At 41.9% G+C, this 144,179-nt stretch overlaps 4 protein-coding genes, 1 non-coding gene and 1 pseudogene across 10 annotated transcripts in view; 2 read left to right on the top strand and 4 right to left on the bottom strand.

Moving 5' to 3' along the window:
- Window positions 1-58,838, bottom strand: part of SAXO1 (stabilizer of axonemal microtubules 1) — a 102,399-nt gene extending 43,561 nt beyond the window's left edge. The window contains exon 1 of the mRNA XM_032308763.1: window positions 58,436-58,838. Coding sequence (XP_032164654.1) covers window positions 58,436-58,482 — 47 coding nt within the window. The 5' untranslated portion in view covers window positions 58,483-58,838. The remainder of the gene's footprint in view (window positions 1-58,435) is intronic.
- Window positions 11,565-11,723, top strand: LOC116571277 (annotated as a pseudogene).
- Window positions 58,839-68,065: 9,227 nt separating the features above from the next.
- On the top strand, window positions 68,066-69,760 carry RRAGA (Ras related GTP binding A). The gene has a single exon (XM_032308062.1). The coding sequence runs from the start codon at window positions 68,353-68,355 to the stop codon at window positions 69,292-69,294; it is 942 nt and encodes a 313-aa protein (XP_032163953.1). The 5' UTR covers window positions 68,066-68,352; the 3' UTR covers window positions 69,295-69,760.
- A 4,978-nt stretch (window positions 69,761-74,738) lies between these two features.
- HAUS6 (HAUS augmin like complex subunit 6) lies at window positions 74,739-114,500 on the bottom strand. Of its 2 annotated transcripts, XM_032306722.1 has the most exons (17): window positions 114,066-114,500; window positions 108,698-108,793; window positions 106,240-106,318; window positions 104,735-104,867; window positions 103,009-103,156; window positions 101,263-101,328; window positions 100,519-100,567; window positions 97,796-97,966; window positions 96,141-96,334; window positions 95,386-95,512; window positions 94,822-94,924; window positions 87,010-87,091; window positions 81,656-81,722; window positions 81,214-81,399; window positions 79,247-79,382; window positions 77,076-78,152; window positions 74,739-75,611 (listed from the first exon to the last, which is right to left on the bottom strand). In XM_032306722.1, exons 1-17 carry the CDS (start codon window positions 114,191-114,193, stop codon window positions 75,526-75,528), a joined length of 2,928 nt encoding a protein of 975 aa, XP_032162613.1. In that variant the 5' UTR covers window positions 114,194-114,500; the 3' UTR covers window positions 74,739-75,525. The 2 variants fall into 2 exon arrangements, with proteins under 2 accessions (XP_032162613.1, XP_032162614.1); XM_032306723.1 differs by lacking the exons at window positions 74,739-75,611; window positions 77,076-78,152 and adding an exon at window positions 78,159-79,123 and having other exon boundaries at window positions 114,066-114,213.
- On the bottom strand, window positions 81,803-81,933 carry LOC116571254. Its single transcript, XR_004277812.1, has one exon.
- A 3,779-nt stretch (window positions 114,501-118,279) lies between the features above and the next one.
- On the bottom strand, window positions 118,280-135,898 carry PLIN2 (perilipin 2). 5 transcript variants are annotated; one of them, XM_032306728.1, is made up of 9 exons: window positions 135,788-135,898; window positions 134,583-134,635; window positions 134,303-134,498; window positions 132,446-132,528; window positions 131,370-131,655; window positions 130,370-130,548; window positions 129,404-129,538; window positions 128,043-128,333; window positions 118,280-118,686 (listed from the first exon to the last, which is right to left on the bottom strand). In XM_032306728.1, the coding sequence occupies exons 2-9, from the start codon at window positions 134,610-134,612 to the stop codon at window positions 118,546-118,548; spliced, it is 1,341 nt and encodes a 446-aa protein (XP_032162619.1). In that variant the 5' UTR covers window positions 134,613-134,635; window positions 135,788-135,898; the 3' UTR covers window positions 118,280-118,545. The 5 variants fall into 5 exon arrangements, with proteins under 5 accessions (XP_032162619.1, XP_032162617.1, XP_032162616.1 ...); XM_032306726.1 differs by having other exon boundaries at window positions 118,546-118,686; window positions 130,370-130,551; window positions 135,792-135,889; XM_032306725.1 differs by having other exon boundaries at window positions 118,546-118,686; window positions 130,370-130,551; window positions 135,784-135,886.
- Window positions 135,899-144,179: the final 8,281 nt, after the last annotated feature.

Below are 144,179 nucleotides of genomic sequence, written 5' to 3'. Positions count from 1 at the left end.
CTACCCTCATTATCCGATAATCCTGACCGACCACTCACAAATTAAACACTGCACAACAGTACGTATCTCTGCTCCTTTGCTTGTTCATTTGCCCATATACGGATTCATTCCCGCAGCCTTCCCAAAGCTCCCGCTCCACGCCATGCACCGCGCTGGGTGTTCAGGTTATATACATATTCCCTGGTAGAAGGACACATGTATTATTTCCTTTTTTTTAAGATTTCATTTGAGACAGAGTATATGTGCCGAGGGAGAAGCAGACTCCCTGCTGAGCGGAGAGACTGATGCAGGTCTCAGTCCCAACACCCTGAGATCTGAGCTGAGCCCGAAGCAGATGTTTAACCCACTGAGCCCCCCAGTCACCCAAGCACACATGGATTACTTCCTATCTTTAGTTCTTGACATTGGCGCTCAGAAAAAAGAGGCCGTTGTGCCTCATGAAGACATTGGTGCCAGTGTGCACAAACAGGCAAGAAAAGCAGGTAGTAAGGGTTGGAGGAATGGAGGTAGCAGATAGAAAAGGCAGTCAGAATAGTTAGGAAGATGGGTCACATTGAAACAGGAAGTAAATATATGAGAATAAAGAGCCAGTTTTCTCACTCTGAATAGGGATTTGTAAAGGAAGTTATAGAAACATCTGAGGTCTTAGGTTGGAATTGGTAGTATTGGCATAAACTGATAAGTATTTATCCATATATATGGATAAATACTATAAATATATATATATTTATATATATATATATATGTAACCTATATTTTCTAGTTCTCTGTGTATGATATATATATACACATTTACAGGTAGGGGTGTGTGGGTGTGTGTGTGTATACAGAAGCAATGAGCACAGTCAGTAATCAAGAGATGTTGATTTCAGGATTGGAGCAGAAAAAATACAAATGAGCCTGAAACAGTTTGTGTCAGGAAGGAAATGCTTAATAAATGATGGGCCTTTGTCAAGAGTACACAAAGGACCAGCTTGAGGGAGCTCAACTTGAGAACAGTTTGAGGATTAAAATGGTGGTTAATGAGAGAATCCACTGGGTTAAAAAGAACCATGGGTCCATACTGAAACATACAGATAAATGGAGAAGGGAGTGCTCCTTTTTAGGGCAGAAGCAGTATATACAATAGAAATGAGGGAAACTGACCATCCCTAGTTGGTCACCATGGTGGTGGATGCAGGTGGGGGTTCACCACGGATACTGAAGCTGATGGGTGATGTTTTGATGGGGAACAGGATAGTGGTGTGATACCAGAATATCTTCCCATAGGCATCAAATACAAGGGAAAAATTGGTGACTTCAGTGGAGACATTGGGCAGATCCCAGACAATCAAGGTTACCCCCACCAGTGATAAGATAAGCTGTTGTATGTCTCTTGTCGAGATGCACCAGGAAGATCTCAGCAGCATTTCTGTGGTTTCCTCCCAAAAGTGCCCAGCCTGAGTCAACTCACAAGAAAATATTTGACGGATTCAGGCAGACACAGCGAAAAGAGGAGGAATGATTCCAGGTTAAAGGATACTAATGAGATGCGATAACTAAAGGCGGTACGTGTTCCTAGATAAGATCCTGGACCAGAAAAGAAGAGGAATTGTTTGAACACTTGAATCAGAAGGGGGTGTGGTGGTTCCAGGGTGCTTATTGTATCAATCATGACCTCCAGACTGGGATCGCTATACCTTAATGCAGGAGGAGAGGCCCTTTTGGGACAGTATTAGGGGTGACGAGTCATCATGTCAGAAAGAAGTGTGTAGTGTATGTGTCCACATTCATATACAGCGGGAAAGAGAGGGGGACAAGACATTGAGGTGAAATGTTAACAACAGGAAAACCTTGGTGAGGTAAAGGGGATACAGAATTCTTTGTCCTGTTTTGGCAACTTTTTTGTAGGTTTCACACTATTTCTGGGTTTTTTTGTTTTAAAAAAGTGCATTTAAGAGGTCACTGGTCCTGAAGTTATATTGACCTGAGCTTAAACTCTTAACTCAGTAATTTATCTGATCTACGACCCTCAAGAAATAATTAGAGTTTCAGTTACAGCATTAAAAAAAAAAAAAAGTTAATTCTTACTGCACCTCCATTTTTTTGGTTTTTTGGTTTTTTTAGATTTTATTTATTTGAGAGAGAGTGCGCATGAGCAGGGGGAGGGGCAGAAGGAGAGGGAGAAGCAGACTCCACACTGAGCAAGGAGCCCGATGTGGGACTCGATCTCACAACCTTGGGATCATGACCTGAGCTGAAGGCAGACACTTAACTAAGCCACTCATGTGCCCTGTACCTCACAGACCTGGTCTATAGATAACCAATATTTGTAATTATCATTCATTGAGGACTTACTATTATGTGCTAATATTTTAGAAAGACTAATTCTAAACCATTCAATAACCTGGCCTAAGTATTAGGATTCCCAATTTACAATATGAATAGCCTGAGCCTTGGAAGAAAGGACAACTCTCCTCAGTTAGTACAACAGGAATCAAACCAGAAACTCAAACCAGAAGGTCAAACCAGCAAGAAAGGCTTCAAAACACCACCCTCTTTCTACTCCACTGGGCTCCCAGGAAGGACTGTGCTTCCCAGTGTGTCCAGGACACTGGGAAGGAGCTCAGTCAATGGTCAATTTCCCACCAAGTAGACTAGCAAGAGAGCAGTCGTACGATTCAACAATTATAACATGTTAAAAATATCCGGTGTATACAGATTGCCCTGAGAACCTGGAGAAAGAGGTGATTTTGTGCAGTGTGGTTTGGGGGCAAAAAAGTGAGGAGGCTTGCAAAGCAGGAGAACTTGGGTCAATGCGGAAGGGCGAGGAGGCAATGGGGAAGCAAGGTGGGCCTTCCGCAGACACAAAGCCATGTCAGCGTGATGGCAGGGGTGCTGGAGGAGCAGTGCATGGCAGGGGTGCTGGGGGAGCAGTGCATGGCAGGGGTGCTGGAGGAGCAGTGCATGGACAGAGGACGCGGGCTGGGAGTGGCCAATGATTCTGGGCAGAAACCACATCATGAGTCTGGTATGCCATGTTTAGAAGTTCACACCTTGTCTTCTTGGCTAGGGATGAGGCAGCACAGCGCCCCCAGCCCACCCTCCCACCCCACCCCCCACCTCTCCCCACACGTGTCTGACACCACTAATCACAGCACTTCAGGGCACGCATCTCAGACATTCTCTGCCAACCACCCGGAAGTGCCACCTAAAAAAGAATCATTTGCCTTCCCTGCTCAAAGCAATGAGAAGTTCACAAGATTGGCGGCAGGCGGCTGCCAAGAGTGGCCCTGTGCTGAGCCAAGCTGGACCAGGAGAGCGGTGAGTGCTGATCAAGAAAGAGCCTGCAGTCACCATGAGAGAGGTCAGGCCACTGCAGTAGCCCTGAGCGAGATACAAATGCAAGACACACACGCCCGTGACGTCAGAATTAGGTCAAATGCCACGCTTTGGTCTAGTCACTGTCAGAAGGCATAGGATGGTGGAGAAAGCATTTAAAGCATTCCTCACTGGCGTCGGCGTGGCTCAGTCAGGTGTCTGCCTTTGGCTCAGTTTATGATCCCAGTGTGCTGGAATCGAGTCCTGCATCAGGCTCCTTGCTTCTTGCTCTCCCTGTGCTGCTTCCCCTGCTTGTGCTTTAATAAATAAGCATTCTTCAAACAATAAAATCCAGGAGCCAGGGCCAGCTGAAGGTTGTGCCCAGGGGCCAGTGAGACTGTCTGAAGCAGGGATAAAGCACACAGAAGGAGAGAGATGAGAGCTGTGCTCTATTCAGCAGTACATACACTAAAATGGAAAGAGATGTGAATTTCACTCACCTTGAAATTCCATGACAACAAGTTGCAAACTGATCCCAGCAGAACCATAATACCTAGGTGCCCTCCAGCTATGAGTGAATCCCTGCAACATTTGGTGCTCAATGGAAGATTATTGAAAGGTGATTAGTCTCAGTTTCCATGTCTTAGGAAAAGATATGTGATATTTAAGTTTCAACACACACACACAGAGACAGACCCATGTGTGCACAGGGACATAGGACACAATTAGGAAGCATTCCAAACCAAGATGTGGGCAAGAAATTGGTTTGAGAAACTGCTGAGCGCTTGGTATAGGAAGAAGCACAGGATAGAACGGGTTTCCATCTCTTGGCCAGGCCTCTGTTTCCTTGACTAAGATGAGAGGACCGAACAAGACAATCCTTTCCAACGTAACAATGCGAACTCCAGACTTGCCTCTCAGAAGAAAATAACTGGGAAATGTGGGGATAAGATCTTGAGCACAGGAAAGTCAGGCTATATCCTTCTCGAGTGGATCTGCTGAGGGTAGCAACTCACATCCAGACCCTTGGTAATACGACTGAGAAAACTGGAAACACATTGTAAGTGGTGGCCTGGGGAGTGGACAACATTCTGCTTTAAGATGCAGACTGTTTTTGAAATAAAACTTTAAAACGTGTCATAAAAAGCAACTATTCCTCAGGGGCAAGAGTGGCCTAAAGTGTCTTTGATTGTAACTGTGGGAAAGACTTTCATCTGCGCTCTTTACGAGGTTAATTGTAACTCTCCCCCAAGCTCAGAAACCCTTTTCTGAAGCTTGTGGTTGTAATCTTACACTCTGCATGATAAACCTTCATTTTTCAGCAGGCACATTCCAAAACGTTAACGCTTATGGCTCAGAAAGCAGTCAAATGAGCACAAGGTGAGAAGAAGCTCTCTTTCCGCCAGCCCACAAGCATGCATAAGTGCAGACACACACACACACACACATGCACGCACATCCACGCACTCAGCCTGCTGACCTCCAACTACACGCAGCCAAAGTCCTTGATCTTCTGGATTTCTGCTGAGTGATCCAGCGTCACCAGAAAGGACACCACACACCCACACTAATGGGAGGCACCTGGCACAAAGCCCGGCACACAGTAATCCCTCAAGAGTGCTTCACTGCTATCGCCATCATCTTATCCTTTTTATTATTAAAGAAAGAAGTTTTTACTATTGCTGATGAATTACGACTCTCATTAGTATTTAGCACTAAGCGAGGCGTATTTCCTCCAACAGAATAAATGAAGCACCCCTACAGAATGGCACTGTGGTTGCCTTCTTTTAAAAACAGGCATGAGATGGGAACGCCTGGGTGGCTCAGTCGGTTAAGCATCTGCCCTCTGCTCATGTCATGATCCTAGGGTCCTGGGATCCGGCTCCTTGCTCAACAGGGAGCCTGCTCTCGCTCTGTCTGACACTCCTCCTGCTCCTGCACTCTCTGACAAATAAATAAAATCTTGAAAACAAACAGGCATGAGACAGACACCATAAATTTATTGTCTGGACAGATGAAGAACCCCACCATGTTGTTTTTTGACAATTCTCTGATCTACAAGACCTCAACTGGAAACTCTGGTTCCTACTTCCTTCCCAGCTGCTCATAGGAGTTAATCCCCTGCTATATTCCTGACTCCCCAAGAGCAGGCTAATAAAAATATGTTATCATTTATTTATCATTTACCACTTGCCAGGCAGCATGCTAATAGCTTTTCTGCTTATGAACTTACTTCATCTTCTCTACAGCCCCAGGAGATGCCCCTGCTGTTCTTCCCACCTCCCCATCTGTGTGAGGTGTCTGAGGCTTCGTGAAGGTAAACCAGCTAAGGTCATTCATTCATTTCAGGAGCTACGTGGCTGGTAAGGGATGGAACGCAAACTTGAAGCAGGTGTTTCTGCATCCAGTGTCCAGGTTAACATTTTCTACTCAATTATAATCACTTTAAAAAGAGCTCTTAACTTTAGGGGATTCTTGATGTCCCAGGAATTCTATGGAATATGGTGTGTGCATATACAAATTTACCTTGGAGAAAATCTAAAACTTTTACCGTATTCTCAAGAGACTTGAGAATATGTCCCATCCAGGACTTATAAGAGTAAGCAGATTCATCTTTATATTCTGTACACCACTAGCATTCTTGTCTCTGGCACCAAAAAGCTAGGTCTAGCGCATGCTGGGTACTCTACCTGCTACCAAAGTGGCCCAATTCTCTCTGCTTCTTTCCTCAGTGACTTCCTCACCTAGGGATGCAATGCAAGTTTTTGAAGCCCTGTTCTTCAGCAAGAAACATACAAGAGACCTCCATTTGCGTGGTTTTCCCACAGCACAACCTTTCCCATTGTTGCATTTCACACCACACATGAGGAAAGAGCAAACGGGACCCCATCCTGCCCTCTCGTCCCAGAAAACCAGACATCTGCTTGTCCTGGCTCGCAGAGCCAGCCAGCTGAGGACAGAAATGTGCTGTCTGGCAGAGCACACCTGGCTGGCCCTTCCTGCCTGAGCACAAGCTCCATTTTCAGGGTCAGCTGGCAAATAACCCTCCACTGTAGAGACAACCTCACTTTATAATAAAGGCAATTGGGCAGGGGGAGCTTTTGAAAGACACAGACTGATTTTCTGTCTGCAGCTTCACTTACAATGCTCTCCTTTCCAACAGAATCATGTGCAGTGGCTATAAAAATAATCATTATTCCATTCTGGGCACGTCTGGGTACCCAGGCACTGTTCTAGACGCTTCTACCCATCATCCTACAGTCTGCACAAATAGCTGAAGCAGATATGATCAATATTTTGCAGATGGGGAGCCTGAGGTCCTATTACAAGTTAGATAATTTGCTCAAGAGCTGAGCTCTAACCTTGTTTTGGGCTGACAATATTGATCCTTACATGTCCCTCTTTCTCCACGCTTCCACATTCTCATGGAACAAAAATTACTCATTTTTAGAAGTCTCCTCAAGTTGGAAAATAGGAAAGACTTCTTAAGACATCTTAAGCATCAGTTCACAGCACTCTACTAAAATGGGATGGCACAGAATTTTTGCTTCTTATCCACCACAAATGAAGTTGGGGAAATTAGTGTATTTCTTTTTTTTTTTTAAAGATTTTATTTATTTATTTGAGAGAGAGAGAGATCACAAGTAGGCAGAGAGGCAGGCAGAGAGAGAGGAGGAAGCAGGCTCCCTGCTGAGCAGAGAGCCCGATGCGGGACTCGATCCCAGGACCCTGAGATCATGACCTGAGCCGAAGACAGCAGCTAACCCACTGAGCCACCCAGGCGCCCAGTGTATTTCTTAAGTCTACTCTGGATGCCTCATGAAAACCCGTTTTTTGAATGTCTACTCTTCAATCACCTTCAACAAATACAGATGCAAGGCACTCAGCTAGACAGTATGGAGAGATCCAAAAGAGGTAGTTCCACACCCCTCCCCCATGAATATGCCAATCAACAGAGAGATTAATACACAAACTGTTCAATCAATTACTAAAACAAGATGAGGAAAACTTCCCAGCACACCGACGGGCCTAGGAGAAAGAAAACATAAATACGCTTGTTTTCATGAAGCAGGGGAAGACAGGAAGGTGTGCGATCAATTCCGACTTCACAGGAAGACAGCATCTGGGTGGAGAATGGGCAGGCTTGAATATGTCAGGGGTGAGTGGGCAAAAGTGAACAGGAGTGTCTACAGCAAACAGAAGAAGCCGAGCAAAGGCTCAGGGAGGAACAGGCACAGCGCGCTTGATGGGACGGTCCACTGCTCCGCAGGCTGAAGCACTTGGCCTGGGGATTGTGCAAGGAAGAGCTGACCTATCTACTCAGTTCAGTGAAGGCAAAGGGGAGCTCCAGGAAGGATTTTGGATTGAGAGAATAACCCAATCCACTCCATTTTCCATGAAGATTAATCTGGCAATAGTGTGCAGACTGGAGAAGAAAGAGTCTAGAGGTAGGAAGAGCAATCACAGTTGTCTGGTTATGAAATGCTGAAGGCCCACACCAGGTATGGAGACCATCAGGGGTTCACTCAAGAGCCATTTCACCAAGACTCAGTGACACACCAGATCAGAGGAATAAAAGCAAGCAAATCCCTCACCAGCCAAGGTGGGGCATCAGAATTTGAGAAAGAAAAGGATGTCCGTTTCTTTGAATGGATGGATTCTGACCAGCTCGTGTTTACACTTCAGGATTAACAAATTGGAATCATCATCAAGTTGAATTTTCAGGGTGGCACACACCCTGGGTTTTCCTAGAGTCCTGTTCATGCTCTGAGGTTGCCGAGCTCCCTCATACAGCTGTGTTCTGGCACCTTTTGGCTTAAATTGTTGGAATCAACAGGAGGAGCTGAGGCTTTGCTCGGGAGTGTGTGTGTGTGAGCACGCCAATGATTTTGAGTACAGGGGGACGCGACATACGGTTTGTGGTAGGTCATGTTTGGAATCTGTAGTCTGAAAGGAAGCTTTAGGAGATGAAGAAGTCGAGTTTTAGCAGCTCATTAATCCTCCAGACCCACCGAAACTGGTGTGTGTGGCTCACTAAACACCCATGCTCGCAAGGAAGGCCTGGCCTGAAGGCCAGTCTGGTCCCAGCTCCCCAGCCTGAGCCACAGTGGGAGGATGGGAAGGGGGCACTGTGCTTGGGCTCAGAGAAAGCTTCCACCCCGGCTGGCCCAAACTTGCCTTGTAAGATTTTCCAGACACACGAGTGCTCCTCAGCTTACTGGCAAGTCACTCCCTTTTAAAATCCATATTTTTCTAACATTAACAACACTATATTTGATTTGTGGGAGGAGGTATATGTATAGTTTTTATGCCAAAAGCCAAACCCATTATTGAAAAGTTGGAAAGTATAGAAGTGTAAAGGGGTGGGTGGGGGGGATCAGTCAGGACTCTATGACCCATCCACCAGTTAACATTTTGGTATATTACCTTCCAGTCTTTTCCACCTGCATTTTTAACATAGTTGAGAGATTTTCACCTTTAAAATGCAGTGATCCCAGTAGAGCATTATCTAAGAGCTAAGGAATAAATAGACTTATAGACTCATGAAATTCAAATCTGACCAGCCGCTAGCCCAACACCTGACAGCAGAGCAGGTGACAAGTGTAAAACCAACTTCAAAGTCTTTCCTAAGAACCTCGGGAAATGGATATGATGGCTTCTACCAGAAATCACTTTAGCAGAAAATCTTGTCCTCCATGCTTTCTTTGTGACTCCTCACGAGTTCTTTGTGACTGTGATAATTAAATAGCTCGTTAATGGAAAAAAGGGAAGGAGCAAAGAAGACACCAGCCCCCATTTGCAGCCATCAAATACCCTGGACTGTTTTCCTAACAACACGTTCCCAGCTCATTATGATTGTATTTCTACAACCCCTTTAGCAGGTAAGCAAGGCTACCACACCAATTTCCGATCAAGTCTGGAAACTGAGGCACATACAAGGCAAAAAACATATCTAAGGTCATACAGAGAGCTGCTGGCAAAGCCAGGACTGGAACTCAGGTGTCCTTCACCCTCCCTTTCCCAACGGGCCCCCAGACTAGACCCTCTGAAGAAAGTACCAGGGACGCCTGGGTGGCTCAGTTGGTTAAGCAGCTGCCTTCGGCTCAGGTCATGATCCCAGCATCCTGGGATCGAGTCCCGCATCTGGCTCCTTGCTCAGCAGGGAGCCTGCTTCTCCCTCTGCCTCTGCCTGCCATTCTGTCTGCCTGTGCTCGCTCTCTCTCCCTCTCTCTCTCTGACAAATAAATAAAATCTTTAAAAAAAAAAAAAAAAGAAAGAAAGAAAGAAAGCACCAGACTCAAGCTCCTCACACAGAGTCTGGAACCCTCTCTGAGTCTGTGTGAGGCCAGTCATTTTAGCTATTTCACTAAGGCATGAAACAAAAACAAAATCCACTCTCCCTTTTTTGCCCCCAACATTTCTCAAATGTATTGTCAGAACTGATATTCACAAGTGTGTGTCCTCACTCTTGAGCCCCTGGGATGTAGTAGGAGTTCTACCAAAATGCCATCACAGCTAGTCTTCCTGGCAACTTCACAGTGAAGAGCGTAAGCCCTATTTTATAAGTCTTTTTTAGAAAGAGGAACTCAGCAGCTGGCCCCAGCTCTTATGTTAAGTGCCAGAATCGGAACTCTCATTCAGCCTTGCCCAACTCTCCAGTCTTCTCCTCTACATTTTGCCACACTCAAAGTTGAGGGGCCTTTAGCTCCTGAAGATTGAGTGAGCTAGACTGTCCTCACCAGGGAAGGAGGAAACCCTATTCCTGATCCAGGGGGCTATGAGAACCCACCAAGGGGGCCAATATGCAGGGCAGACCCCTCTCACTTCACACCCTGTAACCATCACTGAGGCAGGTAGGGCTGCATTCCGAGGACTCAAGATTCTCACTCCCCAGGGCAGCCTGCAGGGTGGGGATACAGAGCCCCATCCACCCAGCTCAACCCAAAGTGACCACAAGCTACAAAATTAAGAGGTCCAAGAAAAATAAAGCTACAACCTGCTCCCAAATTTGGAGAAAATGCAAACCTTGTAACATGATATGCCAAGACTAAGAAAATGAACCTGAGGAAACCTCACTTATAACGAAGTTGAAGAAAAAAAAGGGGGGGGAGTTAAGGGGCACCTAGCTGGCTCAGCTGGTAGAGCATGTGGGTCTTGGTCTCTGAGCCTTGAGTTTAAGCCCCGTGTAGGGTGGAGAGTTCACTTACTTACCTACTTAATTACTTACTTATTTAAAATAACAGAGTTGAGAAGTCAAAAGGGGAAGCTCTGGTGCCATACAACACCTTATAGCTAGCTCTTTGCAGACCAACAGGAAGAGAGGTACCTTGCATTCCCAACAAAGAGACGCCTAATCTTTACTTCCCCAGATTTTCTTCTTGCCTGGCAACAGCCCAGCCAATGAGAGACTAACACAACTCATCCAATGAAAAGCCACTACACTTCAAATTCTCAGGTTATTCCAATGAACTTTTTATTTATAACAGGCTTCCCAATGTCCCTCTTTCCTCTACAAAGGAGCCATCCTCTGGTCTGGGCATGGTTCAGTTGGTTAAGTGGCAGACTCCTGATTTTGCCTCAAGTCATGGGGAGATTGAGTCCTGTACCAGGGCTCCAAGCTGAGCATGTTGTCTTCTTGAGATTCTCTCTCTCCCTCTCCCTCCACTCATGTGGGTCCTCTCTCAAACAATAAGTAGATAAGCAAGCCTTCCTCTCCTTTTCTCTGGACTTGCCTATGGTTTTACGGTAGTCCATGTGTCCTGAATTGCATTTCTCTGCTGTTTCCAAATAAACCCATTTTGCTGGTAAAATAACTGGCAGCTTTATTTTAAAGGTTAAGAGTATATAACATCAACATAGAAGAGAAACCAATAGGCACAGAGGTGGACAAGGCTGATTTTTCACTGAGTAATTTTTTCTCCAAAGTCATGTCATTCTGCTGGATCTAGAAAGATCTGCCTTTTTCTTTCTTTTTTTTTTTTTTTTTTTTTGACAGACAGAGACCACAAGTAGGCAGAGAGTCAGGCAGAGAGGGAGGGAGAAGCAGGCTCCCTGCTGAGCAGAGAGCCCGATGTGGGGCTCGATCCCAGGACCTCCAGATCACGACCTGAGCCAAAGACAGAGGCTTAACCCACTGAGCCACCCAGGTGCCCCAAAGGTCTGCCTTTAAAAAAACAAACAAGAAAAAAAAAAAAAAAACCACTACCAACAACAACAGAAACAAAAAATAATGAAAACAAAACTGCCTTTGAAGACTCACTAAGAGCTTTGCGCCGTGGCAGTATCGTAGCCAATGAGGTTTATCCGAGGCGCGATTATTGCTAATTGAAGACTCACTAAGCGGTACCTTGGCGATCTTTCCTTAATTCATTCATGGAACTTCTATATGCCAACTCCATGGTAATTTATGGAGATACAAATTAAAAGCTATGATCCTCAACCTCAAGGCTTACAGAATTCAGTCAAGACCAACAAGTACTTATGCTCCTTGGTAAATGCTCTGATGGCTGTATTTATATAAAAGCTCAGGGGGATCACAGAAGGCTAAGCATCTAAATCAGGTGGAAATCAAGGAGGGCTTCAAAAGGAGGTAGTATGCAAGCTAAGAAAAGCTAACCAGATGGACCAGGAGCAGAGAAGACATCCAAGGAAAAAATTAAAACAAGAATAAAGGTACAGAGGAATGAGGGCTCACAGTATACTTCCAAAACTATAGTAGTCCTGTATTCCTGGGACAGAGGAATGACAGGTGAGAAGTGCTGCAGAGTAAGCTAGAATGGGTGGCAGAGGCTAGTCCTGGAAAGACCACAACACACAAAGGAGTTTTCATCTGATGCTGCTTGTGACCGGGAACCCCAGATGAGCTCCCAGCAAGGAAGAGAAGACCATGCCTCTTTAGGAGATCACTCTGGCCACAATGTGAAGAGTAGACTGGAGAAATCAGGGGCTGGGAGGCGGGGAGTGCCTGTTACTAAGTATTGTACCAGTTCCGTCAAGATTCACGGGATCTTAAAGCAGGCTGGGGTGTCAGGAGTGGAGAACAGGGACTGAGATGTTTTCAGGTCTTACTGTCCAGACTTGGAACATCTGCACTCTGTTCAGTGTTCACTGATGTTAATGAACCAAGGCAAGCCTCCCTTTAGCCAAGTATTTCCAATGGAGACCTGGATGTTGGAAATTTACATACACTGGCGTGATTATAGCTGGACTGGTATAGAGGTGCGATTCATTTTGTCTGTTGGTTTGTCGGCTAACAGAGCTATAGAGGGCTTGGGTGAAAAGCTGCCCGGGGAAAGGCTGAGACTTTGCAGCTCAAAATGCAGCCCAGAGGGCCTCCTGTGAGCAGCAGCACCCCACTCTGTCTCTGTCTCCCCTGCCCTTTCAGTTCCGGCAGCTACATTCCAAAGACTAATGAGAACAAGGTGCAACATGGTTTAACAATTTTGATACATTCCTTAGCCAAACACAATTTCTTTAAAAACACATAGACTGCATTACAGTGACTCCATCGGGCAAGACACATGTCAGCGTAAAAGAATGAGAATTTGGCAGGTATGTGTAACGTGTCGATAAATTAAACTCAGTTTATTTTCACAAAACCAAATGGTCAGACTTGCTCGTGGTTTCCTACCAAGGAATAAGAATTACTCCCAAGAGAGAGTAATCAAAGTGTAATTAGACCGGTCTTGGAATTTTTTTTTTTTTAAACATACTATCCTTTCTTCACACATGATTGCACCTTCATTTTTAGCAAGGATCCTTAACCCAAAGAAATAGTAACAGGCTTTTCTAAGTTTGGGTCCTTCTGTGATAATGTGCAGTCATAAAACAGGTTTTAGGGTTTTTTTAAGGCAATCGATTTACGGTTAAGACAAAATGTCCTCACAATGTACCCATTCATTTGTTCATATAACAAATAATATTATTGCCTGTTGGTTTGGTCTATTTGAAATGCTGGCAAACAGAAAATCTATTTGCCTAATAATGACAATTTGTAGCCTCTGGGCAGGAACTTATCACTCTGAAAATAATCCATCAAGTTTCTATTTGAATGAAAGACCTTTAAGTAAGAACTCTTATGCCAGGGTGACTCCAAACTTTCAAAGGTAGCAAATAGTCAAAGAACAGAGAAGCAATGAAAGGATGATAGATACAATTTTAAAATAAATCAGACTAACGATGGATGATATCTGCCTCAGAAAAATGGCATAGAGACTTGACCTTATGAAAAGTGACACTTCTTTTCTCCTGTGGCTTAACAGAATTGACATAATATTCTCCAAAAAATAATTCTCAACCATGTTTATAAAGATTGGAAAAATTTTTACCTGGTAGTATCTGCAAAGTTTCAGTAAGATTCAATAATAGTAAGTGAGGGGAACAAAGTTGCCACATATGGTTGTGCATGTTGTGTACTGCACAAGGATGACAGGCTGACACATCTAAGGGGGTACTGTTCATTTCAGAGACATTGTCAATTTGTGTATTTTGACAATTTCTCAGGAGACAGTAGGTGTTGTTCTAATAAGCTCAGCATGACAGTTTTCTGACAGATGGAAGTAAAACACATTGGAGAAGGGATGCCTGTTTCTAATTTGCACAAAGGAATCATACAGGCTAACAGTGGCTGTGATGCAGAACTTATGATTACTGCATGTAACACAACTCAAGTGATTCTTTGGGATGAACTGCTACTTCGAATCAGACTCCCTAGTGTTTATTCAGTAAGCAAATCACCACGATGATCGCCAGGTGACTAACCAGGATGTTACTGAAGACAGTGTCATGATTCCATCACTATATAAGCCAACAACCTCAGCAGAGAGAAGAAATGGGACCATGAGACCACACACCACACCCCTCAACTCAGGGCTGGCCCCATGTTATCTCCCCCTCCTTCTCACACCCAGAGGGGGGGGGGGGGATGAACCCCAGGATGGCAAAGTTGCAAGATGGCAGCAGCACCAAAATTTTGGTATGACTGATAAACCTTCATCACGACTATGGAGCTTTCAGGGTTTGCCACCATAGCACCAACTAGAATTACTTGATAGATACACTAAGGCAAAGCCAAGTTACCCACTGTCCCGTTCCACACACTCTCCTCAGGTTGCCCCCCTGGCCAGCCTACTATGACTGCCTGCATTCAGTAATGCCAGGGGTGCGGTGGGGGTAAAGAAAGAACAAACATTCAAGACTGTCTTCCTCAGGGATGCCTGAGCAGCTCAGTTGGTTAAGAGTCTGCCTTCAGCTCAGGTCGTGATCCCGGGTCCTGGAATCAAGCCCCTTTTTGGGGTCCCTGCTCAGCAGGGAGCCTGCTTCTCCCTCCCCTCCATGAAGACACTCCAACAGTTCCCCTTGAAAATGACCTCAAATTTAAATTTGCTCTAGGTAATGTGCTCTAAAAGCCCTGAAACTGTGATAGCATCTGCTTACTACCGAGACCACGGTCAGGTCCTCAAGTGTATTTGGTGGAACACAGAATGAGCAGACAGAAGTAATGGGTTTTAGTCTCATGTTGCAAATTCCTAGTGACAAAGTGACTCTGAAAGTGTCATTTATCTTCTGTGCTCATCAGTGTCTTCTTCTTCAAAATGTGAATGATGGCATCTTCTCTTAAAACGGGGCTATGAGGCTACAAAACTCATGTAAAAACATTTTGAAACAAAGCAGAGAAGCACAAAGAAAGCTTAACAAAAGAAAAGCATCCGTTCAAACTTACCTACACATCCTACCCTCATGAGTCACCCAGACCCCCAAATGTCCTTCCAAATTCTACGGACAGCAAAAATATTCCTAACTAGACATTTAGGAATGTCTTATTGCACGTGTATTATGTTAGGCTATATGCACAAGACTAATAAAATTTCAGCTTACATCTGTACAGCAATCTATACTTTATTAAGTTCTTCCATTTACATTAAACCATGGCACAGCTATGCATTTTTATATGCTGATTGTATATTTTATAAAGCACTTGGGCTTTGCCTAATAATGTATACACTATATGCACGCTCATTGTATATAACTAGGAGTACGATATTATTTAAATTATTACATGATGTATACTGCTGTGTCTTTACTTTTATAACATATCCACAGCCATATTTATGATTTATATGATGGTGAGCACTTTGTCAGGAATAAAACCCCTAATTAAAACTAGACTCCTATGGGAAAATAGGATTTGCTTTATGATGATTCACTTTATGCTGCTTTCCAGATCATAATAGCTCCTCAGACTAGGATCTGAACTGAATGTGGTTTATGAAAATAATTATTAAAGGAAGGTATAAAAACCTGTGGTATTCTGAACCCTTTCCCCATGAATTCCAAAATTTTTTATTTTTAAAAGGGAGAAGATCGTTGGACTTTCAGTGCACAAGAAGTTATAGAATGAAGTTTTATTGATTATAATAAGGCCTGAATCATCTCTCCCAACAACTATCCTTACTTTCACGGCAAACGGCAAATATCCCACCACCCTCCTTCTAATGGAATCATCTGAGAGTGGCTTTGAGACAAGAAAATTAACAAAACAAGTAAAATGATGCAGAAACAGAACATTTCATGCCTCTTTCCTTTGCTACCCTGCTCTTTTCAAGTGAAACTAGAACACCAACTCCTCATCTGATACCAACAGACTAATTCAATTTAGCCCAAACTGAAGTCCTGTTTTATATATTAATACAGTTCTCACTGATGTTTATAAAAAGCGTAGAGATTTTTAGGTTATTGATGTTATCGGAACCTAAAGTGCTCAAATAGCCATTATTATTAATACAGATTTATCTTCAAGACCTTCAAAAATATACATTTAACTTCTAGAGATGACCAACTCACAATTAAAGAACACGAGCTATAGGAAAATTTACTTTTTTAGCGATCATACATGCAGACACACACCCATCTCATTCTTCAAATGTTTATTTAAAAAAAAAAAGTCTGAAAGTGCTAAACAAGTTAGAAGCTACACTGTCACCAAAAGTACCTCGAGTAGAATATCAAATTCACTTTGGATCACGTTGAAAAAAAGTCATGAACGAACTATGTCCCTCAAAGTTTCTCAGCATGCGGGTGGCATGCAGCTTTCGACAGAGTTTAATTTAAGGGGCACAATAAGCTCTTACCTGTCCTAAAGTAACCTCTAATATCATGCTTAAAGCAGCCAATCCTTAAACCATGGACTGCCAACGTGGGGAATGGAAAAATGGGAAGAAAGGAAAATTTTTTTTTTTTTTTTTTTAGTATATAACACATAGACAAGGCATTTCTTTACCTAAATTATCTCATTTAAATCTTAAAAAGCCACTTGGGGATGTATCATCATCTTCGCTATATAGAGGGGATAGCCAATGGCTCAGAAAGATGAAGGAACTGGCCCAAGGCCACACAGGTGCAATGTCAGACAGAGGCCCACAGCTGATTCCAAACACCCCCTCCCACATGCAAAGAAGAATTCACAGATCTAAAGACCTTAATTTTTCTTCTAACAACCCCCCAATAACCCAGGACCTACCTCCTGTAGCCTTCAATAACAGGAATTTAAAACAAAAAGTTAATAACCACTAGTAAACTAGCAGAAAGCAATTTAAACAATAATCCCATTTACAACTGCATCAAAAAGAATAAAATACCTAGGAATAAATTTAATCAAGGAGGTGAAAGTTAATCAAGGAGCGTGTATTCTGAAAACTGTAAGACAGGGGCACCTGGGTGGCTCAGTGGGTTAAGGCCTCTGCCTTCGGCTCAGGTCATGATCCCAGGGTCCTGGGATTGAGCCCCACATCGGGCTCTCTGCTCTGCGGGGAGCCTGCTTCCTCCTCTCTCTCTGCCTGCCTCTCTGCCTACTTGTGATCTCTGTCAAATATATAAATAAAAATCTTTAAATTTAAAAAAAACTGTAAGACAATCAAATATATTGGAGAGGACACCAATAAATGTAAAGATATTCTCTGATTATAGATGGGACAAATTAATACTATTAAAATGTCTGTACTACCCAAAGCAATCTAGGGACACAATGTTACCCCCCATCAAAATACCAATAGCATTTTTCACAGAACTAGAATAAACAACCCTACAATTCATAGGGAACCATAAAAGACCCCAAATAGCCAAAGCAATCTTAAGAAGAACAAAGCTGATTTCAAAACACACTACAAAGTTATAATAATTGCAACAGTCGGTACTGGCACAAAAACAGACACACAGATCAAGGGAAGAGAGAATCAAGAATGCAAAAATAAATCCACGACTATGCAGTTAACTGATCAATGACAAAAGAGACAAGAATACACAATGGGGAAAAGAGAGGCTCCTCAACAAATAGTTCTGGAAAAAGTGGAGAACTATATACAAAAGAATGAAACTGGACCACTTTCTTACACAATAAATCCAAAATGGGTTAAAGATCCAAATTAAAGACCTAAAACCATAAAAAATCCTGAAAGAAAACATAGGTAGTATTAAGAAAATCTTATTTAAAATTAGAAAATCTTGGGCACCTGGGTGGCTCAGTGGGTTAAAGCCTCTGCGTTCGGCTCAGGTCATGATCCCAGGGTCCTGGAATCGAGCCCTGCATCGGGCTCTCTGCTCAGCAGGGAGCCTGATTCCCTGCTCTCTCTCTCTCTCTCTCTCTCTCTCTCTCTCTGCCTGCCTCTCTGCCTACTTGTGATCTGTATGTCAAATAAATAAATAAATAAATCTTTTAAGTAAATAAATAAATAAAATTAGAAAGTCTTATTTAAAATATTTATTTATTTATTTTTGAGAGAGAGCACAAGCAGGAGGGAGGGAGCACAAGCAGAGGAAGAGAGAGAATCTCAAGCAGGCTTCCCGCTGAGCATGGAACTTGACAAGGGTCTCAATCTCACAACCCTGAGATCATGACCTGAGCCAGAATTAAGGGCAGACGCTCAAACTCAACTGACCCACTCAGGCATCCATACAGGCAGTAACTCTTAAACATCAGTCCGCAATAATTCTTTAATCAATCTCCTTGCACAAGGACAACAAAAGCAAAAACAAACCATCAGGACTATATCAAACTGAAATGTTTTCGCACAGCAAAGGAAACCCCCAAAATGAAAGGTAACCTACTGATTCGGAGAAGATATTTGTAAATGGTATCTCCCATAAGGAGTTAATATCCAAAATATATCTTTAAAAATCTCATACAGCTGGGCGCCTGGGTGGCTCAGTGGGTTAAGCCGCTGCCTTCGGCTCAGGTCATGATCTCTCAGGGTCCTGGGATCGAGTCCCGCATCGGGCTCTCTGCTCAGCAGGGAGCCTGCTTCCTTCTCTCTCTCTCTCTGCCTGCCTCTCAGTGTACTTGTAATTTCTTTCTGTCAAATAAATAAATAAAATCTTTAAAAAAAAAATCTCATACAGCTAATACACACACACACACACACCCACACACACGCACACAAATTCCATTAAAATATAGGCAGAAGACCTGAATGGCCGTTTTTCCAAAGACATGCAGATGGCCAACAGTCATATGAAAAGATGGTCAGCATCAGTCATCTTCATGGAAAGGTACATCAAAACCACAATGAGCCATCACCTCACACCCAACAGAATGGCTAAAATAAAAAAGACAAGAAATAACAAGTGTGACAAGGATGTCGATAAAAGGGAAACCCTGTGTGCTGGATGGTGGGTTTTTCAAAAAACTAAAAATAGAAACACTGTATGACCTAGAGATTCTAATTCTGGGTACTTACCCAAAGGAAACAAGAACACTAATTTGAAAAAATATACACACCCCTCTGTTCGTTTCAGTATCATTTATAAGGTCAAGAGATGGAAGCAATGTAAGTGTCCATTGACAGATAAATGGATAATGGTATAAATGGAAAATGGATGAGGTATAAATATACAATGGAATATTACGTAGCCATAAAAAATAATGAACTCTCACCATGGGCAACAACATGGACTGACCTAAATGTAACTGTGCTACGTGAAATAAGTTAGACAAGGGAAGACAAATACCATATGATTTCACTTACATGGGGAATCTGAAAAACAAATCTAAACAGGCTCAGAAATAAAGAGAACAAACTGGTGGTTACCAGAGGGGAAAGGGCTGGGAGCATGGGTAAAATGGGTGAAGGAAATTAAGAGGTATGAATTTCCAGTACTAACTCAAGGGAATGTAAATTACAGTATCAGGAATACGTTCATAGTACGGTAATAGCTTTACAAGGTGACAAGACGGTACCTCACTTATCATGGTGAGTGGTCTGTAATGTATGTAAGTGTCAAATCACCATGCTGTACACCTGAAACTAATATCGATGTCAACTACACTTCAACTGAAATAAACAGGTACCTGTTTATTTCAGGTATCAATAGGTACAAGGTTATCATACTTAACAAAGGCTCTCGGGTAAGAAGTTACCTGAAAGGCATGAGCCCTCAGCCTATTAACACATACTAATAGGACAGGATGGCTTTGCAGGTTACTTGACTGGCTGAGCGCTTCATCAAGAAATGAAAGCCCTCACTGACCTAGATACTTGCCAGAAAAGAGGATTCGCTTTAGGCTAAGGCTTCTAGATCTCATGCTCACAGAAGCCAGAACCCAGATGAATGTCTTCCAGAGAAACACAAGGGACTGCTAAATTTAAAAGTGGTCCAGGGCTGGGTGCCTGGGTGGCTCAGTGGGTTAAGCCGCTGCCTTCAGCTCAGGTCATGATCTCAGGGTCCTGGGATCGAGTCCCGCATCGGGCTCTCTGCTCGGCGGGGAGCCTGCTTCCTCCTCTCTCTCTGCCAGCCTCTCTGCCGACTTGTGATCTCTCTCCATCAAATAAATAAATAAAATCTTTAAAAAAAAAAAAAGTGGTCCAGGGCTGACATAGGGGCAGGAGCCTATGGAACCAGCAGAAAGGGATGCCATTAATAAGTCTTCCCAAAATGCCAGGCAGTATTTAAACCTTGGATGAACCCTAGGAGATAGTTATGATGGGTCACATTATCCCATAGATCAGGAAATATAGCTGAAAAGATTAATAGACTTGCCTGCTTCACCCAATGTACTAGTTTCCTGGGACTGTCCTAACAAAGTAGCACACACTGGAAATAATGTATTGTCTGAGGTTTTAGAGGCTAGAAGTTCAAAATCAAGGCCTCAGCAGGGACCGTTCCTTCCAAGGGGATACGAGGCAGCATCTGTTCCAGGCCTCTCTCCTAGCTTTGGGAAGTCTCCAATGTCCCAGGGCCTGTAAACACTGCTTGCTCGCTCTTTCTCTCTCTCTCTCTATCTGCCTCCACACAGTCTCTCACCTGTATGTCCGTCTCTTCCAATAAGGGCACCAGTCATGTGAGATTAAGGTCCTCTCTAATGACCTCATGCAACCTTGATTACCTCTGTAAAGACCATACCTCCGAATAAGGTCCCATTCTGAGGTACTGGGTAAGGACTCCCATGTCTTTTGGGGGCATGATTCCACCCCTAACACATAGCTATTAAGTAGACAGGCTGGTTCCAATTAACCAATACTCTATAAAGCTGACCTCCCAGGGAGGCCAAGCCTGCTCCGGTGACAGAGCAGGGACTCCAAGTGAGAGGGCTAGACAGAGGCACAGGCATCTAGAAGCAAGAGGAGGAGGGAGACAAGCACCTTGGGAGCAGGTACCATTCTACAGGTTTATTTTAAGAACCGCCCACACATCTGTGGAGAGCCTTTCTGTGACCACACCTGCTGGGGGTCCCACAGGAAACACTGGGCCCCGTCGGCCTCAACCTCTGTCCTCTACCTTCTGCCCAGTGGTTTGACCAGAGTGGGGGGTGAGGCGGCACACAGACCGGTTCCTGTCATCACCACAGGGAAAGACATCACACCAGACGACTACAGGAAAGAGATTTCACAGTCGCTATGAAAATACAGAGGGCAGTGTGACTTTCCTCCCAATACGGGAGGCCTTCATCGGACCATGGGCTTCGCTGTGGGCAGAATTTCAAGGGAACAGGGTGTAAGACAGAAATACAGAAGGTGAAGAGAAACAACACCTACTGAAAACCTATGCTGGGCGCTCTCAGGGAATCCACCACACTCCATCCTTAAAATAATCCCATTCACAGGTATTACTACCTCCAATATAAGAAGCCAAAGCCAGGGAAATTTCACAGGGAGGGATGAGACCAAAATCCTAATGCCCAACCAACCTAACCAACTAACTAGGAGATAGTTATGATGGGTCACATCTTTCTACGGATAAGGAAACAAAGCTGAGAAGATTATCGTAATCCAACCCCAAACGTTCTAGACAGCACAGGACCCAGGTAGCTGGCTCTCAAGACGTAGGAAACTCTAAAAGGAGTAAAATCAATTCATCTTCTCATCTCTGGGTTACTAACACAATTCCAAGAGTGTGGTCCAGCCTGCAAATATCACAGGGATCTTACTCCAAAAAAATCAAGTCTGTTCAAAGTCACAAGTCTCAAATAACGTACCCCACCCAAACTCGAAAAACAACTCGGTGATGTATAAAAATTGGCAATTTCCACAAACAGAAATCATCATGTAGACAGCAAGGGTGGCTGTGCCTGTGTGGGTTGTTTGTGTCCATGTGTTTTTACGTGCGCATTTCTGCCCTTATGCCATTAAAACTAAGGAACATTTTATGACAACAGCATGCCACATCCGTAAAAAATGGATAGGTTAAAGTTACTGTTTTCTTAGGATCTGTCTGACATTTGACAGCCATGCACCAGTGCACTATCTGGAAAGATTTAGGACCTCTGCTGTAAAATTATTTATTAGTTGTTATTTATACTACGTGCTTACTGGCAGACCACCCAGCACTGTAACAACAGCAGCAGTCAGGCCGCATCTCTCCAAAACAAGCAAAGGACCACAGGGGTGGCCTTTGGGTGTCACCACTGGAAGATGTGGCTTCCAGCAGGGAAGTATGTTCTCTGTTTTGAAGGTGCTGCCATCCTTAGAGAGACCAAGTGAATGGAAAATGCCTGGGCTCAACAGGACTGGGCTCTGTTCTGTCAACTCTTAAAGGGCAGGCAGCTCCAAAAATCTCTCACAACTCTTCAGAATCCTGGAGGTTTTTTGGTTTTGTTTTGGTTTGGTTTGGTTTGGTTTTTTGAGGACTGGGATCAGTTAGCAGTTGCCCATAACCCTTGGACGTGATCTGGGGCTAATCTCAGCGCCTGGAGTCTCTGGCTGCCAACATCTTTTTGACCTTCCCCATTTGGCTTGAGTAAGCTAATGAGACATATTTGAACACTCTTAAAGGCCTCAAAAGAAAAGCTCATTATACAACACTTAGTTTTATTAAATACGTCAAGGTTGCTATTCCACTAGACCATCCAAAAAAGGACTGAGGTTTTTGGGTTTTTTTTAGAAATATAGATATTAACTATAGTATGCCTTATGCTAATTTAAATAAGCAAAAAAATAAAGCAAACTTCTCCCCTCTACCCTCTCCCCAACACACACACACACACATACTCTTCAGGATTTTGTAGTTATTTTCCTTCAGTGATTTGTCTAAAAATATAATCAACCTAATACAGATACATAAATATCTTCTCCTTCGGTACATGGGATGATTCCACATTAAACCCCTCATTCTAGTGGTCAACATGTCTCTCCCAGGATATGCTGACATCAGCCAAAATCTCATCATGGAATAATTAACTCATTTAGGGAACTCCCTGCTAGCCCAGCTCAGTTGCATTCTTCTGAGAGTGAAGTTACCTGTTCAATCATGGTCCTCTGAGTCTACTAACTGGCCTGGAACTTCTGATTCCAAGACCTGCTCTCCTCCCGCTAAGGCAGGGTGTTCTCCAGGCTAGTAGGAGGGAGCACAAAGGGATGGGGCTTCCACATCCTTCCAGAAGCACTGCTCCTACTTAGTGATTCCCAAATCTGACTGTATCCCAGTCACTTCTGGGAAGCAAATCCCACTCTAGGCCTAGTGAATCTGTATACATTTCTGTAGTTTTTTTAAAGCTCCTCCAAGTAAATCAGGTTTAGAAATTACTGCACATTTAGGGTGCCTGTGTGGCTCAGTCAATTACATGTCTGCCTTTGGCCCAGGTCATGACCCCAGGTCCTGGGATCAAGCCCCCCATAGGGCTCCCTGCTCAGCAGGGAGTCTATTTCTCCCTCTCCCTTGCTGCTCTCCTTTCTCCTTCTCTCCCTCAAATAAATAAAATCTGTTTTAAAAAGTCATTGCACATTTATACTAACCACTCAAGAGTTCATAAGAATCAACTTCAACTTCCAGAGACAAGAAAAACACTGGAGGCAAGAGTGAGACCATTAAAAACAAAGAACGGAAACACATTATTTTTTTCTTAGAAAAAGAAAAAGCATAGTATAGTGGATGTTGCAAATGACCACATTATTCCATAAAACAAAGAGAAAATAAGTGACAATAATCAAAATAATAATGGCTTAAATCAGGTATTTTGAAATAAGAACATTTGAACAATTTAAAATAAAACTCATAGGGTGCCTGGGTGGCTCAGTTGGTTGAGTGACTGCCTTCGGCTCAGGTCAGGATTCTGGAATCTTGGGATCAAGTCCCGCATTGGGCTCCCAGCTCCATGAGAAGTCCACTTCACCCTCTGACCTTCTCCCCTGTCATTCTCTCTCTCACTCACTATCAAATAAATAAATAAAATCTTAAATAAATTAATTAAATTAAACTCATACTTTAATGCCAGATTTTCCTTTAAGTTTTTATACATACAAATTTTGAAACATACCCAAAAGTAGAGGTACTAGTTTAATAAGTACCCAAATATCATCCATTCTCCACAATTACCTAGATTTTGCCATATTTGCTTCATTAAACCCCTCCTTTGCAGAAGTAATTTAAAGTAAACCTCAGAAATCACATTGTACATTCTTAATATGCATCTCTACAGAAGAGGCATTTGACAGAATTCAACATTCTTTCTTGATTAAAAAAAAAGAAGAAGAAACCCTCAAATTAAGAATAGAGATGAAAGAGAATGGCATTGGAGGACCCTACGCTCACCTAGTTCCACAAATAAAACCAGGTAACTATCAAGTCATCCCAAATACCCGCAGAAATTGACCTAAAGACTAGCAGAACCAATCCCATAACTGAAGGCAAAGAGCCCACATCGAAGAAGATGGGAAGTATAGAGGTATAGTTGGGAAGAGACACAGATGATAGCCAGGTAGTGGTGAAGCAGTCATGGTCACAGAGATCACAGAAGAAAGAAGACTAGCACATGAGGGAGCACATAGATTAATGAATTCCCATAGCTACTGGCTTGGAAAGCAGGAGGGCCCCAATTTCCTGGATCCTTGCAACCAGTGGGGCTTAAAGCCTGGAGTTTTAAAAGTCAGCATGCTTGGCTTGGAGAGAGCCTGGAGGCATTGGGTCTGCTCCTGGAGAGAAGGCAAGTAAACTAGCCTCAGACAAAGGGCACAGGAACAGTGATCTATAAAGTACCTAGGGCACACAGTGGCAAGAATTTCCGCTCATCTCAGAGCACATCCCAGAGAGGCAGCATTCATGGAGATTCTCTTCCAGAACAAAGGAACTGGCCATACATATCATTTCCCTCCCTTCTCCCTCTCAGCATAAGCACAGGACCACCTACAGAAACCAGCACAGCACCAGCACTCACTAACTAACCTGCTTACACCAAGCCCCACTGCCCCCATGTTCTGGTGGAACCACCCCTCCCAGTCAGGCTGCCCTCAGTCCCAGAGCAGGAGGCCCTTTCCCACAGAAGAATGGCCCAAACCCCTGCCAACGCCACATCTCCCAATGCAGGAGTTTTGTAAGGCCTCAGCTCCAGGGGCAGCAGCAACAGGACTCATGCACAAAGAGACTAGAGCATTCTAGTTAAGTGTGTCATGTGCAGGCCAGGGACCAAACACTACCCACAACAGATGAAAAGAGCTCCGGAGAGGACTCGCCTGAAGGCTAAAGCAGCCAGGGCACAATAGCAGAGCACACACAGCACACACTGGAGACACTCCCAGAAGTAGCAGGCCCTGGGGACCAACCAGGGGACACTACACTACAGGGAGGGCACTACGGGACCTCTTCTTCATAAAGTCATTACCCTCCAGAACAGGAGACATATCTAACTTTCCTAACACAGAGAAATAGGCAGAGACTTAGGCAAAATGAAAAGACAATGGAATTTGTCCCAAATGGAAGACCAGGACAATGCCATGACCAGAGATCTAAGTGAAACAGATATAAGTTACAAGCCTGATGGTGAAATTAAAGCAATGATCATAAGGATACTCACAGGACTTGAGAAAAGAGTGATATCAGTGAGAACCTCAACACAGAGATAAAAAATAACATGGCAAAGATAAAGGATTCAATAAGCAAAATGAGAAACACACGTGATGGAACAAACAGCAGGCTGGAGGAAGCAGAGGAATGAATTAATGACCTAGAAGACAGAGTAATAGAAAGTAATCAAGATGCACAAAAAAGAGAGAGTACTATGCAACATGAGAATAGACTTAGGGGAACTCAGTGACTTCATCAAATGTAGTAACATTCATATTATAGTAGTCGCAGAAAAGAAGAGCGTGGAAAGGGAAAAGAGAATTTATTTGAAGAAATAACTGAAAACTTCCCTACTCTGGGGAAACAAATGGTATCGGGATCCAGGAGGCAAAGAGAACTCCCAACAAAGTCAACAAAAGCAGATCCACACCAAGACATATTGTAATTGAAATGGCATGGGGCGTCTGGGTGGCTCAGTGGGTTAAGCCGCTGCCTTCTGCTCAGGTCATGATCTCAGGGTCCTGGGATCGAGTCCCGCATCGGGCTCTCTGCTCAGCAGGGAGCCTGCTTCGCTCGCTCTCTCTGCCTGCCTCTCCATCTACTTGTGATTTCTGTCAAATAAATAAATAAATAAAAATCTTTAAAAAAAAAAAAAAAGAAAGAAAGAAAGAAATGGCAAAATATAGTTGTAAAAAATACTAAAAGCAGCTAGACAAATGAAGACAGTTAATACAAAGGAAACTCAAAAAAAAAAATCAATGATTTTTTTTTTCAGCAGAAACTTACAAACAAGAAAGAAGTGGCATGAAATATTCAAAGTGCTGAATGGGAAACATCTGCAGCCAAGAGTACTCTACCCAACCAGGCTATCCTTCAGAATAAGAGAGAGAAAGATTTTCCCAGAAAAACAAAAACTAAAGGAGTCATGACCATAAAACGAGCCCTGCAAGAAATATTAAAGGAGACTCTTTGAGTGTAAAGAACAAAAGTGATGATATAAATGTAGGAAACACAAAAGCAGTAAAAATTAATATTTCTGTTTAAAAAAATCAAAGAATTCACAGAATAGAAGGTCAGAAAATATGATACCATAGAATACCTGGATGGCTCAGTTAGTTAAGCGTCTAGTTTTAGCCCAGGTCATGATCTCAGGGTCCTGGGATTAAGCCTCACATCAGGCTCCCTGCTCTGTGAGTAGTCTGGTTCTCCCTCTGCCCCTCCCCTCATTTGTGTGTGCTCTCTCTCTACAATAAAATAAATAAAAATTACAAATTACAAAATAAAAATATGACACCATACACCTAACACATGGGAAGGAGAAAAGAATGGGTTCTAATTTAAACAATCATCAACTTCATATAGCCTGCCATGTGCAGAAAGTTATATATAAACTTAACCACAAAACAAAAATCATTAATAAATATGCAAAGAATAAAGAAAAAGAAATCCAAATATATCACTGAAGAAAACAAGCAAACCACCAAAGAGAAAGACAAGAAAGGATCAGAAAAAAAATCTTCAGAAACAATCACAAAACAAGTAATAAAATGACAATGGATACCTATCAATAATTACTTTGAATGTAAATGGACTAAATATTCCAATCAAAAGACATATGGTGCCCAATGCATAAAAAAACAAGAACCATTGATATGTAGTCTACTAGAGACTCATTTTATTTTATTTTTTTTTTAAAGATTTTATTTACTTATTTGAGAGAGAGACAGTGAGAGAGAACATGAGCGAGAAGGTCAGAGAGAGAAGCAGACTCCCCGTGGAGCTGGGAGATCTATGTAGGACTCGATCCCGGGACTCCGGGATCATGACCTGAGCCGAAGGCAGTCGTCCAACCAACTGAGCCACCCAGGCGTCCCGAGACTCATTTTAGACCTAAAGACACCTGCACATTGAAAATGAGGAACAAAATAACTAAAATAAAATAATTTTTAAAATAAATTTTTAAAAACAGAAAGTGAGGAAACAGAGAAGCATTTATTATGCAAATGGATGTCAAAAGAAGGGTGCAGTAGCAATATTTCCATTGGACAAAACAGACTTTTAAAAAAAGAATGTAGGGGGGCACCTGGGTGGCTCAGTGGGTTAAAGCCTCTGCCTTTGGCTCAGGTCATGATCCCAGGGCCCTGGGATGGAGCCCCGAATCAGACTCTCTGTTCAGCAGGGATCCTGCTTCCCCCCATCTTTCTGCCTGCCTCTCTGCCTACTTGGTGATCTCTCTCTCTCTCTCTCTCTCTGTGTCAAATAAATAAATAAAATCTTTGAAAAGAAAAAAAAAAGACTGTGGGGTGCCTGGGTAGCTCAGTAGTTTAAGCCTCTGCCTTTGGCTCAGGCCATGATCTTAGGGTCCTGGGATCAAGTCCCACATTGGGCTCTTTGCTCAGCAGGGAGCCTGCTTCCCCCTCTCTCTCTGCCTGCCTCTCTGCCTACTTGTGATCTCCCTTTCTCTCTGTCAAATAAATAAATAAATAAATCTAGAAAAAGAAAATGAAAATGAAAAACACAACAGTTCAAAACCTTTGGGATGCAGCAAAAGCAGTTCTAAGAGGGACATTTATAGCCATACAGGCCTTCCTCAAGAAGCAAGAACAATCTCTCCCCCTGCTTGTGCTCACACTCTTTCTGATAAACAAGATCTTCAAAAAAAAAAAAAAAAAAGCAGGAACTATCTCAAATAAAAAATCTAACCTTGGGGCGCCTGGGTGGCTCAGTGGGTTAAGCCTCTGCCTTCGGCTCAGATCATGATCCCAGGGTCCTGGGATTGAGCCCCACATTGGGCTCTCTGCTCAGCGGGGAGCCTGCTTCCTCCTCCCTCTCTCTGCCTGCCTCTCTGCCTCTCTGCCTGTGATCTCTGTCTGTCAAATAAATAAATAAATAAATAAATAAAATAGTAAAAAAAAAAAACTAACCTTACACATAAAGGAGCTAAAAAAAAAAAAAAAAGAGGGAAAACAAACAAGACCTAAAATCAGCAGAAACAAGGAAACAATAAAAATTTGAGCAGACATAAATTATTTAGAAAATAAAAACAAAACAAAACAAAAAACACTAGAACAGATAATTGAAACCAGGAGCTGGTTTTTTTTTTTTTAAACAATCAATAAAATTGATAAACCTTTAACAAGACCTATCAAGAAAAAAAGAGAAAGGACCCAAATAAATAAAATCACAAGTGAGAGAGGAGAAATAAAAGCCGACACCACAGGGACACCTGGGTGGCTGAGTCTGCCTTTAGCTCAGGTCAGGATCCTGGGATCAAGTCCCACATCAGGCTCCTTCTTCAGTGGGGAGCCTGCTTCTCCCTCTGCCTGCCACTCCTCCTGCTTGTGTTAGCTCTCTCTTTCTCTCTCTTACACCTTCTCTCTCTGACAAATGAATAAAATCTTTAAAAACACACCCCCCACACACACACACACAGAAAATACAAACAATTATAATACGAACAAGTATAAGAAAATATTATGAAAAACTATCTGCCAACAAATTGGACATCCTAGAAGAAAGGAATACATTCCTGGAAACATAAACTACAAAAACTGAAACAAGAAGAAACCAAAAACTTGAACTGACCAATTACCAGCAATGAAGTTGAATCAGTAATCAAAAAAACTCCCAATAAACAAAAGTCCAGGACCAGATGACTTCACAGGTGAATTCTACCAAACATTTGGGTTTTTTTTTTTTAAGATTTTATTTATTTGAGAGAGAGAATGAGAGGGGAGGAGGTCAGAGGGAGAAGCACACCCCTTGTGGAGCCGGGAGCCAGTGTGGGACTTGATCCCAAGACTCTGGGATCATGACCTGAGCCAAAGGCAGTCACTTAACCAACTGAGCCACACAGTTGCCCTCTACCAAACATTAAAGAAGAGTTCATACCTACTCTTCTCAAACTATTGCAAAAAAAAAAACAACAACAACAAAAAAAAACAGAAAAGGAAGGACAACTTCCAAATTCATTCTAGGAGGCCAGGATTACCCTGACACCAAAGCCAGATAAAGATGCCACAAAAAAAAAAAAAGAAGAAAGAAAGAAAACTATAGTCAATATCTCCAATGCACACAAATTCAAAATTCCTCAACAAAGTGTTAGCAAACCAAATACCACACAGTACATTCAAAAAAACATTCACCACAATCAAGTGGGATATATTCCTGGGTTGCAAGAGTGGTTTAATATTCACAAATTAATCAACATGATACATCACATCAATAAGAGAAAGGGTAAGAACGATATGAGCAATTTCGATACACACAGAAAAAGCATTTGACAAAGCACATCTATTCATGATAAAAAAACCTCAACAAAGCAGTTGTAGAGAGAACATACCTCAATAAAATAAAGGCCATCTATGAAAAACCCACAGCTAACATCATCCTTAATGCGGAAAAACTGAGGGCCTTTTCCCAAAGGTCAGGAATAAGGCAAGGATATCCACTTTCACCACTTTTATTCAACATCACACTGGAAGTCCTAGTCACAGCAAACAGAAAAAAATAAAAGGCATTCAAATCAACAAGGAAGAAATCAAACTTCCACTATTTGTAGATAACATGATGTTCTATGTAGAAAACCTGACAAACTCGATCAAGAACTGCTAGAACTGATAAATTCAGTAAAGTCGCAAGATTAAAAAAAAAAATCAATGTATAGGAACCTGCTGCATTCCTATATACCAATAATGAAGCAGGGGAAAGAAAAATTAAGAAAACGGGGCGCCTGGGTGGCTCAGTGGATTAAAGCCTCCGCCTTCAGCCCAGGTCATGATCCCAGGGTTGTGGAATCAAGTCCTACATCGGGCTGTCTGCTCAGCAGGGAGCCTGCTTCCCCCTCTCTCTGCCTGCCTCTGTCTACTTGTAATCTCTGTCTATCAAATAAATTAAATAAATAAATAAAATTTAAAAAACCAAGAAGGAAAAATTAAGAAAACAATCCAGGGGTGCCTGGGTGGCTCAGTGGTTTAAGCCTCTACTTTTAGCTCAAGTTGTAATCTCAGGCCTGGGATCAAGCCCCGCATTGGGCTCTCTGCTCAGCGGGGAGACTGCTTCCGCCTCTCTCTCTGCCTGCCTCTCTGCCTACTTGTGATCTCTGTCAAATAAATAAATAAAATCTCCTTTTAAAAAATCCAATTTACAATTGCACCAAAAATAAGATATCTAGGAATAAACCTCACCAAAGAGATAAAAGACCTATACTCTGAAAACTACAAAACACTTATGAAAGAAATTGAAGAGGACATGAAGAAATGGAAAGACATTCCATGCTCATGGATTGGCAGAACAAACACTGTTAAAATGTCTATACTACTCAAACCATTCTGTACATTCAAGGAAATGTCTACCAAAATGTCAACAGTATTTTTCACAGAATTAGAACAATCAATACTTAAATCTGTATGGAACCACAAAAGACCCCAAAAAGCCAAAACAATCTTGAAAAAGAAAAGCAAAGCTAGAGGCATCCAATTCTGGACTTCAAGTTCTATTACAAAGCTATAGTGATCAAGACAGTATGGTACTGACACAAAAACTGATATGTAGATCAATAGAACAGAAGACAAAATCCAGAAATAATCCAGAAATTAAGCCCAGAAACAAACCCACAATTATATGGTCAATTGATCTTCAACAACAGAAGCAAGAATACACAATGGGAAAAAGACAGTCTCTTTAACAAACGGTGTGGAGGAGTGGGGGGACTGGACAGCAACATGCAAATGAATGACTATGGAGCATTTTCTCACATCACACACAAAAATAAACTCAGTATGAATTAAAGACCTAAATGTAAAAGCTGAAACCATAGAATTCTAGAAGACAGCACAGGCAGCAATTTCTCTGACATCGGCCATACCAAGATTTTTTAGATATATTTCCTGAGGCAAAGAAAACAAAAGCAAAAAACAAACTAAAGACTAAATCAAAATAAAAAGATTCAGGGGCACCTGGGTGGCTCAGTTGGTGCCTTCGGCTAGGGTCATGGTCTCAGGGTCCCGGGATCAAGCCCCGCATCGGGCTCCCTGCTCAGCAAAGAGCCTGCTTCTCCCTCTCTCTCTGCCTGCCGCTCTGCTTACTTGTGCACGCACTCGCGCGCGCTCTCTCTCTCTCTCTCTCTCTCTGTCAAATAAATAAATAAATAAATAAAGTCTTTTTAAAAAAATTAAAAGATTCAGCACAAAAGAAAAAAAACAGCAGCAAACCTAAAAGACAACCTACGGAAGGGGAAAAGATATTTGCAAATAACATCTCTGATAAAGAATTAGTATCCAAAATATATAAAGAACTGATATAACTTCACACCAAATAAAAAGCAAATCCAATTTAAAAATGGGCAGAAGGCATGAGCAGACATTTCTCCAAAGAAGACATACAGACGGCCAACAAACACATGAAAAAATGTTCAACGTCACTCATCTTTAGGGAGATGCAAATAAAAACTACAAGGAGGTATCACCTCGTACTTGTCAGAATGGCTAAAATCAAAAACCCAAGAAACAATAAGTGTTGGGGAAGGATGTGGAGAAAAAGGAACATAAATTTTGTTTGGGGTGGATACAAATTGGTGCAGCCACTATGGAAAACACTATGGCACTTCCTCAAAAAATCATAACTAGAACTACCCTATAATCCAGCAATCCCACTACTGGGCACTTACCCAAATACAAAAACACTAATTTAAAAGGACGTACGCACCCCTATATTTACTGCCACATTATTTACAACAGCCAAAATATGGAAGCAGCCCAAGTGTCCATCAACAGATGAACGGGTAAAGAAGAGGAGATGTACATATATATAACAATTATTATTCAGCCATAAAAATGAATGAAATCTTGCCATTTGCAGTAACATGGATGGCAAGTGAAATCAGAGAAAGACAAATACTGTATGATTTCACTCTAGGTGGAACTTAAGAAACAAAACAAATGAATATCAGAAAAAAAAAAGAGATAAACCAAGAAACAGACTCTCAACTACAGAAAACTGATGGTTACCAGAAGGGGAAGTGGTAGTGGGGAGTGAAATGGGTGATGGGGATTAAAGAGGACACGTATCATGATGCGTCATATACAGAATTACTGAATCACTATATTGCAACTGAAACTAATATATAACACTGTATATTAACTATACCAGAATTAAAATTTTAAAACTTAATAAAATCAGGGCACCAGTCTAGCTCAGTTGAAGGGACTCTTGATTTGGGGACCATGAGTTCAAGTCCTACTTTCAGTGTAGAGATTACTTAAATAAACTTTACAAAACTTTAAAATAAAAAAAAAGAATTGGGAAGGGGCACCTGGGTGGCTCACTCATTAAGCGTCTGCCTTACAGCTCAGGTCATGATCCCAGGGTCCTAGGATTGAGCCCCGCATCAGGCTCCCTGCTCGGCGGGAAGCCTGCTTCTCCCTTTCCCACTCCCCTTGCTTATGGTCCCTCTCTCACCATGTCTCTGTCAAATAAATAAAATCTTTTTTTTTTTTTAATAGGGAAAAATATCTCTGGGAAACTGCATATCCACATGCAAAAAAAAAAAAAAATGAAGCTGGATCTTTGCCTTACATCATACATTAAAAGTAACTCAAAAAAACTATAAAACCCTTCAAGGAAAGCATAGGCAGAAAAGTTTTGTAACAATGGATTTGGCAATGATTTCTTGGTTCTAACACCAAAAACAGAGAAACCAAACACAAATAGGTAGACTTAAATTTAGAAACTTTAAAAGAATGCAGAGAAAACCCACGAAATAGAAAATATCTGCAAATCGTTTTCCTCTGATACAGGACTAATATCCAGAATAAATGTTTTTTTTTAATTCTTACAACTCAATAAAATGGCCAATTAAAAAATGGGCAAAGGACTTGAAAAGATGTTTCCGCAAAGGAGATACAAAAATGGCCACTAAGCATATGGAAAGATGCTCAACATCTCTAGGAAATGCAAATCTAAAATGAGACATCACTTCACACCCACTAGGATGATAATTATTTTTTAAAGATTTTTTAAGTAAGCACTGGTGAGGAAAGGAACAATTTACTGTTCTAAATAGAAGTTGTTCAAGTCGTGGGGCACCTGGGTGACTCAGCTGGTTGAGCAGCTGGTTCTTGCTTTTGGCTCAGGTCATGATCTCAGGGTCATGAGATCGAGCCCCATGCTGGGCTCCACACTCAGTGCACAGTCTGCTGGAGACTCTCTCTCTCTCTCTCTCTGCCCCTCCCTTGGCACATGTGTGCCTGCCTAAATAAATAAATAAAATCCTAAAAATAAGGGGCGCCTAGGTGGGTCAGTGGGTTAAAGCCTCTGCCTTCAGCTCAGGTCATCATCTCAGGGTCCTGGGATCGAGCCCCACATCTGGCTCTCTGCTCAGCGGGGAGCCTGCTTCCCTCTCTCTGTCTCTCTGCCTGCCTCTCTGCCTACTTGTGATCTCCGTCTGTCAAATAAATAAATAAAATCATTTTTTTTTTAAATCCTAAAAATTAAAAAAAAATTTTTAAAGGAAGTTAGTGAAGTAAAATGAGACTCTGAAAAGGGACAGAGGGAAGGAGAATCTAAAAATGTTTAAAAGAACTGAGTACATTTTTCAGTCCACATTCTCTAATACTCCGTCTTCAAAGGGGACCCTCTGGGCATTGCTCGTGGGAATGTAAAATGGTGCAGCCTCTGCAGAAAATAGGATGGAGGTTCCTTAAAAAGTTAGAATTGCCATGTACACAAAAGACTTAGAAGCAGGGACTCAAGTAGCATTATTTACAATAGCCAACAAGTGCAAAGAACCCAGATGTCTGCCAACAGATGAATGGATAAACAAAATGGATGTGATGATATACCTGTACAATAGAATATTATTCAGGCTTAGAAAGGAAAGAAATTGACACATGCTGCAATAACCTGGAAGATATTATGCAAAGTGAATAAGCCCGACTAAAAAGGATGAATATTGTATGGTTCTACTTACATGGTACCTAGAATAGGCAAATTCATAGAAAAGAGAGAGTTTACCCAGAGCAAGCAGGAAGGGAGAGTGGGGAGCTACCATTTAACAGGAAGAGCTTCTGTTTAGGAAAAGTTTAGAAACTGGATCATGGCAATGGTTGCACATACAGCGAATAAACTTAATGGCACTGACTTGTACATTTAAAGATTGGTTCAGGGGCACCTGGGTGGCTTAGTCATTAAGTGTCTGCCTTCGGCTTGGGTCATGATCCCAGAGTCCTGGGATCGAACCCCACATCGGGCTCCCTGCTCTGTGGGAAGCCTGTTTCTCCCTCTCCCACTCCCTCTACTTGTGTTCCCTCCTCGCTCGCTCTCTCTTTAAAAAAAAGAGAATATATCACTAGAATAAGAAAATATGCATGCTTTTATTAGATATTTGTTGTTTTAATCTTTTAATGTTATACAAATTTTACCATCTGAACCAATTTTTTTTTAAAGATTTTATTTATTTATTTGACAGAGAGGGAGAGATCACAAGTAGGCAGAGAGGCAGGCAGTGTGGAGCTCAGCCCACTCCCCGCTGAGCAGAGAGCCCAATGCAGGGCTTGATCCCAGGACGCCAGGATCATGACCCGAGCTGAAGGCAGAGACTTTAATCCACTGAGCCACCCAGGCGCCCCTCTAGTGATGTATTCTTAAGCATTTTAGAGTATGTGACCTCAAAATATAGTCGACTCTTCCAAACAGTTGTTGATTCTCCTTCCTTCTGTCCAGAGTCTCAGCTTAGTTGACCAACCTCCACTTAGAGCAGCACATTTCTTTCTTTTCTTAGAACTTATCATTGCTACAACCATCATCTAAACTAGGAGTCAGCAACCACAGTCCTGTGGGTTTTTTTGCAGCTTATAAGAACAATGTCTACATTTTTAAGTAGTTGAAAAAAATTAAGAAAAATATTTTAGGATACATAGGAGCATCTGTAATTTTAATAGCAGAGTGATAATAAAATGTCATCAGAACACGGCCACGCAGAGAACGTGGCCTGCAAAACCTAAAACATTCACTCCATGGTCCCTTCCAGAAAAGCTTTGCCAATCCTGGGTCTAAATGATCAGCTCAGAAAAGGCCAAACTCCAGCGTCCAACCACACCCAACTTGCCTCTGAGCTAAAAACAACACTCACTTCTTTAAAGTTCTGATTAACATGGCCATTCTCACACTGGACTGGCCTTTATTTTCACAAATCAAGTTGAGGTCATTGATTTCTGAGAGAAGCAGAAAGTTATTTTGAAGTTGGTGGGCGTAAGAAATTGGGGAGAAGAGAGATTGTAATATTTGAAGAGGTGAATGATAGTGGCAGAAAACACTAGCTACCTACCCCAATATCTGTATTCCCCTTCTCTGGTGGCAATAGACTCCCCAGTTTTTAGCTGGGCCAGCTAGGAAGTTTTGTAGGATATGGCTGTGAGGACTCCACAAAGAGTACCATTCTTTGATTTGGGGGTTAGGAGAGACCATTCCTTCCTGCTGCCTAGAATATGAATATAATGGCTGGAGGTTCAAAAGCCATCTTGGATCATGAGGCAAAGTACTAGAGAGGGCAAGTCAGCTAGAGAGAAAGAGCCGTAGTCCCTGACATTGTGAGCTTCCCTATCAGCCCTGGGGCTGTCTTCAGTGAAAGAAGAACTTTTCTCCTGTGTAAGCCACTGTTATTTTAGGTTTTCTACACATGCAGTCAAACCTTATCTTTAATACCAAAGCAGTGTAAAAAAATACTATAAGACACACAATTCAGAATGGGATTTTTTAAAGACAAACCTATGGCCTATTGGGAATAGCTAAAGCAGGGTGGGGGAAGGCAGATGGCCCATTTGATCAGGGCCTTACATTAACAAAAAGTTAAAAAAAAAAAAAAAAGGCATGTCTCATATTGTTAGTGCACTGCAATGTGTAAGCACAGGCTTGTATACATACAAAACCTCAGAAAAGATACGTAAGGGATCAAGAGCAGTGGTTGTCTTTGGTAAAGAAACCTGGGGGACTATTTGACCCCTTTAACCTTGAACTTAACATTTCCCTTAAAATTGTTTCTTGCTGGAGTGTCTGGGTGGCTCAGTTGGTTAAGCATCCAACCCTTGATCTCAGTGCAGGTCTTGATCTCAGGGTTGACAGTGAGTTCAAGCTCTGCTATGGGCTCCACGCTGGGCATGGGCCCTACATTAAAAAGGGGGGAGTGGTGTGCAGGCACTTGGGTGGTTCAGTCAATTAAGCATCAGAGTCATGGTTTTGGCTCAGGTCATGATCTCATGGGTCGGCCTGAAACCTGGCTTGGCGTGGTTTCTGTTCTGTTTATGCCCTTCCCCTGGCTCGTGCACTCTCTCTAATAAATAAATAAATAAAATTTTCTAAAAAAAAAATTCTTGCTGAAATAAAAATAATAAAGTAATAGTACAAATGCTCCAAATTCAAGCCCAAATTCTGTGTAAAGCTTAAAAGATTGCTGATGAAAGGTTGGGGACAGTCATTTGTATTTTAATGTGGATCAGTTTAGTCAGATTGCTTTCTATCAATAGACAAATTATTCATTTATTCAAATACCTATTAAGATCCTACCATGTGCCACTGTCCTAATGTCCCACTGGCATACAAAAATCCAACAACTAAAATCCAAACTGCAAACAGCAAAAGGGAGTATTGAAGTCAGGAAAGGAAAGAGAAGCCATCATGAAGTGTGGGACACAGGGGCAGCAGTCTCCATGGTGGTCTTCCGCCAGCCACAGGACACTGAACTCTTGAGAACTGGGGAAGTAGAAAGCCAAAAAGTGGAAGAGAGCCAAAAGTGGGAGAAACTTTCCCTAAGTCTCACGTCCAACTTCAGATGCCAGCAAGCCGACCTTTCACCTGGTGTCAGACTATCACTCTGGTCCCACTCAGCCCATACGGGATGTCACGGGGGAAGAACAGGACAAATCAAGAAGGGGGGTAGAGTGGGGAGAAAGAAAACTGGCACAGCCACTGTGGAAAACAGTATGGAGAGTCGTCAAAAAATTAAAAATAGAACTACCCCACGATCCAGCAACCCCACTTCAAGGTACATACCCAAAGGAAATGAAAACGGGGTCTTAAAGAAATATATCTAAACTCCCATGTTCACTACAGCATTATTCATAATAGCCAAGATATAAAAATTTCCTAAGTGTCCATCGACAGATGAATCAATAAAGAAAATACGAATACCTATATATGTGTGTGTGTGTGTTTGTACACACACACACAATGAAATATTATTCAACCGCCAGAAAGGAGGAAAACACACGATTTTCAGTAATATGGATGAAGCTTGAAGGCATGATGCTTAGTGAAATAAGCCAAAGACAAATACTCTGCAGTATCACTTATATGTGAAACAAACAAGTCTAACTCAGAAAAACAGAGTAGAAAAGTGGTTTCCAAGGACTGGGGGTGGGAAAAATAGGGACGGGTTGGTAAAAGGACACAGACTTTCAGCTACGGGAAGAAGAAGGTCTGGGATCCAATGTAGAACATGGTGACTAAGAGTTGATAATACTGAATTACAGAATTGAAATTTGCTCTGAGTAGAACTGAAATGCCACACACACACACACACAAATGTGAGGTGATAGAGGTTAACTAAGGGTCTCCCCTTAGTTATTCACAATTCACATTCCATTCACAATGTTTACCAAACCATCATGATGTACACTTTAAATATCCTACAATTTTGTCAATTATACTTCAATAAAGCTGGGAGGGGAAAAAAGAGGAAAAAAAAAAAAAACTTTCCCACACACGGTGGGGGAAAAAAGGGGGAGTGGTTTGCTCCAGCCACTGCTGGGGACTTTTTCAAGGACAGGCACTTCTCTAGAAGCCCTTTTGAGCATTCATGCAACTTAGCAACTCAGCTAAGACAATGCTGACCATGGCACACAAAATGTATTAAAACCCAAACTGAAAGCAATTCATCACCCAGCTAACTGGTGGATCAATTTAGTCGAAATGGCCAAAATCACTCACGCATGCAGAAAGCTGTTATTTCCAAACAAAAATCCATACTCCGCCTTCAAATAAACGGCAATGCCTCATTTTAGTCAGTGCCACGGCAGCACTGGCAGACCGAATGGACTTTCTACAACCTCTAAATTTCCCTGAGAATAAAAGCCTGATACTGACAAGATGGTTATTTTTCATATCTATGGGCAAAAAACAATCATCTTTAGAGACTTTTTTTTAAATTCTACTACATTTTAAAATTAAAAGGAAAAAAAAAAAACAAGCAGAGAGTGGTAAGGTCCAAAAAGGATTTTCAGAATTCAGTCACCCCCAAACTGTCCCGGCGGAAAACTCTCCAAGATGCTGTTGGTTATTCTGTACCGGGAGACAGGCCACTTCTGAGATTACGGCTTCGGCTGAAACTAAAAACTCAACTAGGAATACCCAGAGATATAGCAGTGATGACATAAACAGCCTAAAAAAGCAGCCCCCAGTTATAAAATGTGGCAAGCGGCGGGGGGGGGGGGGGGTGGGGGGGTGGTTCTGCAGACGCTTTTCTGGCGCTGTGCGAACTCCTGAGACCCCAGGTGGAAAGTGTGAAGTAAGAGAAGCAATTTGGTATTTAAATCTGTCAGGAGAGGAATACACAGAATGAAATGGAACAAACATGAGGGGAAATGGAGACTTCTTGTGGTGTTATTCCCCAAGTGGAAGCTCTCTGCCTACTAAAACAGCTGTGAGAAACCCCGACGTGCTTACACTCTTTCATTACCGAAGCCACTCAGATTTTCCTTTACTCATGCAATTTCCATCACCTCAAAAAAGAATACTCTCTCCGAAAAGGGACAGTCCATTAAAGCTTTTGTTTTTATTTTAAATAAACAAACATCATTCACTATTTAAAAAAAAATCTTAGGTGAAGGTGAAATTCATGGGCACTTGTTATGTACCTTACTCTTGGCGGGGCGGGAGTAGCCTAAGGGTTTCAGCGACTCTGAAGATGTCTTCAGGCAGCCCAGCACCTTGCTCTGTGGAGAGGCAGCCCCGACACTATCAGGACTGGAACCCACATTTCCCGCCTGCCTATGAGTCCGTCTTTCCATCAAGCTCTCTTCTGGTGGGAAATAAAGATCATCCAGGCACTACTCACTGTTTTGGTTTGTTTTCCACACCTCTGGTCCTACTAAACAAACACAGCATTTAGCCAGGTTTCACAAAAACTCCTGGACACCCCAATCTTTGAGAACATGGCTAGGAAGATGGGAGCAAATGGATTCTGAGCACCCAAAACACTGAAGTTGTCACTTATCTGCTATTACCCCATAAGTGCAGACCCTTTTCTTTACTCCTTTATGTGTATCTGGTTAGGTCACTTTCCAGAATAGAAGCAGCTGATAAATATGGGGGGGGGGGGGATTAAAAAAAAAAAAAAAGAAAGAAAGAAAGAAAGAAAGAAAGGCAATTCCAGGCAGCACACTGACTGTGCGAACAACATTTCAGGAGCCACTGGGTGGTGCAATGGGTTAAGCACTTCCCTCTTAGTTTCAGCTCAGGTCCCAATCTCAGGGTTGTGAGATGGAGCCCCACATCAGAGCTCCAGCTAAGCACAGAACCTGTGTAAAACTCTCTCTCTTTCCCTCTCCCTCTGCTTCTCCCCACTGCTCGCTCATGCTCTCTCTCTTTCTCTGTCTCTCTAAAATAAATAAACCTTTAAAAAAAAAAAAACACTTAAGACAGGTCCATATTTCTGTTAGCAGAAAAAAAAAATAGTTTCTTAAAGAAATCAAGGCATATATATAGTAGCATTGTAGAAAATTTTCTTTCCAAGTGATTTACCTGAGCAGTGAAATGGGAAATCCTTTCTCAATATAACTGCATAAAGGAAACTTAAGTTTATTATTATCTACCAGATACTGAACTTCCAACCACATACTAAGGCTCTAGGCTAAATACGTTACCTACATTATCTCATACAATCTTCATACTATCCTCACTTTAACATGAAGGAACTAAGACATAAAAGGTTAAAAAAAAAAAAAAATCAGGTCTAACCCCAGAATCTCTAAACCTAGTCACTACATTATGGTGTCCTGCACTGCTTTCTAATTGTCTTATTCCATACTCCAATTGCATGGATTTTAAACTTCTTAAAAACAGGGATTAAGTCTTCCACTTACAATAACACCAGGAAATCTAAGTGACGTTCAGAGCATTAAAAAACCATTGAAATACATGCTGACTAGACAGCACTACCAAATAACTTATTAACTATCCTATTTCTCCAAACCCTATAAAACTACTTAATGAGTCATTTGAGCCCGTTGCCACCCTCTCTGGTGGGAGAGGCAAAAACCGGTTCAACCCCAGGGTCACTTCCTTCCCTTCTGCGCTAAGAACCCCAGGGCCATGGGTGATGGTCTCAACAAAGTACAACAGGAGACACACCTTGGAGCTCATGGAGATGCCCTCTTGACTGCACGGAATATGCTTTTTAAAAAAAAAAAAAAAAAAAGTTACCCAAGATTTTGCCTAACAAGCCTTAAATTTCTTTTGTGCCCAGAGTTAAAACAGATTTTAAGACCCAAGGCTGAGTCAATATCTCTTACTGTAAACAACCTAGTGCAACCTAAATCCTATCTAAAATAGGACTTTTTTGTTTAAATATGCAGTGACTCTTGAACAAGGCAAGGGTTGGGTACAAACGCCGTCAAATACCCACGTGGATCTTCGACTCCCCAGAAACTTGACAACCCACTGTTGACCAGAAGACTTACGGATAAGTCAATGAACACATTTTGTATGTTACACGTATTGTATACTGTAGCCTTACAATGAAGTCAGTTAGAGGGAAGAAAATGTTAAAATCAGAGAAAATACATTTATAGTAATGTACTATATTTACCAAAATAAAGTAATCTGTGCCAGTGGACCCCTGTTCAAGGATCATCTGTATATGTATTTCAGTGTGAGCTTTCCATAATGGAATATGGTAGGTGAGTCAACCCAAACTGATAATGAACAAAAATTTTACGTGTTTAACAACCGAAGCCGATTTTCCAAAATCCCCAAGACCCAATTGTACAATTTCTGCTCTTTCTCTTGCTCATTTTCCATATTTCCACATGCCTACTGAACTATTCCAAATCTTAGCAGCCTGACAAATCTTAGCAGCATGACATAGGGATAAAGAAAAAATGAGGGTGAAAAGGTAAGGCAAGGATGAGTCCCTCTGTGGTCTTAACCCCAGGCCAGCAAAGAGCAGAAACCCAGCAGAGAATGTGACATTTGGCAACTTTGTTTTCAGTCGTCAGTACTCGGTTCCCCCACAGGCGGGTCAAGAGCTGGGGGTGTTTTTTTAAATGTCTGAACACTTTTTGGGTGGGAGAAGTAGGAGTGCTAAGGCACCTTACCCCTCACCCTCTCCAAATACTCGGGCCTAAATTATTAAAACCAAAACAGTGGCCGCAACCACAAGATCTGAACAAAGAATTCCACGTGTCAGGAGCCACCACAACGTCACCGCGGGGGCTCCAAACGTGCAAATCCTAACACTCCCCTTGCTCCGAGCTCACAAGAGCAACCGGGGATTCTGTGTTGGCTTCCATTGTTGGTTTTTCTCAAAGGAAAGCACACCCCTGCCGGCCAGAATACGTTCCTCGGCCCCCTCCGCAGATAGATCACAGGCTCAAGGAATAAACAGGCATCTGGTCTACCACACGAGTCTCCACCGGCCTGGCGAGTGTGATGGGGCGCCCCAGGGTGCCGACCAAAACCACAATCCTGTGCCGACAGGAGGCACGACCAAGGACGGTCAGGGTGTGAGGCCGTCTCCACGGATGAGCATCGCCTCGGCAACCGCCTCAGGCCTCCACGTTTCCTCAACCTCCAGAAACTTCCCTTGCACACCTTTCCCTCCAGCTGGCTTTCAGATGAACTGAACCAGGATGCTGGAGAGGAGCCAGGCCAAAGGAAAGGCGTGTGTGCAACGACGCGTTAACGGCAGCTCACGGTGAGCTCCACGCCCCTTCAGCGTGCAAAGTGCGGGTGGGCTCCCCAAGAAGGGCTTTGCTGCTTGGGCAACAAAGTCAAGCTAGCAGCTTTTGCGATTTCAGTTCCATTTCGCCTCCTCTCTCTCTCTCTCTCTCTCTCTCTCGCTCTCTTTTTTTTTTTTTTTTTTTTTTTTTGAGAGAGATTATATTGCCCTCTGGTGGGAACAAGGAAGGTAAAGTTGTATTGTGTTTCCCCTTCTTTTCTCCAGGGTCACTAGGGACAGAACATACCATTTGGGATTATGGGCATGGGAGGGACCCATCTTTCTGTTTTCCAAGAGAAATAAAGACCAGGTTTTTTATTTATTTTCTTTAAAGATTTTATTTATTTATTTGACAGAGATCACAAGTAGGTGGGGGGCGGGGGTGGTTGGAGCAGGCTCCCTGCCAAGCAGAGAGCCCAATGTGGGGCTCTATCCTAGGACTATGGGATCATGGCCTGAGCAGAAGGCAGAGCCTTTACCCCACTGAGCCACGCAGGTGCCCCTAAAGTCCAGGTTTTTTAAAATCAGGAGAGATGGGACCCCTGGGTGGCTCAGTTATTTGAGGACCTGCCTTCAGCCCAGGTCATGATCCTAAAGTCGCAGGATCAAGTCCTACACAGACTCCCAGCGAGTCTGCTTTTCCCCCTGACCTTCTCCCCTCTCATACTCTCTCACTGTCTCTCTCTCAAATAAATAAATAAAACTTTTAAAAAAATAAAATAAAATAAGGGGCACCTGGGTGGCTCAGTGGGTTAAGCCTCTGCCTTTGGCTCAGGTTGTGATCTCAGGGTCCTGGGATTGAGCCCCGCATCAGGCTCTCTGCTCAGTGGGGAGCCTGCTTCCCGCTCTCTGCTTGCCTCTCTGCCTACTTGTAATCTCTCACTATGTCAAATAAATAAATAAAATCTCTTAAAAAATAATGAAATAAAATAAAATCAGGAGAGTTCTCAGAATGTGAGCAAGCATTTCCATCTTTCAGAAAAAACAGTTGGCCGGCACCCAGTTTGTGAACGGGGTACTGCATATTTATGTATAGAATTTTCTGGTGGGTCTGGAGTCTAGGGCACTTCATATACTTAGCATACTCAAGAGAGTTATCATACACGGTGTTAGCCCAGTTTGGGGAGCCTGACATCTAGGGTGCGTGGTAAGAAATAGCAGGAAAGGTAGGGTGGGTTAAGTGTAGTTTGCTCTTTGACCTGTAGATGACTACCAAAGGCTTTGAATTAAAGCCACATGATCCACTGTTTAGAAGGATTCCCATCTCAAATAGCACGGTGCCTGGTCCCTGCTAGAGCAGAAATGAGAACAGGACTTAGTAGTTCAAGCAAGCCCCTCGAACATCATCCAAAACTCCAAGATGTTTTGTCAGTGGACAAGACTTTCTTGATCAGCTTTCAGCCTTCCTGAGAGAGGGGTGGAAAGACCCAGGAGGGCCACAGCTTAGCCCCAGATTGCCAGATGCTTCCACTGTCCCATACACACTTAGAACCGTGGAGGCTCTGCAGGAGAAACAGAGCCAGTGATGCTGAGGGACCGTGTTCTCTGCACCTGTGGAGGTCAGAGAGTCCGTGAACTAGACCACAAAATAGACTTGGAAAGCATTAAAACCTCCCTGAGAGGTTTGACTTATACTTATGATGGGGATGGGGGTGAAGTGAAAAGTCCTTCCCAAAGGAGGACTGAGAGACAAGTCAGAGCTCAAAAGAAAAGACACTTCTCGAGGATGGTTGTAGATGGTGGGGAGTGCCACCAGCCCGTGCTCCAAACAGCCCTGGCAAAAAAAAAAAAAATTCCTGCAAAACAGACCACATCTTTACATTGCTTCTTTTCCATCCACAACTGGAAAGATTTGAAAGCCTTAAAATTGCTCCGCTTCTCCTTGAAGGAATACACACCTTTAGTTTCATGGGTTGATACTCAGAGTAGCTTCCAGTTTTTTGAAGTGTGGTCCATTGGCCACCTGCTTGAGCTTCACCAGGGTTCATTGTAACAGTTGCAGATTCCTGGACCTCAGACCCACAGAGTCAAACTATTCAGGGGCAGGGTCCAGGAATTTTCACCTTTGCAACAGCTCTCCAGGGGGTTCTTAAGCATACTGGAATTTCAGACCTTTCCATTAAGTGGAAGCATAGGACAGTCACGGGGAAAGCACAGCCTCTCTCTGAGAGGGGCACCTGGGTGGCTCAGTGGGTTAAGCCTCTGCCTTTGGCTCAGGTTGTGATCTCAGGGTCCTGGGTCCTTTCTCTCTCTCATGATAAAGCCATTATTGCAAGGCTATCAAGTTATAATCCATGGTTTGAGAAAGCTTCTAGCCCAATGATTCTCAGACAAAGGATAGATGGCAATATAACAATACGACAAATTTGACATCCGTCTATATGATAACAAAAATTTTTTCTGGGAAGGGATGCCTGGGTGGCTCAGTCACTTAAGCATCTGTCTTCAGCTCAGGGCATGATCCCAGGGTCCTGGGATTGAGCTCCACATTTGGGAGGGGGGTCTCCTGCTCAGCGGGAAGCCTGCTTCTCCCTCTCCCTGTCTCCCACCTGCTTGTGCCATCAAATACATAAAATCGTTTAAAAAATAAATAAAATTCATTTCTAGATAGAGCAGTGCAAGAGCAATAGGAAGCCTTGATTCATGAAAGTGTCAGAATTTCAGGAGCTGCCATGTTGGCAGCAAGGAGCAAAGAGGGCTTCCAAGCTCAGAGCCCCATTTAGAAAGGCTCCAAGGTGGTGTGAAGTACGATGTCATAAAGAGAGCAAATCCTGGGTCATCCCCATATTAGAGTGGAACACGTTTCAAAAGTCCACACACTGGTGGCAGGAAGTTTGAAATCCATTTCCCAGAAAAGCATTGCTCTCACGGGGGACTGGTGTCCCAGGCTAGCCCACAAAAGCCTCCTAAATGTGAACCGCTACACATAGACATTAGCAGCTAAAGTCATGGAAGCAACAGATGAAGCATTCTTAAACATCACCCAAAGGCTGTTAAAGGACTCTCAGAAGGATGCCTGGGTGGCTCAGTTGGTTAAGCGTCCGCCTTTGGATCAGGTCATGATCTCAGGGTCCTGGGACTGGGCCCCACATCAGGCTTCCCGCCCAGCGGGAAGCCTGCTTCTCCCTCTCCCTTTGCCTGCTGCTCCCCCTGCTTATACTCTGTCAAATAAAATCCTTTTAAAAATATATTTTTTTAAAAAAAGTAAAGGATTCTCAGAAAAGCAGGAGCACCAAGTGAAGAGACAGGTTCAGTAGCAGCGATGGATGGGGAGGGGAGGCTGAAGCATGCACACGTGCTTAATGCATTACGTATGAACGCCTGAGAACCCTCTTCGCTTCCTGGGTTTTCCAGGCACATATGGATCTCAGCTTATCCTTCATATCACATGCACCCATAGTTCTTTGCTCTGCAATAGTCTTTCAAGTTCAATCATCATATTAAAATAAATGTGCTCTCCCTTTCCAGAAATCTGGGGTTTCCGTGTTGAAAGGGACCCTGGAGATCATTTTGTCAAACCTCCTGTCCAACGCAGGAATTCTTTCCACAGCATCCCAACAGGCAAATGCTCAGCTCAAGGACCTGAGGCAGTCCACTTCAAGTCTCTGTGGTCCTGCTACAAAATTTTCAATTTGTATGGGCCCCACACCAGTTTCCATGAAGTGACCACTCCATGGTGTTAGTTATATCCTTTCGGTGACCCAGAACAAGTCCTCGTCAGCCTTTGTTACTAGTTGACGGTCTATCCAGCCCCTGCTCTTGTCAGGTTCAAGTTTTCTCACTTCCAGAATGCATTCCCCTATCCTGGCCCTCCTGGTCACTCGTTATCCTTTAAAAACTGAAATGTCCAGGGCACCTGGGTGGCTCTATTGGTTAAGCATCCAACTCTTGATTTGGGCTCAGGTCATGATCTCGGGGGCATGAGATGAACCCCACATCTGGCTCTGCACTCAGCAGGGAGTCTGAGAGTGTCACCTCTCCCTTTCCCCCAGCTTGCACACTCTAAAATCTTAAAAAAAAAAAAAAAAAAAAAAAAACAGGGGCGTGTCCAAATGGAAAAGCATCCTTCAGTTGTGGTGTGACCAAGCCAAAGTCCAGTGAAATATTATTTCATCTGACCTGGACACCCTCCTTCCATTCAGCCTGAAATCAAGTTAATGCTTCTTAGCAGGTCCATCACAGCAACAGATCACAACAAGTTTGCGGTTAAGTAAAACCCAAGACCTTTACGTGAGCTGTGGCCAAGATAAACCTCTCCCATTAGGGAGATGTATAATTGATTTTTCATCCCAAACGTAGAACCTCAGGTTTACTCTTGTTAAATTTCAGCTTGGTTTGAGGCCCAGCATTCCAGCCTGTCAAGATAATTTTGAATCTTGGTCCTGTCACCTATCACACTTGCTATATTCTTCCCATTTTCTAGCTTAAGTATATTTGATAAGGAAAACTCCTAGGTCTTCATCCAAATTTCGATAAAAATGTTAAACAAGACAAAGTTAATGGTGGCATGGTTCTAGTGATGTTGTTCCATGTAGGCAAAAAGCCAATCAACTGATGGCTCTATGGGCAAGCTTGTTCAAGGAGCTACGAATCTACCTAATTACACTACCATCCAATCCATCTTACAAGAATTTTATCTACAAGAATATCTTGGCAAGAGTCCTCAAGGGACCAAGTCTTTCTTTTTCTAATCATTTTTTTTCTACCCACACCCCTATTATTTAGAATAACCCCATCTTCAGTCACCCCAGAGCTCAGCTGACTGGACCAAGGGAAAGGACCCTAGTCAGAGGGTATCAGAGGGACCACCTCATAGGTTCCCCTGTTCCTCTCAATATTTGGAAATAGTACACTCGTCTCTTTGGTTATCTGAAATAGCGGCATAAAGTGTGAACTGGGGCAGCCACACAGAGCTGCCGTACAGAGGAATTCAGTGTGCCCAGAAGAAAGTGGATCAGCCACGTCCTCAAGAATCCATGAGGTCTGAGAAAGACACTCATTCTAACCAGCCATTCAGTAATTTTTCAGAAAAGTCAAGAAGACCCCTGTCCCTCCTCACTGTGACTATCTCTACTTTCCCTCACTTCTCTAGGCTCACCAGCAGAGGCTCTAGAAGATTTCTTCAGACCCCTTCAGGATCCAGAGAGGAGAACTAACGGAGCTCAGAAAACACCACTACAGAGAACGGGGGCTATCTCATTGTCTGAGGAATAATTTTTATTTTAATTTGATTGTAGTAAGAACTTTTTTTGATCCTTAAGATTTCATTCCTCCGACCCACCATATCAAGATTACTTTACATCTCTTCCACATCCTCCTCCCCTCCCTCTTTGGAATACCTTGACTGCCCCTTGTTTTCAAATGTAGATTTGACTCGTTTGCAACTTTGAGGTATCCATTTTCTCTCTTGTGATTTTCAACAGTGCTGGGCCTCTGTCCCCCATGGACCACAAAGCAATTCCTGAAATGTTGTGTAAAGGTGAGATTTAGGAATACCAGGGTACATAAGAAAGCCTGCATGTAAATTAGTGCATTCGGAAGCTGACAGGATTGTGCCTGGACGCCAGCCAACAGGCATTCTCCTATTTCTCCCTGTAATGTAAATCTTTCAATTACTTCATTTATTGGGGGGAGGGCACAAACAGGGGGAAGAGCAGAGGGAGAGAGAGAAACAGACTCCCCACTGAGCAGGGAGCCCCATGCGGGTCTCAGTCCCAGGACCCCGGGATCATGACCTGAGCTGAAGGCAGACGCTTAATGACCCTGTAATGTAGGTCCTAAAAATAGCATTCTGTTTCAAAATCAAGAGCCTGTGGGATTTATTTAAAATTATAGTGGGCATATAATATTACGTTAATGTCAGGTCCACCACAGTGACTCAACAAGTCTATACATTCTGCTGTGCTCCTCACAAGTGGAACTACCATTTGTCACCACACAACGTTACAGTATCATTGACTCCATTCTCTAGGTATTGTGGTAACAACGCTTACAAGGAGATCAGCCCTCTGAAAATTCAGTGTAGAACACAGTATGGATGAGAGGTACAATGCTGTATGGCAGAGCTCGAAAACTTACTCATCTTGTGAAACTAAAACTTAGCCCATTCGTTATTAGTCACTCCCCATTGTCAGTCCCTGACAGCCACCTCTACTCATTGATGGTGTAAGTTTTTCTTAGATAACTCAGGTAAGTAGAATCATGCATATCTGTCTTTCTGTGACTGGCTTATTTTCCTTGGAAGAAAGTCCTTACAGCTCATCCATGTGGTCACATACTGCAGAATTTCCTTTTTTTTTTTTTTTAAAGATTTTATGTATTTATTTGTCAGAGAAAGAGAGGGAGAGAGAGTGAGCACAGACAGACAGAATGGCAGGCAGAGGCAGAGGGAGAAGCAGGCTCCCTGCCGAGCAAGGAGCCCGATGTGGGACTCGATCCCAGGACACCGGGATCATGACCTGAGCTGAAGGCAGCTGCCCAACCAACTGAGCCACCCAGGCATCCCGAATTTCCTTCTTTTTAAAAACTGAATAGGGGCACCTAGGTGGCTCAGTCATTAGGCATCTGCTTTCAGCTCTGGTTGAGATCCCAGAATCCTGGGATTGAGCCCTGCATTGGACTCCCTACTTGGCAGGGAGCTTGCTTCTCCCTCTCCTACTCCGGCTCACCCTGCTTATGTTCCCTCTCTTGCTGTCAAATAAATATATAAAATATTTAAAATAAATAAAAATAAAAACTGAATAATTTTCCATTGTACATAGGTCCATTATCTATTCCTCCATCAATAGACATTTCATTTTCTTCCCAATCTTGGCGATGGGGAATAGTGCTGTGATGGACCAAGGGAGTGGTACTAGCTCTTTAGGGTCCTGGTGCCAATTCTTTTAAATAAATATCCAGAGCTAGAATGGCTTGATCACATGGTAGCACTATTTTCAATTTTTTGAGGAATCCCCATGCGGTTTTCCATAGTGGCTGCACCATTTTGCATTCCCAATTCCCAAGGCAATCTACAGAATCGTAGAAAATATTTGCAAGCCAGGTATATGACAAGGTGTTAATCTCTAAAATATAACTAATTCCTATAACTCGAAAAGTTCTAGTTTATTTTTCTTTAAAGATTTATTTATTTATTTATTTGACAGAAAGAGAGAGATCACAAGTAGGCAGAGAGGCAGGCAGAGAGAGAATGGGAATCAGGCTCCCTGCTCAGCAGAGAGCTTGATGCGGGGCTCGATCCCCGGACCCTGAGATGATGACCTGAGCCGAAGGCACAGGCTTTAACCCACTGAGCCATCCACGTACCCCCAAATAATTCTAGTTTAAAATCAGCTAAGAACTTAAATAGACAACAGGTATATGGAAAAAAATGCTCAATGTCACTAATCATCAGAGAAACATCAATAAAACCACAAGATACCACCTTATAAAGGTCAGGATAGCTTTTCAAAAAAAGATAAGTGAGGATCACTAATTTTGAAAAGCCCAGAGACATTAAAGAACCTGAATGAGAGATACCTGGGTGGCTCAGTCAGTTAAGTGTCTGCCTTCCGCTCAGGTCATGATCCCAGGGTTCTGGGATCGAGACCCATGTGGGACTCTCTGCTCTCTGCTCTCTGCCTGCTTCTCCCTCTCTCTCTGCTATTCCCCCTGCTTGTGCTCTCTCTCTCTCCCTGTCAAATAAATGGATAAAAATCTTTTAAAAATAAATTAAAAAAATAAAGAACCTGAATGAAATCACAAACCTAATAATCAAAACCAGGACTGGATTTCAAACATTCTAACTCATTGTCCCCTGTTCTTTCCCAGACATTACTCATTTGAAGCAGGAAAGAAGAACAAGCTGGTCAATTACTCTTCTGCCTTTCATTTTGAGCTCTTATTCAGACTTTCTACAGATTTTCTGTATCTGAAGAACAGAGCTGAAATGCATCCTATTTGAAAGAAAGAAAAATGGATACTGAAAAGGAAACATCTTGACTTTTTAAAAATAATCAGGTACAGGACAGTGTTTCTGTTAACCAACTGGCACAGGCAGAAATTTAACTTTTTCCTTCTACTACTAACTCAATGTGTTAACATTAGAATGAGGGGCTTTGGGATATTCTGGATATTCTAAATATGTGGATCTATTTGGGAAGTGGCTAACTTGACAACCCTTAAGAGGGAAGGACCAGATGATTCAAAGTTACTTTGTTTAGGTTTTTGTTTTGGGGTTTTTTTTGTTTTTTTTTTTTTAAGATTTTATTTGTCAGGGTACCTGGGTGGCTCAGTGGGTTAAGCCTCTGCCTTCAGCTCAGGTCATGATCTCAGGATCCTGGGATTGAGCCCCGCATCAAGCTCTCTGCTGAGCAGGAAGCCTGTTTCCCATTCTCTCTCTGCCTGCCTCTCTGCCTACCTGTGATCTCTCCCTCTCTGTCAAATAAATAAATAAAATCTTTAAAAAAAAAATTTTTATTTGTCAGAGAGAACACAAGCTGGGGGAACAGCAGGCAGAGGGAGAAGTAGGCTCCCCGCTGAGCAAAGAGCCCCATATTACACTGGATCCCAAGACCCCAGGATCATGACCTGAGCTGAAGGCAGACACACAACCAACTGAGCCACCCAGGCGCCCCTCGAAGTTATTTTGAAGGAGCCAGAAAGGAAGATGATAAAATGGAATGGTAGTATATGCTAGGCAGTGAGAAGGTCTTTAATACCAAATTCACGATTTTTCAGACTTGGAAGCTCTAAACTGAATTAGAAACTACCTTAAAGTGAAGGTCTGAACTTGAGAAGTCTAATCGTTGCTTGACTGAAATACAGGCATCCCTGAGAAGGCAGAGGGCCTTTCCACTTGTGTGCAGAGCAGATTAAATCTTACGGGACCATCTCCAGCCTCCAAATTTAATCAAATTCCCCAAGCGCATATTAAGCACATCACCCTGTCTGAATTCTCTGCGGAGCTTTTTTCACGGCCTGCCAGGTAATAAACAGAATGAATACCCCTCCCTAGAGTTTCTGCCCCCACAGAGAGCTTGTTCACTCCTCCCAGGACCCATTACCCAGAACATGGTCCACCATTTTGATATTGATTTAGTAACACTTGTCTGTGCCTTACTGCTTTGCCGAGCATGGTTCTATTTGTGTATTTAGTACTGACTCAGTCCTCACAACCACCCTCCGAGAGACTCTAGGATCTGCATTTTACAGAGGAGACTGCAGAGGAAAAGACATTGCTGTGGAGTGGTCCCAAGTGACACCGCTGGTGCGTGCAAAGGTTGGAATTTGAATCCAGGTCGTCTGGCTCAGGACCTGTGCTAACTCCTGCAGTTGGCAGCCCCTCATAGTAAACCAGCAGTGACTTGTTAAGAAAAATGACAAGAATGCAACAAAGATACCTGGAAGGAACTATGGGCAAATGATAAATCCATTCGGGAGTTTTAACCCAACAACAGACTTTGAGATATTGGATATTTATTTTAACAGGAAGGGGCAAGGGAGCAAAGAGGAGAGATGTTGCTCTTTTCAGGAAATGGCTTCATCTGTGTTATTCACCTGCTCAAATCCAGCTATCTTTGCTGCCCAAGGTTGTGTTCTTTGACATTTAAGAGCCCCAATGCCATGATGTTCACAGAGCTTGAGGCAGGACCTGCCACTCAAGACCCAAGTGTTCAACGTGGATGTGATCTATCCACATCTCTATGCCACCGTGCCCGTGCAGCTGGTATAGACAGTCCTGACCCCAAAGTTTCCCTTCAGAGTTTGTAACTGCCAGCATGCACACCCCTCCCCGCTAGTCCTCCTAAGAAAAAGGCATGGTCACCATTCCTGTTCAACAGATAGGTTCAACCATCTGCACAAGCTCAAAGAGGCAGAGCCAGGGTTTCAAACAAAGCAACCCTTTCCCAATGGCCCAAGCACGTCACCTCCCCTTCCTACAGTCTTCTCTACTACCCCTTCTCCAAGGGAGCTCTCCCACCTCAGAAATCCTACGTTAGTTATTTTCTTGGTCTTATTCATTGGAAGTTTGCTATTTCCCCCACCCTCAGGAAACACATCATCTTCCTGAATGAACTGTAAATCAAAAGGTCAGTCCAAAACATCGATCAAGGCAAGGGGGTTTAAACTGCCCACAGCAGATAGAATTAGAGCAGGGTACTCAAAACTCTAAACAGATCCATTTGTTGATTATAAAACTGAGCAGATCGTTTCCATTGCTGGAATGTGGATTACTATGAAGTTGTGCTCTAATTTCCTATTTGAAATTTGCCTCATTATGTGTAATTATACTCCTTTTGTAAGATGAAAGGTGTATATGGACAATTAAACATTAATTCTGATTTCACAAAGATTCCATAATTTTTAAAGAGCATATAACACACCAAGTGCATAAGTACTATAATAAAAATAATTTGGTGTTAGAGTAAATGGGTTTTTTCTTCCCCCCTTGGTTCCTCTATCCGGGTTCTGCCAAAGATAAAAAGTCACCAGCAAGCACCTATCAAAAGCTGCTCTTTGTCCTTTTTTCTTAATCAGAATTTATGAAATCAATTTTATTTAAATTAAAAACAAGAATTCCTCTTGAAATATGTAATATCAAACCAATTCCTTGATTTTTTTTCCCTTCCTCTTAATTTGTAACAGAGACTCTGAGAAAATAAAATCTAAGGTTAAGGAAATTTCCATCAATGTGAAGAAAATATTTTCCAAAATTAAAATAACAAGTTCCTCCCTGGTTAACAAAACTGATTTAAGTTGCAGATACATGACTGCCCCTGAGATCACCTTCCTCCCCAAGCTCTGTGAAAGGGCCAAATCCACATCCTTTTCAACAACTCACAAGTCCTCTATGGGACTACCTTTTTTATGAAATGCTGCACATACTACCAACGCTACATAAATATTTCCTGATACATTACCCAGTCCTGGAATTTTCTGCAAGATTGCACAAAGTCTTTAAAATAGTGTACGGCAGGCCATAAAATAATCAGATATAAAAGCAAGCTACATCAACCCCTTGATTAACTTTCTTTTTTCTAACATGAATTTCAGAAAAAAAGTAGTGCTATTACATTTTAATCTCAAGAGAGAGATTTGCTATTTATGTTATTTGACTAAAAAGCTTTAAGAATTACACCTTTTTTTTTTTAACTATCAGATAAGATTTCTCAACTGTAAGGAGCTTCATAGTACCACCCGTAATCAAAAAGAGCCCAGCGTGAGGGGCCCCTGGGTGGCTCAGTCGGTTGGGTGTCCGGCTCCTGGTTTCGGCTCAGGTCATGATTTCAGGGTTGGGAGATCGAGCCCTACATCAGCCTCTGAGCAGGGTGTGGAGCCTGCTTGAGATTCTCTTTCTCCCTCTGTCCCTCATCCCCTTCCACTCTCACACCCTGTCTTTAAAAAAAAATAGCGCAGTATGACTTGAAAATAGACCACGGACTATCACCTATAGTATCTAGTGTCTGATACACGCTAGATGAATAAAATTTAATTGACCTAAATTGTGTCCAAAGCTTAACAAAATGCACCCTTGTGCATTAAAATTAATCTCAATCCTTCAACTGCATTATCTGCAAAATAAAAGAGCTAGTGGCCATTAAGATCCCTTTCAATTTCAACCTTGAAAACTGAACTTAACACTTCATCCACAGCCTACCCCTCCAACCCCAGTTTCAAATTTAATAATCTGGGAAAAGAATAGCTCAGTAAACCAAAAGCATCTACAGGAAGAACAGAGGCTAAGATCAGGAGTCAAACTTCCAAACTAAGCAATGCTCCCCGTGCAGAAGAACCCCCCAGGAAGACAGTAATTTATGAGAAAGTGCTTTTACAATTTTTAAACACTATATAAATGTAAGGTGGTATATTGCAGAACAGCATTTTTTCCCATATGGTGAAATGCTGGCAATCTTCAGATGTAATTGAAAATATTATTCTCTCAGGGCGCCTGGGTGGCTCAGTGGGTTAAAGCCTCTGCCTTTGGCTCAGGTCATGATCCCAGGGTTCTGGGATCAAGCCCCGCATCCGGGTCTCTGCTCAGCGGGGAGCCTTCTTCTCCCTCTCTCTCTCTGCCTGCCTCTCTGCCTACTTGTGATCTCTGCTTGTCAAATAAATAAAATCTTTTTAAAAAAAAGAAAAAGAAAATAAAATTCTCTCATATCCAAACTACACTCAAGTTCCCAATATAGCTTTGTTGACCAGATAATTAAAAGTTGTAGGATGGTGAGAAAATATTTAACTGCTCACTTTACTGTATCTCTTTAGCTGGTGAACAGTTTATCTTATTTGGGACAGGCTGTACTTAAAAGAGAACATAACATTTCATGGTAATAAGCCCAATGGCCGAATTTTGATCAGACTATTGTGCAGAGCCTTGAGCGCAATACAGTAAAATTAGATCTTTCATAAAACCAGCAAGGCTCACTAAGACTTTTGTTCAGTGGCTAGAATCCTTACATTTAGGTATTTGAAAGGCCATCACTTTGTAATCCAGAGATCTATACTTCTCAAAGTATACCACTTCCAGAGCTCTGCTGGGCCCTTCAATCTAATAGCTCACTTTAGAAAACAATATGGTGGGGTGCCTGGGTGGCTCAGTGAGTTAAAGCCTCTGCATTCGGCTCAGGTCATGATCCCGGGGTCCTGGGATCGGGCCCCATATCGAGCCCCATATCGAGCCCCATATCGGGCTCTCTGCTCAGCAGGGAGCCTGCTTCCCCCTTTGTCTCTCTGCCTGCCTCTCTGCCTCCTTGTGATATCTGTCTGTAAATTTTTTTTAATATTTTTAAAAAATTAAAAATTTTAAAAGAAAGAAAACAACAAAAATATTAAAAGAAAGAAAACATCTTAAAAAAAATTAAAGGAAAACCCAAAACCCCACAGCTTTGTTTCTCCTTTAGGCTGGTCTCCAGTTTAACGAGGAGTGACAGTTGATTGGGAGAAGGCTGCCATCTTGTGGCCAAGTGTGAGAACTTGTTCCAAGAGCACGGCCCATGCTCAGATCCTCTGACAGAGTGGCTCCTGGAGGAAGGAAGCCTTCCTCTCCAGCTCCTTGTGCATCCCAAGCCTCCCCGCTAACAAGAACTAAGTCTTCAGAAATTGCAGTTCAGAGGACAAGTAACCTTGCATACACCTAGCTTTAGGAGGAAGATGAATGGGAGAGGGGAGGGAAAGGTGTGGGTTTCCCGATGAGTAAAGAACTTCTGGCTTAAAGAATTCGAGACAGAAGCCCAGAGAGACCAGATAACTCAGTCAGAAACCCCATCTCCCCTCTCCCACCTAAAGGGCTCTCTCCTCTGAAAAGGCGAGTTCTTCTTCACCCATACTCTTCCTCCTGATTTCTCATCACTTCTCCCCCATAACCTCAGTAGGGAAAGCCAAAAATTATTGACATCTAGAGCTTAGAGAACAGCTAGAAAATTCTTCTCATTTCATCCCAGATTTAACTGGTGGTGAGGAGGGTGAGGACTTCTGGATAATGAGGCTCCATATCCATGCTATCCCAGAACTTTCTGCAAGGATGAAAAGGACCCCCATCTACACCCCCTTGTAGAGTAGCCACGACACACAGATAGCTACTGAGCACTGGAGTACTCCTAGGGCAATGAGGAACTGAAGTTTTCATTTTATTTAATTAATTTTGATGAAATTACACACATGTCTGGTGACTCCCCTACCGGACAGCACAGCTGTAAATTTTGCCTTCCTTATCCATTTCAGCATGTCACCTTAATACCAAAAAAAAGTAATAAAAATAAATCTATCTTGTTATTCAAAAAGCTATGTTTTCACTACCCAGTGGAGAAAGTGTGTTAGTTTTATATAGCATACAAAAATAGAAAACATGGAAAAAAAATAGAAAACATGGTCTTTGCTTCCCAGGTATATGCAACCAAAGGGGTGGGGATAAACACGCAGGCATATAACTAGAACCAAGATTGGAGCTACAGGGCTGGGTTAATGGAGACGTGCAACCCAGACAAGGCTTTAAAAGGTCACACAGGAGGAGGAAGGGACACAGGCATTTAGAGGAGGGCCAGGCTAGGGCAAGGAAGAGAGATAGCTCTGAAGGTTGATGAGACAGCCAGGTAGGTCAACAAGCACTTTGAGAAGTGAAATAAGACAGAAGAGTGGAGGGGTGACACGTAGGAGTCAAACCAGAGGCCACAGCCTGAAACCATAAAGTGGAAGGGCAGATACAAGACAGAGAAGAAAGCAAAGAAAACCAAGGACAGACTCTGCCTCTGATGGTGAACAGCCCCCTTGCAGGGATGAAGGAGGCACGGAGTCATGGGGAACACCTGGAGAAGCAATTCTCCTACAACAGCGGAGATTAAATCCTAACGACAATCCTACCGGAAGAACCCAGTATCTTTGGAGGGTGATGCGAAGGGCCTCCAGAGGAGAGGGAACCAACGAGCTTTTGCCTCAGTCCCGTGCAAAAGCAGCAGCTCTCGGCTAAGTTTCTGCTCTGGTCCCACCTAACGCTGCTTCAGAGCAAGTCCCCTGCAGGGATGTGACCTAGATCAGAGGTTCCCAGTCCCGGCAAGCGATCAGAATCACCTGAAGCCTGCCCGTGGGGCCCACCCTCATGGAGGACGGCTCAACAGCCTGGGCAGCTGGGAGTTTTAAAGCTCTACAAGTGATGCTCATGAGCAGCCAAACTCAAGGACCATCTCACGACTACAGAGATGCGTAAGGTTTCTAACCTGGTGTCTGGCATCCCCTTCACTTCTCCCTACAACCAGCGCCATCTCCTACACTCAGGTAGCATGCTGCAGTGGGCGAGCACTTTCGGCTATTTCAAGATGTCAAGCTTGGGGTGCCTGGGGTTAAAGCCTCTGCCTTCAGCTCAGGTCATGATTCCGGGGTCCTGGGATCGAGTCCTGCATTGGGCTCTCTGCTCAGTGGGGAGCCTGCTTCCCCCTCTCTCTGCCTGCTTCTCTGCCTGCTTGTGATCTCTGTCTGTCAAATAAATAAATAAAATCTTAAGGAAAAAAAAAAAAACATTAAAAAAAAAAGATGTCAGGCTTGATCAAGCACAATCCCGTAGCAGGAGACTCACCCACCGAATCTCATTTAATCCCCAGCGAATCCTGGAGAAGTTCAGTCACCTGCCCAAGATCCCACCGTTAGCTTCAAGCCCAGGAGAACCGGCCCTAGGGTCCACCCTGCTATTGGCTGCCTCTCCACGTGCCCCAAGCCCAGCAGCTCCCCAGATGTCCTGGGAAGCGGAAGGAGCAGGTCAGAACCCATGAGACATGAGAGAAAGGAATCAGCCACAGAACTTTAAGGAAAACCCACCATTTCTCCCTGGGACCACCTGCCTTTGTGGAACTTCACCCAGAGCGGGTCCTTAAAGGTAACCGGCCAGCACGGGTGTGCAAAAGTCATTTTCTTTCCTTCTTCCTGCTCCACTCTGCACCAGCGTGGAAACCGGCTTTACAAGCATCTTACACTTCTCTGATCCAGGAGCCATCATCTCTCACTCAGAGGAAGCCTGTTACAGTGGAAGGACTCCTCTTCCCCCATCCTATCCCCTTCAAAAACAAGTCCGACGACAGCAGTACCTTCCAACCCCGCCAAGCGTTTAGATCAAGGACCTTTTCTGGGCTCAAGGGCGAGGAGCACAGACTGGGCGTTGGGCCGGTGTTCAACCTCTGCTTGGTTTTGGGTGAAGGAACACATTTAAAGGCCCGAGGATAGACACGTTCACCCAGACTGAATCAACACGGCGGCACTAACGCTAGCTGACAAAACTGCCGCCCAGAACGTGTCCGCACGTGGACGACTCCACCAGCCTGGGACTTCCTCATAGCCCAAACGAGAGTCTCCGCCTAAGTTTCGGGATTGAAAACCCAGGCTCCTGGGTCCTCCGCCAGGGCGCGGCTCTCTTACCCGCAGGTGCACAGGTCACAGATGCATTTCCTCTTCAGCGGGGCCATCCCGAGGCCCGGGTGTCCGCGCAGAGCATCCCCCGCAGCCACCTCCGCCTCCTGGGCCCCAGCCTCCTCTCTGGGGACGTGCCGAGTCTCAAGGGCCTTGGCCAATTCTCAAATGTTTACTTCAAAGCGAACTGAAGTGGCCCTTCTGCAAAGGCCGGTCGTCTGCTCCCCTCCTGGAGCTGGCCTTCCACCAGAGCAGCAGTGAGTGTGGACTGCGCGCCAGCCCGGGTGACCTCCCCCTGCAGGTGCCGCCCCGGCCTCTGCACGCTCCAGCCACGCGCCTGGAGCAGCTGCGCGAGCCCAGGATGCCCAGCCGCCCGGGGATGCATGGGGCTTCTGTGACGTCGCCAGGGACAGGAGCTGCAACTTGGGGCGGCGGTGATGTCACAAGGGCCGCTTGTGAGGGCAGGAAGCTCCCAGAGCTTCACCTGGGGGGCCCAGGACAAAGGTCCCTTCCTTGGACTGTAGAGAAATCGAAGGGTGAAGGTCACGATGTCTTTGGAAAACCTGCGAGTCTGCGAGTCCACAAAGGCCATGATCACGTGTGCACAAGGGCTGAAACTCCACTGGCATGTCATTGGGCAACATTTTTCTATCTCTAGGACCCATGACAACCGCCCCCTTCTTGTAGAAAGGTTTCCTTTGACTTCCCCATGGCCGACCTTAAATACCATTTCCAGATCTTCCTTATAAAAATCAATACCTTTGGCTCCACCCACCCATCGACCCTGTGCTCTTGAGAACAAAGCAGGTGCCTATGCCTTCAGCCCTTAAGGGGGTACTTAATCACCTCTCTCAGGGCTAGTAGTGACTCAGTGGTTCTCAATTTTAGAGGTCAAGTGTAGCCTTCAGAATCACCTGGTTTAATAAAAGCCAGATTGCCAGCCCCCACACAGGATTTCTGATTCAGTAGGTCTGCGGTGAGTGGAGAATTTGTATGCCTAGCAAGTTCCTGAGAGTTGCTGATGCTGCTGGGCCAGGGACCAGCCTTTAAGAAGCACAGCTTTGGAGCCCTCCCATAGCACGTGGCTCACCTGGTCCCAAGAACCAGTACAGATCCTGCCCAGAAGACACCTGCTAAGCACCGTCTCTTGTCTGGGACTGCCGTTCCAGCAGGAAGCCTGGAGATTCTGATCGTGAAGCAAGTTCAGGAGACACTGCTCCAGTGAGATGTTTGGGATCAGACATCACTTCCCACTTAGGGGAAGTAGGAGCTTCAAGTATGAATAGTCCTAGGATGCCTGGGGGCTGAGTCGTTAAACATCTGCCTTTGGCTCAGAGGCCCCTGGGTGGTTCAGTAGGTTAAAGTCTCTGCCTTCGCCTCAGGTCATGCAGCATCCTGGGATCGAGCCCTGCGTCTGGCTCTCTGCTCAGCCCGGAGCCTGCTTCCCTTCCTCTCTCTCTGCCTGCCTCTCTGCCTACTTGTGATCTCTGTTTGTCAAATAAATAAATAAAATCTTAAAAAAAAAAAAAAAAAGTCTGCCTTCAGCTCAGGGCATGATCCTAGAATCCAGGGATCAAGCCCTGCACCCAGCTCCCCACTTGATGGGAAGCCTGCTTCTCCCTTTCCCATTCCCCCTGCTTGTGTTCCCTCTCTTGCTGTGTCTCTCTCTTTCTGTCAAATAAATAAAATCTTAAAAAAAATAATGGACAGTCCTATGTTGCTTCTTTTTCCCAAGTTTGCTAACTTGTCCCATTAGTTTTAGCCAATGAGTAAGTGATTAAGTCAGAGCCGCCACAGCAGAGGGATATTTAATATGACGAGTTTGGGGATTTACTTTCTTCCACGTTAGACTCTAGAACAGAGGTCAGAATACTGTTGCCTACAGGCCAAATTCAGCGGCCATCTGTTTCTGCATGGCTAGCAAGCTAAGAATGGTTTTTGCATTTTTTTAAAGATTTTATTTATTATTTATTTGACAGAGATCACAAGTAGGCAGAGAGGCAGGCAGAGAGAGAGGGGGAAGCAGGCTCCCCACTGAGCAGAGAGCCCGATGTGGGGCTTGATCCCAGAACCCTGGGATCATGACCTGAGCTGAAGGCAGAGGCTTTAACCCACTGAGCCACCCAGATGCCCCTGCATTTTTTAATGATTGGAAAAATTAAGACTCCTACATGACCCACAAAACATAAAATTCAAACTTCAGTGTCTATAAATAAAGTTTTGAAGTTTGTAAAAAAAAAAAAAAAAAAACTTGCAGAAATGTTCCTGGTCTTGCTTGCAGGACCACAAAAGAACTAAATATTTACCATCTGGCTTTTTACAGAGAAAGTTTGCCAACCCAGATCTAGAAAGTCAAAAAGGTAGATTGAAAGGAGAGCAAAGCTTACTGATCTTAAGAACCATAAACGATGAAGCTGTTCCTTGCCTTCCAGTAGGAAGTCAGGGTCCTAAAGGGAAAGATGGAAACCTTCCGGGGTGAGGGGAGACCAGATGGAGAGGTGGAAGTTCTTGAAAGCCAAGGCAAAACCTGCATGCCATCCCTTGCCATTGACAGGGAAGAACACATAATCGATTCTTCCAGAGAAACTAAACTGCTGAACACCAGCCATCTCTTGAGAGCTGCCTAAACACTATCCATGAACCTTCCAGAAGGAGGATGCCCCATTCATGCCCCCAGACTTTAATGAGAACCACCTCCCATGCAGACCACCCTTGTGGATAGATCTTGTCAACAACCCGTAGTACTCCCAACTTCCCGCAACCCTGCCTTCAAAAGAGCAGAGATTTTGAAAGATGGAGGTCATGTGGCTAATATAGCCTTAACACAAGACTTCCATAGAGCTGGTGTGCGACAGGACAACCTGCCCCACTTTCTACACTTGCTGCCCATGCCGTGTTTGTTCTTGCCGACTCCACCCTGCCCATCTAAACACTTCCCTAGCCCTGTTTCAAAAATCCCTTGCTTGGGAAGAATTTACTGTCACTTGCTATCCACTAAATACTTCTGCATACCTTCCTGTAAGTTCTCTAAAACTGACAAAATCTATTATATTATGAATCGAAACGCTGAAGCAAGGGGGTGAATCATGATCACACAGCTGATAAGTTCTGGAACTAGGATTCAGACTCACCTAGGTCTTTCTTTTCAAACATTTCCACCCAAGAAAAGGATGAAGTAAAAGAATTAATAGGGGGAGGTGGACACCCAGGTGGCTTAGTCTTTTAAGCATCTGCCTTTGGCTCAGGTCATGATCCCAGGGTCCTGGGATTGGGTCCCACACTGGGCTCCTTGCTCAGCAGGAAACTTGCTTCTCTCTCTCCCTCTGCTACTCCCCCATTTGTGTGCTCTCGCTCTCACTCCTTCTCTCTCTCTGACCAATAATAAATCTTTTTAAAATTTTCATTTAGGGACGCCTGGGTGGCTCAGTTGGTTGGACGACTGCCTTCGGCTCAGGTCATGATCCCGGAGTCTCGGGATCGAGTCCCACATCAGGCTCCCAGCTCCATGGGGAGTCTGCTTCGCTCTTTGACCTTCTCCTCGCTCATGCTCTCTCTCATTGTCTCTCTCTCAAATAAATAAATAAAATCTTTAAAAAAAAAAAATAAAAAATTGGGGCGCCTGGGTGGCTCAGTGGGTTAAGCCGCTGCCTTCGGCTCAGGTCCTGATCTCAGGGTCCTGGGATCGAGTCCCGCATCGGGCTCTCTGCTCAGCAGGGAGCCTGCTTCCCTCTCTCTCTCTCTCTGCCTGCCTCTCTGCCTGCTTGTGATCTCTCTGTGTCAAATGAATAAATAAAATCTTTAAAAAAATAAAAAATAAAAAATAAAATAAAATAAAATTTTCATTTAAAAAAAATGAGGAACCTGGAGATCTTAAAGACCACTGCAAACAATATTTTATCTTGAAATTTTACATTAGCTTTTTTTTTTATTTTTTCTTTATTTGACAGACAGAGAGAAATCACAAGTAGGCAGAGAGGCAGGCAGAGAGAAGGCAGGGAAGTAGGCTCCCCATTGAGCAGAGAGCCTGCTGGGGCTTGATCCCAGGACCCTGAGATCATGACCTGAGCCAAAGACAGAGGCTTTAACCCACTGAGCCACCCAAGCGCCCCTTACATTTGCTTCTTGATAGGACCATTTTTATTTACTATTTCCCCACAATCTTTCTTTAAAATTAACAGTGAAGCTACATGATTTTTATTCTATAGTCTTATAACTAACTCACCCAACCCCAAACTCATTTCTGTATATCATCTGAAAATCCTACTCTTTGTAGAACACTGTTTTGGTTTGGTTTGGTTTGGTTTGGTTTGGTTTGGTTTGGTTTGGTTTTAGAACACTGTTTAAAAACGTATGATTGGGGCGCCTGAGTAGCTCAGTGGGTTAAAGCCTCTGCCTTCTGCTCAGGTCATGATCTCAGGGTCCTGGGATCGAGTCCCGCATCAGGCTCTCTGCTCAGCAGGGAGCCTGCTTCCTCCTCTCTCTCTGCCTGCCTCTCTGACTACTTGCGATCTTTCTCTGTCAAATAAATAAATAAATAAATATTTTTAAAAATAAAAACATATGATTGGTTGGGACACCTGGATGGCTCAATTAGTTAAGCCTCTGTCTTTAGCTCAGGTTATGATCCCAGAGACCTGGGATCAAGTTCAGCATCGGGCTCCTTGCTCGGCAGGGAGCCTGCTTCTCTCTTTGCCTCTGCCTGCTTGTGTGCTCTCTCTCTCTCTCTCTGACAAATAAATAAATAAAATATTAAAAACATATGGTTAGGGGGCACCTGGGTGGTTCCATCAGTTAAGCACCCAACTCTGGATTTTGGCTCAGGCTGTGATCTTAGGGTTGTGAGATCAAACCCTGTGTTGGGCTCCGTGCTGAGTGTGGAGCCTGCTTAGTATTCTCTCTCTCCCTCTGCCCCTCCAAGCCCATGCTCACTCACTCTCTCTCTCTGAAAGAAAAAAAAAAAAAAATTCCATGGTCAGTCCTCTGAATGCACAGTGCTTTAGTAAAACATTGTCTTTTCATCACCCTTAAATATTTAGGGTTGCTAAATTTCTGGCACCAACAGAAGACTAGCCCATTGTAACACACAAACCTCCACCTCTCCACTGCTTAGTCACTCCACTGACAATGACCAGAAACTGCTGCTTTCCTAACCGTGCACGGGAGAAGAATGAGGCACAAACAAGTCAGCTGTGAGAGAGAGGGAGCCGGGGATGACAGCTGGAAGGACTGTCACCCCAAACAACTCCTCGGTCCCATATTTATTAGATACAAGAGAGCAACAAAAGAGAAGAAAAGAAGGTTATAGAATAGTCATATGTTTAGTAGGTAAACTAGAAGAAATGTGAGTCATATGCTGGTCACACGTTTTAGAGGTAAACAAGGTTAAACAAGAAGAGGAGTAAGGTGTGTCCGGTCCAGCAGCAGGGATTTGTAGTTGAGCAAGAGCACTTAAAGGGATTACCTTAGGAGGAGGCTTCCTCTGAGGTAGGGGAGACCACAAAAAAGTGAAACAAGGTGGTGTTCCACCTGGAGCCAGCCGGGCGCTCCCAGCTGCTTGGTCGGGCGCTCCCAGCTGCTTGGTTTTCATGCATGGTTTTCATCCCCTCCACCAGAGGCCTGCTGCTAGTACGTGCTTTTCTCAAGGTCATCTTTAAGCACGTTTGCATGACCAATACAACTCCTCATTAGTTATACTTCAAGCGGTGTATTATTCTGAGGGACTGTTATAAGAAACATCACGAGCAAGCATACTCCAGTCCCCTGGCTAGTCAAGCTGGCCACTGGACTGAATACTGGAGACAGGGACAATGCTCTCACGACACTTAATCTAGATGGAGGAACAGACAACCAAAAACTGCCCAAACGTGTCACCATAAACTACCAAAAGGTGAAGAAGCAAAAAATATAAGGGCTTGGTGAATTCTGTCAAATATTTGAGTTAGAAAGCATACCAGTTCTATGCATACTCTTAAAAAACAGAAGAGAGAGAAACACTTCCAGAATCACTCTGGGAGGCCAGTATGTCTCTGACTCTAGAGCCAGATGAAACTGTCACTCAAAACCCCAGACTGTCATCTCTCATGAATATAAACGTAAAAATCTTGTACATTAGCAAACTGAAATTGGCAATATATAAAGAGGATTATAGGGGCTCCTGGGTGGTGCAGTCGGTTGAGCATCTGACTCTTAGTTTTGGGCTCAGGTCATGACCTCAGGGTCCTGGGATCTAGCCCCGTGTGAGGCTCCCTGCTCAGCGGGAGTCTCTCTCTCCCTCTGTCTCTCTCTCTCGCTCTCAAATAAATAACCAAAATCCTTTTACGATAATTTTTTTAAAAAAAGGTTTATATAATATGACCAAGAGCATCTATCCCAGGAATACAAAGCTGTTTTAGCAGGGGAAAATCAATTTCCTGTACCACTTCAATTGAATACAGGATTAAAGCTACCCGATCTTCTCAATAAATTCAGAAAAAGCATTTTATAACATCAACACTCATTCTTGACAAAAAATCCTGAACAAATTAGGAAAAGAAGGGAATTTCCTCAACCTAATAAGGGTATTTACAAAAAAGCTACAAATGCCATCGCACTTAGAATTTAGACTTCCGAAGACACTATTAAGAAAATAAAAAGACAAGTACAGATTGGGAGAAAAACTTGCATCTCAGTTATCTAATAAAGAACTTGCATCCAGAATACACAAAGAACCCACAACTCACGGTAACACAACCCACTTTTTATATTTTTTTAATTTTATTTATTGGAGCACTTGGGTGGCTCAGTTGGTTAGGCGTCTGACTCTTGGTTTTGGTTCAGGTCAGGATCTCATGGTCCTAGGATCAAGCCCCAGGTCAGGGAGTCTCCTTGTCCCTCTCCCTCTGTTCCTCCCTCTCAAATAAATAAGTAAATAAATTTTCAAAATCATTTTATTTATTTGAGAAAGAGAGAGCACAAGCAAAGGGAGGGGCAGAGGGAGAGGGAGAAGCAGACTCCCTGCTTGTGAAGCGCAGAGCCCTTCAATGTGGGGCTCAAGTCAGAGGCTTAACTGGCTTCACCTCCCAGGAAGCCCAACACAGTCCAATTTTTTTTTTTTAAGATTTTATTTATTTATTTGTCAGACAGAGATCACAAGTGGGCAGAGAGGCAGGCAGAGAGAGTGGGGGTAATCAGGCTCCCTGCTCAGCAGAGAGCCTGATGCGGGGCTCAATCCAGGACCTGAGCCAAAGGCAGAGGCAAGGCTTAACCCACTGAGCCACCCAGGCGCCCCACACAGCCCAATTTAAAAAAAAAAAAAAAAAAAAAAAAAAAAGGACTGCTAGAGAGATTTCACCAAAAGAAATACATGAATGCCTAATAAGCACATGAATAGATACTTGTGTGCAAAGGAGTTCACCCAGCAGGCCTGCAACTGTTATCCTTAGAAAGTCCCTGTTACAAGGACTATCACTGATTGGCTAAGAACTTGGAATTCAGGAGCGTTCCCACCGATCTCTGAAATAATCACTGTGTATAAACAATGTGGTTTATGCGGAACACCTGCTCTTCTAGGAACATGGAATTTTGGTCATCTGAGGTAGTGATACTTACAGGGTGAGCCCCCAGTAAAAACCCTGGGCCCTGACTTCCTAATGAGATTTGCTGGTAGACAATATTTCACATCAGTTGTCCCAACTCATGGAGAAATTAAGTACATCTTGTGTGACTTCTCTGAGAGAGAACTTTTGGAAACTTACACTGTTTCCTCCACATTGCAGCCCTTGCTTCTTTTCCCTTTGCTGACTTTGCTAGGAGTCCTTTCGCTATAATAAATCATAGCCGTATGACCTCAAGCCCAGTTCTGTGAGTCCTCCTAGCAAATGATGAACCTGGAGGTGGCCATCAAGAGCCCAAACACAAAGGGCGACTGGGTGTTTAAGCATCTGCCTTTGGCTCAGGTCGTGATCTTGGGGTCCTGGGATCATCCCCGAATACGGCTCCCTGCTGGGGGGAGGGGCGTCCTGCTTCTTCCCACCCCCCACCTCCCCCACTTGTGCATGCTGTCTCTCTAGCAAATACATACAATCTTAAAAAAAAAAAAAAAAAAAAACACAACACAACACCCAGGGGCACGTGGGTGCATCAGTCGTTAAGCATCTGCCTTCCGCTCAGGTTATGATGGTCCTGGGATTGATTTCCTGCACAGGGCTCCCTGCTCAGCAGGAAGTCTGCTTCTCTCTCTCCCTCTGCCTCTCCCCTCTTCTCATTCTCTCTCTCACACTCTCTCAAATAAATAAAATCTTTAAAAAATAAAAATTAAAATTGGGGTGCCTGGGTGGCTTAAGTGGGTTGAGCCACTGCCTTGCGCTCAGGTCATGATCTCAGGGTCCTGGAATTGAGCCGCAACAGACTCTGCTCAGCCGGAAGCCTGCTTCTCACCCCGCCCCCCCCCCCCGCCCCCCGCCTGCCTCTCTGCCTGCTTGTGTTCTCTGTCAAATAAAATCTGTTTTAAAAATTAAATAAATAAAAATCTTAAAAAAAGAAATCATAGTTCATATATGTGGTAAACTATTATCCAGCCTTTTTAAAGGAGATCCTGTCACGTCCAACAACATGAATGAACCTGGATGACATTACGCTGAGTGAAATAAGCTAAACGAAGAGAAAAGCTTGAAGGATCTCAATTATGAAGCATCTTAAGTCAAATACATAGTAGCAGAGAGTAGAATGGTGGTTTCCAGGCAGAAGGAGGTGGAAGAAATGGGGATATTGGCCGAAGGGTACAAAGTTGCCGTTAGGTAGGATGAGGAAGTTGTAGGGAGCTAACCTACCGCATGACTATAGTCAACACTGGATTAAACACGGAAATTTGGCTGAGAGCGGATTTCACGCGCTCTCAGCAGAGAAGCGACTATGAGTTTTGTTGGTCTGACTACGATATCATTTCCAGATCACGTTGTACGCCTTACGTATGTGCAATTTGTATTTTAAAAACGGACAAACTGCGTTGCATCATTTGATTGGTGTGTGACTTGGTAAAAAGGACTTAGCCCCTCCACGCTTGGATGTACTCACTGGAAAACAGGGGTGGTTATTCACAGGGTTATTTATTCACAGGGTTATCGTGAGGACCGAGCTACCAGCTTCCCTACCGTCGTTTCCCGGAGCTTTGGGATTCTCATTACATTTGGGTTACCGCCAAAGAAGCCGTGAGAAAGCAACTCGCTTCCAAGTGGAAAAATCACTAAGTGAGAGTCAGTACATCTCATCACCTAACTTTCCCAGGTCTCCCCTTCCTCGTCTGCAGGGCTCATTGACCGTGCCCTCGTACGCAGCAAACCGGGGACTCTGAGGAGGCCTCGCTGGGCTGAGGCCCTTCACCTGCGCGCCGCCCTGACTGAAACCGAGCGAGCACTCCGCCCTCTGAAAGCGAGCTGTGTGGTGCTGGGCGGGGGGGGATGTGGCCACGAGATGGCAGCATTCTCCCAAACGACCGCACACGTACAGCTTGCAGCTGTAAACCCAGTTTAAAGAGGAAAAGCGACACCACAGCGCTGGGTTCCCTTTGCATTTTACCCTTCGGGTGGCCCCTGCTCAGGTTCATTGAAAGAGCAAGTTTCTCACAGATCCCTGGGCCCTGAGCGCCGAGCGCGAACGCTCTCGCGAGATCGCCGCCGGAAGTGGGTGGCCGCCGGGACGCCGCGGCTCGATTCTCCGGAAGGTGAGCTCTGCTCCGAAGCTCTGCAGCCGCCTCGCCCAGGGCGCTCGCCTCCGAGGGAGAGTTCGCCCCGCCGCGGCCTTTCCAGCCCAGATCTCTCGCTCTCGGCTGCCCCGACCGCACAGCGCCGCGGCCCGGCCTGCGGAGAGCCTGCCAGCCCCGACCCCGCCCTCCCTCCGCGCTGCAGTTAGGCCGCGCCCTGAGGCCCAGTGCGCGGCGGCTCCGGCGGGTGATGCCAAATACAGCCATGAAGAAGAAGGTGCTGTTGATGGGGAAGAGCGGGTCGGGCAAGACCAGCATGCGGTCGATTATTTTTGCAAATTATATCGCCCGCGACACCCGGCGCCTGGGTGCCACCATTGATGTGGAGCACTCCCACGTCCGATTCCTGGGCAACCTAGTGCTCAACCTGTGGGACTGTGGCGGTCAGGACACCTTCATGGAGAATTACTTCACCAGCCAGCGAGACAACATCTTCCGTAACGTCGAGGTTTTGATTTACGTGTTTGACGTGGAGAGCCGCGAACTGGAAAAGGACATGCATTACTACCAGTCGTGTCTGGAGGCCATCCTCCAGAACTCTCCGGATGCCAAAATCTTCTGCCTGGTGCACAAAATGGATCTGGTTCAGGAGGATCAGCGTGACCTGATTTTTAAAGAGCGAGAGGAAGACCTGAGGCGTTTGTCTCGCCCTCTGGAATGCGCTTGTTTTCGAACCTCCATCTGGGACGAAACGCTCTACAAAGCCTGGTCCAGTATTGTCTATCAGCTGATTCCCAATGTGCAGCAGCTGGAGATGAACCTAAGGAATTTTGCCCAAATTATCGAGGCCGACGAAGTCCTGCTGTTCGAGAGAGCCACGTTCTTGGTCATTTCCCATTACCAGTGCAAAGAGCAGCGCGACGTCCACCGGTTCGAGAAGATCAGCAACATCATTAAACAGTTCAAGCTGAGCTGCAGTAAATTAGCCGCCTCTTTCCAGAGCATGGAGGTTCGGAATTCTAACTTCGCTGCTTTCATCGACATCTTCACGTCAAACACGTACGTGATGGTGGTTATGTCGGATCCGTCGATCCCTTCTGCAGCTACTCTGATCAACATTCGCAATGCCAGGAAACACTTTGAGAAGCTGGAGAGAGTGGATGGTCCCAAGCACAGCCTTCTGATGCGTTGAATATTGCCAAATGCCCTTTCTGAAAATGCTGAATTGCCTTCCCCCCCCCTCCTCCCCGCATCTTTTTTTTTTTTAATATTCATAATGTCCTGTGCTTAAAAGTGGGCTTTGAAATGTGTGCTGCTTAACTACTTTCATCTCTTCCCTACTCCTTCGTCTTTGAACCTCGAACGCTATTTACTCCGCTATCCAGTAGAGCTTCGAGATGGCCTTTCTGAAAAGTTGGTATGGTGCAACACTAAAGTAGGTGGTGTGTGTGTGTGTATGTGTGCGCGCGTGTATGTGTGTGTTCTGATTACCTGGTTATAATAGATATACACATTAAAGCCTTCACAGTATCTTCCTGTATTCCTTACCAGACTGCAAAGATGGAATGTTACTATTTTATCAGCAAGGTATTAAAATGCATTTATAAATCCTTCTTGGCTTCAATCATGAATAAACATTTGCTGTTAGCAATTTAAAATATGGTCTTATTTGAAATAATTAGAAGGTGGTTAGTATGTAAACCCAGAGTCTGATAGCCCAAAAGTAATGCTTAACTGGTAAATTTTTAGTCCCTAAATTAAAGTTGGTAATGTGATAATGTGAATATGTGATAATGTGAAAGAGAATTTTACCTTTGCAAGTACTTTTACATTATGGAAAATGTCCTTAAATTTATCTAGTTCCTATCACCTTAGTGATAGTGAATAGGGGCTGTAAGTAGAGCAGCTAAGGGTAGGGTCTCTGAGGTCACCTGAGTTCATATTCTCCATTCACTTGCTTGCTCTTTGTGAAACTGGGCAAGGTACTTAATTTCATTTCTGCTGTCCTCATTTACAAAATGTGGGTAAGAGTAGCACTACTTATGGGATTGTTACACACACACACACACAAATTAAAACATGGAAAGCATTTAGAATGGTGCCTGACATACTCAGTACTATGTGTCAGCTATCAATAGGACCACCAGAGCCATTCTCCTTCCTGCCCACTTAAATAAATGCCTACCCCCAAATCACTGAAGCCTAGCTAAATGTTTGAGCCCTTACTAAATGCCAGGTACTCTTAAACACTTAATGTGTATTATTTTATTTAATCCACAACCTGAGGTAGGTTACTTTTATTTATTTATTTATTTATTTTAAAGATTTTATTTATTTGACAGAGATCACAAGTAGGCAGAGAGGCAGGCAGAGAGAGAAGGGAAGAAGCAGGCTCCCTGCCAAGCAGAGAGCCCTATGCGGGGCTCCATCCCAGAACCCTGAGATCATGGCCTGAGCCGAAGGCAGCGGCTTTAACCCACTGAGCCACCCAGGTGCCCCAGATTACTTTTATTTCTTATTAGGTGAGAAAACTGATAGATCTTATTCAGGTTATGCAGCTGAACCTAGACAATAAGATTACAGACCTACCCCTTTCCTGACCATTACTCCTCACTACTTCCCCCACTGACAGAAAAGTTCATCCTAAAATCTTAGCTTTTCAGGTATACACTACACCTTATAATTCCCCAAATTTTACAGATTAAGGAAATTGCAGCCCAGAAAGTTAAGTGACTTCTCAAAGAACAATGTTTTGTTCACTTTGGGCAAATTCACTTCCCCATCTTTATCTATCTGGAAATTGGTTAATACTGAATCAGTGTTAGATTGCCATTTCTAGGGAAGGATACTAAGGTTCCTAATTTGGATTAGCAATGTAGTAAAGAGAAATCAGAAAACACTTAAAGTGTCCTATTCCAACTGCCTTATGCTTTTAAATGAAATTTAAGTATTTTAGAGCCAAGAGATCCCTGTGATCCACTCTTCTCACCATTTTACAAGGGCACATTTCCTTTGAATAAAGACATTAAGTGGAAGTTAACAGAGTTTAGCTTTTCCCAGGCCTTCAGAGCAGAGGTTGTGGATGACAATGATGTCCCTACCCATGAAAAGCAAGAAGCTATTGAGATCTAAGTTACTAAACTCTTCTATGGAGGGCTTTTGGCAGTAAGTTAAGACTCCAGATGTTAAAAACTTAAGCGTTCCTTTTTAAAAGCATTTTAAAATACCACATTTAGTATATCTAATTAAAATGGCAGTAACAAAATAATTTTACCTGAATCACTTAACCTCTCAAATTTCTTTCGTTGATTAAGTTACTGGTAGAGCTTTGTATGTGATCATTCTAGGATTGTAGGGCATGGTTCTTTCTGATATTATATAGGAAATTCCAGAGCCAGGTTGTGTAATATTGAATGTTTATTCAAGACTATAGGAAAAAGAACATATTTACAAATAGTCCCATAGAGGACTCAACAAATATTTTATTTTATTTTTTTTAACATTTTATTTATTTATCAGAGAGAGAGAGGGAGAGAGCACAGGCAGACAGAATGGCAGGCAGAGGCAGAGGGAGAAGCAGGCTCCCTGCTGAGCAAGGAGCCCGATGTGGGATCCCAGGACGCTGGGATCATGACCTGAGCCGAAGGCAGCTGCTTAACCAACTGAGCCACCCAGGCGTCCCCTCAACAAATATTTTAAATAAAGCATGTGGACTTGCACAGTGCCCAAGGAGAAAGCAACTATGTATCTACAAGATAATGTGAAAGAGAATTTTACCTTTGCAATACTTTTACATTATGGAAAATGTCCTTAAATATTTATTTTGTTTTAGAATTCTAAGACTAGGGGGGTGAAAAATAAGGTTTCCTGTATAAAGTTCTCAAGAATTCCTGTTTTTTCCCTTAGATAAAACTGACTTCATAGATCATGGTAAAAAATGGTTTCAAAATACTTGTTTTTTCTTTTTTGTTTTCAGTTAATTTCCCCCAAAATGTTTTTGTTTTTTAGCCTCAAATACTCCTGTTACACTTGGTAACATTTTTCATGTTAAGCATCACACTTGTCCTCTTTAAACATTTAAAACAATTAGGACATTCTGTCATTCATTACTAAAGTTTCCACTTGACACAGAAGTCAATTTAGAGGGGCACCTGGGTGGCTCAGTGGGTTAAGCTGGTTAAGCTCTGTCTTCAGCTCAGGTCATGATCCCAGGGTCCTGGGATCGAGCCCTGCATTGGTCTCTCCACTCTCTTTCTGCCTCCCTGTCTGCCTACTTGTGATCTCTGTGTCAAATAAATAAATAAAACCTTTTTTTAAAAAAAGTCAATTTACACACCTTTACCTTATAAAGAGTGAATAAAGAGGTACATTCTGTGTAATCTGCAATGGATAATAAGAAAAAGTACATTTACAGCAATTAAGTAGCCCTCTACCATCATTTTAATCCCATAAGATAGGAGGGAAAAAAAAAATTCCAATACTTAGGTATTTGCTAAAGATGATCCATGGCCCTTGAGAATAAGTCTATGTGGACACATACCTCCTGTATCTACAAAGATAAGTATGTCCATATGTGTATCATCAGTATGACTGGAAAGATCACATACATACAACCATAAAATATGATAAAAGCACTAAATGAAAAACACTAAATGAATAAAAGATAAACTACAGATTTTAGAGAAGGGCTAAATCCATGGATATGGAAGGGATAGATTAGGACTGCAACATGGAAGTGACATTTGGTCTGAGCCCTAAAGGACAGCTATAATTGTGAATTAAAATTTCTAAAGAACCACACTCAAAAGTAGTTCAGTAAAAAAATGGGAAACATGGGCGCCTGGGTGGCTCAGTGGGTTAAGCCGCTGCCTTCGGCTCAGGTCATGATCTCGGGGTCCTGGGATCGAGTCCCGCATCGGGCTCTCTGCTCGGCAGGGAACCTGCTTCCTCCTCTCTCTCTCTCTCTCTGCCTCTCTGCCTACTTGTGATCTCTCTCTGTCAAATAAAAAAAAAAAAAAAAAAAAATGGGAAACAATAGTGGGAGGGAAATGAGGAATCTACATAGGGGAGATAATATGCCTTTAAATTTTAACTCTATTCTGGAATTAACAATTAATGGAATTTTAAACTAAGTGATCCTAAGTGTCCTAAAGCCAAAAAGGTAGCTATGCAGGCAATACTGGAGAGGGAAGAACCTGAAGGTAGTTAGGTCATAATCATAACGGTTTAGGAGGAAATGATAAATCAGAGTTATTTTTGTTAATACTCCTGGCATATAAAGGACAGGAAAGAATGCCAAAACTCCCAGCCTATTCCAGGTATGACTTAATAGTATGATTTTTATAAATCCATACTGTCCAGAGACATTTTGATCTTTTGATTCTCAGTAATTAAAGGCCTCCCACCCTTACTGGTGAACTTGAACTATCTTATCAACTAACCTCTAAAGCAGTACCTATGTAATAATACACTTGCTTCTTTAAGGTACCCCAAGGCTAAATGTGACTTCTGTATTCCCCAGTAGTGCTTCTCAATCTTATTACTGAACTTAAGAATTACCAGGCAAGCATATTTAAATCACAGATTCTTAATCCCCATTTTAGACCTATAGAATCTACAGCTTTTAGGATGTATCCCAGATTATCCCTTGAGTCCACCTTAGACAAGTCACTTAAGCTCCCTAGCTTCAGTATCATTGTCCGTAAAAGAGGTAGAATAACCACTACCTTAAAGTTATGACAATTAAATGAAACAGTATGTATTAAATGTCTAGGAATGGCCCTGGCATATTGTGGATGTTAACAGCCCTATCTCCTCCCTAATACATTAATTTTGGATTTACAGGTTAGTGGGCTTTCTTCCGGTAGACTGGAGGATAGTTTCCCAGTAGATCTATAGTCATTGATTTGTTGTATTAATTAATAACAGGAATATAGCACCCTAGAAGAAACCGCTCTTCTTTGTTTTCCCCTGCAATTAAGGGAGTTGTATGTGCTTTTCTTCTCTCTCAAAAAGACTGACCTTCAAACTGATCAAACAACTTAGCAAAAGCCCAAAATGAGTGAAAAAAGATGAACAGTTGAGCCCATCCACCTCCAGAACTGTCCCCTTCAACTTTTTCCCCCTCCTGACCAGTTTCGTGACAAATGGACAAGGTTTTGATAGTTAAGAATTGGGGTACCATTAAGTGCTATCACCTTTCCAGTGCATGCTCATTGCTCCTGGTTCACAAAGGCATGTATACACTTGGATGGTAGAGATGAGCCATTTTCTCAGCCAGGGGTCATGACAGAGTGAGGCAAGTTACTGTATGAGAGGCCTCACCTCTGTCTCCCATTCAGTCTCCAAGGTCAACAGAAGGCCAACTCCTATGGCCATATCCTTTTATCCTGGCCTTTCAGTTACTTGTAGAAGGTCTTGTGGTATATTAAGGAAGGAAAACAGGGTCAAAGTCTTAGCTTCACCAATGACTTAACTGTGACACTAAGCAGGGACCCCGAATTCAGTTTTCTTAAGTTACTTTGAGGCTATGCATAGTCTGTGGTATACTGATGGTTTTTTGAGAAGGAAAGTAAAACAATAAAAATTACCTGCTTTCCCTAAAAACCATGCCCCCCAAATAAACCAACAACAGTAAACAGAGACTAACAAATTTTTAATTTACATTTTTTCCTGTTAAAATATAAAATGAGGGTTAAATTAAATTCTCAAAGTCTAAATTAGACTAAATATAAATCTGCTATACAACCCATTGAATGGATTTATATTTTGACAGTGTTCCTTAAAAGTGTCTAGTCATTTTCCATCTTTTTCCTTTTTTCTAAATTCATTCTGCCCCAGTCTTCACTTATCATCACATACACTTTATTCCACCAAACATTTTCCAGGACCAACCTACTACTTAAACAATCATTATGCCTGTTTAGAGCTTTCCCAAACTTAAACTTTTCTCACCTTGACTACATATCCCAAGGTACTATTTTCTCACTTTTTTTGGTTAGTACTATAATGTTCCATATAGAAACAATAAAAGTTATGTATTTCCCTAAAATGAAAGATCAGTATTCAATGGTTATTATGTTAACCAGTTAATAAAAGTGTGTCAAAAATCACTCATGTTTGCTAATCAACTGAAATTATAACAAATTAAACTAATACTTTACTATAATGCTTACAAATTATTCAAGGAATCAAAATGGCTTCACAAAACTTGATATCTGCTTCCCAAATACTTCCCATTTTAGCCCCAGACCCATTCAAGGAGACAATCCAAACATACTTTACCTAAAAACTATTGTTTGCTAAATAAAAGACATTATTTAGGATTTTTTAGACCTTGAAAAAGAGTTATACTTCCAACATGTATTTAAATTATAAATCCGCTTTTAGCCTATACAATGCTTTAAATTTAGGTACATCATAGTTAAATTGACTGGGCTTCTGCTTCATCTCTTCTAAAGTCTGACGGAAATTCGTTTGCCTCAAGGCTCTTACTCAAGATTTCTTCTTCTGCAAAGGTGATTTTTAAAAAAGAGAAAAGGATAATCAAACATTACAAAGAAAAAAATTAATTAGGACAGATTTCAAATAGCAAATTTCAGTCTTCGTAAGTAAAATGTTCACGTGCAAATAATTATGATGAAACTTACCATTATTCTCACTGAGGTACCTTTTCTCCAGAGTATCAAAACATCCCTCTTAAAATACTTCTCAATATAGCAGTGTCTAATTATTAACGAGCATATCAGAGTGACATATGATGCATCTATATCACCAGATCTATATTTGCTCTAACATGCTTTATGAACAGAATTTTTTTTTAAATCTCTATGATGAAAATTTTCAACATACAAAAATGAAGAGAATTATCATTAGCCCAATGTATCCATTAACCAGCTTCAGTAATTAATACTGCTAGGTGAACTATGTACCCCAAAAAGACATGTTGAACTCCTAACCCCAGTACCTCAGAATGTGGCCTTATTTGGAAAGAGGGCCATTAACAATATAATCCTTAGGATGGGTTCATTCTGGAGTAGGGTGGGTGCTTAAACCTCTCTATGACTAGGGGCCTTATAAAAAAGACACAAAGACACACAAGAGAAGAAAGCCATGTGAAGATAGAAGCAGAAATTAGAGCTGTGCTACCACAAGCCTAGGAACACCTGGGGCTACCAGAAGCTGGGAAAGCCGAGAAGGATCTTCCTCTGGTGGCTTCAAAAGACCACGGCCCTGCCAACACCTTGATTCTGGATTCCAGCCTTTGAACTTACTGTCTCCAGAGACAATTTCTGTTGTTTTAAGCTACCCAGTTTGTGGTACTTTGTATGGCAGCACAAGGAAACACACACTTACTAACCTTTCGTATTTTATCACCTACCCCCTCAAATTTATCTCAAAACAAATTACAGATATTATATTACTACAAGAATGATATTTGAGGGGGGCCTGGGTGGCTCAGTGGGTTAAAGCCTCTGCCTTTGGCTCAGGTCATGATCCCAGCTTCCTGGGATGGAGCCCTGTATCAGGCTCTCTGCTCGGTGGGGGAGCCTGCTTCCCCCTCTCTCTCTGCCTGCCTCTCTGCCTACTTGTGCTCTCCGTCAAATAAATAAATAAAATCTTTTTAAAAAATTGTATTTGACATACATAGTGTTACTCAACATTTTGAGAACCATCCTCCACTAGCCAAGATTTCGACAAGATTTACTTTTGATTGTATTATAAAAGCAATAGGTTTCAGGGTTTTATTTTCCACCCTGTCCCAGACTAACTGTAAACAAACACCTGTCACGTGATATTCAAAAGTACCCATAGACGTGAGATGTTCACTCTTCTCATGCTTGTCAAAGGAACAAAGAGAATGTTTTATCACATTAACAATAAAGACCATGCAGCACTCAATGCATACAACATTACAAGAGGTTGAGAGAAAAATTCAATAGATCAATATGCGCAGGTCTAGTTAAATCTTACCTTTTAAATTAGGTAGAAGTTCTCCAAGACTACATGGTATTGCAGTTTTCAATCTTTGTTCAACTGGAGAAAACTTAATTAGTGGTGAAAGAGACCGTTTTCTTTCACCAAGGGACATGCGTAAAGATGGTTTTTTATAGTCAACGTGCAAATCTTCAGTGCCCAAAAAGTCAAGCATATCATCTGTTTGCATGTTAGTGGGCATAGGACTCAATTCTGGTTTGTGTCCTTCAAGTGTTTCAGGATTAGAAAGGTCACTTTCTTCCCTTTTCTTGGATAGAGATTTTTTCAGAGCCTCATATCTACGGCAAATAGCCTGTAAATTACAGTCTGATTCTGGAGTAGTTGGTCTTTCTCCCACAACACTATCTGGAAAAATGCCACTGTGCATAGGACTATTTGGCTCTAGTTTAAAATTGGCCTCTGTACTACTGGAACTATTAAGACTTAAGTTACCAACTTCTTCTGGAAGCGTTTCATGTAATATGCCAACATCAATATCCTTTAAGCTCCTGGAACTAGTTCCACTTGATAATTGAAAAGAGTCCCATAACATACTTTTATGCATGAAAGGTTCCTTGTAAGAAGCTTGCAAGTGGTCAATAGAAGACCCCTCCTCATTGCTAGCCATCACAAATCTCCTATTACCTGGAGCAGGGGAGACTGTCTCTGGTTGGCTAGTTTCTAAAGGCTTGCTCTGTAACACTGCATGCTCCAAACCTTCCTTGCACCTTATTTTCTTACTTAACAAATCTGACTGATTTTGTGTCGATGGTCCACCTATGTAACTGGTCACCACATGTTTCTGAGGCACACACTTGAGGCAATCTGAAACAACGTTCTCTTCAGGTAAATGGAAATGGCTACAATGAGATACAGTGCTTGCTGCAAGAGAGCTGGTCTTGCTAATTTCTCCTGGGTTATGCAACACAGGTAAGGATTCTGGCAATTCTTCTCGCGACACAGGTAAGGATTCTGGCAATTCTTCTCTCCGTTCAGTATCCATCTGAATTGGTTCTGTACTTTCGTTATCTTCCATTTCGACAGCTTTTCTCCATGAGCTCCTGATTTCACTTACTAATTAAATTAAGTGGGGGACACAATTCATTAATATTTCCAAACAGAGCATGCAATTAAAATTTTCATTTCTAGTGCTCAACATAAAACTAGCGAGTCAGTATATGTTCCACAGATGTGCCCAAGGGATGATAAGACTAAACAATTAACCAAAGACCAACAACATCAAAGAACTCCTTCTCCATCTGATCACAAATAACAAAAGCTTTCCCTGAAATGTGCATATACTTTCAAATAGCACATACGAATTACAGGTATTAGAAAGATGTTTTCTCATCTATCTAAGTAGTGTTCAGCAAACTTTCTGTAAAGGGCAGAAAGTAATATTTTAAGCTTTGTAGGCCATTGGTCTGTGGTGAAAACTGAATTGTGCCACTATAACATGAAAGCAACCACAAACAATTATGTTGACAAACCAGCAAGGCTGTGTTCAATACAACTTTATTTACAAAAATACACAAGGCAAGCCAGATTTGATTCAGAGCCTGGAGTCTGCTGACCACTGATCCAGGCTGTGGCAAGTTTCAACCTGAACTGAATCAATTTAACTTCAAGTATGAATTCAGCCAGGATGATGTGCCATAAGGACAACAAAATCAGAATTTGGCCAACACAGATTATAGGTTATAAGAAAAAAGTACTGGGAAGTCTAGCTAGCTAGAGAGGGGTAGAAAAGATTTCCATATGCACAATTTTGGGCTGATGCCGCTAGCTGCTGACTGGAAGGAGAGAGCCTAGGTACTCTATAAATGTTGAGCACAGGTCAGATGTGGAGGCAGAGGGTATTTTAAAAGTACTCAACTGAAATATTTTCTAGGAAAGAGCCAAGTAAAACAACAAAAACAAATCTGGGGAGTATCACGGCAAAATAACACTGCTTACAAACTGCCGTTATCAGTGAGAACACCCGCATGTAATACTTCTGTAAAAGTCCCTTACATCCAAGCAAATAAAGAGCCATTGCCACTAAACTGAAAGAGAAAAGAATTCTAAAGTGAGTTTCCAGAAGATCTGTCAAACCATGGTTCTAACAGTACTAATGTATAAGTAATGTCTAAGAAGAAAATAAGTGATAGAAATCATTATTCACTTACTCAAGTTTTCTGGCGTTCGGGGAATTTGGTTCCTTGTTAAGAATGGGTTAGACACTAAAGAATCAAATAGTTCCTCTAATTTTACTTCTCTTCCTGAAGAGGGCTGTGGTGAATCAGATAAAACGGCCCTTGCAACCTAAAACAGAAAAGGTAAAGCAAAAATTACCACATTCGTTGGCAGAATGCAACAAAAGCCCTGATGAAAACAAATTAGCCCGATAGTCAGCAGCCCCTACCACAGCAGAGCGCACAAAAGGCCACTCAGAACATAGCTGCCAGCCACTGTATATCATCTATGAAGGCACAGTCCTATAAGGTGAAATTAAACCCAAAACTGTTTCCTCCCGTCTTATCTTAACTGGATATTCCATATAAAGGGAAGGTAAAAATCTTTATACCTGAGAAGATTCAGAAATAATCCTGACTACACAGTGACCTAAGGTACTATCTGCCACATCTTTGAAATTTACAATTCTGTATCAGGTAAAGTGACTAGTTTTAAAGCAAGCAAAGTCTTAATTATATAAATGACTTGCACAGTAACACCTCTATTAACAAATGAAATACACTCTGACAACATACATCTTTGCCAGCAACCTCATTATCAGATAATAAATTAGTGAACAAGGCATAGGAATATATTCTAAAGTAGAGAAAGTATACAATATGAAAACAGTACTGTATATTAATTTCAATAAAACAGGGAAACAAAAAACATGCGCATTAAAAATACTGCCCCAAGAGCCCTAAAAAATAAACATCCTACAACCATAATCAAATAGACCCCCACACCCACCCCATGAAAAGAGAAGATTTCTTAGAATTCAAATACTAAATAATTCTTGTCAAAAACACTATTAAAGAAAAATAATTTCACTTTATTTTCAGAGCTTTATGAGATTTTATGACTCTCCTTTTCCATCCCATCCCATTCTGCTGCTAATATAAATTCTTTTCATTGAAAATGTCTTTCCTTCCTATCAGATAAGAAAAACAGACTGACCGTCCTTTATGTGGAGTCCATCAACCAACAAAGAGAAATAATATAAACCTGAAATATTTTAAAGTATTTACAGACCATGAAACAGTTAAAACTCCTAATGTTACAAATAAGAACATGACTAGACATCCAGCTCTCTTATTTGGACATTGTTCACTTTCTTTGATCAAGATTGAGATAAAGGAGGAAACTCCAATACCTAAATCAATATGCACTAAACCAAATTTTCCTTTCAGTCTCTCAGCAATATAAAGTAGCTGATTTATTTTCAGGCTCCTTATCCAAAATCAAACAATGCTATGGGATGTTGTGGGAAACTTAATAAAAATAACATCAGAGAATGGCTTGAGAATCTATGTAAACTTCTGCAGTAAACAGTACAATTTTACTATCAACCAATAGTAGCATTATGTAGACACATGCAAAGTCATTTGTCAGGAAAACTAAGGTCATGAACTATGATGCATTTAATGACTTCTTAAAATATTTAGAAAGCAGAAGGATAAACACTATGCTTAGTGATAATATGATATTGCATATAGTTTTTGTTCTAATATTCAAAAAAAAGAGGAAGCTTAAGTAAGCAACAGCAACATTCAGATTTTTTTTTTTAAAGCAGATTGTTTTGATAGAGTATAATCACTGGATGTATTTGTCCAACAATTCATGTAATGGTTCATTCCAAAAACACCAAACCTGTGTTATTTTTATACTTTCGGAGGATGATATTTATAGAATGGGACATGGTTTCTAAACCATGGATATAATCTTAAATAAGTTTATATTAAATCTATTTCTACTTTTTGGGAGAACCAATTCTGCTTTAGCCAAAATTTTCATTATCTATGCCCTCCTTTCCCAAATTAACCCCAGTTATTCGATAATTAACTATAACTTCACTTATAATCTCAACCCCAATGAGAAAATAATAGATATTTCAGAGTACTTATTACAATCTTTTTCTAACCTCTTCTACCAGATGATCTTGCTCTTTTTGGAATATATCCCTATTTTTAGCTGGCAGAGACCCTGCGAATGCAGTATTCTCTGTACTTCTTGCAGTATTTGATGATAGAGAGTTTTTCACTTCAAATTTTGGTGTCTTCTTAGAAGGTTTTTCATTTTCTTCTCTAGGAGTTCTTATCTTCATGTCCTGAAGGAGGCAGACATGTAACGTTAAAACTTTAAGGACTCTGGCTGATCTTCATTAGAGGCTCTTGAGTTATCACAAACCTATAAAGGCTATCATTATTGTGAAATCATATGTTCACTGGCAAAATTAAATAATCCCAGTATTTCCATTTAGAAGCAACAGAACATATATAAGTACAAATTAACTGGGACAGCGGGAAAAATAGTATTTTAACAAAAGTTAGTATGATCAGATTAAACATTGTTTTAAAATATACCTTTTCAAGTAATCTAACACTGTTTCTATCTGATGATGAAACTGGCTGTGACAGGAAAGCTGCAGGTCTAAAAGGAAAAAAGATAATAAATCCAAGTTACGTACAAGAAAGAATTCCTTCACTTGCTAGATCTGAATAATCTAAAGAAACTGTCTGCCCCGTATCTGTCCGTTACGATTTCCCTCAATTCGTCCCGGTCATCGAAAGGCAGTTTACTCTAGGGAGGGATGGTGACAATCAGAGCAGCACTTCAGCCCCATTTGTGTATCAGCCTCCCAAACGGTAAACATTTTTCCTTAATCGCTACATATTTTAAGTCAACATTTTTTTATAAGGTTGAATGACTTCATGAACACTCAAAACTTGAGTACGCAGTAAACACAAATTCAACTAACAAGAATCACATTATTATATTATCCTTGGGCTTCAGATCACAGAATTTCACTCTAACAGAGACCTTAAAATTTTAATCTTTCATGTCCAAAATCAATTTATCTTATGCTGAATCTTGTGTGATAGCACATACTTTAGTTACACTTACAGTCAAATTATAATGTTGCTCACTTTCAGTTTCCTGCATTCTACACATAGCATTCCTACCCTCTTAGATTCTCTTGGCCCTTTGGATAAACATAAAAACCTTACACATCAATTACAAAATAAGTTATTAAACTTTTAAAGCTGTCAAAGCAATAACTTCATCTTCATCTTCAAAGAGCTTTCAAATTCAATCACGGATGGGGTCTGCTCACTGGTCAAAGCTTTTCTACTTTATTACCACAGAGACCACTTTCAGTATCAAGCATGTTGGTGCTCTGCTTTCTGTTCATAGCCAGAAGTACAAAATTAGTAGCTTTAAAGTATCTCAAGTAACAGCAAATATGCTTTTTCAAACTTTTCAAATACGAGCTTCTTGGAATTATCTACCTTTCAAACATAATTCAAGACCACTGAAACTGCTTAAAGCTCAACTTTGCCTCGACAGGATATAATCTAGATGTCAAAGGAAAAAATTAATCATCTACTGTGACTTTATCTTAATTTTTCCAAAAAGTAACATTAAAATGATCCAAAAGCCCTCTGAAACACGGTTAGCAATCTAAGATGCCACTAGGATGCCAACACCAGACTGTGAGCTCCTGGAGGACAAAGACTATGTCCTTTCTGACTATTGCCAGGATCTAACATAGCGCCTGGTACTTGGAAGTGCAATACCTGTTTGTAACTAACGGATGGATTGACTGCATCAATGAATAAACCATCACTTGAGCATGAGGTTCTAGGAATAGACACCACCGAATTTTTCTATTTGGATCATTCTTACAGAGTCTCATAAAAGACAAAAATGGAAACATATTCTCTCCCTTCCTCTCCTCCTTTTCTAAATTGGAAACATGCTATCAGCCCTGCTAACATCTCAATCCAAGCCAATTTTAAAGCAGCCCTGGCTCAGTAACCCTCAATACGCTTGCTATGCCAAAACTGAGGCCCACAAAATCCTAGCACTGTAACAGATAAAGAGAGAGCGTGTTGCTCCCATTATGGCAATTTATGCTAAGGAAAGAGTACATCCAAAAGAAAATAATTGAAGACATGCTTTTTATAGTAGTAAAAAAACTGAGGAAAATCTAAAAGTCTAAAATAAATGAAATGTTACAAAGTCATTATAAGTAAAAAATCAGTAAAATAACGTTAACATACAGAAACGACCAAAAAACTGTACTTACATATATTAATGTTTAGAAAATTCCGAATGTATTAAATGTTTGTACATAAACTCCAAAAAAAAAACTTGCAAAAAAAAAGTCCAACAACTGATTTGTTAGAAATTTTAGCTAATTATTCTTCATTTTTATTTCATTGTTACAATATATCTACAAATAACAAAGATATAAGGGAAATTATAAGAGAGAGAGAGGCAATGAGACGTCCATTTCTAAGACAAAGGCTATTTAGTTGGCATGCAAGCAAGATCATACTGCCCTATATCTGAAATGCAATAAAGGAGAACTGTAGAGGTTAAAAGTCTAGAACTGTACTGCCACCACGAGAAATATCATGGAACCCTCCCTTCCAGAAATCACTGTAAAGAAAGGTTGAGCCCAGAGTGTACAACAAAGGTACCATCAATCACTGAATTCTGGCTTTAAGTATGGTAAAGCTTCCATCAGCTCACTCTGATCAAAAACAGCCATGAGGCTTATGGAGAAAACTACTTCTATTTTGGTATCTGTGGATGACAACTGGATATTAAAGGGCTAATAACAGGGGCGCCTGGGTGGCTCAGCTCAGGTCATAATCTTAGAGTCCTGGGATTGAGCCCCACATCTGCTCAGCGGGGTGTCTGCTTCCCCCCACCCCGCCTGCCTCTCTGCCTGCTTGTGATCTCTGTCAAATAAATAAATAAATAAATAAATAAATAAATAAATATCTTTAAAAAAAAGGGGGGGCTAATAACACACAGTAATTACCCTAAAAATTACACTATTTCCATGTTTTTTAATTGATAGCTGTTATTGATCATATCCACATATGAATTTCCAAATTAACTACACTGGTACTGACATTAAGATGATGCCATACAAACAACAGCGGAACTACACGTTAAAAAAGGATACTATCTTAAGTACAGTCTACTTGCACTACACATTACTAATAAAACATTTTATTACAAAACACCTTTACTGTAAAGAATTCTATGCAACAAGCTTTCCACATGACTCAATTCTTCACCTTCCTTCTGTTTTGCTATCAAGCGCGAATAATCGTTCATATCCCATTGAGCTTTTATTTGTCCGTCACCACTAACACCCTTCTTCTTCACTTTCCCCCTTCAATACCCCAAAGCTATAACTAAAGTACCAGAAGATAATTAAAAGATCTAAAGGCCTGGAAGAGTATAAGTCTGGAATCAAAGTATATTTAATACAACCTCTTTTTCCTATAAGAAGAAAATTCCATCTGAACTAAATTCTTAGGGGCTAAGTGTCTGGCTCTTATAGAAATCTGATAGTATATCTTAGTACAAAATTCTACTTCAAGAAAGAATCTTGAAGATGAATGGAGTTCATACATAAAGTCTGATCTATGAATCAATCTACTGCCTCCATCAATCTTTAGTCCAGCAACAAACGTGAATCAAATATTTCATTTGCTCTCTCAAGGAAAGACAAACCAAAAACACAAATGAGACTGGGAAGCATCAACTATTCCCCTCAGGATGCTTTAAGAACAACAGTGATAAGAGAGTGAAACACTGAAGCCCAGTAACTTGAGTATCTCTTCAATGTCAAGTCTTCACAATAGATGTCTTCCTTTTTTTTAAGGTACTCTGAAAATCAACATCACATCCAGATCTAAGAATAAAAATATATATTCCACATGTAATCCTGACCTCCTGTAAATCAGAAAATTACTACACAGGAAATTGCCAATAGCTCAATTTTTTTTTTAAGATTTTATTTATTTACTGGTCAGAGAGAAAGAGAAAGAGCGAGTGGAAGCAGCAGGCATAGGGAGAAACAGGTTCCCCGCTGAGCGAAGAGCCCAAAGTGGGACTTGACCCCAAATACCTGTGATCATGACCTGAGCCAAAGGCAGATACTTACCCAACTGAGCCACCCAGGCATCCCACCAATAGCTCAATTTCACATCTAAATTTTTACTCTTGTTATGCTGTTTGAACTTAACTAAACAAGAGTATACAGAATGATGAGAAACTTCAATTCATTTAAAATTTATAATTTTCATTTAAATTATCCTAAGCAATTTGTTTCCATATCTGTGCCTCAATTACATGGGGAAGCTGGACTAAAAGATCACTATTTAGGTCAAAGGGTAGTCAGAAAACAAAAAATAATAAAACACCTATACAGTATGTCTGGGATTTGTTGTTGTTGTTGTTTTAAGATTTTATTTATTTATTTGACAGACAAAGATCACAAGAAGGCAGAGAGGCAGGCAGCGTGGGGGCGGGGGTTAGGGGGAGCAGGGAACTCGATGCAGGGCTTGATCCCAGGACCCTGAGATCATGACCTGAGTCGAAGGCAGAGGCTTTAACCCACTGAGCTACCCAGGTGCCCCGACAGTATGTCTGTTTTTGATTGCTTCTTAATAATTCTTAGTTTCAAAAAAGAATACATATATTCCCCAGGTGGATTATATACCTTTAGAGATTTTGGCTTATATAATCTGGCATCTGTTTAAAGAGCCAAAATAGGAAAATTAATAAAGAAAACAGGCAATAGGGGCACCTGGGTGGCTCAGTGGTTTAAAGCCTCTGCCTTCGGCTCGGGTCATGATCCCAGGGTCCTGGGATTGAGCCCCACATCGGGCTCTCTGCTTGGCGGGGAGCCTGCTTCCTCCTCTTTCTCTGCCTGCCTCTCTGCCTCCTTGTGATTTCTGTCTGTCAAATAAACAAATAAATCTTTAAAAAAAAAAAAAAAAAGAAAACAGGCAATAAAGAAAATAATACTCCTGAAGGATATTATAATAAACTAAGGTTTAGTTTTTTCATCTGTTAAACTTCTGAACTGGGTTGAATCAGAAGTCCTCCCGTTCTTTTTTAAAGCATGGAATTCTTTTTATTAAATGGCATGTAAAACCCCCAACATATAATACAGATAAAAGAACTAGCTGCTCAGGCTGAAATGGGAAAGGGTCAGATCAGTGATGGGCTAAATTAGATTAATCCACAGCATCAGAGGGCGCTACAGAACAGTCTGAAAACTAGGAGACTAGATGATCTCAAAAGCTCTTAATTCTTGGATTGTCAAAGCCACAAGTGGTTTTAAGAAGTTCACAGGCACAAAAAGGCAAAAATTCCCAAGCTTGCATTAGATAATTTCCATATGTGCTTTTTTCCCCTTCAAACATTAGATAATCCCCTATGAATCCCTGCATTTAGACAAACAAGAGAAAGGGGACAAATGCGTTTGTATCAAAAATGTTGAATCTGGGGCGCCTGGGTGGCTCAGTGGGTTAGGCCACTGCCTTCGGCTCCGGTCATGATCTCAGGGTCCTGGGATCGAGTCCCGCATTGGGCTCTCTGCTTAGCAGGGAGCCTGCTTCCTCCTCTCTCTCTCTCTGCCTGCCTCTCTGCCTACTTGTGATCTCTCTCTCTGTCAAATAAATACATAAATAAATAATCTTTTAAAAATAAATAAATAAAATAAAATAAATAAAAAATTTTGAATCTTTCCTGAAAATGTGGATCCACGGTGGAAAAATATTCTCTGGTTATGAAAAGAAAATTACAGATGACCCCATAGTAAAGAAGCATGGCAATTAGATGAAGATGAAACTAAATTAATGAAAAAGGAAAATAGTCAATATGAAAATCACATTTGTTTTACCTGTTGCCTAGATCATGTCCAGTTCCCAATGTATTACTGGCTGTCATGCAATCATTTTCTTGGTCGTGTTGCTTAGGTGTATCTAAAGGAAAATAAACATTAATTACTCTTTAATTATGTTTATATATTCTAATATCCAGGGATCTTTTGAAATTCTAGAAAAACTTCTGAACAGAAGGAAAGAGAAAAATAAGACTAATATAAATGCTAACAGAAAAAGACAACTATTCAGCAGCTCTTTCTACCCATCAGTCCTGCCCCCATGCTTTAATAAAATAAATAAAATTTAAAAAAATAAATAAATAAAGACAACTACTCAATGGGACACCTGAGTGGCTCAGTCTGTTAAGTGTCTGCTCAGGTCATGATCCCAGAGTCCCAGGATCAAGTCCCACATCAGGCTCCTTGCTCAGCACGGAACCTGCCTCTCCCTCTTCCTGCCACTCCCCCGTTTGTGTGTGCTCTCTCTCTCTGACAAATAAATAAATAGTATCTTTAAAATAGAAAAAAAAGGAAAAGACAATTATTTAACTGTTAAGTATAGAAATAGGACAGATAGAGAGTATCTAGAATAAACTCTTATAAAAAGAGTGGCAGGTTAAGAGCTGAAATAAACAACTCTAAAATTTGTATGGAACCAGAAAAGACCTCTAATAGCCAAAGTAATGTTGAAAGAGAAAACCAGAGGCATCACAATTTCAGACTTTAAGCTGTATTACAAAGCTGTAATCATCAAGACAGTATAATACCGGCACAAAAACAGACACACAGATCAATGGAACAGAGAACCCAGAAAGGGACCAACTAACCTTCTACAAAGCAGGAAAAGAATATCCAATGGAAAAAAGACAGTCTCTTTAACAAAGAGTGTTGGGAAAATTGGGACAGCCATATGTGCAAGAATGAAACAGGACCATTTTCTTATACTATACACAAGAACAGATTCAAAATAGATGAAAGACCTAAATGTGAGACAGGAATCCATCAAAATCATAAAGAACACAACCAGCAACCTCTGCAACCTCAGCCGCAGCAACTTCTTGCTAGACACGTCTCCAAAGGCAAGGGAAACAAAGGCAAAAATGAACTACTGGGACTTCATCAAGAAAAAAAGCTTTTTGCACAGCAAAAGAAACAGCAAAACCAAAAGGCAACCTACGGAATGGGAGAAGAAATTTGTAAATGTCTTATCAAATAAAGGGCTGATATCCAAAATCTAGAAAGAACTTATCAAACTCAAACACCCAAAGGAACAAATATCCAGTCAAAGAAATGGACATGAACAGACATTTCTCCAAAGAAGACATACAAATGGCCAAGAGACACATGGAAAAGTGCTCAACATCACTCAACATCAGGAAAATACAAATCAAAACCACAATGATACCACCTCACACCAGTCAGCATGGCTAAAATTAACAAGTCAGAAAACGACAGATGCTGGGGAGGATGCGGAGAAAGGGGAACCCTCTTACACTGTTAAAGGAAATGAAATCTGCTGCAGCCAGTCTGGAAAATAGTACACAGGTTCCTCAAAAAGCTGAAAATAGAGCTATCCTAAGCCCCAGCAATTGCACTACTAGGAATTTACCCCAAAGATACAAATGTAGTGATCTGATCTGCCAAAATTTATGGCAACAATGTCCACAATAGCCAAACTATGCAAAGAGCCCAGATGTCCACTGACAGATGAATGAATAAAGAGGTGGTATATATATACAACAGAATATTACGCAGCCATCAAAAAACTGAAATCTTGCCATTTGTAAATGACATGGGTATTGTGCTATGCAAAATAAGTCAATCGTAGAAAGACAATTATTATATGATCTCACGGATATGTGGAATTTTAGAAACAAAACAGGATCATGAGGAAGAGTGAGAAAAATAAAATAAGACAAAATCAGACAGGGAGACAAACTGAAAGAGACTCTTAATGAAAGGAAATAAGGGACGCCTTGGTGGCTCAGTTAGTTAAGTGTCTGCCTTTGGCTCAAGTCATAATCCCAGGGTCCTGGGATCTAGCACTACACTGGGCTCCCAGCTCAACCAGGAGCCTGCTTCTCTCTCCCCTTCTGCTGCTTCCGGCGCTTATGCTCTCTTGCTGTCAAATAAATAAATAAATTCTTTAAATATATATATATATATATATATGTGTATATGTATATATATATATAAACAAAGGAAACAAATGAGAGTTGTTGGAGGGGGAAGGGGCTAGAGAGATGGGGTCACTGGGTGATGGACATTAAGGAGGGCACATATTGATATAATGAGCACTGAGTTTTATATGCAACTGATGAATCACTAAATTCTACCTCTGAAACTAATAATACACTCTATGTTAACTCAAGTGAACCGAAATAAAAAAAATTTTTTTTCAAATGATAGGTTTATACTAAACCAAATTTCAAAAAAAGTGCCAGTCCGTAGTTCTCCAATATGATATAGCCTTGCTTCTTGTTTTGGTACACAGATCATGCAATTACCACATAAATCAACAAGGCCAGGGGTGCCTGGGTAGCCGGCTCAGTTGTTAAGCATCTGCCTTCAGCTCAGGTCCTGATCCCAGGGTCCTGGGATCAAGCCACGCTTTGGGCTCCCTACTTGGCAGGGGTCCTGCTTCTCCCTCTCCCACTCCCCATTTGTGTTCCCTCTCTCACTGTCTCTGTCAAATAATCTTAAAAAAAAAAAATCTAAAAAAAAAAATCTTAAAAAAAAATCTTAAAAAATATCTTAAGGAGCACCTCGGTGGCTCAGTGGGTTAAAGCCTCTGCCTTCAGCTCAGGTCATGGTCCCAGGATCCTGGGATTAAGCCCCGCATCGGGCTCCCTACTCAGGAGGGAGCCTGCTTCCCCATCTCTCTCTCTGCCTGCGTCTCTGCCTACTTGTGATCTCTGTCAAGTAAACAAATAAAATCTTTTAAAAATCTCTAAAAAAACTTAAAATCTTAAAAAAAATCTTTAAAAAAATAAGCAATGCCAAAAAAATTATACTATTTAGCATATTTCAGCTCAGCATCTAAAACATCAATTTATTTATTTATTCCTCAACACATCAATAATTATGTGCCACTGCTATACTAACAAGGATAAAGAAAGAAAAGATAGAGACCTGGCTTCAAGGAGTCAGTCTAGGAAAAAGACTACTGAGGAGTAGAGAATGATGGCATGCTGCTATAGTATGAGAGAAATATGCAAGGAGAAATATGCAAGGAATGCAAGGAGACAGAAAGGCACCTGGCCCAGGAATGCGGAATGTGATGAGGACATAAAGGTACTGGGAGAAGAGGGTACAAGTTCGGTGTATAGCATAGGGTGTATCTGAGTGGAAGCATGGAAGGAAACAAGATTGGTGCAGAAAGCCATGGCTCCATTACAGAGTATTTGCTATTCCAGGAACTCCTCTTCTTTTAACATGTTAGCTTCTGAAAGACTATCCCTATATATACATGTGTCCAAAGTGTTACTGTATAAGAATCCAATGTGTGTGGGCACTTGGGAGGCTCAGTGGGTTAAGCCTCTGCCTTCGGCTCAGGTCATGATCTCAGGGTCCTGGGATGGAGCTCCACATCGGGCTCACTGCTCAGCAGGGAGCCTGCTTTTCCCTCTCTCCCTGCCTGCCTCTCCGCCTACTTGTGATCCCTGTCTGTCAAATAAATAAAATCTTAAAAAAAATAAAAATAAAAAATGTGTGAACTTTTCCTTTTAATCCGCCATAATAGTATGCTGTATTATGAACATTTTCAGTATCTTCTGCTTTTGCACCTACTAATGATGATGGGATTACTGATATTCATAAAACATTCTAAAAATGAACACAAATACAAGAATTGTATCACAAAACTAGTAGACAACAATAAACTAATTAAGAACACCATAAATACTAGTTGCTGGTGGTAGGCAGAGATGAGGCACTTTTCTTCCCCCCGAAGGTGCTAGAAAGCCACCAAAGTATAGTACACCAAGAGATGAAAAGGATCATATTTTCGTATTTACACTACAGAAGGATCACTGATAACCATTTGCAACACAGAATAGGTAGAATATGGAGGCAGAGTAGCTAGTTGGAACACTATTAAAGGCAAGAAATAGAAAACCAAACTACAGCACTTAAGATGTGAAGAGAACAGAGAGGACGGACACAACATGGTAATAAGGAGGTTAAAACAAAACTGAACTCACCAGAACAAAGCAAACCAAGCTGCAGCAGACAATGACTCCTACCATAAATACACTAGAACTGCAAAATAAAATGTAAGAAAAAGAAAGGAATACCCAAAAGCACAAATAAAAATCATCACATGCCAGGACTAAAGATGGAAAGAATTTAAGCTCAAACTGAGAAGCAAAGGCTAAATGGCAGGCTCCGGGGCTGAACAATGGAGCTTTAATGCCTGCATAACAAGAAACATGATCTCAGGCCTCTTCGCCTCCAATCTGAGAAACTGCCATAAGGCCAGAACATTGCAAAGGCTGCTCAGACCCTGAAAAGATTAAAAAAAATTCTGCCAGCTTAACCAGGGAAGTAACAGAGAAGCTTGCTGTCTACCTGGAGTCCTGGGTTTAAAAGAAAAAAAAGGCGGGGGGAGGGGGGTGTTAAATCTACCTAGCCTACTCAAAGGGAGGTATGAAATCCAAAATTATATTGGTTACTTGTGGGAATCCCAAACTAAAGACATTAACTGCCTAGTTCAAGGGAAATACCAGAGACCCTACGCCACCATGCAAAGACCATTCTACAACCCAGGGCCCAGATGACTCCTTCAGAGGTGGATCCACTAAAGTTGAGGTCACAATCCAAAAAAAAAAAAAATTTTTTTAAATTTTATTTTAAGTAATCCCTTCACCCAAGCATGGGACTTACATTCAAAACCCCAAGACAAAGAGTCACATGCTCTTCTGAATGAGCCAGCCAGGCAACCCCACAATCAAATATTTTAATAGGAAACAAATGACTATGTAAATGAGTAGACAGGGGCATCTGGATGGCTCAGTCAGGTTAAGCATTTGCCTTCGGCTCAGATCCCAGGGTTCTGAAATCGAGCCCCACATTGGACTCCCTGCTCATCAGAGAGCCTGCTTCTCCCTCTCCCTCTGCCTGCCACTCCGTCTTCTTGTGCTTTCTCCCTATGTTAAATAAATAAATAAAATTTAAGAAAAGAAAAAAAAAAAGAAAATGAGAGGGCAGAACACACAGAACCAAAGTATCTGAAACACAGGGATATTTAAAAAATTGAATAAGATCAAATCAATACATTTAAAATATTTGGCAAAAAAACAAGAACCATAATGAAATAAGATGGTATCATGAAAAAGAACGGGCAATTTTTGAAAAAGAAGCAAATGAAAAGAAATGAAAAGCACATCCATGAAAGCCAAACACTAAATGGACATGTCAAAAAAGAGATTAAATATAACTAAAAAGATAATTAGTGAACTGTAAGCCTAGAGCTACAAAGACATTATAAATACAAATGAGAAATTTAAGATAAATGAAGGACTGGGGTGCCTGGGTGGCTCAGTGGGTTAAAGCCTCTGCCTTCAGCTCAGGTCATGATCCCAGGGTCCTGGGATGGAGCCCTACATCCGGCTCTCTGCTCAGCGGGGGAGCCTGCTTCCTCCTCTTTCTCTGCCTGTCTCTCTGCCTACTTGTGATCTCTGTCTGTCAAATAAATAAATAAAATCTTTAAAAAAAAAAAAAGTTGTAGTTGTTTACTACAAAAAAGTATAAAATAATATTAAGATCCCCAGCTCACAACAAAACTCTACCAATTTAGGGGAAAAAAGGAAAAAAAAAAAAAGGAATCCTAAGAGTACAAATTCTGCAATATCTTGAGGACAGCATTACCTCAAAGGACCTATCAAACACTTCTAAAATATGAATTTCCACTGCACTTCCTAAACAGACACAAATATGTCTGTCCTCTCTTTCAAGGCAGACAAGAAATCTCCAAATTGATATGAGGACTAATTTCATGGTTTCACAGGACTTAAACTAAGTCTTGTACAAGGGTAATGGTCTTTCCAAGTTGAAGTGAAAACAAAATGCCAACTATGCCAAGAGTTCTAAGAGTCATTCCATTATCCTAAGTAATGCTCTATCTGAAGCTTTGTCATTCATCAAATTGTGCAGTCTTTCCTATGTCCACTCTTTTGCTAGTGCCTATCCCAAGCCTTGCTCTTTAATCTATGACCTTTCCTAACCAGTGTCCTCTTTATGTGTACTTGAGTCCCAAACCAATCATCCACCCCAGCTATGTTCACCCTTTTCTTCCTAAGTCCTGTGGACTTAGGTTCACGCCATGACCTTTGGCCTGCATGAACTCAAATATGGCCTACATCTATCACATTCTCCATTCTGGCTACATAATTCACAGGTTTTTTAACGCATTTATTCCTTCTCTTATTCACCTAACATTTACCGAACTCCGTAACAATTTCTTGTACACATAGGCAACCGGGGAAAACGGAATATAAAATGGGTTATCAGGTATTATAGAGAAATTCATTTTAGGTGTGATAGTGGTGTAATAGTGTGATAGGTATGACAGTGGTAATCAGCTGAGAAAACTGAGATATTATAGAATTACTATAATTTTTTGATGGGACATTACCATGGTAGTTATATAGGAAGTCTTTATTTTTATGGGAATACATGCTGAAACACTTAAAGTGAAGTGTAACAATACCTAGAACTCCAACTTGGTTTAGCAAAAACACATACATACACATATAAAGCAATGCAGCAGATGATGATAGTTAAAACAGGTGGTATTCAAATAATTATTGTACTAGTCTTTCATGTTAAACAGCTGTGGGCTTCTACACAAAATCTTGTAAGCAAATGTTTATAGCAGTATTACTCATAATAGTGAAATAGTGGAAACAACCCAAATGTCCATCAATGGATGATAGATAAGCAAAATATGGTTTAGTCATACAACAGAATATATTCATAAAAAGTAATGAAGTACTGGGGCACAAGTACTGGGTGGCTCTGTGGTTAAAGCCTCTGCCTTTGGCTCAGGTCATGATCCCAGGGATCGAGCCTCACATTGAGCTCTCTGCCAGCCAGGAGCTGCTTCCTCCTCTCTCTCTGCCTACTTATGATCTCTGTCAGTCAAATAAATAAAAAAATCTTAAAAAAAAAAGGAATGAAGTACTGATACATGCTACAACTTGAATGAACCTTGAATATACTATGCAAAGTAAAAAATTCTGCAAGTGAAAAAAAACAGACACAAATAGGCTCACAGTATATGACTTGCATGGACAAATCCATAGAGAGAGGAAGTATATTTCGTGATTGCCCACGGACTGGGAAAGGGGAAAGTGGGGAGTGACTGCTTAATGGGTACAGGAGTTCCCTTTTTTTTTTTAAGATTTATTTATTTTTGAGAGCAAGAGCATGGGGGAGAGTAGCAAAGGGGGAAAACGAGGGACCAACAGACTCTGCACTGAGCACGGAACCCAAGGCAGGGCTCAAACTCAGGATCCCGAGATCATGACCTGAGCCAAAAACAAGAGTCAGATGTTTAATTGACTGAGCCGCCCTAGGATAGCCTCCCCTAGGATTTCCTTTTAAGGTAATAAAAATATTCTGGAGCTAAAAAGTGCTGATGGTTGCACAATTTTGTAAACTTACTAAATGCCACTGAGTTGTACACTTCAGTGACTAAAATGCTATGTGCACTTCACAATAAAAAATAAGTGGGGGAAAGAAACAAGATAAAAATGTAAAGGAACTGCTATCACAGTGAGAAATACTGATGGGGAGGAGGTTTAAGAAAGAGAAAAACAAATAACCAACCTGGAAGAGAAGCAGGATACTGCAAAAGAATACTCCTTGCATATACTTCTTCTGAGGCAGGATCAAATGAAAGAGGAGACATTGGTGGTAAAAGATCCACAGCCTTAAAACAGAGAATTCATCATTTTGAAACATATATTTACTCAGTACCATAATAACACTAAGTTAATCTATGAACAGATGATTTTTCCCCCTACAAAGACAGAACTATCAAGCATATAAATTATCCTGTAACTATTTTTAAACAAATGAGTACAATATTAGAACAATGGGACGACTCCACCTCCAACTGTGCCTCAAATGTAATACTATCTAATAGCAAAAGAAATGTCTCATTCCTTTTAATATAATTCTCTGAATCTAAAAATAGTAACTATAATTCCAAAGCAGTCAGTGAATACCCAAATACATACTAAGAAAAATAACAGAAACCAAAACATTTGAACTTTAGGCTCAGGTGCAAAGATGACAACTTACACATGCATAGCATTCCTAGACCATTTGTAACATAAAATCACAAGACTGCCTTATATTAAACTACTTTCCAAAGTCAACATTACTTACTGGAGTCAAACCTTCAATTAGACTGAAAGGAGACAGGCCAAGAAATTCTTTCCACTTTTTATGCCATTCTCCTTGTTTTTCAACAACAGAATGTTTTATATTGGTGACATCTTCCTTTATTTTACACCTACAACAGCATAAAAACAGAACTTCATTCAAATCATGAATAATAAAAGTACTGAGTAAAATTTAAGAATACAACGGTTTGCAGAGAAAGGGAAGAAAATATAATTGGAAGTTCAACCAGTATAGTACATAAAAACTGAATAAACTCTCACAATGAACATTCAGAACCTAAAGTACTTTTTTCCTTTTAAGACCAGAAAGCAATCATACATCTATTATTCTGTTTATCTTTAAAATATTCTTTTTCCCTAGTTCTGAATTCAAGTCCAAATTCTACACCTATACTCTGTCCACTCCTAAAGGCAGTTCTACCTCCCAATTACTCTACTCACATAACAAATTTTTCTGAGGCTTAGTTTTACATAGACTCCAAAGAAAAGCTTGAGAAAGTTAAAATTATTTCATAAAGAATTATCACTAAGGGCAAATAATTTATTCTAGACAAAAAGAAAACTACATTAATTGTCCTTTCTACTTAATGTGTCTCTCCAGAACTTTCTGAGTTCTAATAAAATGTTCACATTTGTTTGCCAATGCTAAAGAATTATCAACTACATGAGTTCTGCTGAAAAATTATAAAACTACCCATTCCTCTCCCAATAATGCAACAAAAGATCTTTCTACAGTACCTCATATACTTCAGATCTGATAATCTCTCTCTCTGAAGTTTGGTCTCCTTTTCCAGGAAATGAAGGTCTATTGTCATTCTTGCTGGGTCAGCCTGACAACGTTCATATTTCACTACTTTCAAGACTTCATTTAATAACTGAATAACTGTTAACAGGTTCAATTTTCCAGCCTCATAAACATTTCCAATGTGCAACTTAGGATTCAGAGGGGGAGAAAAAGTGGTTCTTTAGATAATAAACTGTTAAATAAATATATTTATGGTTTTTACTATTGTATTAAAAAGTTACCTTAAAGAAGAGTGAAACAAGTCAAATGTCTACCCAAAAATGAAGCCAAGTAAATAATTTTGGTCACAAAAACTACTGTGAAAGGATTTAACATGCTGTGCCATATTTTTATATAATGCAAAAAAATTGCAAGCTAGAACAACATAAGAAATCCAAATAAATGGAAAGCAAAATAAAGACTGAGGAGAAAGAGCAGGTTTGGTGAAAGATCATGAATTCAAAGTGATGGCCCATGATAGCTGATTCCAAACTTAGACATGTTTATTTGGCCTGCACAGCTCCAGTATTTTAAAAATCATCTGAATTAGCTGCCAATCAACTAAAAATCTTAGATTTCACATGAAAATTATTATTTCTCTAAAGACCTCATCACTTCCTACTTTACCCCTTTTGTTACACACAATTAGCATATATTACCTATCTAGCCTCTGTAAGAACCTGAATTTGCAGGCTCTGATTTTTACATACCGGAAATTTGCAGGGCTGGCATGTTACCTATTACAGTGAAAGCTTTTCAGTATCACAACACTATTTTACCTTTGTATTTTCCTATACTCTAATTAATGCCTGGCATATAGCAGATACTTAATAGATTATGAGTTCACTAAGAAAAAAAAAGATACAGGCTATCCAGATGGAAATGTCATATAAGCAAGTGGAAATAATTTGATGCAGTTCAGGTCGACAGAGAGACTAGAAATACTAATTTGGGAATACCACTGTATACAATACTAATGAAAACAGAACTAAGAAAATACAGTGAAGAAAAGTTGGGGGGAAGAAAAGCAGGCACTAAAGGAACCATGGAAACACTTTCATTTGAAAGTTAAAGAAAAGAGTAAGTAGAAAAACTGAGAACAGCTGTCTGAAAAACCAGAGAGTAAAGACACAATGTCACAAATGCTAATGGGAGAAGAGACTAAAATCCTTAACAGAATCAAGAAGAAAGAGAAACCAGAGTACAGACATTTTAAAAAGACATTTAGCAAATAGATCACTACTGCTCTCCTTGAGATCTTATAAAGAACTGTACCATACCATCTTCCTACTAAGTAACCCCCTCCATGCATCTACTGTATGATGTAGCACCGTAAAAGGGATGAACAGTGAAAGTTTATGTATATAAATATACACACTCTAATATATAATATATACACAGTTAACAATAGTCCTCTGTATGAATGCTCTATTAGATTTAGTCACAAAAATAAATTCTGGAGTAAAACACTGTAAGAAAAAGAATATACATTATTTATGTTTACATTATTATGTATTAGTTATATATTGAATACATGTATTTATTATTACTATATATAATAATTACATAAAGAGATTTCTCAGTAGTTTACTTAGTATCAAATGCTTACCTGACACATTTGTTTCTCAATTCTGTCAAGTAAGAGCCTTGGAATATTGATAGCAACATTAGTTCCATCTAAAGTATATTGGTTAACAAGATTAAGGACTGCATTAACAACTTCTCTTTCTTTTTCCAAATACATGAGCGTTTCATTCACTGAAGCCCACAAAGACCGAACCTTTAAAAACAAAGACTATACATAATCTGTACATATATCAAAGAAATGTAAAACACAAATACATGCTCACTCTCTAGAACAAATAAAGTACTCCAATAATGATTTCTGATGAGGAAATTAACTGCCTAAAAGCACTGACACTACTTCCAAAGGGGTTTTAAAACTAAAAAATTTCTCAGGAGACAAAAATAATTTCTCAGGAGAATTTAGCCCACCATGATTTTCAAAACAAATCTAAGAAACTTCATACTACCAAGATGCAATTACCATTTTCTATGTTTTGACATGCAGTATAGAAACTTCCGAGGCAGGGGCACCTGGGTGGCTCAGCTGGTTAAGTGACTGCCTCTGGCTCAGGTCATGATCTCAGGGTTCTCAGATCAAGTCTTCCACTCCCTCTGCCACTCCACCTCACTCATGCTCTCTCTCAAATAAAGAAAATCTTTAAAGGGAAAAAAAAAGGAAGAAAGAAAGAAAAAAGAAACTTTTCAGGGAGAAATAATAAAAGATTTTCAGGAAGGGAAAAAACACACTACATATCGATATTAAGATTCTTTCAAGTTTCAAAAGGTAAAAATATGAAAAACCATGTATTTGGGTTTTTTTAAGATTATTTACGTTACTTATTTCACAGAGAGAAAAAGAGAGAAAGAGAACACAAGCAGGTGGAGTAGCAGAGGGAGAGGGAGAAACAGGCTCCCTATTGAGCAGAAAGCCTGATGCAGGGCTTGATCCCAAGACCCTGGGATCGTACTTGAGCCAAAGGCAGAGGCCTTAACCCACTGAGCCACCAGGTGCCCTGAAACCATGCTTCTTTAAAAGCGAAGAATCTTAAACATGTATTAACCTGTCTATGTTTATTAAATGCATGTATACGAGCATTTACAGGTGGCAGCTGCACCTGTGGTGAGCAGAGCATAACAGCTGTCCAATCACTAGGCCATATGCTGGAAACTCACGGAACACTGTGTGCCAACTATACTTCCATTAAAATAGTAAACAAAATTTTTAAAGAATGTTCATAGCACTCCCATTTGTAAGTCAAAAACTGCAACTAACCCAACCGCCTACCTAGAGTAAAAAAAAATATGTTGTGCTATATTCATAAAACACTCCATAGGACTGAGAAAGGAACACACAACCTACACACACAATGGCACAGATAAAACAGCATGAGTCAAAGAAGATAAACACAAAAGAATATATTCTACACTCCCCTTTAATGTAAAGTTCAAGAAGTGTCGAACTAATCTCTAAGAAAGAGGAAAGTGTTTACTCTTGTGGGGGAAATGGTTGTACATAAAAAGGGGCTTGAAGCTTCCAGAGTAACGTTCTGTTCCCTAAACTGTATTCTGGTTACATACGTGTATTCACTTTGTGAAATTTTATCAGGCTATGCACTTATGACTTCTGCACATGGGATTCCTTAAAAGAATTTATAAAAGTGGGAGGCGAGCAGCGAAATACAATTACACCCATGTTTGTGTTTGTGTCTTCCCACCGTACAAAGTTAAGTCCCCAAAGAAGACTCGTTGACTGGCAGTCTAGGGGTCTCACAGGATTGCATTTCCTTGGTGGAAAAAGATCCAGAAACTGGTTCTCAGATTTTTTTTTCTTTTTTTTTTGATTCTCAGAATTTTACTTTTACCTTGTTAATGGTAAAAAATTGACCGGACTCAAGGAAAGTGGTTATAAACTCAGGAGAGAGCAATGTGAAAACTTTCAAACACGTTTCACATCAACCTATTAAATTTACAATCAAAGATACTGTGTTCAGTAATAGAAGTATTCATATTCACAAAGCTGGAAGATCCATGAAGGAAGTGACTTTGACTCTTTCTTTTACTGCTAGAGCTCTAACATCTAGAACACTTGGCACATGGCAGGTATCAATAAAAATTCACTGAATGGATGAATAATTATTTCCTGAGGAGGGCACTCACCTTCCCCAGTGACAAACTGTCTGGGAAGCCAAATTAACACCCAAAGCAGCTCAGTGATCATAAAAACAGGTTGAAGAGCTTGAGAGAGAGTTCATCTAAACATAAAGGCCTAAGAAAACACTCCAATCGCACATCAAAGCCACCCTCTGAAAACCTCAGACTATTTATGTCTGCCACATTCCTCCCTACTGCCAAGCCAGCTTCAGTGTGACTTCTCATTCTTCTTCCATACTTAATGTCTCCCTTCAGTTAACATATTTTATTTACATAAATTAATACTACTGATTAAGTTACAATCAAGCTGAACTTTTAACCATATTTAAGACTGCTTTTGTATATATTTAGTCTTATGAATTATAAGTTAATTTTTCCATTATATTCATGCTTTTTAAAGGTACCCTGTTGATACCTTTATATATCACTTATTAATTAGTTTTTTAAAAAGTAACAGTTTAACAAAAAGAAATGACAAAAACAGAATATAAGGGTCCAATTAAGTAAGTCAACACTGCACATCACGAAAGTAAGAAAGATTATCGCTTCTCGGCCTTTTGACTAAGATCACGAAAGTAAGAAAGATTAAATTTCTCCCTTAAAAAGTCACCTCACCTTTTGGATTTTCTCTTGTATATTACTTTGGTCATCATAGGGTTCCATTCTAGTTAAAAAATAAATGATCTCATTAGTCATTTATTTTAATTTCATGGTAATTTACCACCAAAAGAGTGAATGATCCATAAACCCACTCACTAACAACCATTCCAATTTTTAAAAAAATACAATTCTAGCTCAAAGCAATCATTTTTTTTATAGATTTTATTTATTTATTTGACAGAGAGAGAGCAAGAGAGCACAAGCAGAGGAAGCAGCAGAAGGAGAGGGAGAAGCAGACTACTACTAAGCAGGGAGCCTGACTCAGGGCTTGTTCCCAGGACCCCAGATCATGAGCCAAAGGCAGACCCTTAACCGACAGCCACCCAGGTGCCCCAAAAGCAATAAATTTATCAGAAGATGTGAACTAGGAATCAGAATTATGTTCTAATCCTATGGGACTCAGTTTCTTCACTAGTAAAATACAGGAGCTGCACTAAGGCAACTTTCAGCTCTAATGTAAAAATCACTTACTTTTTTTTTTTTTAACTTTTTTTTTATTTTAAGATTTATTTATTTATTTATTTATTTGACAGACAGAGATCACAAGTAGGCAGAGAGGCAGGCAGAGAGAGAGGAGGAAGCAGGCTCCCCGCTGAGCAGAGAGCCCGATGTGGGACTTGATCCCAGGACCCTGAGATCATGACCTGAGCCGAAGGCAGCGGCTTAACCCACTGAGCCACCCAGGCGCCCCTCACTTACTTTTTTATTTGGTTCTGCTGTTCCATACATTCTGCTCTCAAACTTCGTACTTGTTTAACTGACAATCTGTAAGAAAACATACAAATAACAATTATAATTCCACTACAATTAACGGGTATAGGCCACTTTGATATTTTCCCCCATTTGTTATCTTTTCTCAAGGCCTCTGAAGACTACTCTTCCAAATACAGCCAGGGGCCAGCTAAAGGAGTCTAGACTTTCTCCAAGACTTACAGTGTGATCTAACATACAGGTTGCTATTGAGATGGACCAGGACTTCTCGGCTCATATACAATCTGTCTCCAAATAAAATGATGGAAGTAGGACTACTCTGCTCTCTTATCCTCGTCACACATACCTAGGGTCATGATAGGCAACATTGTAGTTTCAAGATGACTTCAAAGTATTCTTTAGTTTTCACAACAGGTAACACAACATTTACAAAGTTGTCTTGGGGTGCTTGGGTGGCTCAGTGGGTTAAGCCTCTGCTTCAGCTCAGGTCATGGTCTCAGGGTCCTGGGATTGAGCCCCACATCAGGCTCTCTGCTCAGCAGGAAGCCTGCTTCCCCCTCTCTCTGCCTCTCTGCCTACTTGTGATCTCTCTCCCTCTGTCAATATATAAATAAAATCTTAAAAATAAATAAATAAATAAAAAGCTGTCTTACTGTAGTTGTTTATAATCATTAAAAATTTGACACAGTTGGCGCACCCAGGTGGCTCAGTGGATTAAAGCCTCTGCCTTCGGCTCAGGTTATGATCCCAGGGTCCTGAGATCGAGCCCCGTGTGGGGCTCTCTGCTCGGCGGGGGGCCTGCTTCCCTTCCTCTCTCTCTGCCTGTCTCTCTGCCTGCTTGTGATCTCTGTGTCAAATAAATAAATAAAATCTTAAAAAAAAAAAAAAATTTGACACACTCTATTTCTTGAGACTAGAAACCTTGCCTGTCTTGTTTAATGCTGAACGACAGTGCCTAAACAATATCTGGCACACAAAAGTAACTCAAATAAAAATCTGCTGACAAGAGGAACCTAAATATAACACAAGATGAGATGGTTAAAGAAACTATGAAATACCTACTTAATGGAATATCTACTTAATGGATACTCAACTATTAAGTAGATATTAAAAGCAATATACTTAAGGAAATTCAAAAAATAAAAATAATTTTTTAATTTTTTAATAAAAGCAATATAGTACGGCAATACGGAAAAATTTACAGAATGAAATATGAAGAGAAAAAATACAAAATAGAATGAGCAAAATAATTACAGCATAAAGATGTAAATCCATGTTTAAAAAAATGAAAAACACCTAAGACACTGAATTTTTAAACTAAGGTAATATTTTCCTTTGCTCTAAAGTTTCATGTACATCTGCACAGTTTTCAAATATCTTATTCAGAAGTTATCTGGCTTTAAAATGAAAATAGGACACTAAGCGGTTTTGAGGTAGGCACAGATTACTGCCACTGAAGGTACACTGATGACATTTGCTAAGGAGAAAGGAATTTTCATTTTCTTTTGGGTGGGGTAGGGGGAGAAAGAGAGAGTACTCGAGGGAGGGGCAGAAGGAGAGGGAGACAGAGAATCTTAAGCAGACTCCACACACAGTGCAGAGCCATGAGGAGGGCTAGATTTCACAACCCTGAGATCACGACCTAAACCAAAACCAATAATCAGATGCCTCACCAACTATGCCACCCACACACCCCTGGAATTTTCATTTTCTAACTATCAATGTATTACTTACTGTGCATTTTCCTGATACTTTCGGGTAACGCAGTCTTCTCTTTGCAAAATGTGTAAAAATCTATTACGTGCCACATGGCATCTGGCAATGCATTTGTGCATATCTTGTGATTTTACATTAAATGTCTCTGTAAAACGTATAGAAGAATCTATATGGAAGACAAATAAGATCACAGAAAATAACAAATATCAAAAATTGGAGATTCATTAATTTTAAGAGATGAGTAATTCAAACAACTAACAACTCCTTAAAAACAGGTATGCCACATAAACAGATACAACTAATTTTAACAAAAGCATGGAAATCTATTTTTAAGTAGGCAACTAAAAAAGGGTATCTGAAATTGAGTTGTTTTATACAATCATAAAAACTTTGAGTTTCTCTGCCCCAAATAATTCTTATTATCACAGCTTGATATATCCATGAACAAATACACTGTTATACAACAGCAACTTCTTACCAGGATCTCTTCACAACAAAGAAAGAAAATCAATTAAAAGAGATGAGGTTAGATCACAACACGTCTTTTGCTGTTTATTTTTCTATCTAGTAAGACCAACAGAACAACCAAACAAAACCAGTCTCCATTTCTCCGGTAATTCTTGGCTGCGTTAATAATGATCAAAGCAGAACCTGAGAACAATCCATCCAAACATTTCAGAATCCACATTTTTAGCTGTAATAAATCCTACATTAATGGCTAAATGGATAAACAGATAAATGGAGACCACTCCAGTGCACCTAACATTACTAATCCAGGTCCTAGTGCTATCCCCAAAGAAGCCACAAATTCTATATATTCAACTGGGGATGAGTTCACGGAATGCAGAAGTCATCTAGACACTAAACATGCTGACTGGAATTGATTTAAATCAGAAATCAGAAATAGGAAAACCCATGCTTAGAAGCCTTATGCACAACAAACTCTTGCTAAATCCAAACATACATACTTCATATGAAATACTTTGGGCTAGTGCTCACTTCAACAGCACATATACTAAAATACTTTGGGCTACATGTAATTGGAATAGACCATCTACGAAAAGAAAAACTGGTAACTATGCTTATGTTGCATTTAATTTTACCTATACAAATACTTAAACACCAAAATCATATGTATAAGTTCTTAAAAAATCATGCATAGAAAATAAAATGGGAAAAAAAGGTTTACATATCGTATCACAGAGAAAGGATAGTAATAAATAAGAGCTCCTATAAATGAAAAAAAGCAGTAACTTAAGAGAAAATGAACAATTATGAATATAGTGTATAAAAAACACAAGCTGCTCTTAAATATATGAAACAATTTTCAATCTAACTAAATAAGAGAAATACAAATTAAAACCCCACCCTCAGATTCCACTTTAACCTATCAGACTAAAAAGATAAAAATGTCTGACCACACACAATGTTGTTATGTGTGACAGAGGTATAAACTGATCAATCTCCACAGAAAATACACAGATAACTAACAAAATGCACAATTCCTCTGACCAAGCTAATGGTAAATGGTCTTCAGGAATCATACACACACACACACCAATAGCTACTTACGTTCATTAGAGGCTTTCAAACTACAGTTTCTGTAGAATATTAACTATTACCTTGTGAGGTAATTTAATGTTTCTATCTTACCTTGCTTTATTAAAATCTCTTTATGACTTACAAATTATGAAAAAAATTTAAAACTGAAAACAAAAAAATTCTTATTAAAAATATAACTTACTTTTAGAATGGGTTTTGATATATTTTATTGCAACAAATCGTGCAAAATGATACATCAGATGAATAAACTTAGGACCACCAGGAGAAAGAAAAAGTGACCCAACAACTTGAGGAAAGCTACTTCCACATTCCACCTATGGAAAAAAGAAATAAGACAATTTGAAGACTTTATTAATAATAAACTTATCAAGTAATAACCATAACTCTGGGGAGCCCCAGCAGCACAGCTGGTTAGGTGTCTCTTGGTTTTGACTCAGATCATGATCTCAGGGTCAGGATCAAGCCCCCCTTCTGGCTCCGCACTCAGTGCAGAATCTGTTTAGAATCTCTCTCTCCCTCTTCCTCTGCCCCTCCCAACCCATGCCTCATGGGTGCTCTCTGTCAAATAAATAATAGATCCTTTGAAAATAGTAATAGTAATAGCCATAATTCCTACTATGTAAAGATTATTCCATTTGAACCAGAAATTGAATATTGGAATATTTCTAAACTCTTGGTGGACTTGGTCACAAAAACTAATTATAAAGCCACAATTATGGATACTATATGGGGACACAAGTTAAAGTAATCTATCATCAAAAAAGTTTTCTTTAGGGGCACCTGGGTGGCTCAGTGGGTTGAGCCTCTGCCTTCAGCTCAGGTCATGATCTCGGGGTCCTGGGATCGAGCCCTGCGTCGGGCTCTCTGCTCAGTGTAGAGTCTGCTTCCCCCTCTCTCTGCCTGCCTCTCTGACCACTGGTGATCTCTCTCTCTGTCAAATAAATAAATAAAATCTTTTGGGACATCTGGGTGGCTCAGTTGGTTAAGCTGTTGCCTTCAGCCCAGGTCGTGATCCCGGGGTCCTGGGCTCCTTGCTCGGCGGAGAGTCTGCTTCTCTCACTGCCTCTGTCTGCCTCTCTGCCTGCTTGTGTGTACTGTCTCTCTCTCTCTCTGGCAAATAAATGAAATATTTTACAAGTAAATAAATAAGTAAATAAAATCTTTTAAAAAATAAAATTTTTAAAGTTTCTTTAAACAAAAACTATGACATAAACTTGCAAGAACTCAGAAACCTATTTCCAATGCATCTAGGCAGCAAAGCTGGTTTCCTAGATATACACAAAATCCTAACCAAAACCACCAAAAATATTATTTTAACAAATATTTCCTCGCTATTATACTGTTAGCATAAAAGCATTAAAGACTTCACCTCCAAAAAATTAATGTAAGATTATACTTCAACAAAGCCAAAAATAAAATTTAAGGTAGTTGGTTTTTCTTTTTTTTTTTTTTAAGATTTTATTTATTTATTTGACAGACAGAGACCACAAGTAGGCAGAGAGGCTGGTAGATAGAGAGGGGGAAGCAGGCTACCGACCAAGCAGAGAACCCGATGCAGGGCTCGATCTCAGGACCCTAAGACCATGACCTGAGCAGAAGGCAGACGCTTAACCCACTAAGCCACTCAGGCATCTCTTAATGTAGTTTCTAACTTAAGTTTACATCTTCCAGAAAGAGAATACTTACAGAAATCTTTTTTAACCATTCATAGCAATGTTTCCGGAATTCAGTGTCACTCTTTTGGTCAAATGGAGGCCAACAAAGCCTTAAAAGAACAGATATAAAAGCATTAGAATTATGAACAAAAAAACTCGGGGAAATTTTTAAACATGAAACTTCTGTCCTATACTAGAAACATAAATGCTAAATGAACCAAAGCTAGTATTTATAGATTTCAACTAAAGAAGGACAACAACCTGTGAGAAATTGGGTATTTTCCTTTATAAATTACTATAAGGTTGAGTCCAGTTTACCACAAATCATCAGTGTATACATATATTAAATGAAGGAATGAAACATCATTAAAATTACTACAAATTAGCTAAAGAAGACAACACTCTCAATGAATTCACTGAACTAAGCAAAAAGATGGTATTAATAAATTAGTATGTTAAGCCTGGGGTGGGGGGTGAGAGAGAGAGAAACATAAATGGTTGCACAGGAAGAGCCAGAAGGAATGACGTGAGAGCTTTGGACTCGCAAAGACAACCCATAACACAGTCAGTGTGTACTACTGTTTTGTGTATAAACAATATATAAAATGATTAAAAAGTTTTGCCTCTGTTTTAGTCAAAAACAACAGACTTAAAATTTACCTATTACTTTCCCCTGATAAATTTTTATTCTGAGACATAATTATTTGTTTAGGACCTCATTTTTTAATACCTCTATGTCATACATTCTATAGTCATGTAAAAAATTGAGTATGCATGGAATAATAAGGACTAAAAGGCTAAAATGTCAGCAGTGATATTTTCTGGTTAACGAGTTTAGGAATGATGTTTACTTCTATCTTTACATTTTTCTGTATTTCCTGAATTACTTAAAATGAACTGTATTTTGTTTATAATCAGAAAAAGGGGGGGCGCCTGGGTGGCTCAGTGGGTTAGGCCGCTGCGTTCGGCTCGGGTCATGATCTCAGGGTCCTGGGATCGAGTCCCGCATCGGGCTCTCTGCTCAGCGGGGAGCCTGCTTCCTCCTCTCTCTGCCTGCCTCTCTACCTACTTGTAATCTCTCTCTGTCAAATAAATAAATAAAATCTTTAAAAAAAAAAAATCAGAAAAAGGGGAGGGATGCCTGGGTGGCTCAGTTGGGTAAGCCGCTGCCTTCGGCTCAGGTCCTGATCCCAGGGTCCTGGGATCGAGTCCCGCATCAGGCTCCTTGCTCGGCGGGGAGCCTGCTTCTCTCACTGCCTCTGCCTGCTGCTCTGCCTGCTTGTGTGTACTCTCTCTCTCTATCTCTGGCAAATAAATAAAATCTTTAAAAAAAAAGGGGGGGGAGGCTGGAAAATCTATTTTTATTTGGGCAGAATAAGTCCTATAGCTTAAAGATAGAGATTTCCAGAAAAGATGTTTTAAATGTGCTCCTGGCCACTCACAGCTTTAAGTGGACACAAAATAATTATCAAAAATAACAATGCCTAAACAATTTACTTGTTACTTTTCTTCTTAAGATTTATTTTTAGAGACAGAAAGCACAAGTGGGGGGGAAGGGCAGATGGAGAAGGAAAGAATCATAAAGCGGACACTGTGCTTTTCTATTTAAGAGGATAAGAGCAAAATACAAACATCAAAACAAAGTTAAACACTTTTTCTGGTGGTATAAGCCCAAATCACATGCAAAATATCTTGGAACCAAAGTTTACAGATATTCATGTTTTTATCTCCTCCTTAAACTGATACTCAACAGTATCTAACATTAGACTAAACGTAATAGGAATGATTTTCACCTACAGCACTTAACACTTATATATCACTGACAAAAATAATAAGGATTTAGAGACACCCAAAAAGTAAAAATAGACAAGGAGCACCTGGGTGGCTTAGTGAGTTGAGCCTCTGCCTTCGGCTTGAGTCATGATCTTAGGGTCCTGGGATCAGGCCCCACATCGGGCTCTTTGCTCCTTGAGGAGCCTGCTTCCCCCGCCCCCCGCCCGCCTGCCTACTTGTGATCTCTCTCTCTCTGTGAAATAAATAAATAAAATTTTTAAAAAAGGTAAAAATAGACAAGACAAGTAATATTGCATACAGAAAAAGGAGTAAGGCAGGGGGTAATCAGCAAAAAAAAAAAAAAGAGAGAGAGAGAGAAAGTAAGGCAAAACTATACAAATAGATTGGTACCAATTAACAGCATGGCCTAATTGTGACTAAGAAGAATGTTGGGAACTAAGTACATAAAACAAAAGTCTTATCTATAAAATAATCAATGATTTTAAAATATATGATTTTAAGATAAGTACCAAAGAAAAATCACTCAGATTTACAAAGGTCAAGCACTAAATTTATAAGATTCAAACCTGACTTTTGTGATATCAATTCATATAGTGAAAGGACAAAGCTGAAATTCTGGCTTATATCAGAGCCTACTCCCTTTTCAAATTTGAGAATGACTACTTAGAAAAAGAAAAGAAAAGAACTTGACTCACTTGAAAATTTCTTTGGTGAGAGACTGGTCCAGTGTTTGAAACAAAAAATAAGAAACAATTTGAAAGGCATCACGGTTCAACTTGTCAAACATGTTCCTAGTAGTTTAAAAAGAAAGAGAAGCAGAGGAAAAAAAAAAAAAAGAAAAATGGTTAATAAAACTAGACAGCATCAAAAGCTGTGTAAGAGTTTAACACAAATTAGTATTTTTCATTATCTTCAAGAGGTCAAAGCAAATTAAGTTTCTTTAATTCATATACATTTTATAATTAATAAAAACAAGTAGGGTGCCCGAGTGGCTCAGTCATTAAGCAGTTGCCTTCAGCTCAGGTCCTGATCCCAGGGTCCTGGGGTGGGCTCAGGTCCTGATCCCAGGGTCCTGGGGTGGGCTCCCTTCCCTGCTCAGCGGGAAGTCTGCTTCTCCCTCTCACTCCCCCTGATTGTGTCACCTCTCTCCCTGTGCCTCTCTCTGTCAAATAAATAAATAAAATCTTTAAAAAAAAAAAAAAAAGAAAGAAAAACAATAAAAATTTTCTGATTCTGATAATATTGATCAAATAGAACACTGGGAGAACTTCCTTTATCGGGGGGCACCTGGATGGCTCAGTCGGTTAAGCCTCTGTCTTCAGCTTGGGTCATGATCTCAGGGTGCAGGGATGGAGCCCCACATTGGGTTCTCTGCTCAGCAGGGAGCCTGCTTCCCCCCCCACCTCTGCCTGCCTCTCTGCCTATTTGTGATCTCTCTGTCAAATAAAAAAATAAAATCTTAAAAAAAAAAAAAAACTTCCTTTATCGCAGAGAATATTCTACAAAAAGAAAAGGAAAACCTAATTAGGTGGAGAGAACTAACTGTGGCCTATTATATCCTGAAAATGATACAAACCAATATCTACTGAATAACAATAAAAATAGCTACCAATAGTTTATCATTTCCCAGGTAGTATTTTAAGCCTTTGGGCAATAACTCATCTAATCTTTACCGCAACCATAAAGTTAAATACTGTACTAGCTGCTTTACCATGGATTAATTCTAATGACATCAGATTATAGTTTTTTAAATTTAGAAAGATTAGATAATTTGCCAAAACTATCCAAAATCACATCGGGAAGCAGAAGAGCAGTGACTTGAAATATGTCATCTGACCCCAGAGTCCAGGTTCTTAACCATTACATTTTAACCCCAGAACCACCCTTATATGATGTAGTTCTACCAAGTCTTTTAAAGTTTTGATTGTCCTGATTTTCCTAATCAAGACAAGCCTTTAAAAAATACAATTACATTAAAAATAACAACCGGGGCGCCTGGGTGGCTCAGTGGGTTAAAGCCTCTGCCTTCGGCTCAGGTCATGATCTCAGGGTCCTGGGATCGAGCCCTGCATCGGGCTCTCTGCTCAGCAGGAAGCCTGCTTCTACCTCTCTCTCTGCCTGCCTCTCTGCCTACTTGTGATCTCTATCTGTCAAATGAATAAATAAAATCTTTAAAAAAAAAATAAAAAAATAAAAAATAAAAAATAAAAATAACAACCAACAGGGGTGCCTGCATGGTTCAATGGGTTAAAGCCTCTGCCTTCGGCTCAGGTCATGATCCCGAGGTCCTGGGATCGGGCCCCGCAATGGGCTCTCTGCTCACTGGGGAGCCTGTTTTCTCCTCTCTCTCTACCTGCCTCTCTGCCTACTTGTGATCTCTCTCTGTCAAATAAATAAATAAAAACTTTTAAAAACATATAAATAAATAAATAAATAAAAATAACAACCAACAAACCAAACCATATAAGAAATGCTACACAGCTATAAGGGATCAAGAGTTAGTGTAAGGACAGTACGGCAGCCACTGGGCCAGAGTCATCAGCCACTTTTGGATGGATGTCCACTCCTCACACCCTGTGTCCGGTAAGACACAGAAAATTCAGGCTTCAGGAACTGCCAGAGCCAGGAGAAGAGTTTTCTGAACTTCATCTACAACAACCTGCTGATGAAAAAGGATCCGCCTCAGATGTCATGTTCCACTGCATGGCCCACCTGTAGGATTTTAAGCTACACTTTGGCAATTCCCAAGGCAAACCAAGTCAAACTTGGCACAGAGATACAGCTGCCATTTTTCAAAGTCCTTGTAGTAAAGTCTGAGTAGTAGCAGGGGAAATGGAGTGGGAGAAATGGGGTGGCTAGGTGACGGACACTGGGGAGGGTATGTGCTATGGTGAATGCTGTGAATTGTGTAAGACTGATGATTCACAGACCTGTACCCCTGAAACAAATAATACATTATATGTTAATTTTTAAAAATTTTTAAAAAAAATTTTTTTTAATTTAAGTTCTCTTAGGGCGCCTGGGTGGCTCGATGGGTTAAAGCCTCTGCCTTTGGCTCAGGTCATGAACTCAGGGTCCTGAGATGGAGCCCCGCATCGGGTTCTCTGCTCAGCAGGGAGCCTGCTTCCCCCCTCCTCTCTCTCTACCTGCCTCTCTGCCTACTTGTGATCTCTATCTATCAAATAAATAAATAAAATCTTTTTTTAAAAAATTAAGTTCTCTGGGTAAATGAAAAGGGGATAAAAATGGAGCATACATCCCAAGTTAAAAGTTTACACTCAGGGGGTGCCTGGGTGGCTCAGTGGGTTAAGCCGCTGCCTTCGGCTCAGGTCATGATCTCAGGGTCCTGGGATCAAGCCCCACATCGGGCTCTCTGCTCAGCGGGGAGCCTGCTTCCCTCTCTCTCTCTGCCTGCCTCTCTGCCTACTTGTGATCTCTGTCTGTCAAATAAATAAAATAAAATCTTTAAAAAAAAAAAAAAAGTTTACATTCAGGAAAGAAAAGAAATAACCTGTCGAAGTTATCAGATAAAAGATTATAAGAACCCTCCCCCATTATTCTAGTATAAAAAGGTCATATGCATGGGTGGAAAAGAGAAGAGTTCACCACAGTAGTATCAAAAGAAGTTAAAAGCAAAAGAAGCAAATAACTATAAAGGAAAAGTCTCAGAAGAAACTGAGGACATCATCAAAAAGGGGCAGCTCATTAGAACATAATAGAATATATCTAAGGATATTCTATGTACTAATATGAAGTATTTTTAACACTCAAAATAGAGATCTGACATCTTTTCATGTCTGGTACATTTTCAACAATTATCTGTAGGGATATCTCAATTGTGTGATGCCTTACTTTCAGACTCAAAAAAAAAAAAACTGGCTTAAGAGTTAGGCAATTACTTGGGGTGCCTGGGTGGCTCAGTTGGTTAAGCCTCTGCCTTCCACTTAGGTCATGATCTCAGGGTCCTAGGATCAAGCCCTGGGTAGGGCTCTCTGCTCGAGAGGGAGTCTGCTCCCAGCACCATCACCCCCAACTGCTCTGCCTACTTGTGACCTCTCTCTGTCAAAGAAATAAAATCTTAAAAAAAAAAAAAAAAAGTTAGGGAAATACAAAAGGAGCTGTGATGCACTGGAATGCAGGACAAATGTAGGGGAGTACACCTTTGAACAGAAAAGGCTTTGTTCTCAAGTTGAAGTAAAATAAGTTGAGATTAAAGTTCCCATGCTTATTCATATGTCAAACAACTCTTGTCCTTGAAATGTTTCTATTTCTCAACTAACACAAAGGAAGATCCTTCCTTCTTATTATCTCTCAAGCCTGATATTTTTCACATAGTATCCCGTTGTCTTCCTTTTGACACTTAATAGAATTTTTAGTAAGATATTTGTTGAAGGTTTGTTCATCCGATAGACTGAAATTCTGCAAGGGGAAAGTTTATGCCTATTCTGTTCACCTTGCATACCCATATTATATGTAAGTGAATTTAAAAAGCTAAAAAAAAAAATGTTAAGTAAATTTGACAGTATATTCAAGTCTGAAGCATTTTAAAGAGGACACCTGTTTCAAAATGATAGCTCCCTCCTAACAACCAACTAAAATGACTCTTAGGGATAATCTATGATGGTGCTGGGGAGGAGGGAGCACAGATTTTAACTAATTTTCAAAGGCAGAAAACAGACTGCAGCTGGAGAGAAAACTCAAATTGCTAAACACTGAAGAGAAGGATGTGGTGGAAATGGCAAGCTTCAAGCTTCTCTGCCAGCACAAAGAAAAAGAAACTATACTGTGGGCAATTAAATCATGTGAAATAACTGGACTATTTATTAATACATAAGTATAACCTTAGAAATGCTCTCTACTGGTTGACAATTTTTAGAATAGGCTTCTAAACAAAGCACTTCTATATGTAAATAATAGTAACCTCTAAACAAATAGTTAACCAGTAAATCTTAATTATGGCTCTAAGCAAAAAAAAAAAAAAAAAAAGTATGGCTCTAACCTTTGACAGTAAAAAACATACATTTGAAAAAAGTCAAGAAAGCAGGGGAGGGCAGGAAAGTGTGAGTGAGCTAATGAATTATCTTATAAGTAACAGCAACTTTCATTGTGAAATTACATAGTGGGGAATTAAGAGATCGTTTGAACTGATACATCAAGAAATAGGTGTCTAAGGGGGCACCTGGGTGACTCAGTGGGTTAAGCCGCTGCCTTCAGCTCAGGTCATGATCTCAGGGTTCTGGGATCGAGTCCCACATCGGGCTCTCTGCTCAGCAGGGAGCCTGCTTCCTCCTCTCTCTCTCTCTCTCTCTCTCTCTGCCTGCCGCTCTGCCTACCTGTGATCTCTATCTGTCAAATAGATAAATAAAATCTTAAAAAAAAAAAAAAAAGAAAGAGATGTCTAAGCACACTGCCACCAGAAGAAATGAAACAATAAGAAAAGTCAAAAGACTGAAAACAATTAAAAGCCTACTTATCTCGAATTTCTCTTGGGCTATACCCCGTAAGTTGGTAAGGTTAGACACAGAAATACATACAAAGTATCTAGATTTATGTTCATAACCATTATATTAGTGACAAAGTAGGGAGGGATTTTTACTTTCCATTTTCATACCCTTTTCTACTATTTTTTTCTGAACTACGCAACGTCTCGGTTAATTCAAAAAGTAAAAATTATCAACTAGAAAACAATCACCATGAAAGGCTCCTTGGGTCCCAAAGCCCTTGAACATACTGTCCTCACACCCGTCCACGACCAACTCTCCATCCCTCCCCGGAGTTCACAGACCACCCAGCATCACCACTAAAGCAGGATGAAGCCATCCCTCCAGTCTTGCCCCAACTGCAGACACGACCCCTTACAAAGCGTTCCCGGCACGGTTCCGCGACTGAGAGTTTCTGCCACCAGGCTGGCACCCGCAAAGAGCAAGGGCTTTGTAGCCAGTGCCGGCACAAAGTAGCCGCGGGACTACTTGATTCATCACCCAGCGAGGTCCGCGAAAAGGGTGGGTCACACCAGCGCGTCCCAGCTCCGACTCCCCCGCCCCCTCAGCCCCGGCTCCTTACACTCCGAGGTGCGTGTGCGACACGATCTTTCCGCAGGCAATGGTGGCCGGGCCTGGCTCGAAACCGAGCGCCTGCAGATACATCCAGAGATGCTCCTTCTCGAAAGAGGTGACCCACACAGAGCTCATCTTCGCCGTAGGCGGTATCACTGCAAAAGAAGTAAGCACAGGCCCGAGAGATTCAGAGTGGCTTTAGGCTCCCTCCCTACGGGCAGCCTGAGGGAGCGGCGGCCCCTCCATTGCCACCGCCTGTTCCTCTGTCGCCCGGAGCCATGTCACCTCAAACGGCCATGAAGTCTCAGGGAAACGGAGCCTTCAACGGTGGTACTACGGTACAGCTGCCTCAGCAGAGCCTACAAAAACCAAGACTCCCGCGCTTCCGGAAAAGCGGTAAGCGCTGGCGCTGCCTAGCTTCCGGTGGAGGAGGGACTTCCACGGCCGACTATATTTCCCGCCATGCAATGCACCCTAGTTTCCATCTCATCCCGCCAGGCCCTGCCGAAAAACTACAAAACCCACAGTGCATTGCGTCGCCAGCGAAGTCTTCTGCGTTTGCGTAATTTCAAACGGATCTAGCAGTTGCTCCGAGGCTTGGCGCTTTCTTCTGTTTTGTGGCTTTGGTTCCTTTTGCTCCTATTGGTTGATTTCGTCAGGTTAAAAAAAAAACAAAAAACAAAAAAACACAAACGGAGCTTTGGGACTGTAGCTCGGTGTAGAAGAAAAAGCAGTGGGTTCCATCCTAACCTATCTCACTAGCTGTGGGTTGTAACGACATCTAAACACTAAGCCCCAGGTCTGTCATTAATAAAATGCCCTCTTGTATGCCCTCAAATGCTGAGTGTACCTTTCTTCTTAATGCTATAAGAAATCTGGCAGCAGGGGCGCCTGGGTGGCTCAGTGAGTTAAGCGGCTGCCTTCAGCTCAGGTCATGATCTCAGGGTCCTGGGATCGAGTCCCACATCGGGCTCTTTGCTCTGCGGGGAGCCTGCTTCCTCCTCTCTCTCTCTCTCTCTCTCTCTCTCTCTCTCTCTCTCTCTCTGCCTGCCTCTCTGCCTACTTGTGATCTCTGTCTGTCAAATAAATAAAATGTTTAAAAAAAAAAAAGAGAGAGGGACGCCTGGGTGGCTCAGTTGGTTAAGCGGCTGCCTTTGGCTCAGGTCATGATCCCAGCGTTCTGGGATCGAGTCCCACATCGGGCTCCTTGCTCGGCAGGGAGCCTGCTTCTCCCTCTGCCTCTAGCCTGCCACTCTATCTGCCTGTGCTTGCGCTCTGTATCTCTCTCTCTAACAAATAAATAAAAATCTTTTAAAAAAAAAAAAAGAGAGAGAGAAAAGAAAACTGGCAGCAAAACTGCCTCGGAGGGGGCTTTATGCGATGGATATTGACTAGCATAAAGAAAGAATGGAAAGGCCAGGAGAGTAAAGTTCAGAAAATGGCAAATCATGTGCCTCTCCACTCAATCTTTATATGCCAGCAATCCAACTTACATTTTAAAAAAGAGCTTAATGTGTCATTCTAGGTGAATGACCTTATAACTACCACCAAGGACAAGAAATAAAACTTTTCCAGCCATTCCTGAAACCCCTCCTTTCCCAAGAAAAGAGCCACCATTCTCACTTTTATAGTAATCACTCCTTTGCACTGTCTTATAGTTTTTGCCAGTTAAATGTGCTTCTCTGGACACTATAGTTCAGTCTTACCCTTTTTATACTTGTTTTGCCCTCTTCTTTTTTTTTTTTTTTTATTTTCAGTCTTTAACAGATTTTTTCTTTTTTTTTTTTTTTAATACTATCATTTAATATACAGGCTTTCCTCCATTCTCCCTTCCTCCTTTTTTTCTTACAACTTTTCTGTTGAGGAACAGGTGCTATTTGACCTGAATAATGTGCTTTACTCTAGGTTTTACTGATTGTAGACTTGCTGTAGTTCAACATGTTCTTCTATTTCTGCTGTAGTTCAACATGTTCTTCTATTTCTGCCCTCTGTATTTCCTTCAAATTGACCCCTGGATCCGGAGGGATTGATGAGATTCAGATATTATTCCAATGGCAAGTCTAGATGATTGGTGGTGCTGTTTCATCAATCTGTACATAGCTTTATTTATGCCATTGACAGCCATTGATGCTGAATGCCTAGATCTATTAATATAGTGAACATTGCAGAATGTCAAAATTCTAATTTATTATTTGCTATGAACTGAATGTTGGTTCCTCCCTCCCTCTAATTCCTGTGTTGAAACCCTACTCTTCAATGTGATGGTATTAGAAGGTGGGGTCTTGGGAAGATAATTAGGATTAGATGAGATCATAAGGGTGGAAGCCTCCTGAACAGGATTAATGTCCTAAGAGTCACAAGAGAGCTTGCTTAAGGATCTGCTTTTTCCACCATTTAAGGATTCGAAGGGAAGTGGATTTACTGCAACCAGGCTCATGTCCTGATGGCAAACTTTCAGCCTCCAGAGCTGTGAGAAATACATCCCTGTTGTAAACCACTCAGTCTAAGGTAATTATAGCAGTCCAAGATAATCATTTTTTTCTTGTTAGTAACAATTTTATGATAGAAATTTTCCCACATTTACTGTTTTATCCAGGGGTAAGGATATAAGGAAAAACAGGGCGTCTGAGTGGCATAGTCAGCTGGGAGTCCAACTCTTGTTTTCTGCTCATGTCTCATCTCAGGGTTATGGGATGTGTTGGGTTGCAGACTCAGTGTGGGGTCTGCTTGGGACTCTCTCTGCTCTCACTCTGCCCCTCCCTGCTTCTAAAATAAATCAATAAAATCTTTAAAATACAGGTGTATATATAAAGGAAGATGAATTGTTCTTTCTTTCCCTTAATTTTTTTTTTAATTGAAGTTCAATCGAGTAACATACATTATTTGTTTCAGGGGTACAGGTCTGTGATTCGTAAGTCTTGTATAATACCCAGTGCTCATTACAACACATGTCCCCAAAATCCATCACCCCATTACTCCAACCCCCAACTCCCTTTCCTTCCAGCAACCCTCAGTTTGTTTCCTGAGATTGAGTCTCTTATGGTTTGTCTCCCTCTCTGGTTTCATCTTGTTTCATTTTTTTCTCTCTTCGATATTTCTCTCTTCACTTCGATATTTAAAAGGGTTTGCACTTGATGGGGTTCAAACTATTGCAATTATTATCCTTACTGAAGTTCAAACTGCCCTATCTTTAGTCAATGGGAAACTCTTCAAGTCAGTTTCCTTGCCATCTGGAGTAGCAAGAAGTTCAAGGATCATCTTGTAAATTTTCTGCCTCAAACCTGGAATCAGCCATTTCTCTAAGAAGCCCTGATTTCTTTTAGTGGGAAAAGACATTTCAAAACTATGATTTGGACACTAGGGATACTCACAACTACTGGGTCAACCATTGTTTCTACCATTTAATACTTATTTAACGCTACTTTACACCAGGTATTGCTCTAAGCTTTTCACAAATGTTAATTTGTTTATTCTTCATAACAAACTACTATTATGCCCATTTTACAGATGAGGAAGTAGAGGTATAAGGAAATTAAGTAACTTGTTTAAAGTCACATGACTAGTAAGTGGCAGAGCCAGTATTAGAACACACAGTCTTTACTCCTTGCCATATATTTCCTCCTAGTTGATCTATTTTCAATCAGACGCCCACCACTAGGCTAGGAGAAAGAAAAAGAAAAGAAAAAAAAAAAAACACTGACCCACAGACCTATTAAGATACCCATCCTGGCTGGGCGCCTGGGTGGCTCAGTGGGTTAAAGCCTCTGCCTTCGGCTCAGATCATGATCTCAGGGTCCTGGGATCCAGCCCAGCACTGGGTTCTCTGCTCAGCGGAGAGCCTGCTTCCTCCTCTCTCTCTGCATGCCTCTCTGCCTACTTGTGATCTCTCTGTCAAATAAATAGATAGTCTTTAGGGAAAAAAAAAAAAAAAGATACCCATCCTGGGAGGCCAAAAATAAAGACAAAAGTGTCAATATATAAGTTAAAAAAAAATTTAATCGGGACGCCTGGGTGGCTCAGTTGGTTGGACAACTGCCTTCGGCTCAGGTCATGATCCCGGAGTCCCGGGATCGAGTCCCGCATCGGGCTCCCAGCTCCATGGGGAGTCTGCTTCTCCCTCTGACCTTCTCCTCGCTCATGCTCTCTCTCACTGTCTCTCTCTCTCAAATAAATAAATAAAATCTTTAAAAAAAAACATTTAATCACTCTGATTCAACATTATACACAGCACAATTTTTATTATAGGCATATCAGTGATTAAATTTTGAATTACATGAAATGATATATGCTGCAGAACTAGGTTCTCTTACAAAAGTTTACACCAATCAGTTTCATTACAATTAAGACCAAGTAGCCAAACAGAAAGAAAGAAAGAGATTATAACCCACAAGAGGTTAATCCCCAAAGCCTCAGGAATAAACACATGAGCAAGCATGAAGTTTAATGTGACCCAAATTGTGTATTCAGCCAAAGGGAGTATGTTCTTGTTAGTTATTCAATATTTTGCCCTGAGAGGACTCGGGACCATTAGCATGTGAGTGATCTGATGCATCCTCCTCTTCCAAAGCTATAATATCTGGAATTTCATCAGTCTCAGATGTCAAGTCTATGACAGTGAAATCAAATACCTGAAAAAGAAGAATCTTGGATATTAAAAAAAACACTAACGAAATGTGCAGTCATGTCCAGGTGAGCTCCTGGATACACGACTGTTTGTGAATGGCCCTTACTTGCTCTGTAGACAGGCTTTCTAACAAGGTATTCATGGTCTTATTCCCACAATTCACTCATATTATAAAAGCACTAAGGAAACTTCTCTTTGAAAGGAAACCACCTAGGTGGAACTTACTAAATGAAAGTGTCTTTTAAAATATAAAATATCAGGCCTTTCTGGTTATTCTTCTGTTAATTTACTATTCTGTTAAAAACAGTAATGCTCTACTTTTATCATAAGTCCGACTTACAAATATAAACCCTTTGGGAAATGTCTAGGAACTGAGGAAGGAAAAGGTCTTTTAATAGTTGGAAGAGCCATCACAAAGTCCTAGTACTTCTCCACAGAGGAAAGGCTTTCAGGGATAAGAAGTTCTAGGAACTCTTCCTTTACATGCAAATTTGATAAGCTAAGTGATGTTTCCTAGCCAACAGCAGATGAGAAGCAGAAAATTAGTAAGGTCTAATAAATTATGAAAGGCTGGAAGCTTGACAGCAGAGAAAAAGATTGGCTAATCACCTAACAGAGGCAACATAACTAAAAAACATAACATAAAACATAACAGAAACATAACAAAAATCGTCAAAACGCAGAGAGGGGGGAGGAAAGAAATGAGTCATTGTTTAACAGGTACAGAATTTATGCTTGAGATGATAATGTTCTAGAAACGTAAAGCAGTAACAATGGCGCAACATGGTGAACATACCCAATGCCATGGAATTGTACCCTTAAGAATAGTTAAAATGGTAAATTTGATGTTGTGTATATTTCACAATTAAGAAATAGTAAAACAAGAAGGAAAACCAACCATAAGAGAGAATCTTGTTTGTTGTACTTTTCCCTACAAACTCGGGTGCTCAGAGAAACGTCTGGTCTGAGTACAGACCATTTGTTCCCGAGGCTCTCAGTTTGCCCAGATCTAACTGCATTCTATTTATGAATGCTGACTTTGCAAATATTCAGTGCAACCTGACATCCACAAAATCCAACAATGAGCTTACAAACTCATTCAGAATGTTAGCCAGACAAGTCAACTATTGCAACTTTAGCCTTATTAGTTAAAAGATATGCATGACTTAGCTCTCTCTTCTGAACTATCTCTACTAATTGTATGAGGGGGGGGTGTTGATGTGGTTTGGGGTTTTTTTTTTAAAGATTTTATTTATTTGAAAGAGAGTGAGTGAGTGAGAGAGAGCATGAGCTGGGGGAAGGGGAGAAGCAGACTCCCCTGCTGAACAGAGAACCCGACATGGGGCTCAATCCCCAGAACCTGGAATCATGACCTGAGCCAAAGGCAGTCACGAACCCACTGAGCCATCCAGGTGCCCCATATTAACTGTATTTTTTTTAACATCCGATATCACTTCCTTTTTTTTGTTTGGTTTTTTTTAACAAATACACAAGAGAACAGGAAGCTATGACACAAGAAGATTCAGGCCAAGAAATTTTCTGGGCTCCAAACAGGAGACAAGCTGCAGTTTTCTCCCAAAGGACAGTGCTGGGGAGGGCACCTGGGTGGCTCCATTAGTTAAACTGGCTCAGGTCATGATCCCAGGGTCCTGGGGTGGAGCCCTGAGGCAGGCTCCTTGCTCAGTGGGGAGCCTGCTTCTCTCCCTGCTACGCCCCCTGCTTGTCCACTCTCTCTCTCTGTAATAAATAAAAATCATAAAAGGAAAAAAAAAAAAAAAGAGGGGTGCCTGGGTGGTTCAGTCAATGAGCGTCTGCCTTCAGCTCAGCTCATGATCCCCGAGTCCTGGGATCCTGCTCGATGGGAAGACGACTCCTCCCTCTTCCACTCTCCCTGCTTGTGTTCCCGCTCTTGCTATGTCTGTCAAATAAATAAAATCTTTGAAAAAAGTTTTTAAAAAAGAGTGCTAGAACAAGCACAACAACAAATACTTGCCCTTTGACATCAATAGACATCAGTCTAAACCCCATCCTTCTATCTTTTCAAACTGTTTCCTCACCTCTCCCATGAGGAAAGCACCTAATTCATTTGGCTGCATATGAAGAATGAAGGTAGAATAAGCCTAACTTGTAAAAGGTGCCTAATGAACAGTAGCTTTTACTTTCATTAGTTCCTTAAAGACCAACACACACACACACTTCCTCCAAAGTCACCTATAGGCTAGGTAATTGTTGGCCTAAAGCAGAATTCTTCGCAAAAGGTTGATTATCTCACTCTCAAAATTTTAAAGAAAAAGTTTAGAGCGCTGCTGTAAAAATAATAGTAATTTAAAATGTGCCTCCAGTACCTGAGATGCTTTAGAAGAGTCATACAGTTCCCCCTCCATAAATCCAGAATGATCCAGAGTGTCTAATTTCCATTAAATTCCTGGCTACCAGCAAAACCTCTTGGGGGCTGTGAATAAAATAAAGTGTGGAGCAACCAAGAGGTAGTCACAGTCCATCAGGTTTCCACAGTGAGTTTACAGTAAAATGTTACAGTTGTGCCTGATCATCTACAGGTATTCTATGAGGTTTTTACAAATGTAGCACAAGAGAAATCATTTCATACACCTATAAAATGAACCCGTTTTTCACTGACAAGAACAAGTGTAGTCTAGACCACTGATGGAGTGTAAATATTCTCTTGCAGAGAACACCCCTCAGGGTTAGAGGCCAAACTCAGAAACAGACTACAAAATACTGAGATAACCACAGTCCCTCCCTGAAAGGACAGGAAGCTAGCAACACATTCTTTCCAAGGAAACCAAATGACCATGCTAGGATTCCTGTGACCCTGTATACCTTTTTTTTTTTTTTTAAGATTTTATCTATTTGAGAGAAAGACAGTGAGAGGACGAGAGGGGAGAAGGTCAGAGGGAGAAGCTGACTCCCCGTGGAGCTGGGAGCCAGATGCAGGACTGGATCCTGCGACTCAAGGATCATGACCTGAGCCAAAGGCAGTTGCTTAACCAGCTGAGCCACCCAGGCGCCCAGCTCTGTGTACCTTTGCGCAGGTTGCTCACCATACGACCTTAGGGGGGGGCACCTGTCTCATCTCACTTCTTGGAGTCCCGTATTTACTATGACAACTTTCCAGAAGATGGCGCTACACATACTGGGACTAGGGGCCACTTATTTGCCTAAAGGTGGCCTACTGGTGTCCTGAGGCCCTGGATAGATGAGACTGTTCCAGAAATAAAAATACTGGGGGACTTGGGTGACTCAGTCAGTTAAATGTCCAACTCTTGGTTTTGGCTCAAGTCACCATTTCAGGGTCGTGATTTGGAACCTGGGGTCCGCTTGGCGCTCAGCAGGGAGTCTGTTACAGATTCTTGCTCTCCCTCTCCCCACCCTGTGCATGTGCTCTCTCTCTAAATTACCATTCAAAATAGATTTGCCTGTGTGGCCTGTTGACGTGCTTGCAAGCTGGAGAGCTGGGAGTGCCTTGGTTCTGCTGTATTTGAACAGTGTGGTACAGGGGGTACTACCTCCGGGTGCACATCCCCTTCCCTGCTGTATAACACCCTCTCGTACCCCGATGATTTCTCTTTAGCTAAGTTTGTGGAAGTGGCTAGAACTCTTAGCATAGGAAATCATCCCAACAAAATTAAAGTGAACCTAGTCACTGTTAGCTCCTGTGTATTCATCTGAGCAGGTAAGCCAAAAGTATGTCTTAGGACACTACAGAACCCAGACTGAAGGTCTTATTTGGAGAGGACTACAGGTAACCCTAGTCCTATTTTTGTCAAAGGTTAAAGTAATTTGTTTCTGGGGCACCTGGGTGACTCAGTGGGTTGAGGCCTCTGCCTTCAGTTCAGGTCGTGATCCCTGGGACTGAGCCCCACATTGGGCTCTCTGCTCAGCGGGGAGTTTGCTCCCCTCCCCCAACCCCACCTGCCTATCTACTTGTGATCTCTGTCAAATAAATTAAAAAATCTTTTAAAAAAATTAATTTGTTTCCTCTTTCCTTTGCTTCCCAGAGAGTAGTCCGTAGGTCACCTGCAGCAGAAATCACTAGAGATGATGCTCTTTTTTTTTTTTAAGGGATGCTTTTAGATTGGCGCTTTTTTAATTATTTTTTTTAAGATTTTATTTATTTATTTGACAGACAGAGATCACAAGCAGGCAGAGAGGCAGGCAGAGAGAGGAGGAAGCAGGCTCCCTGCTGAGCAGAGAGTCCGATGCTCGACCCCAGGACCCTGAGATCATGACCTGAGCCGAAGGCAGCGGCTTAACCCACTGAGCCACCCAGGTGCCCCTAACTTATTTTTTTGAAGGGAGGATTTTAAAAAGTGCAGGTGCCTGGTACTACCACCAAAACGTAGTAAACAGAATCTCTAGATGTGGAACCCAGGAATCTGCATTTTATCAATCTTTACAGTTGATAATCCCTGGCATAGAGAGAGGATAGGAGAATGCTCCCTGATGATGTTATTTGTGTGGAGTTCACTAGGGCTATTTTATACGTGGAGTCAGTCTGATAGATACATGAGCTACGTCCTTAGCTGAGTTTTCCTGTGCTCCAGCCAGTGTAAACGAAACATCTACTCTTTATAATGCTGTTTTTTTTTTAATTTATTTATTTGAGAAAGAGAGCAAGAGAGAGCATGAGAGGGGAGAAGGTCAGAGAGAGAAGCAGACTCCCCATAGAGGTGGGAGTCCAGTGTAGAACTTGATGCTGGAATCGATCTGGGATCACGACCTGAGCCAAAGGCAGTCGCTCAACCAGCTGAGCCACCCAGGTGCCCAATGCTAAGTTTTCTTTAAGCCGTTGGCTTCACCAAGTGTTGGTGAAGGTGTGGAGAAGTCGGAACCCCCATAGCTTGCTGGCAGGCATGTAAGATGTAGCAAACAGTGTGAACAGTCTGGCAGTTCAGTTAGACACAGTGACTACATGACCCACTCCCAATGCCACTCTCACGCATACACCCAAGAGAAATGAAAGCAGAATGTAACTGTTTTTCCATCATTATCTACATGGAAATACCAGTTAGTCTCTTCATTACTTTTGTAAAGTGTCAGTTAACAACACTGTTCCCTACTTTCCTCACTTTAAGTTCTAGAAGACATCAGAACTCCCCCACCACCCCCAGCAGGAAATATCCCCTAAGTTAGCATTCTCTTTTGCTTTGGCCAATAAAACTGAAAACCCAAATTGTTGCCCTGCCATTCCTGTACTGCTTTGATATTCTGCAGGTTAATTTTGTAATAGTAAAGGTGGGGAGGGGCGCCTGGGTGGCTCAGTGGGTTAAAGCCTCTGCCTTCGGCTCGGGTCATGATTCCTGGGATCGAGCCCCACATCGGGCTCTCTGCTCAGCAGGGAGCCTGCTTCCTCCTCCCTCTCTCTCTGCCTGCCTCTCTGCCTACTTGTGATCTCTGTCAGATAAATTAAAAATCTTTAAAAAAAAAAAAAAAAAAAGGTAGGGAATTTTTCAATTAGCAGACTGGGGCCAGAGTGAGGGACAAGTAGTGTTCTACCCCAGGTATTACTTGAACAGTCAACAAGCTTCCCCTAAGACGATAAATACCTTTTGGGGGATGTTTCTGGTCTTTCCATTCTCATCACAGTTCATGCCTTCTATTACAAACTCAAACAGTGAATTAAATAATTTTTTAATGCAACTATATATATAGAAAAATGCAGCTATCTACACCTCACTAGACCATCATCCATGCAGACCTCCATGTGAGGTCACTCCTGGAGCTCACCCAGTCCCAACTCCGTTAAGAGCCCAGAAGACCAGACTGGCAAAGGACCCTCCGTGCCATACCCCCACATCTACTCTCCCAGGCATCATTTACACTTCATTTCTTGAAAGATTTATGCACAAGTATCTATCCTACTTTGTATTCCTCCCTCCCTCACCAGCCACCTCCATGGGCTAAATGGTTTTCTGAAAGGAATAGCTCTAGCGACCCCCAGGTGGCTCAGTTGGTTAAGCATCTGCCTTAAGGCTCAGTTCAAGATCCCAGGGTCCTGGGGATCAAGCCCCCCCTCAGACTCCCTGCTCAGTAGGGTGCCTGCTTCTCACTCTCCCTATGTCCCCTGCTATCTCAAGTAAGTGAATCTTTAAAAAAGGAAAAGCTCAAATAGACCAAATTTCAGTTTTTCCTTTTTCACTTCATTAGCTCTTTAGTATCTGTAATGCCTTATCAAAGTGGATGTATCTCCCTAATCACCTGGTAATATGTGCTTACACTGAACTAGCAAGGTAAAGACACTGTATGTCACTGCCCCACAGCTGGTGTCCCCATGCTTCTAGTGCAGAACAGAAAATGGTACCCCATCCTCAAACACTTCACTTTCCTCTGTGAGAGCATCAGTAATTCTACATTACAGATGAGAAATCTAAGTCTGAGGGATTAATGGCTAGTATGCCATGTTCCTTTGATCTTTTTACCCAGAACTAAGCAGTCTGTCTTATTACATGCAAAGGAGAAAACATCTTTGAACACTCAAGCATGCCATGCCAGCCTTCATACAGCCAAATGTTTAAACCTTCCAGTTACTGTGCTTACTCAGCTTTTCCTCCCAAGAACTGTGCTCCTTGGGGAAAAGTCTGTTAAACCGAAACTGCCCATTTATGCAACAAGAAAGCTCTAAGAAGCCAGAAAACGATTTGAGACATGTTGAGAACAGAATGGAATGCACATAGGCACAGACTCAGGACCCAAGGACAGACAAAACTACAAGCGTACAGAGCACGTGGCAAAAAATGAGGGCTAGTGGTGTTCCTCTGGAAGCTAAGAATAGTCTTTACATTGTCTGCCTCATAAAGGTTTGAGAACAGTCCCAATTTCTATAGCAATTCAGTTGGCACTACGACTTTTATGATGAGGAAACATGTTTGTTCAGGATTAAGAAAGTATGTGTAGTCTAGGGCATGTAATTTTCAACCATTTAGAATAAACCACAAGATAGGAGCCTTGGAGTTTTGAGGCAGAGGGGCAAGGTCATGGTCCACTTGGATTAAGAAAAAAAAACAAAAAACAAAACAAAACAGAACAAAAACCCTGTAAGTCATAGTAAAAGAAGTGTTTGGTAGACAGTTGCTCTAGAAAGTGCCAGTTACTGGGGACAGATGGGCGTGTGGATGGACAGATTCCATTCTGGAAGCCCATGAACCGTGGCCTTGAAACAAAGTCCTGGAACTTTCACCACCTTCCTGGAAACAAAGTCGCCTCTCAACTTCAAGAAGCCTCTCAGGGAGTCCCTCTCTTCCAATTCATTTGATTCCTGGAGTTACCTCAAGGGGAAAATTCTTTTGTAACTTTGTAAGCTTTTGTCACTTTTGTAAGCTTTGATGTGTCTCACTCACATCAAAGGTGCATGTAGTTGGGACGCCTGGGTGGCTCAGTTGGTTAGGCAGCTGCCTTCGGCTCGGGTCATGATCCCAGCGTCCTGGGATCGAGTCCCACATTGGGCTCCTTGCTCCGCAGGGAGCCTGCTTCTCCCTCTGACTCTGCCTTCCACTCTGTCTGCCTGTGCTCGCTCTCGCTCTCTGACAAATAAATAAATAAAATCTTTAAAAAAAAAAAAAAAAAAAGGTGCATGTAGTTATATGCTGCCTCCTTGTTTTCTTGGGGAGAACGGGGGAGCCAGGGTAGAAAAGGGAGACAAATCTTAAGACTTCAGTTCTGAAGAGCAGCCTTGCTAACCTTATTGTAGCCAGAACACACAGAAGCACGTTGCTGTGTTTCACCATTTGCCAACTATTTCTGTAACAGTTCAGCATACTGCAGCTTTGTTGTTAAGGAGATTCCTGAGATTCCCTCCCAACTGGCCAACATCGAGGGGCTCCAAGTCTGAACACCTAGGAAGTGAGCAGCTTTCCTGCTGAGGGTCTAAAGTCTTGACTACTCCCATCTGGTCTTCCAACAGTATCTCACCAACTAGTGTGAGTGACTTTCTCCCAAAATGAGGACACAGCCAAGTCCAGGCCTGCTGAGAATGACACTGACCAGTCTCATAGTTCAGGGCTCACAGTTTTTAACAGCCCTTTAGCAAAAAATGCCTGCCTTTATATAGGAAACTGATGCAGAGTGTCACTCACTCGCTTCCTTTCAACTTTTGATTCCTTTTCAGCAGGGCAGGCAGCAATGAGCAGCCTTGTACTGGTTTAAAAACCCCTCTCCCAAGGTTGAGTAAATGGGGAGGTAAGTGGGGCACCTGGATGGCTCAGTTAACCATCTACCTTTGGCTCAGGTCAGGGTCCCAGGACTGAGTCCTGAGGCTGGCTCCCTGCTCAGTGCGGAGTCTGCTCTCTCTCAAGTAAAATCCTTAAAGTTTAAAAAAAAAATGTGGGGAGATAAAGGCAGTAATTGTCCCCTCGTAAAAATTCCTGTATACACATTAGCTTTATTTTGTTGAAAACCTGTCATCAGGAGCCTGGGTGAGCGTCTGCCTTCAGCTGTGTTGGTGATCCCCTCTCTTGAGATCAAGCCATTCCGACTTCCTCAGCAGGGAGCCTGCTTCCCCCCCTCCCTGCTGCTCCCCCTGCTTGTGCCTGCTCTCCCTCCCTCTCTTGGTCCAGTGAATGAAGGAAATCTAAATAAATGAAATCTTAAAACAATCTGCTACCAAACACTCCATTCCTAGCACTAGCCTTCCAATGTTACTGCGCTAGCCAATTCCTTGGGGGGCTGACTGGAACTCATGTATGTGTGTTAATAACCTGGTCATGCAGGCCAAGCAGCTCTAGGAAAGCAAAACACAAAAGCACATGGCACACACAGCATAAAATTGATCTGTTCTGCAGTGAATTTTATTGAATACATAGGGCGCCTTCCTTCATAGGGGGAAAAAAAAAAGATTGTACAGGCATGTTTTGTGAGACAAGCCAGTGAGAAGCAGCCTACTCAGATCAGACCACAGAGCAGACACTACCCCACAGCACAGCCCAGGGGAAGGTACTTTTATTCAATACAAACAGCAAAAATGGTAACAATGAATGAGACCATAAATTCATGGAAACTTTCTGGGAGTCCTGGAGAGACTCTGACCAACCTAGCCTTCTTTTCTTACCATCCAGGTAAACAACAGAACTCATCTAATGCCAAACATTTTAAGGCTCTGACTCCAGTTAGAAGTGACTACAACTGAGGACCTTTTCTCTAGCTAAATGCTTCCCCAACTCAAAGGCATCTAGCAGGTTAATGGCAACATCAAGTCTCTGGCAGGCTGCACCCGTCCTGGTGACAAGGACAGCTCTAAGCTGCTCTGTGCTGAGGCTGCTGGGCCTCCTGACTGCTCATGTCCTTCGGTGCACCTCGGTCCTGAGCATTCTGAGACTCGGTCAGCTGAGGATAAAAGGGACCTACCAGCCAGTTGAGAGGCGTGTTGTTAACAAGATAATCCATCACGTCATCTAAAGACTCCTTCATTTTCTGCAGCTGCCCCTTGCTGGAAGTGAGGAGGCTGTCAGACACTTCCTTAAAAGAGGCAGCACTGCGGAAGCCTGAGTAGATGTCACCAGCCATGACCCCCAGGTGACTGGCCTGGTCTTGGATGTTCTGTGGTAACCCCTGGACACTGGACAGCAGGGTGTGGCACGTGGTCTGGAGCTGCTGCGTCAGGCTGCGGGCAATAGCCAGAGTCCGTGACTCAATGTGCTGAAAATACAACAGTTGACAAATCAGCAGGGGCTCCAACAATGCTATTTAATCCATCAGTTCAATTACAGTAAACGGGTTTTGTGTCCACATATACCTGGATTCTTTGACTTTTAAGATATTTATTTATTAAGAGTTTGTTTATTTATTTGACAGAGATCAGAAGCAAGCAGAGAGGCAGGCAGAGAGAGAGAGGAGGAAGCAGGTTCCCCACTGAGCAGAGAGCCGATGCAGAACTTGACCCCAGGACCCTGAGGTCATGACCTGAGCCGAAGGCAGAGGGCTTAACCCAGTGAGCCACCCATGTGCCCAATTCTTTGACTTTTAAAAGCCCACATAAGATCCCTGAGTAGAGGGTGCCTGGGTGGCTCAGTGGGTTAAGCCGCTGCCTTCAGCTCAGGTCATGATCTCAGGGTCCCGGGATCTAGTCCCACGTCGGGCTCTCTGCTCGGCAGGGAGCCTGCTTCCTCCTCTATCTCTCTCTGCCTGCCTCTCTGCCTACCTGTGATCTCTGTCAAATAAATAAAATCTTTAAAAAAAAAAAAAATCCCTGAGTAGAGCAGTATTAGGCACTTTTCAGTGCATACAAGCTGCTGCAACCCAAAGAACCACCTCCTAGGACCACAGTGTGCTACTGCTGCATCCGGAACATTAGTGCCCTTTCACCTAGTTTATGCACCCAGGAGATCCCAGCTTAGCACGGAGCTCTTCCAGCAAGCCGAGACTCACCCATCCTTACTCTAAGGCTGAGTTAGGCTCCTTTCATCTGTGTTCACTAGCATCTTGTTTATGTCATCAAAAGCAGTACAAATATTTGTATCCCCCACTAGTCTGGTCTGTACCCAGTAGGAGGGGCAGGCCCATGTTTCCTACAGAAATACTACTTTCTGTTACGGGTAATATATGTGTCTGTAGATTATTAAAGTTACTGCACATTTTAGTCTTTTGTTACTTAACCTAGGTACATAGTCATGTTCAAACTTCTGACAGAATATTCTGAGAATGATGGGAAAACGAGAATGAAAAATTGAGTAAGAACATCCTCAGAAACTGCAGGGGAGATGTCTTACCTCAGCACAGTGGGACTCATCTGTATCATCATAGCCAATGCTTCTCTTCCACTCCACCCAAGAGAGATAGAACTTATCCTGAGCACCTTGAATTTTCTGGTTGGCACTATGCACATTCTTCCTGGCAAATTCAATCTAGAACACATTGAAATAACACGAAGGAACAAACCAGTCATTCAGGTTAGCCTGTTGTTCTCAGGTCTATGGTATCAATCAGGTAATATAAAAAAATTTCCATGAGAGTTTAAGGAGCGATCCCTGCTATTAATTTTACTGGTTTTTTTTTGTAAATCAGCCAGGTAATCGTAGTTCTTTACTGCCTGTTTCACTACTAAACCACAGTCTCCAATTTATCTCCAGTTTAGCAGACGGAAAGCAACTCAAATTTAGTACATATATTCACAGAAGATAAAATCACCAAAGGAAAAAGAATTAAAACCTCCTCTTCCCTGTTGCCAGCTACCTCTTTCCCCTTCCAAGCAAGAAACGGCAGGACATACGATTCTGTAATTTGGCAACTTTCAAAGGCTACACAATAGCTCCTTTATGATGTAGCAATTTAGTTTCCTATAACTTGACAGGCCTTGCTTATACGTTTTTGCAACTCGAAACAACTTCAAGTATCTACAGGATACACTTCCAAAAATGAAACTGCTCAAGGCATAGATGTAACTTACCCAGAACAGTCCCTATATCCCCCAGAAGTACATGAGTACACGCATAACTCCTTCCGTTCCCTACATCATTACCCACAGCGTCAAGCTTTGCCAGTGTGAGAGGCCAAGAGAACATTGCTTCCTAGAGTTCAGCTATCTACACCTGCTTTTCTGTGAGTATCCTCTTTCCCCATTTTACTCTTGGATTTTTCATTAAGATTAAAATTCTTAGATTTCATGACTGCATCTACTCTCATTTGTTGAAATAACTCAACTCACCTTGGCTACCTTTAAATGATATCTTACTCACCAGATTCACAGTGGAATGGAGCTGAGAAATGGTCTCTTGGCTTTTTTGCTTGGCTTCTTGAACCCTGCTAAGCGCCTGCTGGTAGGCACGTGACCGGAGCTTGGTAGACAGGGATCCCAATCGTACGTAGTAACTTGGCTTCTGTACTGTATCAAACCCTTCAACTTTTTTTGCTTCTTCTTCTGAAATCAGAAAAAAGGTGGGGGGGGGGGGGCATAAGGGGTCACAGCTAGTGATGAGGCCTGGCCTCTAATCTGGATCTTACCTGGTCCATTCTACCCACCCACCTAGGTATTACGCTCTTATTTCCCCAAGAGAGCTCCTGCCTGCTGCTGGGCTTAACTACCCAACACGTAAGTTATCACTGCATCCTGCATTTTCATCTAACACATCTCAATCCATTACAGTCAGCTTCTCGGACAACATCGTATTTGGCACTGAATGCTAACGATTGTATAAAGCAGACCATTGAAGACAATCCACTTACAGAAAATTTCTCTAGGGTAATTTCTCTCCAGAGTTTCCAAATTTACTATGTGGTATTCAACGTGAAACTTAAGCCTACTTTAGGAGAAAAGTCTACAGACACACCTTATCGTTTGCCTGGGAAAGAAAAGGGAGATGGGACTACAAACAGGCAAAAAGGGTCTTCTGGCATGACAAAAATGCGGCACCACTGGGCTGTGGTGATGGCTGGGCACTCTCAGACTCACACAGGTGACTTCTATGGCATATGAAGCAGATCTCAATGGAGCCGTTTTAAAAGACTGCTTTTAAGATATAAACCATTAGTTCAAGACAAAAATCCAATTACCTAGTTCTTTACAAAAAAAAAAATCTTACTTATTTAAGAGAGCGAAAGTGACAGATCAGAGGCAGAGGGAGCAGACTTGTCACTGAGCAGAGAACCCGATGCAGGGTCCCAGGACCCCGAGATCATGACCTGAGCCGAAGACAGACGCTTAACCAACTGAGCCACCCAGGCGCCTTAACCAATTACCTAGTTCTTTCTCCGTGAGAGGAAGGTACTGGTCCACCAGCAACTCAGATTTGGTGAGCGCATTCTCTACTCCATTGTTCACCAGATGCATCATCCGACTTCCCAAGACTGTGTTAATGCTGCCACTGACCACAGACTTGGTCTTCTCCACACTGCCCGTCACTGCTCCTTTGGTCTTGTCTATCACCGCGGTGACAGTGCTGGCCATGGAATCCTTGGCCCCCGTCACCGTAGTTGTCACAGCATCTTTTGCCCCCGTTACAGCGCCCCGGGCACTGGCAACCACCTATAAATAGAGAACACACCACTGGGCTGAGGAGCAGCACAGCCATAAACACCAACTACACAGCCTCACTGAAATGCTGAAGGAGGAATCTGGCCCTTTCAACTTCCAGCATTAGGTGTGAGGCAAGTCACTTAGAGTCGGTTAAGCCTCCATTTCTCATCAGCTCTATCTCCCCTACCTGCCACTGCCACCATTCAAGGGTTGCTGGAGGAGCTATTGAGGTAAAATGATGTAAAATTTGTCACAAAGTATTTTTTTAAACTCGATGAATGTGTTCTAAGGCACAAAGAGTACTACAGAGAAGAAAAGGCACTTTCCATGTTGACATACTTATAGGGAAAGAAGCTCACGCATGGCTGTGGGCAGACAGAGAGGTACGGCATGTGCCCACCTGGCCTGATGCACAGGGCCCCAGGAAGCCCGCACAGGGGCAGAGCAGTCATTCTCCATCCTACTGGATACCAACTAAGAAAAGGTTCTGAACACCACACCCGCATTTATCTAACACCACATGGGGACCAGTTTCTTGTGAGAGCAGTACCATCCAGAGGCAAAACCACAAATAAAGATCAGAGTAAAAGCATTCTAGTCCAAAAGTGGCTAGCTCATCTCTGCTTCTTAGCAGTAACCTAACAGTAATTCAGCAAGGAAGGGAATGGCCTTTCAAAAACACATTCAGGAGAACAGAGTACCTTCTGTTTATGATATGCACAGCCTGCACTCAACAGACAGAACACGGAGACGAAGACATATGAGGCAGCAAGCCTCAGTACTCCCCCCGCAAGCTCACCTGGTTTGTTGGCTGATTCAGAATAGGCAGTTTCTCCTCAATCCGGTCTAGCCCCTTACACGCGTAGGTGTTGGCAACCGCAACTAGAAGAATTGCAAATGGGGAAAACGTTAAGTGCAGTTAAGAATGAATAAATACTACAGTGTACCTTGAAACTTGGGCCTTATTATAAAAAAATGGCAAAACTGTTGATCCTCATTTACTATCGATGCACCGCCTAGTGTCTAGCTCAACAGCAGGCTGCTACCAACTCTTTTCTACAGACAGGGAAATAAGGGGGTGGAAGGAAGCAGCAGGCAGAGGCGGCAGCATGCCAGGTTAAGAAGCTGGCTAAGAAGCTTCTTCCTCATCAACTGGTATCTAAGGTTAATGCCAAGGGAAGCCAGGCTTCACCCGAACCATCATTCCAGGAGTGAAGTAACTGAAATTCCCAAAATGAGCATTTCCATTCCATTTTAATCCCCACTTACACTTTCCAGAAGTGGCGGCATATTCCGGTTTGTCACCAGCCAACAGTATGCAAACAGCACACCCTGGATCTGGCCAGCAAGGCCCAGTTTTAAATCTAAGCTTCCCTTCCAGTAATGACCCATGCACTAATAAGTTCATCTGGGAAGGAGCAGAGTTTGGAAAACCAGGCTCTAAAGCTTCCTTCTAGTCCCAAAAGTCCATGATCCAACCATTTAGAGGAATGATTTAAACCTTTACTCAAGCAGTTAAAAAAATAATCTCAGAAAGAAATTTTTTTAAAAAGCTGTTAATAAGGGCGCCTGGGTGGCTCAGTGGTTTAAAACCTCTGCCTTCGGCTCAGGTCATGATCCAAGGGACCTGGGATCGAGCCCCCCATTGGGCTCTCTGCTCAGCAGAAAAAGCCTGCTTCCTCCTCTCTCTCTGCCTCTCTGCCTACTTGTTATATCTGTCAAATAAATAACCTTAAAAAAAAAAAAAGTGGTTAGAAATGGACCCTTCATACACTACTGGGTGGACTGTAAAATGGTGCAGGGGCTTTGGACAACAGTCTGGTAGCTCCTCAAAAGCTTTACACAGTATTAGAGGACTTAGCAGTCCCACTCCTAGGTATACAGAATACGTAACTTGTTGTCATTAAGTTCATTCACAATATGTGTAATTATCACCCTATTATTTCCAGAACTTTTTCATCATCCTAAAACATGAGCTTCCTTTCTGAAGTGATGGGAAAGGTTCTAAAATCGATTGCAAAGATACTTACACACCTCTATGAATAAAATAAAAAAACACTTCATTGTATACTTCAAGTGGGTGAATTGCTTATGTTAATTGCAGCTGACAGGTATTACTTTTTAAAACAGTTCATGAAGTCCTTTATTTCAGTTCACCCACTAGCTCCTCTTGTGATCTCAGCTGTCAGTACAGAGGCATCTCTAGGTAACTGTTTCGCTCTCCTGATGGTCTATTGTTATGAGGCAGGTCTTCCAGAACAATGAGGGCCATGTGGCAGTTTCTAAGGAAAGGCAGCAAGTGCCTGGGTAAAGGCTTAAGTATTCCCTGACCTTGCCTCTGTGTGCTAGGAGTGTTAAGGCTGGCATTCACATATTCCAGCCAGTTCCAGGCTCACCCCTGCCCCATCCCTTGGGACTGAATTTTTTTTTTTAAGATTTTATTTATTTGACAGACAGAGATCCCAAGTAGGCAGAGAGAAAAGAAAGGCAGGCTCCCTGCTGAGCAGAGCGCCTGATCTGGGGCTTGATCCCAGGACCCTGAGATCCCAGGACCCTGAGATCATGACCTGAGCCAAAGACAGAGGCTTTAATCCACTGAGCCACCCAGACGCCCCTCCCTTGGGACTGACTCTTGAAGGAAGAAATCAGAACTCACTTTGTGGTTCCAGCTTCTGGATGAAGGGCAAAGCACTCGTCACAGCCACGGAAGTGATGGTCTTCACACCCTTCTCTGCCATCTCGCACACAGACTTCAAGCACGGATACTGATCCTTTGTACTGATATAAGCCGAGGAGACAAGGTCATACGTGGAGCTCACCAAGGGTAGGTTGACTACCCGAGTCACCACACTCTGCAACCAAGTGGAGGGACGTGTTAATGCCTTCAAAACACCCGGGGTAGGGAAAGGGATCAGGACACTATTTAAAATTCATACCGGTTGTGTATCAACTGCAACAGATGCCATTTTTCTTCTCAGAGAAACAGGATCTGTGGGAAGACACTGCTTTCAGGACACCAGGACAAGAATCTCTCAAATTCATTCCCAAGTAAATGTGAATCTCAAGAAGAGATAAAAATTCAAGCTGAGGTTGTCTTCTGCACTTCTCCCCACTCTCTAGCTCTCAGCTCTCCCCCTGGGCAAACCCGTTCTAAGACCCGTTTTCAGACATTATGTGTAAAGTTCCAAAAGAAGAGAGGATCTGCGGGGAATAAAAGCAAAGACCCTGCACCGTTGATATGTTGGTCTTGTTTATTCACCAGGATACTAGAAATGCCTTTCGAAGAGAATCATCTGTTCACAAACACATTGGAACCAAGTTAAAACCCGTATTAAAACCAGAGAGGGGGGTGCTTGGGGGGCTCAGTGAGTAGAGCGGGTGACTCTTATCTGGAGGTTGTGAGTTCAAGCCCCACGCTGGGTGCATACATTACTTAAAAAGAGAGCTTTCGAGTACAAGACATTTTTGGGAAACTATCAAGGTTCTGGGGGGATTTATTCCTTCCTTGGGAAGGACTCCATTTAGTCTAGGAGAAACTAAGCACAAGAGCTCTGAAGAAACACTCCAGGAGGCTCCTCCATGTAAATTGTGCCTCCAATGACCCGTCTACACCCACATAAAACCGCCTCACTGCTAAGCAGCACAGTGGGGAAAAAACCTGCACAGCCCAGGAGCCGCCGCCCGGTCAAAGCTAGACAGTTCACGCTCCGCCCGCGCCGAGGGTCCCAGCGCTACAGGAAATGAGTTAAGAGCCCTTCTTACCGCGCAAGTCAGGCGCCAGTGCCCACAGCCTCGCTATCGCTACTTCCTAAAGAAATTCTGCTGAAGCAGATCTGCTAGCCCATTTCCTTTTCTGTAACGGACTTGCGGGACAAATGGAAACCGTTACCCCGCAACCAAGCCCAGAAGCTACACCCGCACTGCAGCTGCGAGCGAAGAGACTCGAAGGACAAAAGCCAAGAGGGAAAACGCAGGCCCAGGAGACCGCCCCTTCCCGACCCCGACCCCGACCCCGACCCGGAAACCGCCCCGAGGCGGCGAGGCGGGCAGGCTACGGGACCACCGCCCCCCGTCCCAGCCTACAGCCCCGCGGGGTCCCCGCGCCAGTGCGCGGCGCACGGAACGGGGTACGCGCACCTACCGACCCACTGCAGCGGAGAGCTCACGACCCTGCGAGTCCCGCGCGGCGTGCGAAGTGGGGGCGCTCGCGACCGGCCTATATTATACCCACCCGCCCCGCCCCTCCGCGCCTCAGCCGCACGTGATCCGCGGCCCAGGACGCGGAACTGCCCCAGGCCCCGCCCGGAGTGGGCGCCCTGCTGGGGGAGGGGGGGCGGGGAGGCTGGTGGCGGCGGAGTCGCGCGCCCCAATGGGCAGTAACCTGTTGATTCCCGTCAGTCCTCAAAATAGGACGCTCTTTAAAAAATGCAAACCCTGGCTCCTAGGCTTATTTTTAGCAAGTAAATCACTTCTGAAGTTTGGTGAAATTCTAACCCGATGACGGACCCGTGGAGACTGTTTTATGGCTTCTGTATTTTTAAAGTCAGTTTTTCAAATGTATTTCTCATTTAAAGCTGAGTCGCAGTTTCCAAAAAGGGCCTTGAAATACCGTCGGTTGGCCCCCTTCTTTTTCTCTGAGCCACACGCAGGACCGAACCACTCCAGAATGATAGCGGTCTGTGCTGACAATGCAAGATGGTCTTTTTTCTTTCTTTCTTTTTTTAACTGTAGGTTATGCCTTTTTAAAGATAGTTAGGAAGTTAAGTCGCCAACATTTGAGTTCCAGGCTTTTTGCCTTTAAAATGCAGGGACTTGCACCAGATGATCTGAGCAAACAAGTTTTGACAAGGGCCCTGGCAGGGTAGGAGTTCCGTGGACTTCCCCTCCCGCACCCCGACCTGCGGCAGGGGATATTAGCGACCTGCAGCAGGGGATTTTAGCGGCTGCTGCCGTCCTTGGCCCTCTTGCCTTCTTTCAGGGGGAATGTAAACAAGGGACAGTTGGCAGGTGGCAGGGGATCATATTTAAAGCTCCAAACTGACCCAGTAAAAATGTATCCCTTCTACAAGACCAAATTCATACATATAAATTCCCTCAGCTGAAAAATACGGTATTTCTTCCTCCCTCTCGCACCGTATGATTCAAAATAAAACACAATACCAAACCGTAAGATAAATGTTTGAAAATCCAAAAAGGCACTGAATTGGTTTTTAGGTTTTCCCCCCGCTATGTGATTGACATTTTCAATGCTTCAAGCAATCAAATTCTTTCTCTGTCTCTTTTTTTTTGAGTTCCAGCTTTGTTTCAGCTGTAAGCAGATGTTTGGTGTGCCAGTAGTGAATCTAACCCCTGGTCTGATGTAAAATAGTAAGAATGTATTGACTTTTGAGTAATGACTCCTTGGATCTTTTTCTTTCTTCCTTTCTTTTCTTTTCTTTTTTTTTTTTTTACTTCCCTCCGATTTGACCTCTCATTTTGAAACCTAACACTCTTGCCCTTTCACCTACTTCTTTTTTCCCTTTCACCTACTTTTGAGTCATGCGTCCTCCTTAAAGAGGCCAAGCCTACACAGCACCTACAACCCTCTTTTGTCTTCCCAAGTCACTGAATGTGGAGGCCGGGGCAAGAATAATGTCCAAGTCTTCGCAGTGATTCTGATAGCCTCTGAAGTTTGGGAATCATTGTTTCATACTAGTGTTTTTTTTGGTACTGTGGGAGGGGATTTGAGCCTCAGTCAGAGTCCCCTAGGGTGCTTGTTCAACTTTCTGCCTCCTTCCCCAGACCTGCTTAGCGGGGGATCTCTGGAGAGTGAGACTCAGGAGCCTGTGTTTTTAATATGCCTTTTGAGCCCCTGTACTCTTCACATACAGTTTCGCATGTTCCTCACATTTCAGCCTCGGAACAGTCTGGAACCCCATCTTATTAATGAAGAAACAGCCTCAGACACGTTAGGGGATTTGCTCACAGTCTTAGAGCTGAGTAAACAGCAAATGATGCAAGACTACATCCTACAGGCATGACCTCGGCTGGTTACCTCATTTCTCTTTGCTTTAGCTCCCTCACCCAGAAAGCAGGAATACTAATAGTCCTCGGTGCTCTATAAAGGACATATGGGTGTTCACGATACTCGGTTTTCAACTTTTCTGGGGCTTAAAATGTTTCAAGAGACAAGGTAGAGGAAATAATGTAGCAATGAAAGAAAACGAACAGACCTGTAATCATCTGCAGTTTAAGGTAAACCACAGACAAGTAACACTGTACAAAACAAGCAAACTAAACTCTGCTGTTGGAAGTAAGGAGGACAGTTCCTTTGGGGGCTAATAAGGACTACTGACTGGGTGCAGTTATGAAAGGTCCTTTGAGTGATGCTAATTTTTTCTCTCCTCCTTCTTCTTCTTCTTTTTTTTTTTTTTTGAAAAGGAAACGTGAGAAAGAGCACACACCACACATGGGAGGCAAGGGGTGGGGGTGGGGGGCGCATGCAGAGGCAGAGGGAGAGGGAAAGTGAGAATCCCAGACAGGCTCTGCACTCAGCAGGAGCCCGATGCCCCCCTTAATCTCATGACTCTGAGATCATGACCTGAGCCAAAAGCAAGAGTCACTTAACCAGCTGAGCCACCCAGAGGCCCCACTGCTAATTTTTTCTTGTGCTGGGCACTAGTGACATGTCTGTGCTCTTTTCGTGAAAGTGTATTAAACTTATATGAATTTATGTATTTATATATATAATATATTAAACCTAAATATTTTTTGCATGTATGTTCTACTTCTCTAGATGAGTTTTGAAAAGTTGAGAAAAGAGGCACCTGAGTGGCTCAGTTGGTTAAGCATCTGCCTTTGGCTCAGGTCATGATCCCAGGGTCCTGGGACTGAGCCCCTAAGCCGGCTCCCCACTCTGTGGAGAGCCTGCTTCTCCCTCTTCCTCTGCCTGCTACTCTGCCTACTTGTGCTCTATCACTCTGTCAAGTAAATAAGTAAATAAAAATCTTTTTTAAAAAAAACTTTTTTTAAGTTGAGAAAAGAAAAAAGTATAGTTGTGCTTCCTTCATAAATTTTTGCAAGGATTTTTTTTTAAGATTTTATTTATTTATTTGATAGAGATCACAAGCAGGCAGAGGCAGGCAGAGAGAGAGAAAGGGAAGCAGGCTCCCCACTAAGCAGAGATCCCAAAGTGGGGCTCAATGCCAGGACCCTGGGGTCATGACCTGAGCCAAAGGCAGAGGTTTTAACCCACTGAGCCACCCAGGCACCCCCCTTTTGCAGGGATTAAATGAATCAACGTCAGGTACCTAGCAATGGTAGCTATTATTTAATGTTTTATAACCACACCCAGAGCTGTTTTGTCCAAGAGCCATACTGGGCATTGGGCTGAAGAGAACTCAGCTCACAGGGGAATCAGAAGGGGCTCCTAAGGACCAGCAGCATCCCAAGCCCTCCTGAACTCCAAAGTATGGGAGACCCTGTTGACAAAGAAACCTATTCTAGAGTTTATAGCAACTTAGCCTCTTTGAGTGTATAACTGATACAAAGTAATAGTGAAATAGCAAGGGGAAAAAAAAAAAAAAACTGCCAATGAAGTTTCCTCTTCTAGAGGAGGGGCAACAGATTCTCTCCCTGGCTGATTTCTCTTTAGTCTGAGGTTTAGCGCTGTGAGCTCCAGCTACATTCACCTGTCCATGCAACCAACATGCATCCCTCTCTCCCTCCCAACCCTCCCTCTTTGGACAAACCCTCAGTCTCTCTGTCTGGAATGCCTACCCATCTAGCAAACTCCACTCACTCTGGGCTACACAGCTCTTTTCTGTGAGGCCCTCCTCAGGCCCAAGTCCACAAACTCATATACAGCAGAACTGAGCCTCAAACCAGGTAGGTCTTGCTCCCGAATCTATGGTATGTGTTCTTAGGCAGTGAATAGAATTAACCTTCATAGGCCCAAATGCCTATATGAAGGAATTAGATGGTATCTAGGGCTCCTTCCAGCTGTATTGTCTTAATCCAAAAAAATAACAGTATATTGTTTACGGTGTTAAATGTTCTTTCTACAAACATTATCCCAAACCAGTCAGGTGCCTTTTCCTATTCCTGTATGCTAAGACAACAGCATTCAAAAACAGCAGAAATAATACTATGTTTGTTTCTTTTCATCTGAGCTGGAAATTAGATAAAAACTGCTTTTCTCATGAACCAGAGACAAAAATAATGGGTCACAGCTAATGAGTCAGGAGGCCAGATGATTTCTGTTTTGACCAGTTCAAACTCCATGCAAACTGGTCACCAGCAGGAAGAATTTCCTGGATGACCCAATGAATCTACTTTCCTAATCATGCCCAAGCTTGATCCTCTGCCATTCTTCTTTTATTCCCTTCCAAATACCTTGGAGAGGAAAAGGCACTCCTCTTTCACATGGCCTTTAACTTGACTTAGTTTCCAAACAAACCAACCTCCTCCTCCTTCTCAAAGAACTTCATGTATTTTAGCTTGTCAGGGCCCCTTCCCTTCTCTATCTGAAATGGATAACTCAAGGAGAAGTATATAAAAGATAGATCTCATCAAATTTCAAATCCATGTCTTGTCTGATTTCTTTCTTTTCCCTCCATCTTGTAGTTTGTTATAGATTTGAGATTTCACAAACTTGAAATTATCCTGGGCTATCACAACTTCATGTATTTTTTTTCTCTTTCAGTGAATGGAATTTTTTTTTTAAGATTTATTTATTTATTTATTTATTTGGGCCGGGGGGAAGAGTGAATGCAGGCGCAGAAGGGGCAGAGGGAGGGGGAGAGAGAGAATCTGAGGCAGACTGAGTGTGTAGTTCCATGTGGGGCTTGATCCCATGACCCCAAGATCACAGCCTGAGCTGAAACCAAAAGTTGGTTGCTTAACTGACTGAGCGACCCAGGCACCTCCAAGTGAATGCAGTTATTCAGTGAATTCATAAATATAGCTTACTTTTGATTATTTATTTAATATCCAATTTATTCTCTGTCACACACAAAGGACTTGTATTGCCTCATACAATGCATAGAATATAAGAATACATTTTATTTTTTTTATTTTCTTTAAAGATTTTATTTGAGAGAGAGGGAGAGTGAGAGAGAGAGAGAACAAGCGGCTGAGAGGCAGAGGGAGAGCTCTCTCCACTGAGCAGGGACCCCGACATGGGACTCGATCCCAGGATGCTGGCATCATGACCAGAGCAGAAGGCAGACACTTGACCGACTGAGCCACCCAGGTGCCCAAGAATACATTTTAAATAGGCAAGAAAAATAAGGCAAAGAGTGTGATGATACTTACTGTTTTCAGATTATCATCATCACATCAGGTAATTAACGTTCACAATAGGAGAGGCTCAGTGACTCAACTAGGATGAAGAAACAGCTCCTAAAATAATAATCTATTGTATGAAGAGAAGCTGCTGCACTAGAGCTTATCAATTATAATAAGTTCTTTTGTAGTTTCTTACTGCAGCATAAGAGTGTGTGGGGGGGGGGGAATAATTAAAAAAAAAAAAACAAAAAACAAAAAACCATTGACTTTGAAATCAGAGCCCTGACTTTTCCCCTCCAGTTTTATTGAGAAACAGTAGACATATAACATTATGTAAGTTTAAGGTGCACAACATAATTATTATATGTACACATATATATGGAAAAAGGATTACCACAATAAGGTTAGTTATCACATCACATACTGACAATGTGTATGTGTGTGATGAGAAATCTTAAAATCTACTCTCTTGACAACTTTGAAATACACAAAGCAGTACTGTTAACTCTTGTCACCATGCTGTACATTATGTCCCAGAACTTAATCATCTTAGAGTTGGAAGTTTATACAGAGTTCCAACTTGGAATCTATGTATATTTCGCTGATAACAATAACACCTACCTCAAATGATTATAGTGCAAAAGAATAAGACAATGAGTATAAGGCCCCAAACATAGCACCAGACAAGTAGTAGTTTCTTAGCTAGGGTCATTGTCATTCTCCTATTAATTCCATTTTGTTCACAGAAAGTAGAGTCAGGTAAAATTCAGGTGATGAGAATGAATAGAATTTTAGAGCAGGAAGAGATCCTATCAATGATCCCATCTAGTGAGTCCCTGTGCATATGACAATGGCCTGGGGCACTTTTTTAAAAATCCAGATTCTGGAGGGTGCCTGGGTGGCTCAGTCGTTAAGTGACTGCCTTAGACTCGGGTCATGATCCCAGAGTCCCGGTACCCCGCATCCGGATCCCCGTTCAGCCAGAAGCCTGCTTCTCCCTCTCCCACTCCCCCTGCTTGTGTTCCCTCTCTGGCTGTCTCTCTCTCTCTCTCTCTCTCTGTCAAATAAATAAATAAAATCTTTAAAAAAAAAAAATACAGATTCTGGGACCTCATCCCCAGAGATTCTTTTTCACCAAATTTAAGAAATAGTCCAGGTGGTACCTGAGTGGCTCAGTTGATTGAGTGTCTGACTCGATTTTGGTTCAGGTCATGATCTCAAGGTCATGGGATCGAGCCCCATAGTGAGCTCTGTGTTCAGGACAGAGTCAGTCTGAGATTCTCTCCCTCTCCTCCTGCCCCTCTCTCAGCTTGGGCTTTCTCTCTCCCTCTTTCCCTCTCTCTCACTCTCAAATAACATAAATAATAAATAAATAATCTTAAAAAAAAAATAGGAGCGCTTGGCTCCCAGCATCAGGCTCCATGCTCTGCTGGGAGTCTGCCTGTCCCTTCCCCTCTGCCCCTTACCCTACCCCCACTCCTCTGCTTGTGCGATTCTCTCTTGCTCTCACTCTCACTCTCGCTCTCTCTCACTCTTGCCCTCAAATAAATAAGTAAAATCTTAAAAAAAAAAAAAAAAAGTCCAGAAACATTTGAAAAATAGCCCAGGTCATTCTGATTCAGGTAATCCTTTGAGAAATACTGCATTCCAGCCAGACTTCTAAGGGACAAAGCAGCTGAGTGATTTGCGTAGGGCACCACAACTGGCAGCGTTGACACCAGAACCTGAGATGCCTGGCTCCATGGCCTTCCCACAATGTGTACAAAAATATAACTTGAGGGACACCTGGGTGGCTCAATTGGTTAAGCCGCTGCCTTCGGCTCAGGTCATGATCCCAGAGTCCTGGGATCGAGTCCCACATCAGGCTCCTTGCTCAGTGGGGAGGCTGCTTCTCTCTCTGCCGCTGCCTGCGGCTCTGCCTGCTTGTGTTCTCCGGCACTCTCTCTCTCTCAGTCTGACAAATAAATAAATAAATAAAATCTTTATTAAAAAAAATATATATATATATATATATATATATAATTTGACAAGAGGTCTGTTGCACTGAATCATTTTGGCATAAAGAATTGCCCTTTAGGGCGCCTGGGTGGCTCAGTGGGTTAAGCTTCTGCCTTCAGCTTGGGTCATGATCTCAGGGTCCTGGGATCGAGGCCCGCATTGGGCTCTCTGCTCAGCCTCTCTGCCTACTTGTGATTTCTGTCTGTCAAATAAATAAATAAATAATCTTATAAAAAAGAAAAAAAAGAATTGCCCTTTATAATACATACAGTTGACCTGTGAACAACAAGGAGTTGAGCTGCAGGAGTCCGCTTATACACAGATCCTGTTCAATAAGTGCAATACAGTATTATAAATATATTTTCTCTTCCTTACAACTTCCTTAATATGTTCTTTTCTCTAGCTTACTTTATTGTACAAATACAGTATAGAGTACATATAACACAAAATACGTGTTAATTGACTATTTATATTCTTAGTAAGGCTTCTCATCAACAGTGTGCTATTAATAGTTAAGTTTTGGGGGAATCAAAACTTGGGGGAAGCAGATTTTTTTCTAAAGATTTAATTTGTTTATTTGTAAGAGTGAGAGAGAAGCACAAGCAGGGGAACAGCAGGCAGAGGGAGAAGCGGACTCCTTGCTGAGCAGAGAGCCCGATGCAGGACATGATCCCAGGACCCCAGGATCATGACCTGAGGAAAGGCAGACATTTAACTGACTGAGCCATCCAGGTGCCCCTATATGCAGATTTTTAACTGCACAGGAAGTCAGCACCCCAACCCCTGTGTTGTTTAAGAGTCAACTGTGTTTATTAATTTAAACTCTAACTCAAGGGGCGCCTGGGTGGCTCAGTGGGTTAAAGCCTCTTGGTTTTGATTCCCCCAAAACTTAACTATTAATAGCACACTGTTGATGATCATGGGTCATGATCCCGGGTCCTGGGATGGAGCCCCGAGTCAGGCTCTCTGCTCGGCGGGGGGCCTGCTTCACCCCCTCTCTCTGCCTGTCTCTCTGCCTGCTTGTGATCTCTGTCAAATAAAGAAATAATTTTTTTAATATTTTTAATTTTTTATTTTTTTTGTCAGAGAGAGTGAGCACAGGCAGACAGAGTGGCAGGCAGAGGCAAAGGGAGAAGCAGGCTCCCTGCTGAGCAAGAAGCCCGATGTGGGACTCGATCCCAGGACGCTGGGATCATGACCTGAGCCGAAGGCAGCCGCTTAACCAACTGAGCCACCCAGGCGTCCCTAAATAAATAAAAAATTAAAAA

This window comes from Mustela erminea, chromosome 12 (genome assembly GCF_009829155.1).
Source record: "Mustela erminea isolate mMusErm1 chromosome 12, mMusErm1.Pri, whole genome shotgun sequence".
NCBI lineage: Eukaryota > Metazoa > Chordata > Mammalia > Carnivora > Mustelidae > Mustela > Mustela erminea.
This window is presented reverse-complemented; position numbering and strand designations above follow the sequence as displayed.

What these genes read in the sequence shown, in the direction of transcription:
- RRAGA (XM_032308062.1), top strand. Translation starts at nt 68,353, where the DNA reads ATGCCAAATACAGCCATGAAGAAGAAGGTGCTGTTGATGGGGAAGAGC.
- HAUS6 (XM_032306722.1), bottom strand. Translation starts at nt 114,193, where the DNA reads ATGAGCTCTGTGTGGGTCACCTCTTTCGAGAAGGAGCATCTCTGGATG. An exon ending in AAGATCATCTGGTAGAAGAG is followed by an intron (nt 79,383 to 81,213) that starts GTTAGAAAAAGA and finishes TTTCTGTTTTAG; the next exon opens with GTTGCAAGGGCCGTTTTATC. An exon ending in ACTTCTACCTAATTTAAAAG is followed by an intron (nt 75,612 to 77,075) that starts GTAAGATTTAAC and finishes TCACCTTTGCAG; the next exon opens with AAGAAGAAATCTTGAGTAAG.
- PLIN2 (XM_032306726.1), bottom strand. Translation starts at nt 134,612, where the DNA reads ATGGCATCTGTTGCAGTTGATACACAACCG. An exon ending in TTGCAGTTGATACACAACCG is followed by an intron (nt 134,499 to 134,582) that starts GTATGAATTTTA and finishes ACTTGGTTGCAG; the next exon opens with AGTGTGGTGACTCGGGTAGT. An exon ending in CCAGAAGCTGGAACCACAAA is followed by an intron (nt 132,529 to 134,302) that starts GTGAGTTCTGAT and finishes CAATTCTTCTAG; the next exon opens with TTGCGGTTGCCAACACCTAC.